We start from the raw sequence: 136,099 nt of genomic DNA on the forward strand, positions 1-136,099 counted from the left end.
GCACAGTAAAGTTTCTACTCTAGCTAAATGTCCACGCTAAAAAATTGAAAAAGCGATTCCTTGTATTTTGATTAATACCATCCTCAATATAACAGAGGACTCTGGTCCTAACTCCGTCCCTTTAGTCCGTATCATCTTGTTGACAGTGTGCACACATCTCTTCTTGTTGCAATGGACATCCTGGACACGAATCTGAAGAAGAAAGAAGAGGAAGAGGAGGAGTTTGTTCCTAACTTCCCACCTCCAACCAAACTGACTGAAGCAAAGGTCCAGCTTGGCTTGAATGCATATGGCGTTCAACTAGATTCCAAGAAAGTTCCCGCTTAGTTTGGCGAGATATATTTAAAGGCCCTCCGAGCCTCTCGGCCTATTAAGAGCATTATATGCTCAAAATAAAAAAAAAGAAAAACACTCCAGGTTTCTCTTCAGCACTGTAGCCAGGCTGACAAGAGTCAGAGCCTGGAGCCTTACGAGCATTCCTATAAACCTTGAATGAACTGAAATTAACTTAAGACTTTATTAATGAAAAATTTTTTAGATTAACTCAGTAATCAATCTCTCTGTTCTCAAGTGTGCCAGTGCCTTCTGCAAGGTGTATGGGATATTGTATATTTGGATATTTTTAGATTTTGGAATTATTTTCCATTATCAACCGTTCAACCACGTTCTTTTTTCGATCTACTACCTGTCTCTTGGACCCCATCCTTGGACCCCGCTGGGTTAATTGGTGCTAATTCTATATTTATTGATATTTTGTCTCTGCTAACAGGCCACGTACGTGCCACTGTTAACAGGCCGCTGGTGAAACCTTTTCAAGAAAGAAGCCTTAAAGCCTCTCCTGGAGGCCTAACTGAAACCAGAGAACCTCCTTCCTCTCCTAAGATCCTTGAGTCTCCCTGAGTGCGGTAAATCAGTTGTGTCCTCAGTTTCTACACTGTAGTTGTTTTGATAAATTTCAATCAGGATTTTAAAACACCCACATACGACAAAAACCTGGCAATGGCAGCACAATGGCTGAAGGTGCTCATAAAGGACTCCCTCTGGTCTGTCCTTGTTGGACATAGCCTTGCATGAACATTGACACCCTTGACATCCTGTTACAGAGACAGCAGTCGACACAGACATTGGCACACGGCTTAAATCTATTGCGATCTAATTTTCATTTATTCGATCCGAGTTTGTTTGTATTTGATGGCAGATCGATCCTCAGTTACCCACAATAATCGATGACGCCTGGTTAACTTGGCTTAATTTTATTTGGCTTTTACCACCTAATATTGGCTTATATTGTTTAATAATTACACTCCATAAACTTTCAATATTTGATCGATAATTGCTATATTTATCGATAAAACATAAAAAAATAAGGAGAGCTCAAAAAACTCAGATCTTAAAACCATACATTAAAATTAAAAAGATGGAAAAAACATGATAAACCATGACAAAACAAACTTTCCTAATCGTAAAATTACAAATCCCCTGAGATTATCTAATGATGTGGTGCTGGTCATGCGGCATCTGTAAGAATCTTGCCTGTGACTGTAAGACTTCCTGGCTTATCACCTTGACGATCTTTTGTGGAGGACCTCCCGCGTCTTTGATCTTCAAACTTCACATAATCACATCTTTAAGGCAAAAATCATTTCATCATTCTTTACAAAAAATGCAGAAAAATCATTTCCAAAGTTCACGTTAATTGTGAAACACAATCTTCCTCTCCTTGTTAGCAGGCTGCAACCATAAATCTGCTAGGTCCCTTATGAATCTCAGTAATAAATCCAGCGTGTTCTCACTAAAGAAACCAAAAACAATCATCCTGCAGAATCACAGCTGCTCTGCACTAGCCCAGTATCAAGAATCATCACTTTAAAATTCTTCTCCTACAAAAAATGATTGGGCTTGCTCTAAGATATCTTTGGTGATGCTCCATCATCATATTGCCCACTAGAAACTCGCTCACTCATGGGGCCATACTGCTTAGTTTATAGAGTCTCTTAAAGTAGAATGGGGGAGCCAGCCTTTATGTTATCAAGCTCCTTTGGAACCAGCTTCCAATTTCAGTCCGGGGAGGCATTGAAGTCACCTCGTTTAAGAGTAGACTACAACCTTCCTTGACAGACTTATAGTTAGTTGGAAACATCAGGCCCTGCTTATAGTTGGCCCCTTTGCAGCCTACTATAGCTGCCGGGAGCTGCTTTATGCACACAGCTACGGGCTCTCTTTATCCCTTCTCGATGAACCTATCTCTTTTTCTCCATGTCTCTCAAACAACTCTCTTTTCTCACTTTCTCCCGGAAGTCCTACGCCTCTGCCGGTTCCTTTGATCCTGCTCCTACAGCTCAACGGACCTCATGGACTGGACTATGACTTCGTCTGAATGTCATCTGCCCTGGGGGACTCTGTCCTGTCACCATTACTGCCTCTGTCCTGTTGAGACTCGCCACCCTGATGGATCCTGTCATCTCCCACACAATATGCCTACTATGTCCTATTCACTATTCATACACAAATGGATTCTTACTATTGAACTGTTCCTCTGTAAATCTCATCTATTTGATCTTCCTTTTTCCTGGATTACACCTCCTCTCTTGCTCTCCTCTCCGCCCCTGTCTTTTCTTTCCTTTTGTTCCTGAAGGGTTTTTTGGTCCCTTTCCCTTTCCTGGGAGGTTTTTTGGGATGTTTTCTATAGAAAGAGCATTGAAGACAAATGAATTTATGTGTGTGTTATAATATCAACAACATAAACCAAGTTTTCCCCACTTGGCCTTACAAAACCCACTATGTAAATCAGCAATGTAGTTGCATATTTTATAAAGGTGACAAAATACAGAAGTATTGTTACGAACTGAAAATATATTTTATATGTGATATGGGTGTTGTTGTTGTTGCGGCCTCTCTCGGTTGCCTGGTGGTACCCAGGCCGGAGCATACATGTATAAGAGAGACAGCCTTAGCAAGGGTGGAACAAAGGACAAAAATAAGTCAGGTGAACTACTTGAGCAGCAATAAGGACGATTTAATGACAGCTTTAAGGATTAACCAATACAAAACTAAAACGGAAGCAAAAAGGTCTCAGGGTCTCTAAGGCCAACACATAAACCCCCGCTAACTAGAACATAAAGGTCACACTGAACTACCGGAGTAAAAGGAAAAACAATACTGAGCTCCTTGTCTAACCAAAAAACAGGAGAAACTAGAACGGGCACTCGGTAGAGCGCATACCTTCGCATATCACAAGATTGGGCATTGAATTATGAACATTTTGGCATTAGTTGTAAATTGACCGTGCTATGGTAAAAAGAAGATCTTGAACTTTGACCCGATCAATCCCAAAATCTAAACAAATGGTCCTCGGATAATAACCAATCATCCCACCAAATTTCATGCGATTCGGTTTAATACTTTTTGAGTTATGCGAGTAACACGCATACAAATAAATAAATACACGGCGATCAAAACATAACCTTCCGCATTTTCAATGCGAAGGTAAAAAGACACAACAAAAAAGACAGAGAACCTGACACAGCTTCCCCCAGAATGACACAAATGGTGGCCTACACTCAGGGACCGTACCACAGCATGTCCACAGCTCGGAGGTGAAGAGAGAGAGAGAAGCTCTGGATCTGGGAGTATATATATCCAGCCCACTGATTGAGTGATGCCTCTCAGGCGGTGCTCCTCCAGGCGTGCCACATCTGAAACAGGTCGAGTATCAATATGATAAAACAATGTTATATATATATTTTTGAGCTGTTAAAGAGGAGACCCCAAACAGTATATCTTGCCTTTCCTCTCATGCTGCTGGTGTCCCATGAATTGCATGTCAGGTCTACATGTCTAACACATATAAGAGCAACTTCACATAATTATGTACTGAGCTCCATCTGCTTTTAAAATAGGACTTTACAGTAAATGTCAATTTAAGCTTTGCTTTTTAGGCTTTACTGCTGACATGCTTTGCATTCGTTAATAAAAGCCAAAGCCATCATCGGTGTGCTTTTATAGAAAGCTTTCGTCAATAACACTTCCAAACACCAGATAATATAATCACTGCCAAACCCCCGACAGGTTTGCACTTTACAACATTTATTGAGTCAGATCTTCCCCCGTTCGAGATTGGTCTTTTTGTCTAACATTAGGTCTAGTCTTTCTCTTTTGGGCTACTACAACAATCCTTCAGCTCATGCAGATTACCGTCCACATTGCCTGTCTTAGAGGTCATACGCTGATTGTATCAGATAATTGTATTTCATGTCCACCGTTCAAGGAGTCAATCATACAGGCCACAGCCAGCAAAAGTACGCAGTTATCTTATTCTAATTGGATTACCCTTCAGAAATGTCATAATTGGTTAGTCACGTTTGAAATGTCGGTACGGCGGCAACTGTTGGGCGAGAAGTAAAGAAAAAGTCAAAGTGACTCCGCAGGCGGTGGGCGCAGCTCAGCATTACTGTGGGTCTCGTATCGTGGGCGGGCCCGTCCAGCTGTTCACAGTCACGGGGCGTTCACAGTCACAACAAAAGCTGCGTGGATTCCAGCAGCGAGCAAATGTATGCGGTCTTCATCTGTTGCAACAAACAGCCCAAATTCAAAAGCTGTGATGCGCTACCGGCTTTTCTTATACTATCTAAACACACGCACACACACACACACACACACACACACACACACACACACACACACACACACACATATACCTGATGCTGATAAGGTTTCCCCATTGGTCAGCTGCAGCATTTTCTCTACTGTGGGAACAAAATGTCCACGCATGAGGATGCCTAAACTGTAAATACTCTCTGACGTCTACAAATAGCACAGATGCACTAATAACTAGAACGGGCACTCGGTAGAGCGCATACCTTCGCATATCACAAGATTGGGCATTGAATTATGAACATTTTGGCATTAGTTGCATGCCAATTGGATAAAAATTGACCGCGTTATGGTAAAAAGACGATTTTGACCTTTTCATGACCTTGACCTTTGACTCGATCGATCCCAAAATCTAATTAAATGGTCCCTGGATAATAACCAATCATCCCACCAAATTTCATGCGATTCGGTTTAATACTTTTTTAGTTATGCGAGTAACACGCATACAAATAAATAAATACATAAATAAATAAATACACGGCGATCAAAACATAACCTTCCGCATTTTCAATGCGAAGGTAATTAAAGCTAAAGATAGAAAGCTGACCTTGATTAGTTTTGATATGTGGCCCCGATGCAGCTTTAGTGTGTCCCAATGAGAAACGGGAACAAAACAAAAAGGAAAACTTGCTTCCACTCACCCTATGCTCTTAACACTTACATCTTACCTGATCATTCTGCTTCTGAAATAGACTCGAAGAATTGTGTTTCGGTATCTACATTAAAGTAAATGTAAATGCATTGAAAAACATCCTTGTAAATTTGAGTGCCTCTAAACAAGCTCTGTGTTTTACAACGTTGTTTATTCTTCCACATGGCAGCCAAGACTTAGACAAGGACAACTGGAGGAGAAAAGCTTTGAACCTGAATATTATAAAATATTGGCAAGCTTACAGCATAACAAGTTTGAATCAATGTGCAAAACGTGTTGTGAACATTCCACGCTCTTAAAAAAATAAAAGTCTACTTCATTAGTTAAAAAAGCACATATAAGAATACAATAATAACATTTCTACATGTATATGAGGGGCTGATCTTCACCATCGCAAACTAACATAATCATAAATACTGAATCAAATTGAATAAATTGAGCAAACTTATCATAAATGCATATGGCATTTGCATAAAAAATGTAAAAAGTGTCCAACACACACAAATATATACGGACAATTTATGCAACAGACGAATTCTCAATGAGTTTAGCTGAATGAGAGTTGGGGCACACCTGCGGTCCACTAATAGATTAATTCAACAACGAGAGCATAATGACCCACAGCAGGGTGAGTCTCGGAGCACAGACTTAGACCTACTGTACTTCGCCATTGTTAGAAGTCTTCGGGGTTGCATACAACTACTGCCGCAATGGACAAAGTTTGCCTTCGCACTTCAACTGTATGCGTACAAACGTGTGTCCAGAACAGGTCACACAAGTACTATGGATAACCTTCTGAGTCTCAGTGATGCACTGTGGTCCTGAGGAGACACGAACAACCCCATCAGCAGAGAGGCGGGACACACGGTTAACTAACTGTCTGCTTACTTGACGTGAATGTCCTTCTGAAACCATTTTTACCTTCGCATTGAAAATGCGGAAGGTAATGTTTTGATCGCCGTGTATTTATTTATTTATTTGTATGCGTGTTACTCGCATAACTCAAAAAGTATTCAACCGAATCGCATGAAATTTGGTGGGATGATTGGTTATTATCCGGGGACCATTTGATTAGATTTTGGGATCGATCGGCTCAAAGGTCAAGGTCATGAAAAGGTCAACATCTTCTTTTTACCAGAGCGCAGTCAATTTTTATCCAATTCGCATGCAACTAATGCCAAAATGTTCATAATTCAATGCCCAATCTTGTGATATGCGAAGGTATGCGCTCTACCGAGTGCCCATTCTAGTTTGGATTGGATTTAATCTATTGTCATTGCTTAGAGTTCAGGTACACATGCAAAAGAAATATGTTCTCTGCATTTAACCCATCCTTAGTTATTAAGGAGCAGTGGGCTGCAGTGAGGCGCCCGGGGAGCAACTGGGGGTTCAGTGCCTTGCTCATGGACACTTCGACTTGCAACTAATGGGGAGAGCGGGGATCGAACCGACGACCTTGGGGTTGCAGGACGACCCCCTCACCCCACTGAGATACAGCCGCCCCCATTTTAATGCTTCACGCATTATTCTCCACGGATGCTTGTATTGCGCAATATGTGCCGCTTCAATAAGCGTCGGCACTGCCGGCATTCTGCCTCTCGACGGAATGAGCACCTTTAAAAAAAAAAAGTACCAGATTTAACTCGTCGATGAATATGCGTCGACATATATGCATATACTGCAGCATTACATATCAAACTCCTCTCGTACGCGATGGATTGTCAGAACAGTTGAAGCCCTCAAGCCTTTTAAATAATGCATCAAACAGTAGCGTTCAGGTCAAAGCGGGGAGGCGGTGGCGGCACGTCCGCCATCAATATGGCTACGTCTCATGCAGCCTCGTCACAGGAGTCTTGGCCAATTCGCTCCCTCTCTCTCACCTCAGCCACGTGGCCATCTCACTCTCTCTCTCTCACATATACTGTGAGCACACACACACACACACACGCGGAAACACACACTGACGTTACTTGTGGGGCGTGATTGCGTAACACTGACGCTCACAGCTGCTGGTTTATCATTTATTAATGCTTCTTTCAGGAGCATCATTTGCTGTGCTCTGCATAGAACAGAAATAATTCAGGTGATATGCGGAAAAAATATGAGATGTGGTCGGGAAATGGATCCAAGTGGATTTTGGAGCGAGAAGGGTGTTTTCTCTCCTTCACTACACATCGAGGGGTCATCAACCCAGGAAACACGCCACTGCGCTCGCCATATACATGTGGGTCTGTGCATGTTACACAGAGATGAGGATCAACCACTGGCGGTCAACTGGAGGGCTGATAACTATATGAAATGAATTATATGAATTGGGTTTAGCACATGCGCATTTCATCACGTTAATGTATTACCAGGGAGCCAGACTCAAGGACAGAGGATGGTGGTGACAAACAAAAAGAGACCGGGAGGAGAAAGAGAGGGGAGGGGCTGCACTCCACGCCATGACAGATTGATGGACAAATTTGTTCTTCTCAGTCCTTCGTCGCATTAAAACACTGTTGAGGTCTTGAGGATCAGAAAAGAAGAGCAAAAACAAACCTTTATTGAAGCAGCATTGTGCTCAAACTGCAAGCGAGCCACTTGATTTGGATTACGGCAATGGTACAGAGTGTTTCAGTAAATCAGGTCAGAGATGAATGCGTGAAAGACTTTCGCCAGGTCAGCAAAAAAAACTTTTCATCTGTTCATCAGAATTCAATTTGGCATCATAAGTTGACTTATGGTGAGGATGGACTAAGGGCACAGGCTCTCTTTACGGTTCGACGGATGACTGATGGATGAAGTACAGGAGTTTATGGTCCACAGCATTCACCGCGAGGGGAGATTCTCTTTGTGCATCACGAGGGCGACGAATCCTCACAATGTACAAACTGTTCTTTTGACTCATAATACACCAACAATAATCTATTGTAAAATGAATTCATATAAGAGATGGACTTATTTAAAAGATAAAGCAGATTTGTCAAACTTGTCCAAGTTTTTTGTGGACGTGGAAGGATTGCAACACTGCAAAATGATGATTTTAGTTATCTCAAAAGGATGGATTTGAGTAATTCAGATCCAGGTTTGCCTTTTTTCTCCTTCCTTTTTTTCATCAATAGTTTGGCCTAATATTGCACTTTAGATAAAGTGCAGTCTTTGTACCGCTGACCTGGCATGACATCTCTCAGAGATACAACCAGGGTTGGGTGCTTCAAATATTATGCCTAAAGTGTTCAGCGTGAAAGAACAGTGCTCAGAAAAATCCAAATGCAGCATTTAAGTGCTCAAATGAAACGAGCCTGCAGAGCAGCAGCAGTCTAACAACTTAAGTGGCTCTGTGTTTTGACCTGCCCGTGTCTTGGCTGAATTTGTGCAGCGCCATTACCAACAGGAAAGTCTATTTGAGCTGTCAAATAGACTTGCTCAATCTCTGCTGATGCCGCTTCCTGTGCAATCACACCGCAACAGCTTGCTGCCATCCGTCCACCTGTGGATGGATCCCCAGTCAGTCACTGTTGATTTACTGCATGGCAGGGAAATAGAGGCTGATGCCAACATCACATCTATATGTATTCTCAATGAGACACAACAGCAACAAGGTTTCAAGCTAAAAAGCTAATAAAGCAAACACCTTGCTATGATAATGCACCAGGAAATCAAGTCAAGTGACCCTGAATGATTACTATGTTAAACTAGAATGGGCACTCGGTAGAGCACATACCTTCGCATATCACAAGATTGGGCATTGAATTATGAACATGTTGGCATTAGTTGCATGCCAATTGGATAAAAATTGACCGTGCTATGGTAAAAAGAAGATTTTGACATTTGCGTGACCTTGACCGTGACCTTGGACCCGATCGATCCCAAAATCTAATCAAATGTTCCCCGGATAATAACCAATCATCCCAACAAATTTCATGCGATTCGGTTTAATACTTTTTGAGTTATGCGAGTAACACGCATACAAATAAATAAATACACGGCGATCAAAACATAACCTTCCGCATTTTCAATGCGAAGGTAATAAGTGACTGTAGATACACGAACGGCATATAATAAGGGAGCCACTGACATGATAGATAAGGACCAATCACAGGGTTTTGTGCTTTTCTTGTTGACGAGAGCGTGAAAACCAGAATATAAAAGACTCGCAAACAGATCTTAGACCAAAGTTGGCAGTATCTGTCTTTAATCATCAGCACCTTGGAAACGTGTATTTGTTGATGCCCTCTGCTGTGATTGAGACATGCAGTGGATTGCCAACAAAACTGCTATATCTTCTACATTTTGATTTCATGATTGTCAGAGGGATTTCTGACTCCCTCAATTGTAGAGTACTTTATATTCTGTAGGCTCAGGATTGTGTCCTGTCCATAGTACTTAATACAACATCAGGTATTTCTCTTAAATTTGCAGATGAGTTGTTGGCAACTTCTTCAAGGAAATGAATCAATACATGTGACTGTGGTCAGAGATTTAGTGATGTGACGAACACTCTCAAAGACACAGTTATTAACTTAACACAATCACGGCCACCTTCTCAGACAAATATTGGAGTATTGATTGAAGCAATAGAGGAAATACGGAAGGACAATGAACAGTGTTTTCTGCAGAGGTTATTGTTTGAATGTGTCTTGGTATGGGGATTCAAATGCATCGACAGGACAACCTGAACAAGTTAAATAATAAGTCAGCTGTAGCCTTCTTCGTCAGACATTTTTAGCCACCTAATAATACGAAAAGCTAAATAGCAAATCCAGGTATTCCTCTCTTTAAGGATTTTAACGTCCATTCCCATCTGGTTAGATGGAGTTAACCGTTGCAGAACATTTGAAACCGTCATACATGTGCAGTAAACAGCTCAGCCCTTTGTCTGCTCCCCATACCTGTGTTGTTTTCTGCTTTGTGTTACGTCCCCTGACTTAACTCCACCCTCTTCCTGGAAGAGGGCTGTCTCTCTGTTTCAGGTGTGGAGCATCCTACATTTTAATTTTAATTATTAAATTGTGATTTTAAATATTAGATTTTAGATCGTTGAATATTAAGCTCCTAGATTTCTAGATATTTAATTATTATATTTTAATTTTAATTATTACATTTTAATTTTAATTATTACATTTTGATTTTAAATTATTAGATTTTAGATCGTTGAATATTAAGTTCCTAGATTTCTTGTTTCAATGATGATAAGGATAGGAATAAGAGGGGTTGGGGTACCTTCTGGAAGAAGGTGTCCTAGGGCGTGTGTTGGTTGATTTCGTATTCCGATGATTACGGTTGCAAGCTCTCTCTCGGCGTTTCTCAATTCAAAGTACACGAGTACAGACTTGTGTTCTTTTGGAGTCTGGACTTGGGAGTCCAGACTCCGGAGGACGGGAGGACGTCACCATATCAGCTGTTCTTGCTCCTGGGTTTACTCTAATTATTCACTGTAAATTATTTTTTACAGTCAAATAAACAAAACATCCTAAAATTGCATTCCGTGACTCAACAACAGTAGTATTTATAAAAAGTCAACTGTCAGTTGTTTATTTTCTCCTCCACTATTGTTTCCGGTTGCTGGTGAAATGCATTCTGGGATATCGGCTGGCCAGAGTACGCACAAGTCTCCTCTGATGCGTCCTCCGGAAAGTGGGAGGATCAAGTCACATCCGGGCATTTTGACCGTGCTTTGCGAGAAGTGAACTTTGAATGTGAACATGTCCTCGGGCTGCGACTGATGACGTTACACGAGTCACGAGAACACAAGTAGAGGAAAGTACGCACAAGTACGCTGATTGAGAAACGCCGTCTCTCTTCACCTCCGAGCTGTGGGCATGCTGTGGTCCGGTGCCTGAGTGTAGGCCACCATTTGTGTCATCCTGGGGGAAGCTGTGTCGGGTTCAATGCCATTTTGGTTGCGTCTGTTTTCTCCAGTTTTTTGGCTAGACAGGGAGCTTCGTATTGTTTTTCCTTTTACGACGGTAGTTCAGTGTGACCTTTATGTTCTAGTTAGCGGGAGGTTTAGGTTTATGTGTTGGCCTTAGAGACCCTGATGCCTTTTGGCTTCTGTTGTAGTTTTACATTTGCTAAGCCTTAAAGCTGTCAATAAATATTCCTTGTTTGCTGCTCAAGCATTTCACCTGACTTATTGTCGTCCTTTGATCCACTCTTGCCAAGGCCGTATCTCTTATATATGAATGTTACGGCCTGTGTACCCCTAGAGAGGCACACAAAGTCTTCATTTCTCACTGCGTTTTTTTAATTTTTTATGCTGCCATGCTGTAAAAAACAATTTCCTCTCGAGGGAAAATGAAGACCTGAACCGAGAGTTACACATCTGTTATAGTCACCACTTTGTAGGACAGAGAATCACCAAAGAGAAGAAAGTGATTGTCAGTGATTGAAGCGGTTTGAAATGTGCAGTATCCTCACAGAGGTCAGTCCTCAGAAGAGTAAAGTCGAAACTAGACAGGACTTTAACCCGATGGCATCTGTAGAAAACAAACCCCTATAGTGTGCTAGCTTTAACCGAGTCACATGTTGCATATAGTTTATAAAAAGAATGAGACAATATATTCTAAATAACAGAATTGTCTTTGTTCATCTAATAAATAAAAAAAAGAATGCCATCCATGAAATGGTTCACGTTTCAAATGATAATCATTGATTTTTTCCTAAGCGGTCGTTGTGTTGATGTCATCTGAGGTTTGGCCAGTCGTGTCTGTCAGGTAACCCGACAGCAGCTTTCCTCTCGTCAGTGAAACCTCTGGGATGCTGCGACGGAGTCAGAAGCAAACACTGGTCCAGAAATAGCTTTCCTCCAATGCCAGAGCAACATCTGATGAAAGAATACACACACACACACACACACACACACACACACACACACACACACACACACACACACACACACACACACACACACACACACACACAACACGAATAGAGAGAGAGAGAGAGAGCTCACCTGGTCTCAGTTATGTAAATCGATTGAATCAATAAGACAAATGTACCGTAAAGGAGGAAGAATACAATGCGTCTCATCCCCTCCAGCATTCCCCCTCCGTCTTATCACCGCTCCCAGACACGAGCGAATACCTGATTAATGCCCGCCACGTGTCGCCTACGTACTGTAAATCCTCATGACACGCTTGGGTGCATATGAATGGGAGTGAATAACTGAACAACGCACTGAAATGAGAGCTCAGGGTTTTTACTCTTGTATCCAAAGAAGATCCGAAGCACCATTTGCGATGATTAATTAGTTCATCTTTTCACTTCACAGAATTGGTATCGAAAACGCAGTGAGGAGATGGTAGATTCATAACAAATAAAGAGGGAACATTTAGGCTTTCGCTTTAAAAATCTAAAATGATGTTTAAATTAAGTCAGTGTGGCTGAAATATGCACTTTACAACACGGAGGCTGCAGGCATGCACTGAGACACTGCTGAGAGCTAAATGTTAATATTAGGATGCTAACATGCTCCAACAGAGTTGATTGTGGTGAATTTCCATTATCGGGATAATCCTGATGCCTGAATATATTAATATTGACTTGTAAAAGCTGCCTCGGTTGTTATCATGTTAGAGAAGTGATAATTAAAGCCTGATTAAAAAACAAAGGAATTATCATCGAAGAAAAAACACTCATACAATGTTACCATTTTCTTTTTATTTATTCATACATTATTCATGGTGGGGAACATTATTCATGATTACCTTATTTTAGATTGTTTGATTAATTTTCACAAAAAAAGATGTTTTGTTTTTACTCATAGATGTGTGTCTATGACAAAATACAACACGTTTATTTGATGATTATTGGGAACATAAAGTGAATCTCTATTTCTTTGGCCAGGATAATCTTGATGATGGTGTTTGATAAAACGTCAGGGGATCACTGATGTGATTACAATTCATCTTGAGGGGAACCTAAACTTCTGGAACAAATTTCTTCAATCGAGGTTGAGATATTTCCCTCAAATCCTCACACGTCAACCTCATGGTGGCGCTAGAGAAAAAGTCTGGGGGCGGTCACCAAAGTAATTCGTACACAATGTTTTGGAATCAGGAATGTCTCTCCAAAACGGAATGGCAATCCATCGAATATTTGAGATATTGGGATGGATTGCATGATGCAAACAGACTGCCGCAGACCTCTTTAGGGCTGCGATTGCGCAAACTTGACTGCCTGCGTAACAGCCACATGGCCACTCGATGTGCCCATTATTACTTCAGGCCGATCATCAGCGCCCGGTCGGTCACTTCCCCGCCACATCTGTACATGTCGGTTCATTCTGTGATGTAATACTTCCTCCTGATGACACAGGAACAGCATTTGATTATCGCGTAGCTTCTGTCAGAACAGTCCCGGGGTGACCTGCAGGTCACGCAGATGGCTTTTTGTTTTGTTTTCGATATAAAGGGCTTCTCCTTTTCTGGGTGAGGATCCAATTATATTCTGTGTAGTATTCATGAATTTTACAAAAATGAAATGATACTCTCGACACCACAATTTCCGACAACATTTGTTCTTGTTTGCGGAGTGTGGTTTATTTGGTTAAGCAGGCATATGGTCAGATATCTCATGAATACATAACATGTTGTTTTGTGGCAACACGATTGTGGCATATTCACATAGGCCCAGAGAATATACCTCTTAATTCTATTGTTTGAAAGAAAAATCTATTATTTTTATGAAATATGTATACATATTATACATGTGTGTACGATAATGGTCCATGGACCTTATAATGTGGACAAACATTGTACTGTTGTTTGTCCTTAAGAATATTTCAGCATACTTTAAAGGGCATCTGAGGAATTGGAGCACAAATCTGCATCACAACATAACGATGATGGCAGAAAGGGAAAGTATTTACAAAGTCTCTATCGGTCCAATCTCAAAGCCAGATTATATCAGGATCGCATTCAACATCTGCCGTGCAAGTAACCTGCACAATATGACTCGTGAATGCCACAGATGGGAAAATAAATCCGTTGACCCTAAGAAGTCGAGAGGGAGTTGAAGATGTGATACGCTGCAACAGAATCAAAAGGACTGGGAGTTATTGCAGGTGAGAAATTCTTGGGATTGTAACTGAAATAAAAACAGTTGTTGAGGTTTTTTTTCATTCAAATTGTGTTCAAATTAAAATCTTGTGAATATATATATATATATATAATTATTTTTTTTATTAACACTTTTTTTTTTACAGGATATTCGTGGTGAAATAGCCAGCATTTACAGTTTGTTATACTGAAAATATTATTTTACAAAAAGAAAATACACAAATGTATAACCTTGTAGAAACACCACACAAGGATGATGGTTTTTTTTTTAACATAAGATCTTATGTTAAAATCTTGTGAATATTGAGGTTGAACAGGAAACTACATTGAACAATAGCCCACAGTTGACTTGTATGACTCCAAACAACTATGCAGACCATGTGTTAAAGACAAGGTGTATGTGGAGAGTGCTCAGCCTGGAGTCTGGGGTGGAGAGGGGGTGGGGGTTAGCATTGCACAGAACATCCTAATAAAGCTTGTAGCACTTTTAATTACATTAAAAAGATGTAGAATAAATAGTACCCGCGCTTGCAGCGGAAACGGCAGCAGTGACGGCGCCATAATGGAATTACATCAGATCCCTTTCATATTTTTTGGGGGGGAAAAAATAAATAAATGATTATGTCGTCTAACAGACGGTTCAGGATTCCACAGCTTAGACTTAACAGGCTGCAGAGGTCGTTCACTTCTCAATCCATTAAATTACAAATGCATGTTTCGGACATAGGGGAGCCTGAGTTTCGTACGGCGAGGTTTCCCTATGGCGAGACGGGCCCCACGCCGCTCTGTACGTAGCGACCACGACGGCTCGGCCATCTGCTCGCTTCCTTATTTGGGAAGATGCGAAGGGGAGCATCATAAGGTCATCAGTAATATGGTTATGAAAACGACAACAACAAAAAACCATTCATACGGGATTTTCTTTAATCTGGCAGGGTTTAACAATGACAGGATTACTTACTGTTACGCAGGAGGCATTAGGTGTCACATGTCCACGGAGTCGGGGATAGGGCTCTACATCAGAGGGAAACCTCTTACATCCGTTTGCCCTCCAAATGACCAGATTACAGTTTGCTTTGTGAGGAATAACTGACTCTGAATGACCAGGCTTTGAGTCCATCTAGCCAAACAATGTGTTATGCAAACGCACAGCAGCCAGGCCCATGATATGTATTTCTAAGCAGGGTCCAAATGCACACGCTTTCACGCTTCAACATAATGACGCTGCTGTCTGCATTGGAATAAGACGAGCAGATCAGCAGACTCCTGTGGAGCAGAATGTCAAAAAAATAAGGTCTGCAGATTACTGTCAGATTGTGTCATTATTTAACCCTCCTATGACCTTTGGGGTCAATTTGACCCCATTCAATGTTTAATGTCTTTGAAAAAATGATTGACATCATTTTTTTTCTTTATATTTCATGACTTTTCCTAATTTATTGGGGACAACTGGGAAAACATAAAATGCACATATGTTTTCAATGTCCTGAACATAACTTGTACGCATCGGTGTTCTTTGGGGTCAATTTGACCCCAGGCTGTTTTTCACTTTGTAAAACATATAAGAAATATCAACATTTGTATTTATTTAAAGGGCTATTTAGGTAGTCAACAAACAAACATAAAGTAATTGACACTTAAACTTGGGAAACAATATTAATTCTAATCATTTTCTGGAGGTTTTAATTGCTGTGATCAAAAAGGGTAAAAGATGTCCGTACATCTGAAGGTAACAGGAGGATTAAAATACTCTTTTTTGTTGTTTTGTGACTTAAAGTAGAAGCATAAAACAAGTCACACCCGGAAAGAGGGGGGAATGTGTTTGGGTGATACGACTAGTGGTAAGTAAGACTGAACATTCATTAAAAAATATTTTCCTGAATACATTATGAAAATTAATGTGACCTTTCAATGCTACATGCGGTGAAAATTAGAGGCTCTCATCGCATGTGACATTTGTCAAACCCGACAAACAATGCAGACGTCACTGCCTCAGATCAAATTTAATCCGACAGTATTGCACTGTAGTCGTTCATTTTTGAAGGCAGTTCTCCGAAACCGTAACAACTGTTTTTTCCTTTGCAAATTGATGACATAACAAAGTCATCATCTGTGGTGAATCCATTCACTACATTATTATCCAATACTGGTATATTGTAAACATCAACATCAAGTCATAAGGTTGTGAGTATACATATATTACGTATATATATATATATATATAAGTATATTCACTCAATTACTCAAGCATTAATTGTAGAGACACTTTTGAGATACTTAGTTAACCATTCCCGTTGTATGTTACTTTCTGCACAACCACATTTCAGATGCTACATCATACTTTTTACTATTCTACTTTACCCGACAGCTACAGTAAATATGATGTTGATACAATGACAGACTGCCGAGCAGCAAAACAATGCTTTTAAACTGAGATAAAACAAAGCTATAACAATTAGATAATACAGTGCTTTTAAAATGAGATAATATGTATAATCCTTAGATATGATACAAACATTTCATAACACATGATACAAACAATGCATAACATATGCGCACGTGCACAGAATAGCATTTTCAACAGAGATTGTGGGTTTCACTGCGCATATGTCCGTGCACACAATGTCTAGAATATACTGTTTACATATCTGAAACAATACATTAAATAAAATCACGCCTACAGCAGGATAAACAATATAATTTAGAGTTTCCTAACCTGCACGTGGCCTAATAAAATGAAGAAAATCTGATTTAAATCTGTAAATGTTGCTTCTCCTTTACTAACAAGTACCTATCGAGTTAATATGCACTGAATATTTGCACTAATTTAGCAACCCCACAAATATATATATATCTCCGCATTATTTATAACATGTATATCATGTATTTATTATGATGCTTTCTGTTGCACTTCTGGTTGGATGCCAAACTGCATTTCGTTGCTCTGTACTTGTACATGTGTAATGACAATAAAGTTTAATCTAATCTAATCTAATCTAACCAGCTGAATAGAAACACAAGCCCGGCTGGACCACACAAGCTTCTGTTTCCGCTGCCCAGCAAAGCTCACCAGTTCCATCATGTGACTCCAGGGAGAATACCGGTAAATGTGTGCTCCACAGCCAGTCATCATATCGAGTTTCTCGTATTTACGTTTGATTGTCCTTTCAGCTCATCATTGCTTGTGGGTCTTAAGGTCACATCCGCTGAGGGCCACAAGGAACGGGTCCTGCTGCAGCCGCCTTCTGCTTGGGCTTCTGGCATCTTTGCTTCTGGTGGTTTTGAGAGGCTTGAACATCACACGTTCTCGTTCAGTCTTGCTCGTGCACCTTCCTTTAAGGCTGCAGACCTGCAGCGGTTTTCTAGCGCTCTCTTATTTTCTGGCTGCAAGTTTCAGCTATTTCAGAGCCTTGGCAGCATCTTGTAATTACTGCAGAGGTCGATTCTCATTTGGTGGTTGCTCAACTTGTGAATACTAATGAGTTCATGCTGTTGGTTTAGAAAGTGATGGTGAAATAGGGAAAGGTATTCTCTTCTGTGAGTAAAGTGAGAGATATGAACTGAATGTCTTTATCTTCTTCAAGGTTTTTCCTGTTGTTTGAGTTCAATGCAAACTGTGGGTCTAATAAATAAATAATTCATTCATTTATTTCGATTCACCTGCATTGGTTGGAGGTACTTTGCTGCATTAGACTTTGATGACATATTTGTAGTGGGCTTTATTTCCCCTCTGCTCTGATAGTGGTTGGTACCGCTGTTCCACTCAGAAGAATCCGATAACAGCTGGTTGTTTGTGGGAGGGAGCCGAGTTATCATGGTGTCCTAGTGCTGTGAGTAACGAGCCAGAATAACTCCATTCTCTCAACTGGAATATATTTACCTGTTCAGATTTATAAGAGGTACAGCTCCATCCTACTGTACAGTGTAATCTGCTGGAGTCTTGATTGTAACAGTTTAGCTCCACATCCTGTTTCCCACCTCGTTAGTCCAACTCCCTCCACCTGCTCTCTCACCTGCCTCTGATCTCTCCCACCTCGTTAAGCCCTCATTCCCTTCACCTGCTCTCTCACCTGCCTCTGATCTCTCCCACCTCGTTAAGCCCTCATTCCCTTCACCTGCTCTCTCACCTGCCTCTGATCTCTCCCACCTCGTTAAGCCCTCATTCCCTTCACCTGCTCTCTCACCTGCCTCTGATCTCTCCCACCTCGTTAAGCCCTCATTCCCTTCACCTGCTCTCTCACCTGCCTCTGATCTCTCCCACCTCGTTAAGCCCTCATTCCCTTCACCTGTTCTCTCACCTGCCTCTGATCTCTCCCACCTCGTTAAGCCCTCATTCCCTTCACCTGCTCTCTCACCTGCCTCTGATCTCTCCCACCTCGTTAAGCCCTCATTCCCTTCACCTGCTCTCTCACCTGCCTCTGATCTCTCCCACCTCGTTAAGCCCTCATTCCCTTCACCTGCTCTCTCACCTGCCTCTGATCTCTCCCACCTCGTTAAGCCCTCATTCCCTTCACCTGCTCTCTCACCTGCCTCTGATCTCTCCCACCTCGTTAAGCCCTCATTCCCTTCACCTGCTCTCTCACCTGCCTCTGATCTCTCCCACCTCGTTAAGCCCTCATTCCCTTCACCTGTTCTCTCACCTGCCTCTGATCTCTCCCACCTCGTTAAGCCCTCATTCCCTTCACCTGCTCTCTCACCTGCCTCTGATCTCTCCCACCTCGTTAAGCCCTCATTCCCTTCACCTGCTCTCTCACCTGCCTCTGATCTCTCCCACCTCGTTAAGCCCTCATTCCCTTCACCTGCTCTCTCACCTGCCTCTGATCTCTCCCACCTCGTTAAGCCCTCATTCCCTTCACCTGGTCCTTATGCCCGTCTCACCTGTTGCCCATTCCCTCGTTAGTCCCTGTCTACCTAGGTCCCCTAACTTGCTCTTTACCTCTGCCAGATTGTTTTGTGTTTTCCAGCCCAAGCCCTCGTGCGTTACATATTGTGTCTATATATTTCCTCCTGTTCTGTTCCTGATGATACTCTGAGTAAAGGATCATTATTTGCAGTTCTATCTCCGGAGTCATGCTCTTGGGTTCATACTGATCGTCCCGTAACGTTGGTCATATATGACACATTATTATTACTTTTAAAACATAATATATATTGACATATACACTTTTTATGTTCAGGAAATACTACATCCCTATACCTGCAAATTAACAAACCATATATTTAAACCATAGTATTTATCTGGATACACACTTATGCATATGTATCTTTGTGCAACAATGTGTTTCTCATACAAAATGAACCTTTGAGCATCAAGGCATCAATTGTTGCTGATTATTTGACTGATTAATCGTTTGTTCTATAAAACATATGGTAATAGAGAAAATAGACCATTACAATTTCCAAAAGCCCACAGTTACGTTCTGTATGGATATTTAGTTTCTGATAACATAACACAAGAACCTTGTAGATTTATTGAAAAAGCTGGAACCTTTTCCTGGAAAATTTAGACAAAATTAATTGTTTTAAATTGACTGATTACTCAACTAGTTAGATAATTTTACCTTTGTTTGCCCATTTCCCATGACAGATTTTTTTATTTCTTCTTCACTGTGAATCAAATCTGATCAAATTGCATCCTTGCAGTTCTGTTTAAGCATATACGATGTTTTTTTAACTTTTAAACTCATAATAAATACAAATATAGCATCCACTTCAATACTTTTCAGTGCTGTAGAGAAGATATTAAACTAGATTGAAATATCCTGACTTGGAATGCCCTTCTTTGTTTGACATAGAATCCTGGAGATCATTCATGACAGATTCACACTAGGTGCCATTTGTCAACAATATATGTTGTGTGTGTGTGTGTGTGTGTGTGTGTGTGTGTGTGTGTGTGTGTGTGTGTGTGTGTGTGTGTGTGTGTGTGTGTGAGGCCTTGGCCTTTAGTGGATCAGTAGGATGATGTCATGTCTCCCTTCTTGCCCCTTCACTTGTTCATATTGTAGGCTGCCGTTTCTGGGAAAGTATTAATCCTGACTCGTTCAGACAGATTCACGTTGGAGAGCGTAACAGTGGGTCTAGTCAGGGGAGATTGAATGTCGTCCTTGATGTAGACATAAAATAATCTGCTGATGGAGACCTCTTAAGAGGACCCCCTGCTGCATGTGGATCCAAAGTCAGTTGGAGGGAGGAATCCACATGAGAGACTGAAGATACAGAGCTACTCATCCACATGCCGGGTGTGTGATTGGATCTCTGGATGACGTGTATAAACGTATGGCGTTCAAAAGCCTGCGCAAGAAGACGTCTAAATCGCATTTGCGCCTGCAAATGAAGATAAATGATTCTTAGAGAGGCCACGGAATTAACTTTTTCAGTAGATATAATAACATCCCACACTTGCTATATCTGATCTGATATCCTTCTCCCTGCAGTTAATCAGCGGTTTATGCAGCTATTATCTCTAGATTGGGGAGCTCAATTGGATTGAGGCAAACCTGTGGTGCTCTGGGCCTTTCTAATCGTTTTAGTCCCTAATCTGTGCGTACTGGTACGCTACTTTGTGCAGAAATTGACGGAATTTAATCTTGCTGTTCATGGTGTTGTGTATTGGAATGCAAACAAATAGATCCCACTGATCAACAAATCTGGGCTGTAAAAAGATTATCTTCATCCTGCAAGGTGGTCCCATTGAGATTGACATACTTTTTTATGTAATGTTTTATATTAACCCAATGTTGTTTTTTATGGACTGTCATTGATAAATTAAATCACACGTATTCTTTACTCCACAGATACAGATTATTATTTCCTGTTTGGTCGTGTGTCGATGGCAATTTTTAAGGCCAGAGAGGATTAAAAAAGTGCAGAAATGGGGGAAATCATTTATGTGTAACGGGTGGAAAGATGTGTTCAATGAAGGAGATGACAATCAGCATCTGTTGACAGGTCATCAACAGTTCTGTGAGTTATAAAGAGCTGGTAGATAAAGTGACTAATACAATATTATACACATTTAATTTGACCTCATGCTTCGTACTCATGCTACTCAAGTTTATCTTTAATTTCTTTGTGCTTGCCCCCCCTTCCCCGGTCACATTTTCCTCTCAAAGTGCTTTTGCTGATATTTCTCAGTTACAAACAGAATGTATGTGTGTGTGTGTGTGTCAGAGAGAGAGTGTGAGTAACACGCTAACAAGAAGCCTCTGGCCTCTTCCGTGAGGTCAGTGAGGAGTCCAGCACTCATATCTAAGGTTAAATGCTATGTGACGGCAAGGTGCTCTGGAAAGGTTAAAGCGACTCGCAGCACATCTGCTGTACCACAAGCAAGGATCACAACAGAGAGAGGAAAATAATAAATCCTGTGAGACAAAAGAAATGTCTCTTCAGCGTGATCCCAGAGCAGAGACCATCTGATGCAGTTTATGTTGCATGATGCAAGAATCAATTGCCGAATCAACAGAAAATTATCAATGACGGGTTTAATTATTACCAATCACTTCGTGGTAACTGCTTTTCTTCTGAAATGTGCAGAAGATTTTGACATTTTATCTGTTTCACGTCATCGCCGTACATCAATCATCCAACTGAAGTTCAAATCTCAACACACCTGCATACTAATGAGTGTTTCTTCCCCTTCAGTGTTATATGAACACTAGAAGTTGGTTTATGTGGCTGTCTAATGTTGCACTGTCGCTGTCGCCTTGTGAGACTTTGCTTGTTGTTACCGACTGAGCTTTACAGGCGAAAGATAGAGATCGAGATAATCCACCTTGCCTTGCGGTGATCACAATGAACATGTATTGTTGCACGTGTGTGGTTACATTTAGGGACATGTTTTTAAATTCCGTGCATGAATTAGATGAAACTATTTCAAAAGCAAACCGAGAGACAGAGCAATGCTCTCCAATATCAAAATGTACTGTCCCAAGTTGAAAATGGCCTCCTGTGAAGGGCAGATACCTCACACCACTGGCTACACATTTTAATAGTTCATGTTTGAAGAAGATGAGTAATGAGATGACTCCATTGTGTTAAATGGATGAAGCCTTATTTAAATCAAGTCCAGTATGTCTTTTTACCTTTGCATTGAAAATGCGGAAGGTTATGTTTTGATCGCCATGTATTTATATATTTGTATGCGTGTTATTCGCATAACTCAAAAAGTATTAAACCGAATCGCATGAAATGTGGTGGGATGAATGATTATTATCCGGGGACAATTTGATTAGATTTTGGGATCGATCAGGTTAAAGGTCAAGGTCAAGGTTATGAAAAGGTCAAAATCTTCTTTTTACCATAGCACGGTCAATTTCTATCCAATTGGCATGCAACTAATGCCAACATGTTCATAATGCAATGCCCAATCTTGTGATATGCGAAGGTATGCGCTCTACCGAGTGCCCGTTCTAGTTAGAAGATGATATGATTGTGTTGTGAGATTCACTGTGAGTCAGTCAGCCTGATCTCGCTCTGGAATCCGCTTGTGCAGTGGCCCACGGCGTCATGATACCGAATAACCTGGTACCCTTCGTCGTCTGAGACGCAGCGGGCTTAATGAACCCGTTGCATCATCGTTAGACGCTCATAGCAGCTGATGCACTATTAAGAGTTAGAAATCCTCCAAGGGGTCACATTAATTCATTTAAAGCCAAACCGTGATGATTCTTTAGCTCAACTCAGTGGTTTTGTTGCCAAACCTCACCACCGTTGTTTGACATTAAGCACAAGCCAACCTTCAGCGTCAAGATCACAGACTGTGGAGGTCGTAGAAGTAGTTTGGCGTGAGTCCAATTCCTAATTTTGGATCACGACTGTCACCGGCGGGGTGACGTAGAGGCGCCGGACCCGGCTCGGGGAGCAGTAGCGACCTGTCGATCACAGCGAGGCTGCTCTAAAGCATACGCCGCTTCATGGTCTACTTCACTCTTAACGTGACCAACATTTACAAAATGAGCATCACGCTGCGTAGAAGAAGACTTGAAACGAGTCAAGTGAGAAGAGGGGTCATTTTATCATAGACTTCCACATAATCCGACTTATTTTTGCAACTGGAGGAGTCTCCCCCTGTTGGCCAGCAGAGAGAACGCGACTTTAAAACGCGTCGACGGCGGCTTTATTTTTCAAAACCGAAAGTCGCTGCCTGGTCAAGATATTCCGTAAACGGGCCCCGACTTCATTCATGATGGTGAGCGGCGCAATGTGACGAGTAGGGGGGAGACCATGATTACTACACCTGTAGTGTACATGCGATCTCATAATATGTATAGATGTCACAGTGTATGGACACGTTGTGAGCTTATAAAGCGAAAGACAGGGAGCACATTATGCATACAATATATGTTTTGGAGAAGACACTATATCATTGTGGAAGTGGAGTTGTATTTCCACCTAGTGTTTGTACGTGTGTGTGTGTGTGTGTGTGTGTGTGTGTGTGTGTGTGTGATCTGAAGGGAAATGAGGTGGGCAGGTGCAGACTAAACAGCAGAGGAAGGCTGCTCTTGCATTCTAATCAGAGTCCCCTGTTTCGGCTCCCGGGAAGCTTTCGACCAAAATGCCAGGACATTTTTTGTGCATCTCATCAATGCTTACTCAGATATTGGGTAAACACACAGACACACACACACACACACACACACACAAGACACACACACACACACACATCTCTAAACACCGTCTACAATCATCGTCTGAATTAAAAGCCCCATAAATATGACCAGGTCAGGCCCCGGTGCGGATGACCACGGCGGTCTCTCCCGGTGGGTGTGGCTTAACGTGGGCACCCAAAGACAGTCGCTCAGTCCTTTAATGTCACAAATGTCTTCTCCCTCCGCCTTCAGAGAAGTATGTTTATTCAACTCTGGGACAAGTGGGTGAAATATGCAAATCCAATACGGACAGATCCTGTGGAGATAATAAATGAATGACCCTGCAACGCTGCTCTAGTTTAGGAAACCTCTCCGACCTCTATGCCTCTCCCCCCTCGTCTCCCCCTTGTCTGATGTATTTCTCTGTTTGTATGTACACTCTCCCAAAAATGTTCAATGTTATTTAATTTGAAAGACTGGATGGTGTATATTGAATACTACACCTGTGCTGATGTATACTTTATAAATTAAGATACTATCCAAAAACGAAAAATAAAAAATTATAATAAAAATTTTTCACAAATGTCTTGAGGCGATTGTTTGAAATGAATTGTGTGGGAGGGAAGGAAGCCACACTGACACGGATCCCACTGGCCTGATGGAATTCGATCACAGGGTCAAGCAGGACAACGGGGGAGGGGCTGCCGTATGTAAGCTGACACGTGTTGCTGAAATACATGTCATGGACAAGGATACAAGCGGATCATTTGTGCAGTTTGTAACATTATATTAACCTCTTGAACTTTATTTTTAATTTCTAGCGGTGATCACAAAGTTTGTCACTGAATTCTGGAGAATAAGATGTCTGGAATATTTTCCTATGTAGTTATACTCATTATTCTATTTGTAGGGTTTCTGCAGCATGTTTTTTATGATAAATGGTAAACCGCAGCCCAAAAAATTATAGTTTATGAACATTTAATCTACAGATTAATTCACATAAATCTGAGATGCAAACTAATTACCTTTTAAATCCATTATTTCTCAGGAGAACGCTCTGACTGAACATTTAATTCTAAACTGAGTCTAAGGCCGGCTGTGGTCTCTCCCCTGCAGCACACGGTCTATAATGTCCTTGGTGTGACTTAACTTACATGATTGTTGACCCCAGTGCTGCAGGTTTAATGAAATGCTTTGTTATGCGTTCCTAAATAATTGAATCTACAGTCTAGAATAACATCATTCTAAAGGACAAGGAAATTCAGTTGGAGGTCACAAGAGGTTTCACGGTCACCCAGAGGTTAAAGCGCATGTTCTGTGTGCGTAATGGATGCACGTGCAGACGGCATCACACAGGAACCTCAACCTGAATCCCTTTCAGCAGTCCTTATAGATGACTTAAATAATTATACCCCGTAGTGCAGCATTATTGCATCCTCTTTTGTACAGATACCGTTATCATAGATAACACATTTCTGGATACAGGAAAAAGTAAAATTATGATCTCCAATAGTCTCCAAAGATATTATTGTCTCGCATGTCAACCTTGAGTTTCTGCTGGATCAGTGAGGGTCAGGCTTAATCCTGCAACCTTATTTGAGATCTATTTCAAAGGAGATAGCCCCCCTTAATCCTAACACTTTTCATGCAGGCCTGAAAGAGAGGGCGCCAGCGTCTGAAAGGGAGCGACAGGTGAGACACTTTTGGTTTTAACGATGTTGACAGGAGTAACCTGGGAGTTAGACCTCGTCCTCGTCTCGGCAGAACTACCTGGTTTGCCGTCACAGTTTCCTGAAATGAACCCAAACCACCTGAAACAGCTTAAAAGCCAATGTTGTAGCCGACTACTGGCAGCTTTTTTTTAATTGTATCTCAAATTAATATTATACAAGAACAAGACAAAAAAGATTGATTATTTGAGAATTGTCAGCAAGCAAATAGATGATAACTTTTTCTGCGTTTAACTAAGAAAATAAAAATAAGAGCACAACGGAAGTGTGTCACGGACTTCACTCACCTTGGACGGACTTGGGCAGCGTGGTAGTCCTGGATGTTTCAGTCAAAGCAATCTCCCAACTCTTCTTAAATAGAAAAGGTTATTCCAGTAAACATGTCATCTATTGGTTTTGTGTACATAGACATGAATTGTCTGTTATATTGTGTCGCTCAGGACCAAAATAATGCTAATAGAGAGTCCAATAGGACCCTGTTCTGTGGTGGACACACATTAAACACATCCACGTTACTAAGCAACAGCCCGAGATAGTTACGTAGTATTTAATATCCAAAGCAGACCACTTATGGTGAGCAGGAGGGAAGCTGGATGGATTCAACAAATACAGGACAATCAACCATGAGAGCAGTGTTTGCCACCGCTTCCTGGTTTTATGGTATCCTAAACCTGTAAGTAGTTATTCACAAGCCTAAACATTATGTTTTTCCAAATCCTAACTAATTGGTTTTGTTGACTTAACTTAACACAAAGTAGTTCCGAGCAGCACAAAAAATACGGACAATTTGCGTCCTTGTACACGAAACCAATGCATTGCATTGTGGGAGTATTTGGATGAATAGAGAGGAGTGCCATCGTCCTGGGTTACAGGAGACATTTTCATGGGACATTCTGAACCTTTAGTGTCAGGAATATATACGCTTCAGGGATGTAATCAGATACTGAATCCAGAATTTGGAATATGGAATCCAGAATTTAGAATCCGGAATCCGGAATCCGGAATTTGGAATTCGGAATTCGGAATCCAAAATCTAGAATATGGAATCCGGAATCCAAAATACGGAGTATTGCGCTGATCAATTAGCTGTAGCCCAGCTTTATTTCAGTTTAAATTACTTTACATTTTGAGCAATCTGCCCCTTCCCCTCACTTTAGGGTCAATTTGACCCCATTCAATGTTTAACCCTCCTGTTACCTTTATATTTACTGACATATTTTACCCTCGGGGTCAATTTGACCCCAGCAATTAAAACCTCCAGAAAATTATTAGAATTAATATTGTTTTCCAAGTTTAAGTGTGAGGTACTTTATGTTTGTTTGTTGACTACCTAAATAGCCCTTTAAATATATAAAAAAGTTGATATTTCTTATATGTTTGACAGAGTGAAAAACAGCCTGGGGTCAAATTGACCCGAAAAAACACCGACATTAAACATTGAATGGGGTCAAATTGACCCTAAGGTAACAGGAGGGTTAAAGAGTTTTTGATGTTCATGGTAACCACATGGCCGTGAAGAGAAAACACACTGGTTTACTTTTCATCCTCAATAAAATGTCTAATGAAGATCTGAAGCTATAGAGAAGTGGATTTATTGCGTGGATAAATATATCGTCCTGGTGATTCTGGCAGCATGCATAATGTCGGCTTCAGATCTCACTGATTTGAGAAGATGCAAGTTGTATCAATTAGTTTCAAAGGATGAATAGGCGCGTGTGATTTTATTTATTTCTTGTACAGGCACAGTCATTGGCGCTCCTGTTGCCAACACCACACACTCTGGGTAACTTCCCATCGCAGTATTGTGCTATTTACATATTAACAGTGTCTTCAAGCTCAGCATGGACTACTTACTCATGCATATTGAGAAGTTATTCGGCTCAGGGATACGTGAAGTCAAAGTGGTTGCACATAAAACACTGAGGAGTCTTACAAGGAACAGACATATGGATGTAGATATATTCCCTGTGCTTAGGGTACTGGACATCGGCCAAAGGGCGTCCTGATCATCCTCACGCTATAAAGGGGACATACCATGCTCCTTTCAGGTTCATACTTGGATTCTAGATTTCTATTAGAACATGTTTACATGCTTTAATTTATAAAGAAAACAAAATGTTCTCACTGTCTGGATATACCTTGTCAAAACACTCTTGAACCCCATCCCTGCGGTCTGCTGTGATTGGCTTGTGAGAAAAATATGTTGCACCTTTGCAGCTATAGTTCTCAAGCGGTGCAAAGTGTATTATGAGCATGTGACACATGAAGGTGAGACAAATCATGTTTGTTACCTTTGCATTGAAAATGCGGAAGGTTATGTTTTGATCGCCGTGTATTTATTTATTTATTTGTATGCGTGTTACTCGCATAACTCAAAAAGTATGTAAGCGAATCGCATGGAATTTGGTGGGATGATTGGTTATTATCCGGGGACTATTTGATTAGATTTTGGGATCGATCGGGTCAAATGTCAAGGTCATGGAAAGGTCAAAATCTTCTTTTTACCATAGTGCGGTAAATTTTTATCCAATTGGCATGCAACTAATGCCAAAATGTTCATAATTCAATGCCCAATCTTGTGATATGCGAAGGTATGCGCTCTGCCGAGTGCCCGTTCTAGTTATATCATGTTTTCAGATTGAGGCAAACTGACTGGGTGGTTTTATTTCACAGCTTGTGGGTTGGTAAGCACTTCAGGTTCCTAAATATATGAGCACAAGCACTGAAAAAGTGATTATTCCTCATGATATGTACCCTTTAAAATGGGTATGGGCGATGTAAAACACAACGCAGGTTCTCTGTAGACCATCGTGCCACAAAAACAAATGTTCTGTGACTTTGGGTCAGGTTTTTAATTTTGTAATTTTATTTTTTCAAGGGAGGAATGATGTCGGCTGAGGTTCCATTAGCAGCATTTAAGCATGCTAATCAGGCCATTAATTCGTGCCATTAAGCCTGACTATCTCCATAATTATACAGAAGTTGAACAGTTTTACCGGCTGAATGGAAGATGAATGCTCGTGCTTTGTTCCTGGAGCGCACTCTAACTCGCAGAATGGGAACACAGATTTAGATTTAAGTCCACATCCTTTTACAGAGATGTTAAAAAAATCCCATCAGACCATCTTTTTACATACTTAACCCTCCTGTTACCTTTAGGGTCAATTTGACCCCATTCAATGTTTAACGTCGGTGTTCTTTTGGGTCAATTTGACCCCAGGCTGTTTTTCACTGTGTCAAACATATAAGAAATATCAACTTTTTTATATATTTAAAGGGCTATTTAGGTAGTCAACAAACAAACATAAAGTACCTCACACTTAAACTTGGGAAACAATATTAATTCTAATAATTTTCTGGAGGTTTTAATTGCTGGGGTCAAATTGACCCCGAGGGTAAAATATGTTAGTAAATGTGAAGGTAACAGGAGGGTTAAATACAAGCACCCATGAAGTGTGATTTCCATAAAGTTTCATATTTCAGTCGAGGTTGATAACCGAGGAAACTCCAACAGCTGAAGATGGAAAGTGCCATGTGAATGGACTCTGTTCATATGACATGACTTTGAGGGGTCATTAGTGATGCTCCTGTGATGATGGCTTTAGTAAACACACTTTGATTGTCATCTTAAGTCACATCACACAAGCTGAAAAATGCATTTCAATTAATGCAATTACTCACATTTAATGAAGTGGAAAAAGCCTAATTGAAGGCAGCTCTGATAACAGAACTACAGATGAACTGAAGCATGCGTCACCCTGGTGAAACCCCCGGGGAGTCCGGCTTTCAAAGGGTAACCACAAACCACCTTCGCATTTTGAGCTGTGCTCAATTTCAGATTGGGAGAGAAGAAACTGACAACCTCGAGTTCATGAATGAGTTTCATTTAAAGCGTTAAAAAAAGCTACAGAGCGTCATAGCGTTGGACATTTAGGAAATAAATCATCAAATCCAGATAAAGCTGGAAATGGGCAGAAAAGGACAAAAACAATTATTTTATTATCAAAATAGAATAATTGATTAATCGACTAATACTGGCATCTTTATTGAACATGAACAATTTATATTTTTTTACGGTCTGTTAATAATAAAAAGTGCCAATAACATTTATTTTGCCGTCTCTTTTGTGAAAAAACTGTCTTTTGTATGACGACTATGACGACTTGAAGTGACCTTAAATTCTAACTGGATTTTAATGAATATAAATCCTGCATCTCCTCGCCTGTCACCACTGATATACAGTATATTCCTGATTATTCTAAGATCCTCTCCAGCCTCGCTTCATCTCGGAAGTCTTCTCCACTTCCTCCCTCAAACAAATTGTAAATAATCAAAAAAGTTCAACGGTTCAACAATAGAATGACACACACACACGTTTCTTTTAAATGACAATATGTCTTTTATTTTCTATATTTTAAAGGTTTATTATTTACAAACAAAATAAACAAAACAAAAAAATCAAAAAGATTTTTTGACAAACACTGTTTGTCTGCATATTGTTGTAAGAAAGTTTACATTTAATCTTTCTTTCATCTGTGTCAAGTAACCAACTGATATTTCTTTTTGTCTAAGCCTTGGATTACATAATGAGCTGAACAATGACCACGCGAGTGGGGTCGAAGAGGACCCCACTCTCTCTCCACTGCGCATATCATCAGTAAACATATGAAACCTGTGGCCATCAAAACCAAATCCACATTCGGTTTGTCCTCTCTGGGCATTGTTAGTCTCAGTTCCTTTTTGCATCTCTCCTTTTATTTTTCTCAAAAACAAACAAACTAAAAAGAAATATACAAATATATGTGCTGGTTTGTTGAGAGTCTCTATCCTGCTAAGATGTAAGCTTGTTAGTTTGCGTTGTACGTCACCATTAATTCCCGTTCCGGTATGTTAGCGGTGATTGGTATAGTGAAAAAAGCACATAGATGGGAAGCTCTCCCTTCCAAAGGCAAGTATCAAAAACAGCACAAAGCAACAGTGCTGCTATCCATCTTGACTGTGAGTTCCTATAGACTATGGCATATTCACGATTAAGCGCTTTCTGTTGTATGTAGAACACGTTCCCCCCTCATTCAGAACCTCGAGGGCAGCACACTGCTCCCTCACTGACTCGCTCCACACCTAACCCAGCTGAAAGAATGTCTACCTTTTGTTATTAGCAAATGAGAAAGTGCAATTCAAAACAAAGACAACGACTTAGAATGTTTCGCTTTGGCCGGTTTCCTTCCACACGTCAGTATTCAACCCAAACGTCAGTGCCTCGCGACAAAGAAAAGTATAAAGGTGCTCCAAATTTGTACAATGTCTCGTTGAGCGTGATATTACTGCGAAAGACTGCACTTTCTTCTTCTTCTTCTTCTTATTAACTGTACACGTCCTCTTTAAATATTCTATATAGCTTGACCGAGAATGTTAGAAACAAAATAATAACTTGCCTCTAAGGAGTTCACACTGTAAGTAAAAGGTACCGATTGGATAAAGGGAGACATTTGGCCGTCGTCGCTGACTCCTTTCCCATCTAAAAACACTGACACAGAACACAGAGAGTATAGTAGGAATGAACGCGCAGTGATGTGCAGCAGAGGTGCCCCCCCCCTCCTCCTCCTCCTCCCCCCCGCACGCACCGCGCTCACGCTCGTAAACCAAAAGGATGGAACATGGCTATAGTTTAGGCACAAATACTTAAGAATGTCCGTGTGAAAAGTCCTTGGCTGTGTCTACTACCGGACACTTGAGCACTTGGAGCACTGACTTTCAGTGCTTAGGGCGCCACACTGCGATACCTCCCCATGTGGAGGTATCGCAGTTTCCACATGGGGTGGAGAAAGGTAAACAAGGGACACAAAGAGGGCAAGAAGTGCATTCATATTGTCACTTTAAGTTTTGCGGGTATCGCAAGCAGATTTGCGTACGTCACTCCCGGCTTAATTTCGCGGGTGCCGTGAACAGATTTGCGTCCGTCACTCCCGCCAAGTGGTTAACGGAAGTGTTCCATTTGATACAGCACTCATCAGCCACGCAGTGCACTGCAGATGTCAGTGCTCTGGATTGCAGTGCACTTCGTAAAGTGTCCGGTAGTAGACACAGCCAATGCTCCTGTTCACAGACACAGACGACGTCTAGGCAGACAGACAATGAACAGAACAGAACATTACATTTAAACGTCAACATTTTTGAGATAGTATCTTTTTTTTAAAGTATTTGTGACAGTGCATGCTTTCATGACATTGGTGGGTTGACTGCATTGGTACACTATCGACACAATCTGGAGCGGAGTCGACTAATCTTCTTTTTTTGTTTTTGTTTTTTGTTGTTTGTTAAACGGCATCTCGGAAAAGGGGCTTAGTCACTTTGAACTCACGGGATTGTTTGGCAACCGTGACTCTAAATAGCGATCTCGCACGACCCACGGCGGAATAATTTACGAATGCACATTTCACTCGTCGTTTGGAGAGCGCAGGGCGGCCGCGTGCACAAAAGGGCAATCTAATGCGCGTGCGGGGAAATGGCCCGTAAGCCTAATTTAGTCGAGTCATCAACTACTTGTATTATTGCAAGATAGGATTTCTGAAATCGCTCTTATCCTCTTTGATGGAGTCACAATATTCCGGCTTGACCTTGCTTCTCGGCCTCAGTTCAGAGTACCTAAGCCCACATAATGGATTTACATGAGACAGAAACCTTAATGCAAACCAGCATTTCCTTTCTCTGAATGTCTCCCCTTCACACTCCAGTGACTGGAGCTGACGTCTTTAACCTAAAACATACCGCCAGGCTCTTCAACTGCAGGTAGTGTGTGACGACAGCGTACGGTACAGTTGTACTCAAGAAACAGATTAAATAAATTTAAAAAAAGTGGGATGAATAAAACAAAACCTCATTTCCGTCTCCCGAGCAATACATTTCATAAAATGATCAGTCTGGCCGTAGTATAATAATCATTCTTAAAATGATCTTCTGCAGTTTTTGGGGAAACGAGGCGATTAGAAAAGACACATTTACTTTCAATAAGAAGTTGTGTATTGTAGGTAAATATATGTTCACTAGAAGTGAAATCATACACCATACGAGAGCTAGGAATAGAATACAGACAGAGAAAACCTCCTTCCTCCAATCAGCATCAAGTCATGCTAGCTTTTGCATTAAGGTTTGTTCATCTCTTATGAAACATACGTATTTTGTCACTAAACTTTTTTTTTTGCGTATAGATGATATCCAGGTTCCTGATAGAAGTAAGACATTGTTATGATAGAGAATGCACCACACAGTATCTGTAAATACTAGTTCTACAAAACTATTTACAGCACACATATAGGTAATCTTTATGTCACAGTCTATTGCATAATGGTGATAATCTTTAGTTTATAAATATTATAAATATACACAGAATTTTTAAGCAACATTACGTAACATCTCAGCCATCTGAAATTAGAAATAGAAAACAATAGCTTCCATCCATGTCTTTCTCCACACTCCATTCTCCTCGAAAATAAACAAAGAAAGCAGCATTTCTATGATCTATTCCCTTTGGACCCATAACACTGTCATGGTCTGTACGCGAGCCGTATTTGTGTCGCCGACGGCAACATAACACTTAGTTCCGTATCTTGTGTCGGTTTCTGAAATGAGGGTTCAGGAAACATGGATGAGATTCATTTCATGAGTGTGTGCTTTTTGAGATTATTTGTCAGAGTTGCTTGCATGTATTGTTCCACAGTGGTGCCTAAAGCTGCTAGGAAAAGATACATCTTCTCTTCCTCAATGGTAAAAAAACAACAACAAAAAAGAGAGAAAGAAAAAGTCGTCAGAATTCACAATGCATTCCAGTTTAAAAATTAAAATAAAATAAATAAAATAAAATAAACTTCATACATTGTATATAATTCTTTATATTTCTCAGAAAGGAAGACTCATGTTTATACTACAGCTTTTAAATTGCCATTGCCAAATATTCTAGTTGGATTTTACACACAGTCACATGCACGCACACTCTCACACACCCATACACACACCGTTATATATATATATATATATACATATATATATATAAACATATATATACACATATATGTATACACACATACATATGTATATATATATATATATATGGCATCAAAGAAAAGAAATGTATCTGTATAATATACATTCTTAAGTTAAGGGAGACAATGTGTCTAAAATATAATAGAAGGGATCGTATGTACAGGGTTTCTATGAGGTTATCTTAGAAGAACATTGGAGAGAAACAAAAACGTTGAAGTTCCAAATCTGTATCTCTTTTGTCGTATCTCCATTTTTAAAAATGAATTGAAACTTTAAAAAATGAGAAGGGAAAATGGGATCATAAATTTGATGCGAAACGCATTTTGTCTTGCTCGGTCTCTGTACTGCTCAGGACAGAATCTCTCCTCGATCCGGGGGATTCCCTGTGCTGGGTTGAGGATGACGATGCTGCCGCTGCCACCGCCGCCGCCGTCGCTGCCGCCGCCGCCGCGGCCGAGCGCACCGGAGACAAAGCTCCTGACGACATCTGCCGGAATAAATTGACTCGCTGGGGCACCGTGGTGCGGAGGCCACCCTGCAGACTCATCCCCTGGATCGCCGCCGCCACCGCCGCCGGTGGCACGATGGAGGCCAGAGAGTCTCCTGAGGCGGGGTGCACTCGGGGCGCCGGAGATGCGTCGTGCGGCAACGACGGCTGGGAGGCCGATAAATGTCTGACATCTCGACTCAAGCTGCCCGACTGCACAGCCTGTGTGCTCTTGTGGACGTCTCCCCGCTGAGGAGAAGGCACCCGCTGCTGCAGAGGTGACGGCTGCTGCGTGGAGGAGGAGGAGGAGGAGGAGGAGGCCACCTCCGCGGCCAACGCGGCCAACGCGGCGGGCAGCTGGGCGAGCTGCTGCGCGGAGAGGGACGGCTGACCGACGGGCTGCTGGACGAGCGACAGCTGGGAGGCCGTGCGCGAGCCGTACTGGAAGCTCCGGTTAGCCAGAGGGGTCTGCACGGGGGGACTGGGCACGGCGGCCGTGAAGGAGCACGGCGACATGACGGCGCCCTGCTGCTGGAGCGGGGTCTGCACGTTGACCGAGGAGGAATTCAGGCTGCTGTGGGAAAGACTGGGAACGGGGTAAAACCCTTGCGCCGCGGCGGGCAGCATGCGGGCAGCAGAGGCATTGGCAATAGCTGAAGCACTGTAGGTCAGGGGAACAGAGGACTGCTGGAGCTGACTGCTGCCGAAGGCACCGGGGAAGGGAGGCTGGGCTGGCGAGTTAACGATGGAGTTTCCGGACATCGGCGTCGAGTTCATCCCGCCGACCGACTGCTTGCGGTCCACCATCGTCACCATCTCCCTGTCCTGGCGAATGATCTGCTTCAAGATCTCGTTCTCCTGCGTGTTGAAAACGCCGGCGTTCAGATCCTTCTGAAACTTCTGCAGCAGCAAGGAGTTCTTCTTGCCTGTTGGGGTGCAGTCAGGAGAGGTGAACACAGACAGTAGTGGCACACTCCGGTTGCCCTGAACCACAGGAAGAGGGCACGATTCAGGACGGTCGGAACAAAAGATGCAGCTTGTACGCTTTGGCATTTTGGCTTCTTTTTTGTTGTTGTTGTCTTCAATAGAGACGCCTTGTCCTCTACATGCATGGAACCACGACTACTTTCAACTCTTTCAATCTTACAAGCTGCATCTTTTCACGTCCACTAACTTTTCCCGCATTCAATTTAAAGTGTGACGGCCACTGGATGGTAATGATTGTGGCAGAGATACAGTTTGAGAGGAGTGGAAGACACATAAGGAGACAAAGAAAGTGTGACATGGTAGCATGGACTGTGACGGTGCTGATGTGGACGATGGAACACAGAAGAATACTGATGACTTGGACCAAACGTCACGGGACTGGACACGATTTTGCTGGAGCAAAGACAAAGTCTAAACTGAGAATATTTAAAGCAACGTTATATTCAAATCACGACAACAGCTCTGCTAAAACACACCACGAGGACGATTAGAATAACCTTTACAATGTTTTTAAAAAGTATAAACAAGGTGACAAGAAAAACGAAGCGACAAAGATCTATTCCTAACACACTACGACCACAGATTGTGAATATATATTATACATGAAATACATTTATGGAAAACTAAACTTTACTCATCTCACCACAGAATGTCATGTTATCTTTAAAATGTCACCTGCATGGAATCGACTGAAGATTTAGATACATGTTATTGAATAAAATAAAACATTTTAAAGACATATTTGATACGTTAGTATGCAAAATTAAATTATAATAAAATATTTCCCTTAACCCTCCTGTTGCCTTAGGGTCAATTTGACCCCATTCAATGTTTAACCCTCCTGTTACCTTTATATGTACTGACATATTTTACCCTCGGGGTCAATTTGACCCCAGCAATTAAAACCTCCAGAAAATTATTAGAATTAATATTGTTTCCCAAGTTTAAGTGTGAGGTACTTTATGTTTGTTTGTTGACTACCTAAATAGCCCTTTAAATATATAAAAAAGTTGATATTTCTTATATGTTTGACACAGTGAAAAACAGCCTGGGGTCAAATTGACCCGAAAGAACACCGACATTAAACATTGAATGGGGTCAAATTGACCCTAAAGGTGACAGGAGGGTTAACACAGGACTTTATTTCTGATCTGTAAAACTGTGGTAAAATGGTAAAGCATGAAGGATGTCTTGAAACTCGTCTTTTGTAGAAAGAATTGCCACATGATGATAATAATACTGATACAGATTTATCATATTTACTTTGAATGTCCAAATGTATTTCGAGGATGTGTTTCCTGTAATTACCGTCGCCCTCGTGTACGGGCGAGCCGCGGAGCGCTCGTTGTCGGTAAAGAAGACAGAGCTGACTTTTAGCGCTCCGAAGGCTTCGGCCGCACTCGATCAATCGTTCGGCCCGTCCTTGAGGGCCAGAACATTTCTCCACCGAGTTTTTACGGTTGAGCGGCATTTTCCGGACGGCTTTCCCCGCTCAAGGCTGCCAACGAGCCACGCGCCGGGCTATCAGACAGGATTGATGTTGTGTTGTGCAGCCGTTCAGCGGTCAGTATGGGTCGGGTCGAAGGCTACGACGAGACGCCTTCGCTTACGAGGCTCCCGTCATTGCTTGTTTAAAGGCGACGGGGCTAAACGCCGAAGATTGGAAGAACATCGCGTGTTTATTATCCCTGGAAGAAAAGAACCTGTGGAGATCTGAATGTTTGCTGGTGGTTAGACGAAAGGGCTCCCGTAAAGGTGCGTTCACGCCAAAAGCAAAGCGATTGTTCGCGTCGCCCAAAACGCGGGAGTTTACTCGCACGACCGTTTGCCGTGTTCACGCCGTGAGCGTCGAGACGCTCCGCGAGGGGCGGGGCTTATCTCTGTGTCTCGTCTCCGTAAAGACCGTTATCATTTCCTTCATCCACCACGGAATAACTCACCACTAGTTCTGCTTTATACTTGTCGAGGACGTCCCACACACATCGGAACATCTAACGCCCTCGTGTTCGGGTTGATGACATCACCCGTAGGCTCACACAGCTCGGTCACTTTCACCGATGAAGTTACTGTTACGTCTGAAAGACTTCCGCTTCCAGCGCTACGAGAGCGGAACTCAAGAGCCGATTGGCCCGAGTTGCGAGATGACGCCTCAAAGTTGAAATATTTCAACTCGGGGCGAAAATTGTGCCGCTGAAAAACGCGCCGCTGTAAACGCGTCGCCCCAAACGCCCCAAAATATTGCGTCTATCGCAGCCACACGCTGTACGTTGACTTTTCATGGGATTCGGTCACGCGGAAAAAAATCCGCTTTTGTTGTGAACGCACCTTTAGGCTTTCAGGGCAACGAGCATCACGTATCTCTTCACTTTTTCTTCTCATTTCTCTCCTCCCTTAATCTCTCTTTAAAAATGTTATCCTCTTCTCTTTCAGTTAAAAAGGTGTGCACAAGATAAATGGACACTCGTCAAACAATAGCCAAGTCAGTTATTTTAAGAAGAACATTATTTAATGTTGGCGACTGTGGGTCAGGGGGTAGCAGGTCCGTCTTTCAATCTGGGGGTTGGAGGTTCGATCCCCGCCCTAGTCGATGTGCCCTTGAGCAAGACACGTAACCCCGAGTTGCTCCCTGTAGCTGCGTCTACAGTGTATGAATGTGACATAATTAATTGTAAGTCGCAAAATGACGTGTAATGTCACATCTATTTTACGCAATATTGTAGCTATAGCAACCGAGAGAATTGAGTGGCTGAGGAAGCCTATTGTGTTTTGGTAGAATCGGTTTATACGTATTTGTAAGTTATAAGTTTGGTAAACTCTTATGCATTTTATTTTTTAGCAGCTGTGAGCTGAAGAACTAGACGAACTAACCAGCTGCCAGGCTGCAGACATTTTAGTGGTTATATATTCCATTGAGTCCCTTTATGGACTATATAAACACAGACTTATAGTAATACCTGAGTTTAAGTGGTACCTAATAAACACCTCATTCTTATAGAAACTGGTCTGCTCTGACTGTTAAAATAGTTTTTACAATTTCTACAGATACATCTCATCATAAAAAGACACTTTAAACGTGTACTATATATTTTTCTCCTTTTTCAGCTTTCAGTAAATGCCAGTTTTACCTGATCTATTTGAAAACACGAGCAGAAGATATGAACCAAAAATGGAATCTTTGGAAATCAAAATGAAAACAAACAAACAAAAACAAAAACAACACATTAACACCACTCATGGGTAAAGAAACGTTTCATTTGTTTACATAAACAACTTTGAATTGAACAGAAAATGTATCAGCTATGGGTCAAGTCACCATTTAAGTTCAGTATTGTGTTATTAAATCTTCTTTTGGAACCAGTGAGATTAGTTCAATACTCAAACTAATCCATATGATCTTAACACATTATAATATACAGTAACTAACCCATATCTGATGTCAAAAACATAAATGTGTAAAATTGTCTAAAAGCCAACTAACACGGCAAACAGACAGGTTAAAAACAAGCAAAACACAAACAATATAATGTCCACAAACATCATATAACCAGTGGAGGCTGTCGTTGTAAACAAAATTAAATACACAAATTTGGAGATGCATTCAAGACACATGTTTCATTCTGACTCTTAATGCAATTTTAAATAATTTCATCAATAGCTTGTGATAAATTGTTCTTCACTGCGTCACTGAAGGAAATGACTTCAGTTTGTTTTTCTTGATGGTTATCGAGAGAGCATATTTTAGAGAGGATACATGTTGTAAATGTGTGTGATTTGATGGAATAAATACACCGTTGTCCTCCACATGCAGTCAACACGACATCACTGTCGCGGTGTCCGAATACAGTTTGAAACGTTCCTTTGTTTAGTGTCAGAAAAGTTTAAATTTTCCCCCAAATGATTTACACAAAAGACATAATTCATATTTCAAGCCAGACAATCAGAAACAAAATGTTTTATTCTAGAGGTGAAAACATGAATAAATAATGAAATGGAATTTCTGCATGTAACAAAAGGTGTGTGAGGCGACGCATTAGTAAAGTTTTTACTAATCTGCGGACATGGTTTTGTTTGTGAATCGACTTTGAACTAAAGGTTCAAAGAATAAATGCAAATGTCACACCAATAGAGCTGAGCATGTGTTCATAACCCAGTTAGTTATTCTGTGAAAATCTGTGACGAAATAAACATGGCATGTAACACCGAATGATTTCTCTTTTGTTTCATTGATTGTCTTAGTTGTTGACATTTTGAATGTGTCCATCAAAACATCTGCAGGACTGGTGTGGGTGATTTGACTTATGCGTCACTGATGCAGGAACGAAACAGTTAATGTGACCTCCAGCAAGAGGTCAGACTCTTGGAGGATGAATTTGAGACCGGATCCATTTAGCAAGTCTATATCGGTCACTTTGTCCCTGTTCGGATGTTGGAATTGGAATAAAGTGTTTACCTGATGCCTACCCGTCGGCCAGGACACTCTTGAAAACGAGATGTGCTCGTCTCAAGACGGACTCCTGGTCAAATAATTTTTAGATAGATAAAAGATAATGTCAAATGTGCAACACGTTATTGGTTTCAAAGCATAGTTACTTTTCTTCTTTCCTTTTTAGAGCAAGACAAGCATGTCACCAAATGCAGTTCATATGTTGAAACGATACAACCAGCACGGATCATGACAGAGTATCTTCCCTCGTATGAGACAAAACCCCCTTCATGGTTAGTCTGAACGGACGGGTCGAATCTATATCACTCTGAGAAGTGGCAGTCAGAGCGGGCAGCTTTTATTTTGTAACATTTGGTGTGAAGCTAACTCAGATGGTCATAAAAAGGGCAAATGTAGAAAAGGACTGTTGAGGCCAAACGGCACTACACGGCAAATGAAGATTTTTATTTTATTTTACGATATAGCCCAAATAATTATGCAACCTTGTCTCCTGTGAACTACGTTCAAATGCAGCGTCTTCACAATGAGGTCCTGCTGTTACAATGAGAGGAGGAGAGGAGGACATAGGGGAAGTATGGCTGTTGGCTTCTGGATGGATTAAAGCACACAAAGCTCCAGATGGAGGTTTGTGTCCCGTAGTAAACTACAAATCCAGCTTGTTGTTTTAAAAATACAAAAATGACCACAATACATCCAAGTCGTTTTTATTTGCATCAGTTGTCGAGCAGATATTGCAGGATAAACACTGATGGTGACCATTTAGCCGATTTGTTTCGTGTAAATTTTGTCAGATATTTTTGATATAATCCAGTCATCCAGGCACCGTCACGTTTCCCCCTAAAAACAGATTCTATAGGAACGTAATTCTGAGGAGAAAAGGTTGTCTCAACAGTCACGGTGTTTTCCGATTGGCTCTGAGCGTCTTGTTCATAATCTGTTGCTCATTGCTTGTTGCTGACTTGCCTGACACTACAGTATTTCAATGTTGAGTCAACACTAGGGTTGCAAAGCAATTCAATATTGACGTGCCTGTGTCCGGCAAAATGATACACAAATACAAAGCCATGACAAAGGAAAACAACAATAACAGATAGAGAAGTATAGGTACAGACTGCAAGCTTTAACCCCTGATAGGAGACGACATTGGCTCACTGTCGTTATTCAAATTCCACTCGAGTGTTGCATTCAGGTGCTTTTTGTTTTCTGGTGAATAGCAGAAGCAACGCATCAAACACGATGGCCTCTAGCGTCGGCGGCAGGCATAGCAGTGTGTTGTTTCTTTGATCAGGTGTGATGATGAGCTGCTCTGGTTCTCCGCATAGCAGCAATCACATCATTTAAAAAGTGGTTTATTTCCTGCAAAATTAATAATATCAGCCGAAAAAAATCCATTATGCATTTTTTATATCGTTATCTTCCAAAGGAGGAAGGTGGAACGAGGCATTGTACACCATATTAAAAACTTAATTTTATTCATCACCAGTAACCTGTTGCCTTGCGAGCTAATATAGATTTACTTAGAGAGCACCTGCAATATAAATATTAGGTTTATCTTTTCGTTGAAACAGGTAGACAAACACTAGTCAAAGTTGTACCCAAATGTCAGATATTCATAGCACACAGTAGGCTCGCCACACACATTGCAGCGGTAAGGTACAGACTCTACTGTCGCGCCTCAACTACAAAGAAAACCATCATAAGATTTAATGAAACACCTGCTATTCACACCTGCCTTTTTAAGGTGTTGACATATTGTCATTCTATTTTTCCAATAAACAAGGGTTGGGTACCAGATCTTAAAATATGTGTAGTACCATCTGATATATTGACACGATAATAACAAATAAGCTTCAGAGTTGACTCTTTAAATCCTTCTCATCGCTGAAAAGTGACACCGAAATGTGCCGTTTGACTATCGTCAACTTATCCGTCTGTCAAAAGTAACATAGGAGAAAAATAATATTTCAGAAAATACATCTTTCTAATGCAGCGAAACATAAGCGAAGACAAAGACATACGTTCTTCTACTTCCGTTGTAGACAACCCTTTGACATGGTCCTCTACGCGTGTGTCTCAGTTCCAATGGAAGCATTAGAGCAGACTCAACACGTCTGAATAAGGAGTGGGAAGACATAAGGGTCAATGCAACCAATTATTGCCCTGTTTGTGTTCCATACATGTGCCCCTTTTTAAACTGGAACCGTTATCACTTATTCTAGTTCAACTGTACTCTGCCAAGGCCAGGTTCTTCTACCAATCAGACACAGAGTTCAATGAGGCATTGTCGACGAGGAGCTGAATGAATCCCTGATGCCACCTGGCCCTGCTCGCTGTTTATTTGTCCAGGGTCCGGTTGATTTGGACACTCTGATATGGGGCGGGGTGCGCTGCTCATACCCAGGAGTGCAGATGAGTGGAAAGACGGCTAGACACACATGCATGTGAGGTTAGCTTCCATCCACTCGCTGACATCCAGTGGGGGGGGGGGGGCAACACCAAGCCAACGAGGGGGCGAGGTGACTCCCTCCCGGACAGCGACATGCACTGCCTTCCAGTTAATCCAACCACAAAACTCAATTTTGGTTCTTTAGAAGGATTAATGCTGGATAAAAAAATAAAAAAAATCTCTTTAATGTTATTTAAGACAAAGAAAGAGACGGAAGTAAAAAAACAATCACAACAACAACAACGACAACACAACTCAAACAAGATAGCATACAGGTCATGCAGCACAAGATGGCAGTGACAATGCTCTGATGAAGAAAGAAGGCAAACAAATACTGATAAAGACGAGACGACAAGGCACGATGACAGGCAAGAGATTCGACCAATCGGACGGGACAGGGATTAGATGTAGGCGGGTCTTACCGATGCGGTCCAATCGGTCGATGGCGACCGTTTCAAAAGCGCGCCGCATCATGGGGTACTCCTCCAGCACCTCGTTGAAATGATCAACGGAGAGGGAGAAGAGTCGGCAGTAGGTGTCGGCGCGCACGCTCGCCGTTCGTCTGCCCTTGGTGAGCAGACAGATCTCTGTGTGGCGGGAACACGGAGGACACAGAGGAGGACAAAGGGTGAGAGCAGAGAACAAGAGCGCAGAGGGACATGAGAGGGAAATCATCCCAGCATTTGCAGTGCAGATTACCATACAGATGAAAAGGGCGCAGACGCAGAATGTGAACGTTAATACCATCAGCGCCGCCGTCACTTGCGTTCTACTAAAGATAATTTACTCGTTCTGCAGAGAGACACACTCAGTGCGTTTACATGCAATCGAATTATTGGCTTAGTCGGACTGAAATCGAATTATCCGTTTCATGTAAACACCTTAGTCGGACTATGTGCGGTCCGACTTCGGTCCGATTAACACCCCTGGATAGCTCGGTCCGATCCAGTTGATAATTCGACTCTCGCGGCATGTAACTCTGAATTCGATTCGGAACTGGACTTTGCGTCTTTGCGCATGCTCGAGATCCCGCCGCCCTCCTCCCTCCCTCCCTCCCTCCCATGTCGTGACCCGGAAGTCGAAAGAGACGATAAATTGTCACTGCCGGCAACCTGGCCGGCAGAAAACAAACAAATAACCAGTCCCGCTGCTAACCATGTTGGTGCCCTAAGCATAACTCCTCATGATGCCCCCTGAGATCGGGTCTGTGTGCGCGGATGTGTCGGCGCGCATCACGGCAGAGCGATGCGACCCGAGAAGTGTTAACGGGGGTGCTGAGCGATTAAATATATCTCTTGTTCTGCCTGTTTTGTGATATACATGCCTAAAAGGCACCTAATATTTCTAGACTGAAATAATATCGGCATTCTAATTATTATAACTGAGGATTTTATTAGTTGCCTATTTTGTGGAGCCCCCTCAGGACTTGGTGCCCTCTGGCAGCGTCGTGCAGCGTTATGGGAGCGGCGCTGCAAACAACGCTATGGAGAACACAAGAGCCACCACACATTTCTGGACCGAAGAGCAGACAGAATTTATGCTTAATGTATTGAAGGAGTTGAACATACTAAAGTTCATGGTTCTTTCTCGAAATGTTGATGTTGTTGTTGGTGGTGGTGAAGAGGTCAAGCGGAAATGGCTGTATCACCACGAGTTGTAATGAAAACAGCGCCACCTATCGTATCGGATATGACATGCTTTGGGCCAATGATTCGAATGACTCACTGCCATGTATATTGGGATAACAGCAGATCCCCCAAAAGATAGCATAGTCCGACTAAAGCAAGATTCGAATTATACCATCATGTAACCGCACTGACTGTAAAAAAAAAAAATGCTAGTCCAACTTAAAATAATGAGTAACCTGGCTGCCTTAAAATATTGAGTTAGACAAGCTAAGAAACTTAAGTTGTCTGAACTTCAATTAGAGTTAATGCAACTAAAATAACATAGTTGGGCTGACAACGGGAAAGATACAAAAAATAGTCCGATCAACTTGAAACTTTATTTTTTATTCAACAGCAGGGTTCTTACACATTTTGACCAATGGATTTCCAGGACTTTTCCAGGACTTTAAACCAAATTTCCATGACCAAACTAAAATCTCAGTATAAACATGAAAACTGTAGAAAATGTTGCGTATTGAGAGCTATCGCTGGCTTATATTTTGAGCGTCTTTCTTTTAAAAATATTAAATATTTCAAACTCGGCATATATGAACATGTAATTTTAACAAATTTCCATGACTTTTCCAAAACTTTTATGATTTTAGTTTTTTCCATGACTTCTCCAGGCCTGGAAATTACCATTTTAAAATGCCATGACTTTTCCAGGTTTTCCATGAACGTACTGTACGAACCCTGCAACAGGTTTTTTTTAGTAGGGCCAATACAGTAATACAAGTTGACTACTCAGCATCTTGTTGAATCAACTTATCTTTTTAAGGCAGCCAGGTTACTTTTTAGGGAAGTTCATCTTACTTGCAATGTTAAAGTTCATTCAACAAAATTAAAATTCTTAATTTGCCCAGACAATTTACACATCTTTTTTTTAACAGCATACATACAAATACAGACATTAAAGATCATTCATATTACTATTTTATTCAATTAAAATTCCATAAAAATGCAGATGAACACCATCCGGGACGTGGTCATCGCCGCATGAACGCACCGCAGAGGTGTGAGGAGAGAACACGCTGCTTTGCGTTATGTGCAGATTGATGGAGCAACACATGAAAACACTCGACCCTGCAGCTAAGAACACGGCACACACACCTGGTTTCTTATTTGTGTTGAACTATAAACTACATTCAGCTATTCACAATCAATACACATGTCTGTATTATAACGCACATAAGAAAGGGACACGCGTAGAGATATTATTAAAGATCTTAATTCAAAATACAAAAAGTATTCTACTGATGTCGTTGTCATTATGAGTGGTGGAGGAGGTACTGTATACATCTACAGTGAGGTTGCTTAGCCCTGTGGGAATCAACCCCAGGGTTGTGCCCTTCTAAAAGGTTATGGGATGATTAACAGGCATGTTAATGTCATGGAAAATTGGATGCATTAAAAAAAAGGTAATGATTGTTTTTTTAAAATATTGGAACATTTTACAAATAAATTATAGGACATCAAAACTCAGATATCTGAAACATGAAGGGGTCCAGTTCGATATCTGCTTTCCTCCAATAGGTCACAATACAAGCAACTAGTAAATATAACTGTCAGATCTATGGAGTAAAAAATACACATTTTGCCTCTGAAATGCAGTAGAGTAGAACAAGTAGTGGACATACTAATAATTAAGGTATTTCAATTCAGTAGAGTGCTTGAGTAAATGTACAGTAGATAATAAATCTAGATCTCTGACTTGAAATCACTTTCTCTTAATAGGATGCTTGTTATTGCTCGGAGTCACTCGAGTACTCGAGAGCAATTGGATGATTGCATGAACTTGTGTCAACGGTAGAAAGCATGCTATTGATTCATCCAGCAGCAAAGGGACCTGTTAGCTTGTAATAGTTTATTTTGATATTGCACATGTACAGAGGGAGTCTTATGCTTTAAATCAATACATATAGAAAGATATTGTAATAGGAAATATTAGGGAGAATATTGATATTGTTGTTGGTGTGTTGTGAAGCATAGGGGTAATGTTTACTCGATGTATATGTCAATGGAAAGAAGTAATGTTATGTACGTACATGGAGTGAATGTTAGTTTAGTATTTCAGAACTGTTGGAGCCGGTTGAAGCCCGTGAAGTTACTTTAATGCAGACAATAACAAGACGGGACTTTTATTGTGAAAATACTTGTTTAGTGACTTGGCCGGAAATGACGTTTTGATCCGGGGTTCAGTGACATTCGACCCCTCATTGTTCTAGCGGGACTTTGAACCGATGAGAAGGTGTTAAAGTTTGGACTAACCTTTGAGAATAGGTGATTTGCTGATATGCAACTAACACACGACGTACTGGGGAAGTCGTTCTGTTTCGTCTTGACGCCGGTGAGGCAGCAACACCTGTTTCCTTGGAGCTCGTACCTGCGGAGCCCTCATCACCACGGGACCCACGATCGTGAGCTTTTGGTTATTTGTTAAACTTTGGTTTATACTCCTTGCCATTAAATACAGTTAAACTTGATTCATCGCATCCTAGACCAACTACGCCACTGCCCTGTTGAGACTCCGCCCACTGTTGAGACTCCGCCCACTCCTCCTCTCTACCGCCATCTGCCTGATGGATCGTGGAGGTCTCCATCGTGGTATGCCGACTACCAACTATTTATACACTGTCATATTCATTGAATGTATTTTAACTCTAATCTGTCCTTCTGGTCACATGACATCTATTGTTCATATAGTCAGATGACATCTATTGTTCTGTCCATCCTGGAGAGGGGTCCTCCTCTGTTGCTCTCCTGAAGGGTTCTTCACTTTTTTCCCCTGAAGGGTTATTTGGGAGTTTTTCCTGATCCGATGTGAGGTCAAAGGTCAGGGATGTCGATATGTACAGATATGTAAACATTTGTAATTTGTGAAATTGGGCTATACAAATAAACTGAATTGAATTGTCCTGATTTCCATCGAGCGCGAGAGGCCCCATCACAACTCACTTTTTAGACCTCACAATTAGACGTTTCCCTCCCGATATCAATGTCCTCTGCTGTCGGTGCATTCACAGCGCCGTATCTCCTCAGTGTTTTCATGAATTAGTGACACAAGGTAGAAAGTGAGCAGTCTACCCCCCCTCATTCCTTCAGCCTACATCTCCTCCTCTCTTTCTAAGCTTGTGAAACAGAAGCCCTCTTCTCAGCATCGGTCCGACCGACCGCCGACGCCGCTCAACCCCCGCCCACGCTCGCCCTCCTTTTTCCAACCTACAGGGAAAAAAAATTCCATCGTGGACCAATCGAGAAATGAAAAGTTGCCGCGGTGACTTGGCCGCGCCGTGAGCCGTCATGGAAATAGAGCGCCGAGAGGCAACACTCTCAAGCTGTGGGTGTAAATAAGGTGCGAGTGCTGTTATGGCTCCCTTTAAGTAGTACCTCTGTTAACGCAGGAAGAAACGCAGACGCATGGAGAGAGAGAGAGGTAAACCTGTGTCTTGTTACATGTCATTTCACAAAGAGAGGAGACACAAAGGCAGACAGTGAGCAGATATCCACGACCCGGCATGACTCCATCCAGAGGTCAAAGGGTTCTTTTCTCTCCACGTTGGGATAGAGCCCGGCCAGCTGTTTCCTCCTGCTTCTAGTCTTCACGCTAAATGAACATGTTATTGCTGCATAGAGACTCGAGAGCGGTATCAATCTTCTCCTCGCACCTTAACGAGGAGGATGAGCGCGTTCCTAAAAGTGTTATTGACGGTAAACACATCAAAGGTCACAAAGAAGAAAGTATCACGCCATTGTTTTAGGAGAAACTACGTCAACTTTGTGTAACGCTGTCTTCATGATGTCGGCAAACACAGGATGCATTTCGTTAAGTCTCTTATTGGTTCGTATCCCAGATGTTACGATAATCGGGAATGGAACCACAGGCCAATGTGACGGTGGCCTTCATTTATTTATCTTCCTCTTCCCTTCGCATTGAAAATGCGGAAGGTAATGTTTTGATCGCCGTGTATTTGTATGCGTGTGTGTGTGTTATTCGCATAAGTCAAAAAGTATTAAACCGAATCACATGAAATTTGGTGGGATGATTGGTTATTATCTGGGGACCATTTGATTAGATTTTGGGATCAATCGGGTCAAAGGTCAATGTCATTAAAAGGTCAATCTTCTTTTTACCATAGCGCGGTCAATTTTTATCCAATTGGCATGCAACTAATGCCAAAATGTTCATAATTCAATGCGCAATCGTGTGATATGCGAAGGTACGCGCTCTACCGAGTGCCCGTTCTAGTTCTCAGGAGCATCAGTGAGACGGACCGTGTGGACGCTCGCTCCGCTTCTCGTCGAGCAGCCACGCCTCCTTCACAAATGAGTCACTGAAGCAAAAGTGGGAGAAAAGAATATGTTGCTCCTTCTCCCAGTTTTCTTCTGTTGGAGTAGCGCTTTCAAACGGTACTTATTCCTTTTGACCGCAATGAACTCCAGTTCAGTCTGTGTTTTTAGACCGCGCTTATCTTCACAGTTTTCCCACCAGTATATGAATGAATTATACTTAAATCAAAATCTTCAGCTACACTTCTGCCATCTCTCCAGAGAAACATGTGTGCGTATTCGTGGACTTGTTTATGATTTCTTAAAGTAGTCAACTAGCCTCTCTTACTCAAGTACTTTTGATGATTATTTTACTTGATCCATGTATAAAGTCCTTATATATTAACATATATTTTGGAGTAGACAAAAATTAAAAACCTCTTTCTCAAGGACATATTCGCAAGGTCACCTGAAAGACCTTTGTGTGTGTGTGTGTATGTGTGTGTATGCAAGTTTGGCATGGCCCTGTTAACACTTCACTTGATGCAGTTTGACACATATCCGTCACCTAGCAACAAAGCATCCCAGTTGACCCCAGGAGCATCGGTGGAAAATCACTTCACGTGTCACATCCTCCCATGGCAACCGCCTCCCCTTTCCCTTCTCCTCACGCGGATGTGACCGAGGAGAGAGGGAGTCCCGTAAGACATCGAAGCCCAGTAGGGAGACCCAAGCAATGAGTACGAACATTACACCCGACTCGTCCCTCGGCCTCAGACTTCCGATATGCACTCCCACCCACAGCGGTCCAGGAGTGATCACGATGATACCTGCGGCACTGACCGTGGCGAGAGGCGCTTCGTGACCCGCCGTCCTCGTAGATGTCCCGCTCATTACGATGATGATAAGTTTCCCGTGGCCGGGCCTGGTTCTGTTACTCGCTCTGCTTCCCCTCTGGGTCCGTCTCAGCACCCCTCGCTGATTTCTCATTCCGGCCACGGTTTGGCCTGGTTGTAAGGGGAGCGTGAATCACCGCAGAGAATGGGGGAAGAGCGAGGAGCCTGGCACAGCCAGCCAGCTGCTCCCAAACTCTGGGTTCATCGACTAATGCCATGCAAGCGGGTGAGAATACCAGCTGGGCTGAAGGCAACAGCAGGTGGGCCGGCACATCAAAGAGAACAGCTCGCCCTTTATTGTTATGACAGATACAACACATATCTTTCAATGAAAGCATTAGATGGGAACATCGACTGTATGTTCGTTGTATGTATGTGTTATTTTCTCTTTTCTTTGACCTGCTTTGAGAAGCTGATGCTTGGCAGTAATGTGTCCTTCAGCTTCCTGCACTTAGAGTACAGACTCCTTTGTATTCGGCTGAATCAATCTGGATTGTTTTTTGTGAGTCAGTGAGAGCGAGAGACTTTTTTTTTGGAGTGAATACTTTTGTGCTGCAAAATAATCTTCAAAAGCTTTTAGAGAGCGTGAGTAAGATAATCTAAAAATAATCTGCCTCAATACATTTCCTGTATTTAAAGATTTGGTCTCCAGAGATCAATTTACAGGGGAGCAGTTTGTTGAGACTGCTTCTCGTGAACAAGATCTCCTTTTTTTAACGACATGGTGACACGATAACTCAACAAATCAGTTCGTCAAAACAGTCTCCAGCTATTTATTGATAAATTGTTGATATTCAAGCTAAATTTGTGTCGTTTTTCCTTTGGATTATATTATGGTAAACTAAAGTAAATAAAGGGGAGTTTCACTCAGATCCGACACATCATGGACTGAAATGGTTTGTCAGTTAAGTGAGAAAAGGATCTGCAGATGAATTGATGAGAACAGAATATCTCTCGGTGCTGAGCAGGTAGAGGTTCGACACGAGAGCTGTGAGAGTGAACCGAAACGTTGTGGCTGGAAAACTATAAACAATAAGCTGAAACACGGTGTACGACTGTTGAGGGGAGCTGCAGAGTCAAGTCATAACTCATCACAACGAGCCCTCCCCTTTTTACATTATCATTTGAGGCACGTTGAGGATAAAAACATTGATTGTAGCCCCTGTAAATGTATTATATGTTATGAGTTTTAGCTTCCCTGGTGTCACCGGGACATCACGCTCTGCAGAGCAAGCATCGCTGTGATACCGACGATCTTTAGAATTTAACTGTTGATATTACGCGAGCGTCCAACTCTGAAAGTATAGCACTGCCCACCACTTACAACGACCACAATTACTTCTCTACCTCTAACTGGAAACAGCGGCCAGTTAAGCTGCTGCGGTTTCTTAGTTTTAATCGGAAACGGTTTGATGAATGACCTCCCGCTCACAGCCATCACATCCATTAGTCAGAGCATTTCAGCTTACTTTCTTCATCAAGATCTTCTTGTTGCCACAATGTTTCTTGAGCAGAATATCTCCTGCGCCACAGAGGATTAAATGTTTAAACTGCGACTGTGACACATTTTACCGTGTGACACGTCCGCTGTGCAGCAGTTAAAAAGCGCGCTCTGCTCTGGAAATCCTATATGAACTGAGAAGCAAGCAGCTTTGCACAGTTAGATGTCACGATTTCCCCACCTTCCTAGTTAAATTCGTCCTGCCTGCATGCTTAATTAACTCTCCTGTCATTCCAGATCCTGTCATCCTCACCTGATTGTCTCGTTCCCTTCACCTGGTCCTCACGCCCTCCTCACCTGCCTCTGATCACCTCGTTAGTCCCTCGTTCCCTTCACCTGGTCCTCACGCCCTTCTCACCTGCCTCTGATCACCTCGTTAGTCCCTCATTTCCTTCACCTGGTCCTCACGCCCTTCTCACCTGCCTCTGATCACCTCGTTAGTCCCTCGTTCCCTTCACCTGGTCCTCACGCCCTTCTCACCTGCCTCTGATCACCTCGTTAGTCCCTCGTTCCCTTCACCTGGTCCTCACGCCCTTCTCACCTGCCTCTGATCACCTCGTTAGTCCCTCGTTCCCTTCACCTGGTCCTCACGCCCTTCTCACCTGCCTCTGATCACCTTGTTAGTCTCTCATTCCCTTCACCTGGTCCTCACACCCTTCTCACCTGCCTCTGATCACCTTGTTAGTCTCTCATTCCCTTCACCTGGTCCTCACGCCCTTCTCACCTGCCTCTGATCACCTCGTTAGTCCCTCGTTCCCTTCACCTGGTCCTCACGCCCTTCTCACCTGCCTCTGATCACCTCGTTAGTCCCTCGTTCCCTTCACCTGGTCCTCACGCCCTGCTCACCTGCCTCTGATCACCTCGTTAGTCCCTCATTCCCTTCACCTGGTCCTCACGCCCTTCTCACCTGCCTCTGATCACCTCGTTAGTCCCTCATTCCCTTCACCTGGTCCTCACGCCCTTCTCACCTGCCTCTGATCACCTCGTTAGTCCCTCGTTCCCTTCACCTGGTCCTCACGCCCTTCTCACCTGCAGCCCCTCCCCTCATTAGTCCCTCACTATTTAGCTCCCTCACTTCCACTTGTCCTCTGCCAGCTTGTCTTGTGTGTCGTTGCCAAACTCTCCAGCGAAATCCAGAATACTAGTTCTGATCTGCCCGTTACGACCCTGCTTGCCTGTTAACCCGACTTGAGATTTTGCCTGCCCCTTTTTGGATTTGTTGCCCTGTGTTGACGGACCACCCGGTTCTGACCCTGCCTGAATCACGAAGTAAAGAGCCTCCTCCTGCATTCCTGTTTTCGTGTCGTGCTTTTGGGTTCCAGTACCTGTAACCGTTACATTAGTGGCGTGACAGCAATCCTGTGGTTAGAAGAGAGAGGGGGAAAAGACGACTGGTTTCTTTTTTGGATTCGCTGCCTTCCTTTGCTCGCCTGTGAGACGGCAGGCGGCACGTCACACCAAAGGGAAAGTATTCTTCGACTCCTCAGCCTCCTTCCGTATTGGGGATGAACTCACGAGATAAAATATGCAAGATCCTCACAAATGGGAAACTTTACGTCGCTTTCACGTCGACAAAATCCGCAGGCAGATATTGTCGTGTTTGAGTAAAAAAACGTGCATTGAAGTGACGCGTGACGTTTAAAAAATGTATGATTACTGTAATGTTTTGGAGAGGGAATAAGACCCGTGCCAAGAGAAAGAGAGAGAGAGGAAGACAGAACGGAATGAGGGAATAGCTCTTGATTTTTCACTGGCTGATCTTGTTAGCTTTAAAGAATATGCAGTCGGAACTTATGGAGGAGAGAAGAGTTCATGCATATGTGTATATGCGAGGGTGGCGGAGGGTAGCCTGATCCACGCCTTGGCCTACTCCAACAACCAGATGAGTGGTTACGTAACTGCAGAAGCTGACTAACCTCCATCACCGGATGATGAGCAGCTACAGCTACAATAACTTAACTCAGAACAGGATTAACAACAAGACCTCAGGCAAGAATCATGTCTCAATAAATAACCGCGTGAGCATACTGTGGGAACACGCGCGTGACTGGTGTTCTTGCATGGCAGTACCCACATATAGAATTAATGTGTGTGTCTCCATGTGGAAATCTAGCGATCATGACATTTTTTTGTTCTAACCTCCAAAGTAGGATCCGTCGGTCAGCTTCATCTCCTTGCTGAACTTGGTGATGACGCTCGCAACGCCGTGCTGAATGAAGTACATCTTCTTCCCGATGGTGCCCTCTCGGATAATGTAGTCGTTGGGTTGAAAGACCTCAAACTTCAACTTGCTCAGCATCCCCGTCACAAAGTTGGGGTCCGCGTTGGCAAACAAAGGCATGGTGGCCACCAGCTTGCGGCAATTGAAGTTGACGATTTCCTGGTGGAGGAAGAAAACAGAAAGTGTCGGTCAACCAAATGAGACCGAGGCATTAGAAATGCAATACTTTCCACCTACGATGTGAAAAATGAGCATCGGTCTGGGTCGTCTGACACGTCACCACAAATCCTTAATTTATGCTGCTTTTCTCTGCCGGCATAACGGATTTGGATGCGTACTGCTGCTTTATCCCTAATACTTCTAAAGCACTTCCCATCACTCCTGAGAAGAAACTTGTTGGCACACGAGACAGACCCTGATGAGTTTGCCTTCTGGTGCCGGCTGCCGGCCATCTCTCTGGTTTCACCCTGTCCCCTCGGGCCCCGGCAGGAGATTAGGAGCTTGTTGTCTGTTTACCCAGACGTCGCTGTTGCCGTGCGGATGGAAAGCCGGGGCACTTGGCATCTCCGTTGGTGTGTTGTTGCCCCCCTCCCCTCCCCCCCTCGCGACGGATAACTCTTCTCCAGTGACGACGGGACATTGACAGAGAGATAACCAATTTCTGGGACGGTCGCAAAGAGATGTAAGCTCGGCCTCGGATGCCGGTGTCAGTCAATGCCACGGGGCTCTGACCTCAATCATGCATCAGAACTAATGAGTTAGATAGTAAGCAATTTTCATGCCTGGCCAGGAGTCCTCTTGGGGAAACGATCTTTGGCTATGCCTATTTAAAGGTTTGTCATATGGCGGAGAATAAGAGACGAGTGCGAGACAGAAGAGGTGGGAGGGAGATTCACTGCAGTTGATTTACTGAAGTTAACATGAACAAACTAGTTTAGGTTTTTGAGACACAGTAAAACCTAAAGTATAAAAATAACATTAATGGGAAGTCTAAAGTCTCAGCGGATGCATTTTAAATAGATTTTACCAGTATTCATATAGCTGCATAAAAGGATGACCCTCCTGTTACCTTTAGGGTCAATTTGACCCCATTCAATGTTTAACGTCGGTGTTCTTTGGGGTCAATTTGACCCCAGGCTGTTTTTCACTGTCAAACATATAAGAAATATCAACTTTTTAAAATATATTTAAAGGGCTATTTAGGTAGTCAACAAACAAACATAAAGTACCTCACACTTAAACTTGGGAAACAATATTAATTCTAATAATTTTCTGGAGGTTTTAATTGCTGGTGTCAAATTGACCCCGAGGGTAAAATATGCAAGTAAATGTGAAGGTGACAGGAGGGTTAAGTGAAGGCTTAACCTTTAAGCACCATTACCTTTGACCTAAACATCAAACCCAAAGATATTATATACACTGAAAAATAGTTGTCATGTGAATTCCAGGTGGCCAGAATTGCTTGAGCAGCCTCAATCTGGCACACCTGGTTGGCAGACTCATGAAAGACTTTTGATAAATCATGTGCCAGAATCAGTTAGAGTACACTTGGGCTGATTTCATGGCCCTCGTGTGGCCCAAAGCGAGTTTGAGTGCTGCTAAGTGGAGCTGATTCTGATCCCAAATTGACCTATAAGTCAACACCCCCAAAACTGTGCCGGACACTCAGTGGCAATCAGCCCGACTCAGCTACCAGTCAGAGTCAGTCCCCTTGGGATGGGTCTGGCATGGAGCTGCATTGATTGATTCCTGGCTGCTCATCGGTTCGGGTGTGTGGACGGCGCAGAGAATACAAAACAAACCACACTGCTCCCTTCCTTTATCTCTCAGAACAAAACTTTATTGTAGAGGTCAAGTCGGCCTCACAGAGAAGGCGCCATTCGCCGTAGCGACTGACAAAACGAGCCGTATCTGACTGAGGAAGCCGTGATGTACGACTGTCTGTGGAGTGGACAGCTGCTCTTAGTCGGATAGGATTCAGATAGGAGTCGGAAAAAGCGAGCTCATTTAGGAAAGTGGCCTGGGTGGCGTTACTCATCTAGCTTTTTAAAAGGATAGTCAAAGAGCAGAAGAGGTGAGCGGTGGGAGGCAGCTGGGTAGCTAAATACTAAACGATGAAGGTAGAGGAGCAGGAGGATGGATGCAGCGTTCAGTCATCTTTGTTTCACTCACTAGATTATTCAGACACATTCTGGGTTTCGGTCTATATTAAAACTATTGAAAAATATAACAAGTTGTCATAATAGTGGACATATTACTCAGCGACCTAATTCTCTGATGGATGATCGGACATTTTTTTTTCATTTCCAGAGATAAGACAAATCCCATCTTTACTTTTTAACTGTGACAATGATGCAATTTTGAGTTTGATCTGTCCTGAAATTACTTTTCATACAGAAGAGAGGGCTCTCCTGTTGGAAAACGATAATGTGAGTGGAGAAAATAAGCCCCACAGAAAACACGTTGACGACTTTTTTTTTCGGAATGAGTAGAAAATAATCCATAAGAGTTCAGGAACAGTTATTCACTGGAACACTGGAACACGTGCCCGGCTCTGTTTGTTTGTACCCGTCTGTCCCGTGGGCATCGTGCGACACAGTGCAGATTTGAACTTGACTTGCTTTGCACGGTGGACTAAAGCCTGTGGGATTTGTTAGGTTGTAATAGTTTATTTTGATAACATCTGCAGAGGTCTTATGTTTTAAATTAATACATATGGAAAGATATTATAATAGAAAATATTAGGGGGAATATTGATATTGTTATTAATGTATTATGAATCATAGGGGTAATGTTTACTCTACGCAAATGTAAATAGCAAGAATTAATGTATATTGCATGAGAGTGACTGTATGTTAGTATTATAGATTGACGCGGCCGGTTGAATTCCGTCAAGTGACTACAATAACAAGAGACTTATTGTGAAAGGGACTTTAATGCGGACAATAACAAGACGGGACTCTTATTGTGAAAATACTTGTTTCACATTGAGGATGAAACTCTGTGGATTAGAGAAATCGGGTCTCTTCTACAGGTATCCCCGAGGCCACAAGGCTGAGGGGGCGGAGGCGCCGGGAGCCGAGGAAGAGCGCCTTGAATGTTTGTTTTACACTTCCTGCCATTAAATGTTGATAACTTAATTCACGCGCGTCCGGAAGCCTGTTTTCCATCATCTGCGAAGTGCCCAGTTTCAGAATTACTTTACAGGTTCTCTGCGTCGTAAGTCATACCTCCCCGCGAGTGTCTGGGACGGTGCGGCCGCTCCCCACACCCCCGCACGCTGACTTAATGGGGCTACGTGAACGATGGTCCCGATTCCTGCGCTTGCGTTGCTTTTTACTGCTCTCCTCACCCATCCACCTTTGCTTAATTACCCATGAAATCTGCTGCTATGAGGAGGTCAGCCGGGGACTTCAAACATGTTCACCGACTCCACGATAATCTTCAATGTTCCATGTCACCTCCTCTCTTTGTGAATAATTTATATTGGCGCTTGATCATCAGGCCGTGTGGCTGTGTATCTGCGCTACTCTGACGACGTGTAACTATTTTATATCAAATAAACAGCTCTGGAGCTCAGGTTGTTTCCCGAATATGAGGCCGAGGTAACGTTTCTGTGCACATTATTGTCATATCTCTGGTGTTCACCCGGGATGCTGAGGAGAATCCGCTGCGCCGTTTCTCTCCTTTGACATGATAAGAGGAGATGACAAGTGTTGGTATTTCAGTTTCAGGTGGTGCCCACTTGAAGATTCACTCTTCTTCTTATGGGAATAAAGTCATCAATGTTCCCAAACTAAAACCACTGTGACAGCTTACCTGTCAAGAACCTTTTTTTTTTTCTGGGTTTGAGATTTTTCTGCTTACCTGCTCCAAAAATAAACCTTCAAATGAACACTCTCAAAAAGGTGCATACATGTTGCTAAATGAGAGAACCGGCGCTTCGTTTCAGTTCGTGGTCCGAAGAGAGAAGTCGTCTCACCTCTTTGAGAGGGTCGTTGAGCTCACTCAGGATGTTGTCCTCGTCAAAGATCTTGCCTTGGTAGCGATGCTCGTAGTAGTCGTGGATTTTCTGCCGCATGTCCGCTGGGAGCTTGTGGAAGGACATGTATTGCTCCACTTGCTTGTACTGGGAAGACAAAGAAAGCAGGTGATCATCAGTTGCTGCATGTGTAGAGTGCGCCTCGAATAAACACACGTGTGTTTGTGTGTTTGTGTCTGTATTGAGGACAAGCACAGCCACAGTGCCATGTCCTGGTTCTGTGTGTGTGTGTGTGTGTGTGTGTGGAGGGGAGACAGAACCAGGGAGGCAGGTGGTGAAGGGAAGTCCAGGCCCGCGGCTGTGTCAGACCAAGGTAGCAGTTCCGATTATCTCACCCAGGCAGGAAGCCCGGTCCGGATGGGCGACCGAGCTGATATCTAACGTGAACTAGCAAGGTAGGCCCGAGACCCTCGGAGGCTGCAGGCGACCAACCAGATGGCACAGATTGAATGACTAAGAATTATTGAAATGATTTCTCTTGAATATTTTGTTGTGATTTCTTTAATTCCGAGTGCATGAGCAGTACCGAGTGCAGTTTTGATTATAGCTTCTGCCAAGGTGACGCCAAAGAGCCTCTCTCTCTTTCTCTCTGTCTCTCTCTCTGTCTCTTTATCTCTCTGTCTCTCTGTCTCTCTGTCTCTATCTCTCTGTCTCTCTCTCTCTGTCTCTCTGTCTCTCCCTGTCTCTCCCTGTCTCTGTCTCCCTGTCTCTCTATCTGTCTCTCTGTCTCCATAATGCTATTAAAACCATTGCTGTTATTATTATTACTCTGGGACTGAGGGATGGAGGATGAAGGACGGATAAAAAGGAAAGGATAACACCATTTAGTGGCCTCGCTATCAGAAAGCCAGATGGCCTGCGACTGCACACGCATGGCTGGACGCAGGACTTGTCCATTTGTGCAGGACGGCCATTCATGATTTGTGGGAACTGTCCTTTTTGTGGTCATTCATTCCATCCAAGTGGGAGTTCACATTATTTCTGCATTAAGCTGATGGCATGTATTGACCCAAAGAAGAGGGAAAAAGAGAGAATACTTGAGCTCATCTATTTTGATCAGTCACTTTCCTCACACGGGGCCAGGGCTGTGAAAACAATCTTCCCAGACAGTCCAAGGCCCTGACACCTGGAAATAAACACCGTCTCCCACACTGCCTCTGGGATTCACAATAGAACAGTGGGTGAGAGCCAAAAGTAGCCGTGTGGTGGGGAGTCTAGTCCAGTGGCAGGCTCTAATGACGCAGACTAAATGAGATTTCTCAGTCAGAGAAAAGACACTTCAGTCCCGATGCCTCCTTCATTAACTCGTATTGCTGCAGCAGAAAGATGACAGTCAGTGCGTTTACATGATGGTATAATTCGAATCTCGCTTTAGTCGGACTATATTTTTGGGGGATCTGCTGTTATCCCAATATACTAGAATATTGTGATAAAGTTCTTTATTTTCTGTAATGCAATTAAAAAAAAAAATGTCATGCATTCTGGATTTCAACACAATCAATTGAAATATTTTTATACTTTTCATGATATTCTAAATATTTAGGATGGGATATTTGAGTTTTCTGTAAGTAAGCCATAATCAGCAATAAATCAATAAAAAGCTTTGCAATATTTCAATTGATTTGATTTGTGAATCCATGATGCACATGTTTTTTTGTTTTTAATTTAAATACAAAAAAAGAAAATCACTTCAATCTCATTCTCTTTTTCAGACTACATGGCAGTGAGTCATTCGAATCATTGGCCTTTGAAAGCATGTCATATCCGATACGATAGGTGGCGCTGTTTTCATTACAACTCGTGGTGATACAGCCATTTCCGCTTGACCTCTTCACCACCACCAACAACAACCAACAACAACAACATCAACATTTAGAGAAAGATGGCGAACAGCGAGCAAGGCGAAGCTACATCCCTCTACTGTTCTTGCATGATGTTAATAGTGACATTATCGTCTCTTTCGACTCTTTCGACTTCCGGGTCACGACATGGGAGGGAAGGGGGAGGAGGGCGGCGGGATCTCAAGCATGCGCAAAGAGGCAAAGTCCAGTTCCTAATCCAATTCACCGTTACATGTCGCAATAGTCGAATTATCAACCGGATCGGATCGAGTTATCCAGGGTGTTAATCGGATCGTAGTCGGACCGCACATAGTCGAACAAAGGTGTTCACATGAAACGGATAATTGGATTTCAGTCCGACTAAGCCAGTTATTCGAATGCATGTAAACACGGTCTCTGACACTCGTATTGTGATTGAGTTTATGGTCCAAGCTGGAGAGCGTCGCACCTATTCAGCCACTGAATAGGTGCGACGTGACACAGCATCCCCGATACTTCAGGGCTGATATGTGGCCCCCAGCTGTAGGCCTTGTTGTCATAATGACGACTTAATGTGTAATGTTATTGGTTAATTAGCAAGTTATACTTTTATACATTTTATTCTGAGCAATTTAGATGCATTCTGACTACATTACTCCTCATCCATGTCTCTCTTTCTCTCTCTAAAGTCAGTCCTACGCTCACATGGGCATGAACCCTGCCTCATGGATCATCGAGGTCAGGATCGTGGAATATGTCTACGACCAACTACGCCATTGCCCTGTTGAGACTCCGCCCACTGTTGAGACTCCGCCCACTCCTCCTCTCCACCTCCATCTGATGGATCGTGGAGGTCTCCATCGTGGAATATGCCGACTACCAACTCTTCATACACTCTGTCATATTCATTGAATGTGTTTTAACTCTAATCTGTCCTTCTGGTCACATGACATCTATTGTTCATATAGTCACATGACATCTATTGTTCATATAGTCACATGACATCTATTGTTCATATAGTCACATGACATCTATTGTTCTGTCCATCCTGGAGAGGGATCCTCCTCTGTTCTCTCCTGAAGGTTTCTTCCCTTTTTCCCCCTGAAGGGTTATTTGGGAGTTTTTCCTGATCCGATGTGAGGTCAAAGGTCAGGGATGTCTATGTGTTCAGATTGTAAAGCACTCTGAGACAAATTTGTAATTTGTGAAAATGGGCTCTACAAATAAACTGAATTGAATTGAATTGAACCCTTTGCTACGAAATGGACCCACTTCTGTTGTTGCCAGTGGCCCCCATCGCCTGTTGATTTGTTTACAGTCCGAGGGTCATCTGTTGTCTGCAAAGAAATACCCCATACAACAGTGTTCATGTACTGTAATTAATATAACTTGCTCGCAAAAAAAGAATCTGCTGCCGGTGAATGTGTTCTAAGATGGAAAGGTGTGCTCAAACAGATCGTTCACAAATTGATTTGATACCTATTTGTGTGTCACCTAGAGGCGGAAACAATCACATGTGTTTCTCTTTGTGTGAAGATACAGGTTAGTATTAATTCAATTCAATTCAGTTTATTTGTTTCGCCCAATTTCACAAATTACAAATTTGTCTCGGAGTGCTTTACAATCTGAACACATAGACATCCCTGACCTTTGACCTCACATCGGATCAGGAACAACTCCCAAACAACCCTTCAGGGGGAAAAAGGGAAGAACCCTTCAGGAGAGAATAGAGGAGGATCCCTCTCCAGGATGGACAGATGCAATAGATGTAATGTGACTATATGAACAATAGATGTCATGTGACCAGAAGGACAGATTATAAATAGGATTATAAATACATTCTGTTCAGTACTCATCGCCCTATCAGTGTTTTTCTTTTTAAATAAACACGCAGTGTTAATCTGTGATCTTTAAAGGTGCTGTTGGGTGGATTCTTTACCTTTAGAAAAAGCCAGGCTTTGTTGTGCCTGTTTCCTGTCTTAATGCTAAACTAAGCTAACATCTCCTGCTGTCGCTTCGTATATAAAAGCACGGACATGAGAGCGACATCAATCTTTTTTTCTCCATCTAATTCTCGACAAGACTGAACACAACAAATGTTCCCACTATCTTAAATTATTCTTTCTGGCACCCACGTAGTTAAGGTGGGTTAACTTCACACTCTCAACCCAGTATATGAATGAAGCTCAGATTATCGGTGTCTCTCAGCAGAGCTGCTGGCTGACGCACAGCTGGCTGCTGCCTCAGTGATTCAGCAGCAGGGCGTCTCAGCGGGGCTCGAGTCTCGAGTCCATGCATGTTTCACACCGTCATTTCCTTTCTGCCCCTCCTGCTCTCTTCCTCGACATCGTTCCCCTAATCGGTTCCCTTCCATCTCTCCAAATGATGGCCTTGGTCCTGAGAGCATGAAAAAAAGCCTTTTGTAATATAAATAAAACCCATCTTCAAGAATGATTATCTGCATCTTTTTTTTCTCTTCCCCCCTCATCTCCTCTTACACATCCTCTGTCCTTAGCCACAACTAACCTCACACCGACCTCCATCCCTCCATGTTTCCACCCCCCGCCTGTGACAGTTGCTAGATGTAATGACAACAGGCTGAGCACCCTGAACCCATCCCTGCTGCTCCATCGATGTGCACAGCCATGCAGCAAATACGCCCGAGCTGAATCTGGCTGCACACTGGGCCTCTGTCAGAATCAGAATCCGTTTATTGCCAGGAATGTTTACACAAACGAGGACATTTTTTTGCCGAAGAAAAAAAAAAAACTGTCGCCACATGGCATTTACAGCCTTAAAGCTGCCAGTTCGATGCCAGTTCGATCCCCGCAGGGACGTCGAGAAGCCGAAGTGGAATGTTGCTGAAGCAGATTTGCTGTGAAGCAGACGTACATCTGCGAAACATGTCACTTATTCAAACGGTGACTGCGGATGGCTTGTTTGCTGTGGGCGACCCTCTGCTCTGTCGTGGGCTGTGTCATCTGCCTATCGGGCCACGATCAACCACATAACTGTGTTTTTATATTAAGTTTGATGTTTTTTTTCTTCAATTCAAGCTTATGAAAATAGCTCCATGCTGTGAATGAAATACCCTGTCCACTGACCCGTTTTATTTTGTACTTATTCTTATCTCTGCCAGGAGGATCATGCGAGTGAGTGAGAGTGCATCTCAGTGTCTGTCCACGCCTTCTTCAGCATTCGGAAACATCAAACTGCATCATATTGTGAGTGCTCAGTTCTGCATGCTCAGGGACTCAGGGTGCTTCGCTGTGACTTTTACTTTCTCTCAACACGTTTTATTGCGTGCTCAATACGACCATTGCCCGCCTGCTGACTCCTCACTCACTTCTCACTCCTCTCATTGGTTGTCAGTCGGCTCACTTGTACTGCTTTGTATGGTGGATGGCTAACTGCTAACATAACTGCCAGTACACACACACTGCTGTATGACCTCACTTCCATAGTTTAATACGGTGTATTTGGCTAACCGCTTACTGCCAACAGCTTACGGACCTACCGCACACACACACGTTGTACCTCTCCGCAACTCAGCAGCTGCGACTCTGGGAGACAGTTTAGTGACTTAAATTGAGTTTTTGGCAAGATTTTATGACTTTGAGCCGATTGCCTATATTTGTAGTTCGAATCTGTTGTCAGTTGTGTTGTCATTAAAAAACTGAATTAATAGCAGGACTTGATTATCATTATTTTGACAATTAATCTATCATTTTCTCAATCTATTAGAGGATGATGAAACTTAATACTTGGCATCCCTAATCCCACTCTTTTTTTTTCTAAATATGAGCCGTGGGTGGCTTTGTGCTTTAACCCTCCTGTCACATTTAGGGTCAATTTGACCCCATTCAATGTTTAATGTCGGTGTTCTTTGGGGTCAATTTGACCCCAGGCTGTTTTTCACTGTGTCAAACATATAAGAAATATCAACTTTTTTATATATTTAAAGGGCTATTTAGGTAGTCAACAAACAAACATAAAGTACCTCACACTTAAACTTGGGAAACAATATTAATTCTAATAATTTTCTGGTTTTAATTGCTGGGGTCAAATTGACCCCGAGGGTAAAATATGTTCGTAAATGTGAAGGTAACAGGAGGGTTAATTACACTGCAGCCATTAGGATTGAATTTTAAATAAAGGCAGAAGAGCTTGTCGTCCTAATGATGCATGATAAGTGTATAACAACGACCACAGACCCACAACAGAGGGTTGTTTCTCCAGTTCCACATTGATCACGGAAGTGGCTGCCAAGGTCAGGACAGCGTTTAACAATGAGTTGATAACAGCTAAATGCTTTTATGGGAAAGGTGTACATTAATAAACTGGTATTTTAGCATGTCTTGGTGCAGTCGGAGCCAAGGTGACTCTGTCGAGTCGATGCTCTGATAAGAATCATGGCAACAACCTCCAGCTGGATAATTGTACCTTGTGTATCAGTCCTACGTGTGTCTGTGGATACGCTCGCATAAATGTAGTCGGCTGCTACGAAGAGCTTCGATTCTCTGTCCCAACCCGATTGGGTCTGACAAATGTGTCACTGGCTGCAGTTACCCAACTCCTGCTTCTCATTAATGAGGAGAATGTCAAACACAATGTCCATTTAATATATATGGTAATGGAAGCACATGACAGTTTTGGGGCTGCGCAGAACATTTGGTATCGGGAAAGGTGCACGTCAGAGTTTGTGACACAAAGGTTAGATACAGCACCGAGAAGATATTTAGTGCAACACTTCATTCATAAGGTTGACATCCAAATGAGTGTTTAATAGCTTCAAGAAACACTGCATGCAATAATTCATCTTTCACCTTCTCTTCCCCTCTCTGTCAGTCTCTCAAACACACGCACAGCGAGCGCCGCAGCATTCCATCTCTTCAAGTCAGTCCTCAATTCAAAAGCGAAATGTTGTTATCTAATATTATATTACATATATACAGTCTGCATATTCTACTTCAATCCATACTTGTTGGCAGTGAGTTTTTTTTAATGAAAATGTTCACTGTGGTCCATCTCTCCTGCACTAAACTGAAAATTCATTTGAAATCCCTAAAAGAGTTAAACCTGTCGGTCAACTCACCGATTAGTTGATTGGAAATCATTTCATATTTTATAAGCAAAATCATTCAACATTTACTCAAATGTGAGGATTTTCTGCTTTAGTAGTTTAATCTACAATTAAAACTAATGTCAGTTGCAGCCCTAATTTGCTAATTACATTCTCAATAAATCCCTGGTATACAATTGTAAAAAGTTTCCAAGTTTAATTCATCGAATCTTTTTATTCAACAAACAGTCCAAAACCCAAAGATTTGTTACGACACAAAATAGATAAACAGCAAATTACAAAAAGTGAGGAGGACAATAATCTATGTAAATGTACGACAACAACAGATCATTAACTATTTGAGTCTATTGCTCTTTCACTTAAATAAAATACAGTTTCAGGAGACAAACCATCTATATATTAAAAAAAAGACGACATACACGTTGGATGCATCGGTCCGTCTGTGATTACATCATCTATGTGAAGACATACATTAAAGATCAACTCTTCATTTTAATCATAACAACATCCTTAAGAGGATCATGGCGTACAGCAGAGGACTGTAATCTGACTGCATTGTAAATATGGACATGCAATTCTGCAAGCGCAGACAAACTACTGGAGTTAAAGTCAGGACCTTGCGTGCGAGCACAGATCACGGTCGCGGCCATGTGGTCTGGGAATATGCCCGGGCCCCTCAGAGGGATCCCAGATGGTGGATAATCACCCGCCATGCAAAAAGAAAGGAAATAAATCGGCCTAAAAACTGATGTCATCGGGACTGAAACGAAACGGAAGAATAAAACATGTCCAGTGGCAGCGGAGAGACACCGAGGTGGCTGCTCATGTCACAGACCTCCTCACCCTGCTGGCCTTTTGTGATCTGCTTCGGGAAATAAAATCCTCTTTCCTGGTCATCGCCCAAATATTTTGATCTGCGAGAGCTCAACCCATTGGTCCATGGGGCCTGATTACCTTCGCATTGAAAATGCGGAAGGTTACGTTTTGATCGCCGTGTATTTGTATGCGTGCGTGCGTGTTATTCGCATAAGTCAAAAAGTATTCAACCGAATCGCATGAAATGTGGTGGGATGATTGGTTATTATCCGGGGACCATTTGATTAGATTTTGGGATCGATCGGGTCAAAGGTCAAGGTGAAGGTCACGAAAAGGTCAACATCTTATTTTTACCATAGCACATGCAACTAATGCCAAAATGTTCATAATTCAATGCCCAATCTTATGATATGCGAAGGTATGCGCTCTACCGAGTGCCCGTTCTAGTTTAGCTAAGTCTAGCTCCAATGAGCAGGATTAATATTTATGACCATCCTATTGGACATTAGCATTACTTACCTTGAAACAAGAAAGCATGAACGATTTGTACAGCTGGTATAACATTATTTAAACCGTGTAAACACGATGTTCTCCATCATCTCGGGTGTTTGATGTCACGCGGTCACTGTGTGGAGCTTACCTTCTCTTGGTATTGCCTGCGTGAGGAATCCAGAGATTGAATGAGGGCCGTGGCGTGGCCCACGAACATGGCGTAGCATGTGGCTCCTACGATCATGCTCAGCATGGTGATCCACAGGTCGGACATGCTGACGGGCGCCCGGGCGCCGTACCCGATGCACAGCATGTGGCTCATGGCCTTGAAGAGGGCGTAGGAGTACTGCTTACCCCAGGAGACGTTCTGCAGGGGCAAAGAGAGAGAGGGAGAGAGACAGAGAGAGAAAGGGGTCGGGGGGGAGTTACTGCAAGGCGAGGTCGGGTGGGAAGGCTCTCCAGCAGGAGGAATATGAAGACAGGATAACTGAATCCCTCCCATAATAATCTGCCAACATACTCTTCATGCCCTCACTGAGGTTCTGCACTTGTTTTCTTTCTACTCTTTCCCTCTGTATTTGAACACTTTCAACACCCTCTCGGCTTGGCCCTACCTGGTTTTATTCATTTCCCGGGGAGCAACACAGCTCTCCTGAAGAAGCCCACTCTGGATCCAGAGGTATTGGCTAACTACAGACCGATCTCTAACCTCCCCTTCCTCTCCAAGATCCTTGAGAAAGTGGTCGCAAATCAGTTGTGCGACTTTCTACATCATAATAGTTTATTTGAGAAATTTCAATCAGGATTTAGAAAACACCACAGCACCGAGACGGCACTGGTGAAAATTACAAATGACCTCTTAATGGCAGCAGATAAAGGACTCATCTCTGTACTGGTCTTGTTAGACCTTAGTGCTGCATTCGACACCATTGACCATGACATCCTGTTACAGAGACTGGAGCAGTCGATTGGCATTTCAGGCACGGCACTAATTTGGTTTAAATCCTATTTATCAGATCGATCTCAGTTTGTATTTGTAAACGATGATTAATCACGGAGTTCCACAAGGTTCTGTGCTTGGACCAATTTGATTTACCTTATACATGCTTCCTTTGGGCAATATTATCAGGAAACACTCCATAAACTTTCATTGTTATGCAGATGACACTCAACTATATTTATCGATAAAACCAGAGGAGAGCAACAAACTCTGTAAAATTCAAGCATGTCTTAAAGACATAAAAACATGGATGACCTGCAACTTCTTGATGTTAAACTCAGACGTAATTTTAATCGGCCCTGAGCACCTCAGAGATCAATTATCTGGTGATGTGGATTCTGTCCTGGCATCCAACACCACTGTAAAGAATCTTGGCGTTATCTTTGATCGACTTGTCCTTTAACTCCCACGTAAAGCAAATCTCAAGGACTGCATTCTTTCATCTACGTAATATTTCAAAATCAGGCACATCTTGTCTCAAAAGATGCAGAAAATTGGTTCAGAGACTGGATTACTGCAACTCCTTATTAGCAGGCTGCTCTAATAAATCTCTTAGGTCCCTCCAGTTGATCCAGAATGCTGCAGCTCGTGTTCTCACTAAAACTAAGAAAAGAGATCACATCACTCCTGCACTAGCTGCTCTGCACTGGCTCCCAGTAAAATCAAGAATCACTTTTAAAGTTCTTCTTAACGTACAAAGCCTTGATTGGTGATGCTCCATCATATCTTAAGGAGCTTGTCGTACCATAGTGCCCCACTAGAGAGCTACGCTCACTAAATGCGGACTACTTGTAGTTCCTAGAGTCTTAAAAAGTAGAATGGGAGCCAGAGCCTTTAGTTATCAAGCTCCTCTTTATGGAACCAGCTTCCAATTTCAGTCCGGGAGGCAGACACAGTCACCTCGCTTAAGAGTAGACTTAAGACCTTCCTCTTTGACAGAGCTTATAGTTAGGGCTGAATCAGGTTTGCCCTGGTCCAGCCCCTTGATATGCTGCTATAGGCTTATAGCTGCCGGGGACGTTTAGGATGCACTGAGTACCTATCTCCTCTTTTTCTCTCTTTAAGGATGAATTTTCATCTCTCAATCACGTTACTCACTCTGCTTTCTCCTCGGAAGTCCTTTTGACTTTACGTCTCATGGGGTCATCGGACCCTATGAGACGGCATAGATCCTATCTGCCTGATGGATCGTCTGGGTCGTGGAATTCCTGCTCATGACTACGCCACTGTCCTGTTGAGATTCTCCTCCCCACCGCCATCTGCCTGATGGATCGTGGAGGTCTCCATCGTGGAATATGCCTACTATGAACTATTCATACACTCTGTCATATTCATTGAATGTATTTTAACTCTAAATCTGTCCTTCTGTACACATTACATCTATTGCATCTGTCCATCCTGGAGAGGGATCCTCCTCTGTTGCTCTCCTGCAGGTTTCTTCCCTTTCTTTCCCCCTGAAGGGTTATTTGGGAGTTTTTCCTGGTCCGATGTGAGGTTTTGGGGCAGGGATGTCTATGTGTACAGATTGTAAAGCACTCCGAGACAAATTTGTAATTTGTGAAATTGGGCTATACAAATAAACTGAATTGAATTGAATTGAATGTTTGAGAATCACTGAGCAAAAAGCCCAAACTTGCATTATCTACAAAAGCCCGGGAACCCTTCCTTCCTCTCTCAGGTTGGATTGGTGTTGCAATGGGATTCAGTGTGTTGGCGGCAGGGGAACAGAAACACAGAGCTGCAGAGTTCACACACACATACATGCGGCCAACAGTCATGTCACATATTATCAGCTTTAGTGGATGTCGGGGTCTTCTTGGTGGAAGATGTATGGAGCGAGTCGTGAACGTCTCTTGAGCTCTCCGCTACGAACAAAGGGAAGTCACGGGCGCTGGGTGGGAGTCATTCCTTGGGTGTCTTGTGCCTTGAAGGCCTTCCCCACACATTTTGGTGGTCATGTGACCCACACAGGTGCAGAGTTTTAGGATTAGAGGGCCCGTATTGCATTATAACATCATTCACAGGTGGCGAGGGAATACGCTTCAATTGCTCGTCAGCTCATCAAACGGCATCAGACACCTCTCTTTTAGATTCTGACTACGTCTGTCACTTTTCAAACGTACAAACGTGTGAACGAGAGAGCAGTTCAGAGCAGCTCCTTCTCTCGCACGCGTTCGGGTCATGTGTGGTACAAACTGGTTTCCAGCCCACTCGGTCCTTCAAAGGCTCTGAGGTGGGACCCCTGGTGCACCTTTTATAACCCACATCAGAGAGTATCACTATAAAAGACCTGAACATGTACGACTAGCTTCACCGATGCATTCCGGATTTCTTTCAGCCTCGGGAGAAATCACGTCTTCTGCATTTTGACACCTCGTTATGCCGGTACATGTCAAACGTGTGCCCTTTTTGCCCGGAGACGTGCACAATCTCATCGTGGGCGAACCCAAACCGGCCCATCGAGGCTACGTTTGGAGATAAATGCGACGGCTCTCCGCCTCGTAGCCGCGACCAAGTTTAGTTTAGTTTAGTTTAGTTTAGTTTATTTCGATCAGCAATAATATACAAAAATCAAAATTTCAACAAAAGAAGATAGTGGCTGACCGAAAGGGTCAAGGCTGAAGCTATCAAGCTTATGTGCCCTAACCTATGTTTTCATAAAAATACTTATTTTAGAGAACCATATACATATACCTATATATATATATATACATATAAACATATACACATGCATACAAATTCACACACCCATATAAACATATATACACACACATATAAATACTAGGGCTGTCAATCGATTAAAAAAAATTAACTAATTAATCGCACAGTTTGAAATTGCGATTAATTAATCGCGATTAATCGCGATTAATCGCAATTAAAAGTTAAAAGTTCATTCTTTTTAAAGACAAAACTTCACACAGAGCTGTGTTTTCAAAGAGGCTCCTACATATACAGTGCCAGCGAGGTATTTAATATCGTGGATGATAAATTGTTTCTTCAGTGAAACATCAGATTAGTACAAAAAAAAGAAGTATATTGAGACCCCATTGGTCCTGTCATCTTTAACACTGAACAGCAGAACCAGTGGCCTTGATAACTGACTGACATTCAAATATGTCACGTTAACCCTCTGGAGGCTGGGGGCATTTTATACATTTTACAAAACAAAACAAAATTCACCGTTTAACCCTTGTGTTGCCTTCGGGTCATTTTGACCCGAATCAATATTACACCCTCCTGCCGCCTTCGGGTTAATTTGACCCCATTCAATGTTTAATGTCGGTGTTCTTTCGGTAGTCAACAAACAAACATAAAGTGCCTCACACTTAAACTTGGAAAACAATATTAATTCTAATAATTTTCTGGAGGTTTTAATTGCTGGCGTCAAATTGAACCCAAAGGGTAAAATATGTTAGTAAATATAAAGGTAACAGGAGGGTGAAACATTGAATCGGGTCAAAATGACCCAAAGGCGGGGGGAGGGTTAAATATTTAATCGGGTCAAAATGACCCGAAGGCAACACAAGGGTTAAAAGTGTTTCTCTTCTTTTTAAAGACAAAACTTCACAGAGCTGTGTTTTCAAAGAGGTTCCTACATATAAAGTGCCAGCGAGGTATTTAATATCGTGGATGATAAATTGTTTCTTCAGTGAAACATCAGATTAGTAAAAAAAAAGAAGTATATTGAGACCCATTGGTCCTGTCATCTTTAACACTGAACAGCAGCAGAACCAGTGGCCTTGGTAACTGACTGACATTCACATATGTCACGTTAACCCTCTGGAGTCTGGGGGCATTTTATACATTTTACAAAATAAATTAAATTCACCGTTTAAAGTCTTTTGCATGTGACACAACCCCACGTGTTATACATCAAACATTCCAGAACAATCTCAGCTCTGAAATGAGCCTCATTGTCCTCGCGCCGTGTCCTCTGGTTCTCTGACTGACAGGCTGCTAAATGAGCCTAACCTGTGAGATGGGAGGTCCTTTGTGATTTACTGAGTGTTCATTGGTTTTTTTCCCCCCGAAATGTTGACAGACAAACGGATTGACCAATCACGGTGAAGGTTTCGTGTGACGAGTTCTTTCCGCGCCGCGTGTCCCGACACGTCGCCCTCCGTTCCTCTGTGTATCAGAGGGGGGAGAAGGAGGGAGGAGCAGGAGGAAACCCGACTGATTCATCCCACGAGTTAAACTGATTTCTGCTCCTTATTTTCGCGGAGAAATGATTGTTTTAAAAACGGAAACAGTGTCAAACCGTACTGCTGCGGTAAAAATAAAAAAATATAAAATAAAAAAAACTTGCGTTAATTGCGTTAAAATATTTTAGTGCGTTAACGCGGCCAAATTAATCGCATAGATTAACGCGTTAACGCTGACAGCCCTAATAAATACACATACCTACATATACATAAAACAATCAACAAAACAAAAAAAACAAAAAAGTGGCCTCCAATAGCTCCGCCTCCTGAGAACAAGGCGCTCCGTTTTGAATATCTCTCTCAGCCACAACAGAATAGCCAATGAAACAAATACAAAATCTCCAGAAAATGTATTTAATCTCTTTCAAAGTATTTGTTTCCTGCCGACATATCTGCACTGTAATATCTCGCCTCCCCGCATGTTCACATGCTTCCTTGAGCCTCGCCATTCTCCACTCTGATCGACTCCATGCTGTTCATCATCTGGGATTGATTGAGATTAAATGAGTACATTCCCAGCTAATCATGAGCACTGGATGACTCACAATTCCCATCTCCATGCTGATGAGTTTATTCTTTCAGAGATTGATTGGAAACTGTTGTGGTAGTTACACTTGCCAGATTTTATCACAAAAACGCATACAGATTGTCTATGTTGAGGAAATATGACCATATTTCCTCAACATAGACAGTCCTGATTTCTTACACTGTTTACCTTTTGCCTTTATAATTGATTTTAATAAATCATTGATTATGTACAAAGCCCTGAGACGCCTTGTTCCCAGTTATCCATCAGATATCTTATTGCTCTTCCTCCACTCTGAGGTCCTTGGATGCATCCTTCATTGTTATTCCGAGGTCCAGACTCAGACGTAAAGGTGATGGAGCCGAAGTCGTATGCTTTCCTGTAATTTTATTTCTTAATTTCTCTTTACTCTCAATGATTTTGTGTGTTTTTGGTTTGGCTTTTTGTTCATTTAAATTGTTTGCTTTAATGTTAAATGTTTTAAATATGTATTGTAAAGCTATTACATATACAGTTTTGAAAGGTGCTATATAAATATAATTTATATCGTAAATAAATAAATAAGGGCTGTGAAATGATTAAAAATGTTAATGAAATTAATCACAGGTTTCTGTGGATTAATCATGATTAATCACATATTACCGATATTCTCGGTATATTTTTGTGAGAACATAAAGATTTATGACAAAAGACGCAGTAAAATAAATATATTTTTATTGACACACATGAGCCTGAGGTGTCATTTCACATATGTACATTTAGTATGTGGTTGAAATAATGTGCAACACAGACGAATGTTTCTGTTTGCATGGAAACAGGGACTTTTAGTTTTGCCGGATGAAAACCGAGAAGCTGGGTGACTCGCCACCTTTTGCTCTTTGTCCTTGTGTGCAGGTAAACAGTCTGCAGGGTGTCCTCTAAAGCTCTTCTAGTACACGTTATACGGCGGGGGCTTTGTACGTCATATGTCTGATGTCTGCTTCTATATAGAGCATAATGATGCAGGCGCTATTCCGGGGCACACGGGTCCATATTTTAAAATAAAGATCTAAAAAGGAGAAGGTCAAATGCTCTTGAGAATGTTCAGGATGTTTTCATCCGCTGCAAAGAAGCTAAACATCATGTTAATGGGTGCATGTTCAAACTTTTCTTTTAAAGATTTAATGTAGAAGTCACTACGATTTTATTGTGGACAATTCATAACAGGAACAAAGGGATGTGTTGGTGCCAGTAGTTACCTTCGCATTGAAAATGCGGAAGGTTATGTTTTGATCGCCGTGTATTTATATATTTATTTATTTGTATGCGTGTTACTCGCATAACACAACAATTTTAAAACCGAATCGCATGAAATTTGGTGGGATGATTGGTTATTATCCGGGGACCATTTGAGTAGATTTTGGGATAGATCGGGTCAAAGGTCAATGTCAAGGTCATGGAAAGGTCAAAATCTTCTTTTTACCATAGCACGGCCAATTTTTATCCAATTGGCATGCAACTAATGCCAAAATGTTCATAATTCAATGCCCAATCTTGTGATATGCGAAGGTATGCGCTCTACCGAGTGCCCGTTCTAGTTACCTTTGCATTGAAAATGTGGAAGGTTATGTTTTGATCGCCGTGTATTTATTTATGTATTTATTTATTTATTTGTATGCGTGTTACTCGCATAACTAAAAAAGTATTAAACCGGATCGCATGAAATTTAGTGGGATGATTGGTTATTATCCGGGGACCATTTGATTAGATTTTGGGATCGATCGGGTCAAAGGTCAATGTCAAGGTCATGGAAAGGTCAAAATCTTCTTTTTACCATAGCGCGGTCAATTTTTATCCAATTGGCATGCAACTAATGCCAAAATGTTCATAATTCAATGCCCAATCTTGTGATATGCGAAGATATGCGCTCTACTGAGTGCCCGTTCTAGTTGTGAATGTTTCTGTGCTGTAGAGTCTGAATGACATTCGATAACCAGTGTTTGCTGCATGGTCTGCCACTGAAGCCGCGAGAGCCGACAGGAATCAATACACACATGTAAGCAATACATTAGCAGAAATGATACCAGGTAGTTAAAACTGCAGCTCTTGCAATGTATGTAAAATATCAAAAGGTGTGGTTCCTGATCCAACATGTGAGACATCCAGTGTTTTAGTTCTTCGAATCGGAGAGTATGTTTTCATCATGAGGCTCCAGCAAAAAGCGTTTGTGTTTTCGAGGGTTCTTGTGAGACGAAAACATTGGAGGAGGGGACATAAAGACGGTTGAACTAACTGTCTGTGATTTTACATCTCAGATAAAGCAGGTGTGTATAATATCCGACACTTGAGACGGTGAGGGAATGGTGATTATTCACAAAGGATGTGTCTGCAACGTCTGCATTCATTATGATGATGATGAGTTTATCTCGATAGCAGACGGCACAAAGTGAAAGACATGAAATGCAAATATTAAGAATGATCAAAAATTAAAGACAACATCAGACAGAGCCTCTTCAAAGTAGGCAGGCAGGTTCTTACACATTTTGACCGATGGATTTCCAGGACTTTTCCATGACTTTAAACCAAATGTCCATGACCAAACTGAAATCTCGGTGTATACATCAAAGTGTGAACATTTAGTATTTAAACAATGTGAATTCCAAAGCATACAGTATACATTAAATCAAACAAATGAATAAGAGACAATATTTTGATTAAAAGAATAAACACTTGCTTCCCGAGCTATGGCCAACGAACTTTCCAGTTAAGGTGCGTTCACTTGCAACGCGAAAAAAAGCCAGTATGCCGGCTTATATTTTGAGTCTTTCTTTCAAAATCATATTAATGATTTCAAACTCGGCGTAAATGAACATGTGATTATAACAAATGTCCATGACTTTTCCAAAACTTCTGTGATTTAAGTCTTTTCCATCACTTTTCCAGGCCTGGAAATGACCATTTTAAAATTCCATGACTTTTCCAGGTTTTCCATGACCGTACGAACCCTAACCAAGTAATTAACCAGGGGAGCCACAGCTGTTTGCATCAGGGCAAAAGCAGCGTGCTCGAGAGGTATAGGTATGAGAAGTTTGATTAATTCATTCAATCTGGACTGAGCCCTGCCCTTGGAAGTGACTCATCCAGAGGTCGGGGAGAAAGAGATGGAGTGGGTGGTCCGGAGGCTGAAGGGCGGTTATGCGTGGTCAGGCCGGGCCTTTCTGTTTGTGCTTTCCTCTGTCTCCCGATATCTGTCAGCATTCCTCCGAGCGGCTTCAAGCCTCAGCAGGCTGCTGCTCAGCTGTCTGTCTCTTTAATACGAGAGCTGGGCAGGAACAGTGAGCACTCACACACACACACACACACATGGCCCCGCATGCTCCCGATCACATATCTTTACCCTGAACACGCAGACAAAGGGAACATCCCACCAGCCTCTCGGCAGCATTATCTTGTCTGGTGATTAAGTAAATGCAGCCTCTGAAGAGTAAGGAGCTACTCTCATGCCATTAGAGGAGAAGATAACGGTCCTACACCCGGTGCTGCGCCACTCAGCAGTATCTGCAGTCCTCGTTGGCCCCACTCTTCCTCTCGCAACTGGAGACGGAAAGTACCGATCCGACGTCAGACCCTGACCGTGACGCAATCTGAATTTACAGTAGTCTGAAAGCTGAACGACTCGACCGGTGAAGGCAACATTTGCGAGAATGGGATTATATTTTGATGCAAAACAGGAAATACAGCGGCAAGATGTTGCGCCCATAAACACTAATGCATTGCGATGGTGCGAGAAGAGGAATCTCACTTGTGGGCGGGGCTTTTCACTTTGGATTTGGCAGAGCGCAGTCGGCACACGGGCCTCTGCTTCTGCGAGGATCCACTGGGATGAGATTCCACAGATTGCTCATTCTCGCACATCACAGTCGGCGACGCGATGTCCGCCACAGGACAACGGTTTTGCTTCCAATGCGTCTCATTTAGGCGACTAACAATGACATGTATCAATTGTTTTGAGGAATATTATTTGCATTTCACACACCTAGAGCAAAGTGTTCAGTCATCCCAGCAACAGAAGAGAAATCAAAAGAGGAACATGCATCCAAATTATATTCCTGATTGATTTCTGTACTATTTGTTTATATTTTATAAGCCGATTTTTTTCAGAATGTTAAACTTGGATTGGATTTACTTGAGGTGGGAGACTTTTTTGTTGACAAAAAGCTCTTAAAAGTAAGCACCTGAAGCAACACTGGCATAGATCAAAGAGATATATGATAATCCTAATCCAAGAAATTGTGAAACTGCTGATATTTGAAAGCATTATTGTCCCTTCCTGTGCTGTTTGCCGTCGCCTATTAGCATGTCAGCTCATTTCTACTGGGGCCCTTGTGCAAATCCTCAGCTATGGCTATAGATTTTGACAGTGCAAATGACCCTGCCACACAGGGGGGCAGCCAATTAGCCTCCTACGTGATCCTCATTTCGTATCGATTGGCATACGAGAAAGGGAATTTATCCGACTCATTCTGAGCCAACACGCGGAGACGCTTATGGCTAATCTCAGTGATTACAAGTTGATTTGCACTCAGAGTAATGTTGATCAATAGAAAGTGTGAGAAACATCTGTAGCGCTGCACGACGTGAAGGAGCAGTTGGACCGTGTTTGTGTGCTTAGCCGTTAGCGAGGAGGAATTGTGACAGTTATGTGGGAAAATGATATCAATGCGAATAGATTTAGGTTCAAGCGCAGAAGGATAATGTCTGTTTGTGACTAATGACGCATGTCGGTGAGGCGTTGGGCTCAGTTGGGGATCTCACTGCCTTAACCCTTCTGTTACCTTTAGGGTCAATTTGACCCCATTCAATGTTTAACATCGGTGTTCTTTGGGGTCAATTTGACCCTAGGCTGTTTTTCACTGTGTCAACCAAATAAGAAATATCAACTTTTTTATATATTTAAAGGGCTATTTAGGTAGTCAACAAACAAACATAAAGTACCTCACACTTAAACTTGGGAAACAATATTAATTCTAATAATTTTCTGGAGGTTTTAATTGCTGGGGTCAAATTGACCCCGAGGGTCAAATATGTCAGTAAATGTGAAGGTAACAGGAGGGTTATGGATACGGGGTAGTGAAGTTGAGGAAAGCTGGCTTTTGCACCTCCAGCTCGATGCCTCGGAGCAGTCGGTGTGCATGTGGAGTGCAGAAATGTTGTGTGGGCGAGATGAGATGAGAGGGCAGGAGAGTTCCCCGGGCGAGCTTTTACAATCAGCATTACCCAGGAGGCCCGCACACACTCCTGCACTATCACATTGCTCGGAGATGAGCAGCCACAGTCCGTTTGACCCCGACTCAGAGAGAGAGAGAGGTGGAAAAAGCTGAAAAAACGCAGTCACAGAAAATGAACAGGGCCGGCGACATGGAGGTTTTTGAATTTGGGAAATCCACATGGGATATGAGGAGGCCAGGAATTTGAAGAAAATAAGAGGTTTGGTAAAAGTGTGTGTGGCAGCTGTGTCTGATTTGGCCTCGGCTGCTGGTGATTGGCAATCACTCAGCAGCCGAGGCCGCCCTTACAAAAGCTCCCACTTGAGAGTGGAGGGGGAGGTGAGCAGAGGCGCGTGTTTTGCGGTCTGCTCGGTGTCGTGTGTGCGGAATAAAACATGTCTTTGAACAAAACCTCTTGCTGTCTGGCGGATCCTTGGTGTTGGGGGGGGAAACCCACAGGTAGTGGCCATGGAGCTGCTACAGTGTGTAAATACTGTGAAACAATCAGTGCGTTTACATGCAATCGAATTATTGGCTTAGTCGGACTGAAATCGAATTATCCGTTTCATGTAAACACCTTAGTCGGACTGTGTGCGGTCCGACTAAGGTCCGATTAACACCCCTGGATAGCTCGGTCCGATCCAGTTGATAATTCGACTCTCGCGGCATGTAACTCTGAATTCGATTCGGAACTGGACTTTGCGTCTTTGCGCATGCTCGAGATCCCGCCGCCCTCCTCCCTCCCATGTCATGACCCGGAAGTCGAAAGAGACGATAAATTAAATTCTCCGTGTACCTTCGGCGACGGCGTCTTCTCTCCGTTGTCAACTCAGCCAATAGCGCCATTTGCATTCGCTGTACTCCTATTAACACCATGGAAGAATAGTAGAGGGATGTAGCTTCGCCTTGCTCTCTGTTCGCCATCTTTCTCGAAATGTTGTTGATAGTGGTGAAGAGGTCAAGCGGAAATGGCTGTATCACCACGAGTTGTAATACTTCAAATATGAATCATTATTTCTAACCTTGTCAATGTCTTGACTATATTTTCTATTCAATTTTCAATTCATTTGATAAATAAAAGTTTTCATGGAAGACACGAAATTGTCTGGATGACCCCAAACTTTTGAACGGTAGTGTATCTTTCATTATAATTGTGTAAATATACCTGTCTTTATCTTACCATATCATAAAAAAACTGCCTGCTCTTGCATTTCTCTCCTCACACTGTCCTGTAATACGATGACTGACTGCAGTCCGACACTGACAAACAAGAACCACGCCTTTTATTTCCGTGATTTTAGTAGAATATCATGCATGTAGCCATTAAATGCAAAACCCCTTTCATTGACGCCAAATGCCCCAAAATAACAAACAAAAGAGAAAAGTGTGTAATACTTACAACCATACCGTTTAGGGACACCCAGCAGTCGGGGGGGAAGTCTTGGAGGAGAGGCACCAGATACTGGAGGCAGCCATCCCAGTGACACAGAAGCAGCATCATCCCTATCAAATTAAATATTCTTACCACTGCACTAGCCAGATCATAGGTCATATGGAAAATCTGCCAGAGAGAGAGAGAGAGAGAGAGAGAGGAGAGAGAGGGGAGAGAGATCTCAGTCAGACATGTTTAGAGTCCCCTTTGTTGTCTGAAAATGTAAATTCAAGTTATATCATACAAAGCAGACACACGGTGGTTCACAGTTAGATCTGTTATGCGTTGGTATTTCAGAGACACAAAAAGAGAATTTTTCTTTTTAAAAGATAAAAAAGAGACTTAAAACGTTCACAAACGTACAAAGTCCCCTTTGAAGAGGAGGGCATGGTGTGCCTGTTTGGCCACCAGAGAATTTGGTCGCCACCAGTGTGTGTGTGTGTGTGTGTGTCCCAAAGCTTCATTATTCAACATGGCTGCTGTCCAAAATAAACTTAGCAATGAATGAAACACACACACACACACGGCACAGAGAAGGTAATGACATACTGAATGATAAAGGGGGTGCGGACACCTGGAGGAACCAGCCGCTGCGTGTGTTTAAACGCCCTGACTGTGGTTATTTCTTCAGAGCAGGAGATCTCAGAATAGGAAGCCGTCAGCGGGGTGAAGAGGCACATGTGCGACGTGAAGCGGCTTCATTCGTGTTCGTTCTGGGCGAAGAGAATTGACTCACGGCCGGTTGGTTGCAGCACTAATTCTTTATTAGCATTAGCAGGAGAAACCCATTGCTTATTTCCAGGTTAGTTTTTCCATAATCACCCTGAAGCTCGATTTATCCATCTAAAAAAAAGTTAAATATGGAATAAAAAAACGATTGCCGATTTCTGGTTTGGTGGGTTTTGCATAATAAACCTGTGCAATTTGTTGAATGGAAGACTTCAATAATTATAATTATCTATTTTTAAGTTGATGGCTCTCTGTAAACTGCTCATTCAGGAATGGCAATTTAATTGGGCCTCAGGGTATGTTTTCCTACGCGAGTGATAACAAGTTGTGAATGAAAATAAATCAAATCTAGTGATGAAATGATGCCGGACTGGAATGAAAAGGTAAAGAAGGTCACACAATTTGCACATGTAGATCCAACTCCTATCTATCCAAATGAATACGAGCAGTACTGTGTTACATGGAACAGTTATATCGTCTCATGAAGCATATCTTGCTCACTGCACCTCCAATCTTTTTTTTTTGGCATTACCTGCCTTTTATGTTTCTCCTCAGTTCTATTTCTGGCTCATATACTTCAGAATTTGGTAAAAATACTTTCCACTTTTGACCAAATTGCGAAGACTACTTACTTCCTCCTCTCATGGAGTGCAATCACTCCCTAAAAAGAAGTTCCTGAGCATAAACTTCATGTTTTTCTGACATGTAATCTGGCATAATTGTAACCCCCCCCCCCCTCTCTCCCCCTCTCCCCGTCTAAACCCAGGTGGTTTAAAAGATCTTTGAATCTGCATCTCTCCACACCGGTCTATTGTGTCCGTCCTCTAACCTTTCTGTACAAAGGACCGTGTCCACACACAGAGCAGATGAGAGAACAAGAGGCTGAGCTGATGCTCAGATCCCTCTGCGGTTCAACTCGTCCACAGGGAGATGCACGGCCCTCACGGGCTAAAATTAGCCTCTCGCTTACAGGACGGCCGTCTCAATGCACCCAGTATGTCTCCTGCTGCCTCCATCTTTATATTCTTAATATAGCAGAGCTCTCTCTTCCTCTGTTGTGTGTGTTTGGTGACATAATTGGAAAGAACAGGCACAGGGCAACACAAAGAGCACGGGGGAGAGAAAAACTAAAAACGAAAGGTGACTAAATAAAGGTATACGTTCGTGAAGGAAACTGGTAAACAGGAAGTAGCTCTTTGGTCCTTCTTTGAATTGCAAATGATTCGAGGGTTGACTGGTTGTCTGCACTTTCCTCTTGCAACTAATGCATAATCAAACTAGAACGGGCACTCGGTAGAGAGCATACCTTCGCATATCACAAGATTGGGCATTGAATTATGAACATTTTGGCATGAGTTGCATGCCAATTGGATACAAATTGACCGCGCTATGGTAAAAGGAAGATGTTGACCTTTCCATGACCTTGACCTTGACCTTTGAGCCGATTGATCCCAAAATCTAATCAAATGGTCCCCGGATAATAACCAATCATCTCACCAAATTCCATGCGATTCAAGAAGATTTTGACCTGTTCATGACCTTTGACCTTGAACTTTGACCCGATCGATCCCAAAATCTAATCAACTGGTCCCCGGATAATAACCAATCATCCCACCAAATTTCATGCGATTCGGTTCAATACTTTTTGAGTTTTGCGAATAACACGCATACAAATAAATAAATAAATACACGGCGATCAAAACATTACCTTCCGCATTTTCAATGCGAAGGTAATTAGGAAATCAACTCCATAAAACGCTTTATTTGTGACATTTCTAAGAATATCATGAATATGGGACACTTTTATGAGCGCTTGAAAACGCTTGAAAGTGTGACTTAAACTATCCAGCTACATCTAAACTAATAGCTAGAAGGAAGTTAACTGTGTATATATTTTGATTCCTCTATATATTTAGTATTTAGTATTGTTATTGTGTTTTGAGTTTTTATTTTTTATTAATGCTCGAATGTGCACCCACTGCTGTAATCCTGAAATGTCCCCACTGTGGGACTAATAAAGGAATATCTAATCTAATCTAAAGTACACTTGTCAACTCTGGCCCTGGAAATACACTGCAACATACACTTATTTTCATCATTAATTCATCTGGTAACAAGCTAATGTTTGATCACACATGCTTTCTTTAAAAATCACAAAGAATTGTTGTACAGTTGCTGATTCCCTTTCCGTTGATCCACCTATCAATTAGTCGCCTAGTAGCTCGAGGCATCGAGAGCTCACCAACTGACATGTAAACAGTAGAGCGAGGGCTTTTTTCAAAAGGGGTTTCGGGGCTTCTGATTGGTTGCAGAACCCGCCTGTCATACTCTGAGTTTGGGTGTGTGTCTGTGTGTGCAGAAGCAGCGTGAGCGCAGTCTGACACTGTGTTCCACCACGCAGGATCCCCCCTTGCCTTTGAAGTTCTGTGGTCTGATGTGTTGTCAGCTGTTCCTTTGTGAATGTATTGATTTGATTGTGTGACCCTCTTGTTGTATTGATCCCCTTGGAATCAAAGCCAAGCCCGGCCGTGTATAAGACGGCATCTCTATTTCCTCGGTGTGGATTTGCATGATTCGGCTCATGATAAGCTCTCGTTAGCCACGTGACGAGAGGAAATAGGTAGCGCCGACTGAGAGCCGAAAGCAGCGCAATCACTCTCGGTCGGCATCGGCAAAATACAGGCTTATAATTAAGTGTATTAAGCTTAAATTTGACCGGGCAGAGGGCATAGGTCAACATAATCCTCTCATACAGAAGAGACGCACGGCCAAGATGTGATGTGATAGCTGCACAAGGTTATCCCCATCCTTCCATCGCGACAGCAGAGCGAGGAGTGTGACGTCAACCTGTGAGGTGTGTTTACGTACCCCAATACACATCGATAAACAGACTTTATAATAACGGGGAAACCAAAACTTAGTCCGTGAGTTTTACTCCACGGCAGTCGATCCGCTTCATGCATGTTCTTTTCGGCCGAGTCATGTATGTACTTCTGAATCTAACACGCAGCGAAGAGAGCATGCAGGAGATTTACTCTTCGTCAAGCTGTGGGCCTTAAACACGCAATAAGAAAGTGTTCTTTATGCATCTTCAAATTGGACACGAGTGACCTCTGTTTGAGGTTCGTGAGGATTAGCGAGGGACTAATTTGAGGGGATTAAAGCCACCACTGGCTATTACATTGAGGGATGACAAAACTGCTTCCAGGCAAATCGGGAATTCTCCCGCTTAACATCGTCTTGTAAATCTCCTTCTGGATCTCTCTCGGTGTTGCTTAATCACAAAGTTACAGTTTGGATTTTTCGAAAAATCATATCGTCATGGAATGGGATTTCAGTGGGATTTAGCAAATCTCCCGTTTTCCTCCTTCGTCCTTTTTCTTCTTCTTTACGTCAAAAAAAGCAGTTGCCATTAAAAAATTAACTTCCAAAATATTAAAAATATTAAAAAAGCTCCTGAAGAGAAAGACATAGCAGATGAAAGGATGGAAAAAATGATGCAGACTGGAAAAAAAGACTCCCTGTGCCGCTTTATCCCCTTAAGAACAGCAGCACGCTGGAAATAATGACAACATACATGTCTTTAATGCCCAATGCACAATCATGTATTAGCTCAGCACCATATCAACATAAATAGAGTTGGCATTATTGCATTGCCTCCGGCTGCACGCTGTACACGGGAAGCTAATCAGTCTGCAAATGTGTCTACAATGCAGACTAGAATAGACCAGACTCCAGAGCAGAGAGGATGGAACATATTTCCAGCTTACACATGAAACTCCTTGAGTCACGAGACCGCCGTGTGAAAACAGTTGTTTCTCTGCAAAAAAGCTCTGGAACATTTGGGTAATGAGGCCCAACAGTCATTTGTAGCTAGAGACTTAATGAAAAGGCAGGTGGTGATCAATGGGAGCTTTACGGAGGCAGAAAGCAAGTAGTGGAGGATTAATGTAACAAGGGACTGGTCATTATTTATTACCTTCGCATTGAAAATGCGGAAGGTTATGTTTTGATCGCCGTGTATTTATTTATTCGCATAACAAAAAAAGTTTTAAACCGAATCGCATGAAATTTGGTGGGATGGTTGGTTATTATCCGGGGACCATTTGATTCGATTTTGGGATTGATCGGCTCAAAGGTCAAGGTCAAGGTCATGAAAAGGTCATGAAAAGGTCAAAATCTTCTTGAATCGCATGAAATTTGGTGGGATGATTGGTTATTATCCGGGGACCATTTTATTAGATTTTGGGATCAATCGGGTCAAAGGTCAAGGTCATGGAAAGGTCAACATCTTCTTTTTACCATAGCACGGTCATTTTGTATCCAATTGGCATGCAACTAATGCCAAAATGTTCAGAATTCAATGCCCAATCTTGTGATATGCGAAGGTATGCGCTCTACCGAGTGCCCATTCTAGTTTACTGTGGCCTGATATCCAAGGAAGTGGTAGAAAGCTGAAGTAGTAAGAAGTAAGCAGGTTGCTTACAGGGTGTACTTTTATCATTGTCCTACTTTATTCACTGTATAAGCTGTGGTAATGGAAGAAAAAGATTTCCCTATAACCCTCCTGTGACCTTTGGGGTCAATTTGACCCCATTCAACATTTGACGTCTCTAAAAAAAATGATTGGCATAATTTGTTTTGATTCGTATTTCATGACGTTTCCTAATTTTTTGGGGACAACTGGGAAACATAACATTTGTTTTCAATTTCCCGTACACAACTTGTACGCATCGGTGTTCTTTGGGGTCAATTTGACCCCAGGCTGTTTTTCACTGTGTAAAACATATAAGAAATATCAACTTTTTTATTTATTTAAAGGGCTATTTAGGTAGTCAACAAACAAACATAAAGTACCTCACACTTAAACTTGGGAAACAATATTAATTCTAATCATTTTCTGGAGGTTTTAATTGCTGGGGTCAAAAAGGGTGAAAGATGTTTGTACATTTGAAGGTAACAGGAGGATTAAAATATAGTGGATTCGAAGTATTACGTAACATGAAATGGATCTGTAAAAGAAAAGTATAAATACCTTTAAAAATGTAGCACAATGTACCTAACTTAATTAAATAATAATGAATAAAAAACGTAAATCATCGGTCTCTGTCGGCCCTGATATTAATTTAGTTAACATAAGTTCAAAACGTTTATGGCTCTTTTCACGCAGGTCCCTAGCGTCGTCTCTTCCACTCATTCGTCTCGTTTATTTCGATCCTTTTAAAGTTGTTGCAACCCGTTTACCGACCTTTGACAAGCACTCAAATTGAGAGTATCTCCTCCGCAGACCATCACACATTTGTATCACTGCGCTAATGAGCCTCAAAGAATGGCGTTGAAGCGATAACCTCACATTACCGCCAAATCCAACCGCTAATAACGAGTGCCGCCCGTGGTTGGCTTTCGTTAAAGTCTCTCATTTAACATCCAGCTCGCAAAACACTAATGCATCAATAAATTGGAACGTTAGATTTCTTTGTATGCAGCTCTTGTTTTGTATAAATTTGTTTCACATTTGATCTGATAGTGTTGGAGCTATTTAATTTGACATTTGTATTTAGGTTTTATTGTAAAGTAATATTGATTGTGTATTGCTTATTTAGGTTATATTTTGATATGTTAGTTGTTTCTTATGATAGTTGTAGTTTAGTTTAATGTATTTAGTTTTAGGTTCACTGATTGGGTAACACTGGGCACCTGTGGTTGAATGTAGAGGTGGGTAGGCACAGGACCAGCATGCACCTGGGTGGCCGGTGGTTTTTTACCACAGCACAGAGAGGAAGCGTCAACATTTTGTTTGTTCCCTCCTGTTACCTTTAGGGTCAATTTGACCCCATTCAATGTTTAATGTCGGTGTTCTTTGGGGTCAATTTGACCCCAGGCTGTTTTTCACTGTGTCGAACATATAAGAAATATCAACTTTTTTATATATTTAAAGGGCTATTTAGGTAGTCAACAAACAAACAAACACAAAGTACCTCACACTTAAACTTGGGAAACAATATTAATTCTAATAATTTTCTGGAGGTTTTAGTTGCTGGGGTCAATTTGATCCCGAGGGTAAAATATGTTAGTAAATGTGAAGGTAACAGGAGGGTTAAGAAATAAATTCTCAGAATACTAAATGGACAGTACTTTCTTTTGCATGCGTCAACACCAAAACCCACGGTGCATCAGTGGCGGTTTGATTTATGTTTTTTTAATGTTTGATTTCGGACGACAAATGGCCGCGACAGATAGCGTGTGGATGCTAACACACTGCTAACGTCATTCACTCAGAAATCCGAAATTAATGCGAAGGTGTCGGATAAAACTAGAATGCAGGTGAGGTGTTGTGGACTAGGATACGGAGACACTGTTCTTTACCGGATTGGCCCGTGCCAACCATCAATCGACGCCTCCGCCTGAGGGGGAAAGTCGGCCCGGGGCAACGCGTCAATCACACGTTCAAATAACGACTCCTTCCGCCCGAGTAGCTCGTCTCCGTGGGAGTTCAGCCGCTCTTGTTTTCCGCCCTTTCTGGGTCCGTCAGCAGAACTCTCCGGATCCTCCGCTCATCAGCCCACGCTGTACTGCGAGCGTAGCAGCCTTTGCCCGCCGTCTCACCCGCTCCGTGGCTATTTTTGGTCGTGTGAGCGCGATAACCTCAACGGCAGCGTTCTGCCTTAATCTGCCGCTCAGCCATTAGGAGCTGCGCTGGCAGAGGTGGTGGCATGATGACGCATTTTTTAGGTCTCAAAAAGAGGACATGTCCGGGGGAAAGAGGACGTCTGGTCACCCTAGTTCACATGTTGTGACCCCACGCGGTGCGCTAATCGAAATAATGTTCCAATGTGGGGATTAACGTATGCGATTAGTTTTTGCACATTCTTTTCGAGATGCTTATGAAAAGTGTTGCTCTGTGTGTGGGAAAGAAAGGCTTAGTATGCAACGAGAAACTGTTTTAATGGACGAGGAGGAGTTTGAATGTTCTCCTGACGTGTACCTGTAACCTGAGCAGCGGAAACAAAAAAACATCAGCTGTGCTCTAGAAAGAAAAACACACGTACGCGTTGCTAATAACCCAAACAAACACAAGCACCGATGCATTGATAACTCATCATTCCAGAAAGGACATTTCTGACATATTGTTCAACAACTTGCAAGTGGGTTAAACATCAATCGTGATGGAGACGCTTCATTTTTTTGCTCTGAAGCTTTGAGCCTCTACCAATACCCGAGGAAGATATCTGACTCTAGCAGATAAATGCTCCACTTTGTTCACGTGACGAACCAAAACAACGAGCTACAACTCACTGTGAGGCTCGGTTGAGATGAGGGGAGCTCCATATTCAGGTGATGGGTCTCTGTGGGTTCATCATGAGGAGTTACCTCATTCACATCATGCTAAGCTAAGTGACTCACGGCTCTTGCTCTATTCGTAACACATATTCAGAAGAGATACGTATTGAATTTCACATCTAACTCTCTGCAAGTATCACATTTTGAATTGGTTGTAGCGCTTGTGGACATTATTTTAGATTTTGTTTAAACAAGGCTTAGCTTCACAAACACAAAACATATACCACAGGAGAGACGGGCGAGAGAGAGAGCGAGAGAAAGACGAGCGGCAAGATGCCGTCTTATCTTCTAAATGGGGGGGGGGGGGGGGGGGAGATGGCCTCGTTGTGTAATTTTAGACTTGTGGATTATCCAAAATGCATATTTATTCATATATCAACGCAATTGATCCTTTCTGTGTTCTGTGGCCTGCAAACACAACTCATGATGTCTCCGATAGAAGCTATGTTTCTTCTTTGCATAAAGTGGAAATATATATTTATACATATATATATATATATATACGTATATATACGTATATATATATATATATATATATATATATATATATATATGTATATATATATGTATGTATATATATATGTATATATATATATATGTATATATATATGTATATATATATGTATGTATATATATATATGTATATATATGTATGGATATATATATATATATGTATATATATGTATATATATGTATATATATGTATGGATATATATGTATATATATATGTAAATATATGTATATATATATATGTATATATATGTATAGATATATATACAGGACTGTCTCAGAAAATTAGAATATTGTGATGAAGTTCTTTATTTTCTGTAATCAGATTAGTACAAAAAACAAAAATGTCATGCATTCTGGATTCATTACAAATCAACTGAAATATTGCAAGCCTTTTATTCTTTTAATATTGCTTAAGAAAACTCAAATATCCTATCTCTAAATATTAGAATATCATGAAAAAGTATACTAGTAGGGTATTAAACAAATCACTTGAATTGTCTAATTAACTCGAAACACCTGCAAGGGTTTCCTGAGCCTTGACAAACACTCAGCTGTTATAAATCTTTTTTTTTACTTGGTCTGAGGAAATATTAAAATTTTATGAGATAGGATTTTAGAGTTTTCTTAAGCTGTAAGCCATAATCAGCAATATTAAAAGAATAAAAGGCTTGCAATATTTCAGTTGATTTGTAATGAATCCAGAATGCATGACATTTTTGTTTTTTTAATTGCATTACAGAAAATAAAGAACTTTATCACAATATTCTAATTTTCTGAGACAGTCCTGTATATATACTGTCGTACAATCAGCTAAACACTAAGTGCTGTATAGCATTGCAGTCCTGTAAATACACAGCCATATGGGGCAGATATCATAAGCAGTCATGTAACCCAGAGTGGAGATACAAGTCATTATCTGGTCTCACGTACCTCGCACTGTGTTGGCTGCAGCATCATGAGCAGCCACACTTGATATGCTACATCTAATCTGCCCTGGACCTCCATAATAACACTTCTCCACGATGTAATAATAGCTCATTGCTGTACGAGAGGATACGCATTGTTCATGTTAACAGCGAGACTTCAATAGACGAGCACGGCTGCCGTTACGACAGATGGATGAAGGGTGCTCGGGTAAATCCATCCGCTCCCGCATTAACTCTTGGGAAGAGAGAGGAGACGAACCCTAAATGCTTCGCTGGTTGCAAATTAATTAATTTTGCGCAAGACATCATTACAGGATGTGCCTGCCATGATGCTCCCCTGTAAATAACCAGGGGCTCATTATGTGCCTCGTGGAGAGTCAGTCGAGTGTGGAGAGTCTGTCGTACAGGAGCAGAAGAGCTTTTCTCAGCTAACTAGCAGGGAACACCAACGTGTCGCTTTTTCTTCTGTGTGGGCCTCCCAACACACACACACACACACAGCAACCACCAAGTCCAGCGAACAGAAATAACCAGAGATTATCCTAATCGCCACACTTATCACTTGAGCCCCCACCCAACAAGCCTGTATCTGTCATCCGTCTGCTTTATGTACCGAGCACACCATGCGGAGGGAAGCTCGTGTTCACAGGGGATATCCCAAGTGGGGTGGACGGGTCGTTAAAACCGCTTTCATTCACTTGGTTATCTTTGTATTTATATTTTTGTTTTACCCAGCACTCTCTGGAGAAGGATAATACAAATCCTGAATATCAAAATAATAGTGTTTGTAAAACAAAATAGAGACGGGCTGACAGTGACATAGAAAGAGATACTCCAATGGAGGAGTTTACTACATTTAAAATGGCATGTTTCAGTTTAGATGCTGATGCAAAGTGATCTTTTTTATTTAATTAAATAGATATTTCATTTACTTAGCTGCCTCAGCAGATGGGGAGGGACATAGCACTCACAACTCGTCTCCCAGTTTTGTAATTAAATCGACTAAAGAAAAGTTTAGCACGTCTGCAAAAATACATATGTTCCATTAACAGCATGTTCGATCTCGTATACGAGTCATGTCTCAAACATCTAATCAGCAGATACAAAATATGTTTTGCTGCTAGAATATTGTAAACAAAACAATACAATAATTTAAATTAAGGGAGAAATGGTTGGTTAATCTAAATGTGTCCAAACCATGTAACCCCAAAATGTAAACTGTTTCAAAGAGTTTTTTGTTGTCATAAAAGAAAAAACTGAGCTTTCAGGGATCCTTTCAAAATATATTCCCACCATGGAAACATCAAAGTGATTTATATATGTATTTATGTATTTGAAGCGTGACACGTATCTGACGATCTAGCCTATTCTTACCATATACTTCCCCTCATTTGAAAGCGTTCTCGCCTCCTGACTCGCCTCATCCGGTTTGATCTCTTCACGAAAGGCATCTACAAGACACACTCTGCTTTTTGAGTTCATGTGTGGTGCATCCAATATTTGATAGATCAAGAGCAGCGCCTGCACGCCTCCTCCAATCCACAACATGTATTCACCTATATCAGGGGTCGGGAACCTATGGCTCTTCCGGTGATGGCATATGGCTCCCAGACAATTTTGAGTTGAAAAAAAAAATTAATCTCCGCCCGCCCCTCTGTAATTTTCTCTATCGCGCCAGATTACAGCAGAAGTAATTTAAGGTCCTTTTCTTAAAGACGTCTTTGTTCTTTTATTAAACTAAACGTCTGTTATTGATCGTCTACAAAGCAGCATGTCATTCTGTCTCCTGCACCCCCCCCCCCCCCCCCCCGTAGCATCATGCAGCACCAGAAGTCACATTGAAAGCAAGGCATATTTAATTTATTATACGTTAAAAATACTATATGGCTCTCAATGAAATATATTTTGAAATATTTGGCTGTTATGGCTCTCCCAGTCAAAAAGGTTCCTGACCCCTGACCTATAGGTTCTATAATGAGATGGAGCTCCTGTGCAGGCCTGGTGTTACCATCATCGGTTTACAACCACCGTGTATTTACAGCCTGTGTAAAACTACTTCCAATCTCCCATTCAACAAAAACTAAAATAATAGCCTAGCTGTGTCAGTATAATCAATATATTTAAAGCCAATACTTTTCTCCCTACTTTAACACCGTGGATCTGACAAATAACTCTGGGCGTAAAACATACGGTCAAGCAATTATCGCTCTCGACTGCAGTTAACAAGACCAACGAGCAGCAAAAGGAGCACTGAGTGACTTGGCAAGGGCAAATAGGTTAAATCTACAGGGAACGAGGAGGACTCTCTTCCAGGCGGTGGAGTCTGGGATTTTCCACCCCGTGGGCCAACAGTGAGCTTCCCTCAGAGAGCTGAGCAGGAACAAGATTCAAGGCACATTATGTTCATCGTCAGCGAGCCGTGGCTCAAAACAGAGACGACAACAACGCAGACGGCACGAGAGGGGGAGAGGCTTTGTCTCTCGTTTTTGTCTGCGAGACCAAAATTGGACTGGAGGAGTCCATTAGGCTGATGTGTGTGTGTGTGAGAGTGAAAAAGATAGCAATGCACAGAGGCTGTGGGTTTCATTTGTCTTTTCAATCCGACTTTGTGATTAGATGCACCAGATCGGAACTCCGCTGTGTCTGGAGATGTGCACCCTTGACACTTCAGTGGGGCCTGCGTGACCGGGTTGTGATTGGATTGATATTTGGTGGTAAAAAGAAAAGAGTGGCTGCAGTAAAATGGCGGATAAAGTGAATTTTTGGGCTGCTTGCTCTTCATCCTTGCAGTATGTGTCGTAGAGTAGCAGCTGACCTAAATCCAAATTCAATGCGAGCCACAGAGGTGGTCCGGAAGATCGGATCCCATCATGGAGCGGACACACTTTACACTTAAAGGCGTGAATGTACAAATGTAACCACGGCCGGAGAGGAAGAGAGTTATTGCTGGTCTTTGGAAAAGATGAATCATGAGGCCCAACTGCTGCACGAAAAGAAAGAACCGCACCCTCAACAAATGTGTCTGGTATCTGACGTTGGCGTCACACGTATATCTATGGGGGAGAACGATAACGCACAATCTAGAGCTCAAATATATTCAGTCTGCAACCGCAGTGCGGTCATAGAAATGGAAATATTCGGTCGAAAAGCAACATTTCTAAATCGTTAATATGTTATCTTATACGAAGTTATCGCATGGACAAAATAACAGATTCTCGCCGAGTGTATTTCCCACCGCCGGCAGCGGCGCCGCGGGCGCCTGATTCACAGCGGAAGGTCCTCGCGACATGTCAAAGCAGCGACGGGCGGATTGTCGCACATAAAGACACGTGACGGAGCTCTGTGCCCCCTCCAGCTCCCACACTCGGGACAACAGCATGCCCCGTCATGCTCTGCAGTACCACATCACAAGGGAACAACGAGGGCAGAAAACACATACTTTGCAAAGCAGAAGACAATCTTGTTGTCAGGAAGTCAAACCTGTATGAAAAGATGCAAAACAATGTTAACCCTTGTGTTGCCTTCGGGTCATTTTGACCCGATTCAATATTTAACCCTCCTGTCGCCTTCGGGTCAATTTGACCCGATTCAATGTTTAATGTCGGTGTTCTTTCGGGAGTCAACAAACAAACATAAAGTACCTCACACTTAAACTTGGAAAACAATATTAATTCTAATAATTTTCTGGAGATTTTAATAGCTGGGGTCATATTGACCTCAAGGGTAAAATATGTTAGTAAATATAAAGGTAACAGGAGGGTTAAACATTGAATCGGGTCATATTGACCCGAAGGCGACAGGAGGGTGAAACATTGAATCGGGTCAAATTGACCCGAAGGCAACACAAGGGTTAAAGGGGCGCTTCTGTATTTGATCAACCTGGACCCAATGTTCCGATTGGTCCAGGATTGAGGGAGAACGGGCTGCCATGTCATCCCTCTGGGCAACTCTTCGCACTCAATTTACTTCTGCTTCACAAACTTGTTTTCCCCACTGATGGACTGTGATTGTTCATTCAAATGTCTGACGTTATGGACGGGTTTGACTTTCTGACAAGAAGATTGGATTCAGTTTTTCAAAATTGTTATTATATTTGTCGATCCGGACTGTTACTCTGATGCATCAAGAGTGAGATCGGGAGTCTTATTACACAATCACAAAACAGAAAGTGGAGGATTAGATATACACTACCGTTCAAAAGTTTGGGGTCGTCCAGACAATTTCGTGTCTTCCATGAAAACTCACTTTTATTTATCAAATGAATTGAAAATTGAATAGAAAAAATAGTCAAGACATTGACAAGGTTAGAAATAATGATTCATATTTGAAGTATTAATTTTGTTCTTCAAACTTCAAGCTCAAAGGAAGGCCAGTTGTATAGCCTATATCACCAGCATACCTGTTTTCAGCTGTGCTAACATAATTGCACAAGGGTTTTCTAATCAGACATTAGTCTTCTAAGGCGATAACACAATGTACCATTAGAACACTGGAGTGATAGTTGATGGAAATGGGCTTCTATACACCAATGGAGATATTTCATTAGAAACCAGACGTTTCCACCTAGAATAGTCATTTACCACATTAACAATGTATAGTGGGTATTTTTGATTAATGTTATCTTTATTGAAAAAACAGTGTTCTTTGAAAAATAAAGACATTTCTAAGTGACACCAAACTTTTGAACGGTAGTGTATTAAAACATTTTATTTCTCAGAAATCTTCCACTTTCTGCTTGTTATTGTGTTATGTGATTTGTTGCCGGGAGACAATGAGGGAAACATGAGTGAGAGTTGCAGGGAGGGGACGACAGAAGATGTTGTTGAAAAGCTTTTCAGTGTCGCGGCTGAATATTTTACTGATTTCGATATTGTGGATGTGGCGGCGCTAGATTTCAAGACTTCTCATGCGAGACACATAAGACTCCCAATCTCACTCGACACACCGACGTGACAGGCCGGATCGAGCAACAGCTAGGAAAAGGTTTTATTTCCCTGGGTTATGATATTATTGTCAGATAATTATAATAACAATTTTAAGCCTGTCAGAGAAAAAAACAAACAGACGTTGACTGTGAGGACTCGCCCCAAATGAATACATTACAGCAGTATCAAGGCCGACGTCTGAAGCATTGTTTCCCGCTCAATTGTTGTTCCCATTAGTACCTTAGACACAACACTTTTAAATAGGAAATTGCTAATTTCTTAGCTTTTTCCTTGAAAAAGAGGGCTGCTGTTTTGAGAATTGCTCATGCAAATTGGATAATGCAAACACAAACACAAACACAAACACTGCAGAGCTGGAAGGCTGATGAAAAATTCAAGAGTGAGGAAGAGGAAACGGTGAATTTGCTGTTCCGGAGCCAATTGCTTAGTGGCACTGGGCAGCAAATGTGCTTCTGCTATGTGTTTGTCCAATTATGGATACGAGTGCAGCGCCCGTCCAACACACGGCCGCTGTGTATTTGTGTGGGGTGGGGGGGGGGGGGGAATTATGCAAGATCTAAAACTCAGTCATTTTAAGAAGTAGCTTAATTTCTTTGGATTATGTTGGGTTTTTTTGTCAGGTATTCCCAGTGATATAAAATATGCACTGCACCTTTTAGTAAATAAGAATTGCAGTGGTTGAATTTGGCTCAGATCATTAACAGAAATCCTCAATTAACCAGCAAAATAAATAATAATAAATAATAATAATGCATTTCATTTTGATCGCACTCTCACTTCAAAGAATCTCAGAGTGCCACACATATAGCGAAAACAAATAAAACCGATTAAAACATAGTTAAAGCAACCCATAAAAATAAAAAAATAAGGATGTAATAGCTGACAATAAATTAACTCAAGGTAAAAAATGCCTTCCTGAATAAAAAGGTTTTTAGGCCAGTCTTAAAAGAGTTCAGTGTCTGAGTTGCCCTTGGCATCCAGTCCCGATAAAATCAGAATAATCTGTATTTTTATTGAATTGATGTGGAAAATCTATCTTCTTTAGTGATGGAGGGGCATAATATGAAATATTGAAAAAACTGCAAAAATGCTAAACTGCAAAACGTAACTTCAAACGTTGGAATATCACCAAAGCAGAGACCGGTGACCCAGACGGAGCGGACGCTCACATCACAGCTGCATGGAGGGCGTCGGTGGAGCTGATATGATTGATGTCTCCCTAGACTCCTGTATCCTGATACCCTCGAAATGTATCATCAAAATATCACGGGGAATCGGATATCAAGTGTATACACGGCAACATTTGCACCTTCTCAGTCAAAGCGGCGCACAAACCGACTCAAACCTGCGTATTCATCATCTTCATGCAATCGGTAGAGCTCCTTCATGAATATGCACACAACATGAAATGTAAACTCCACCCATGACGCACATGGCGACTGCCTCTGCTTGATAAATGACATGTACGTCTGCAGGCACAGAAAACTGAGTGAAACCAGACCTCTGTGTGCTTTGCAGAACCACGTTGGATGTCCCAGGTTTGCCCTGTTGGGGACATTATTTATATATCCGGCCAGCTGTGCAGCCTTGGCGAACAGCAACACGGAATCTGGGCTAGCCGACACCTGCTCCGAAGGTGGAACATGTTCTGGGGTTGTTCATTTCCCAACAGAGTTACTCAAAGGGAGTGCAGGATTTCCTCTTTTTTTTTTCCCCAGGAGTGTTAAAACTGCACTTAAAAGAGAGATTAATTTGTGCTCTGCTAATTTCGGGTGATTATTCTCATTTCCTTTGTGTCTTTGCTGCGATGAAACCACCCACATTGTCTCGGCTGATTGATAGTTGCAGTAATTTCAGTCGAGGGGAAAAGATCGGTTGTGCTACCAAGCTGCTACATGTCACCTCGAGGCTAGAGGGTATGACATATCATGATGCAAACACACACACACACATACACACATATACACATGACCGAGTCCCACAAGAATCTCCAGCCTCGCACATCACATCACACCCGATTAAAATCTGATTACTTCACATCGAATCACGTCCCAGGGAACCGTTGTCAGCCAACAGCTCTGCTCCGACACCGAAGAGTCCTGCAGCCGGTCTCACCCTCACTGCTGTACGCGTCCTGCACCGCTAAATGCCATTTGAGAGAACATGGCGACGAGGCCAGGCTCCTTTTAGTCATTGGAGAGTAATTCTGAAACTGGGCACTTCGCAAATGATGGAAAACAGGCTTCCGGACGCGTGTGGATTAAGTTATCGACATTTAATGGCAGGAAGGGTAAAACAAACATTCAAGTCTCACGATCGTGATTTTCTCCGGCTCCTCCGCCCTCCTTCCGGCGTGGAGAATACCTGTGGAAGAGACCCGATTTCTCTAATCCACGGAGTTTTATACTCAATGTCCCCATCCCCGGTCAAAACGGCACTTCCGGTCAAGTCGCTAAACAAGTATTTTCACAATAAGAGTCCCGTCTTGTTATTGTCCGCATTAAAGTAACTTTCACAATAAAAGTCTCTTGTTATTGGAAGTCACTTGACGGAATTCAACCGGCCTCGTCAATCTATAATACTAACACAGTCACTCTCATGCAACATACATTAATTCTTGCTATTTACATTTGCATAGAGTAAACATTACCCCTATGCTTCATAATACATTAATAACAATATCAATATTCTCCCTAATATTTTCTATTATAATATCTTTCTATATGTATTAATTTAAAACATAAGACCTCTGCAGATGTTATCAAAATAAACTATTACAACCTAACATTATCCTCCTATAAATGTTGGCTCCAGGTTCACGTCAACTTTGTGTCATGCGACGGATCGCCTGCGTTGAATCGCCTGCGTTGAATCGCCCGTGGGTGCATCTGAAACAGAACCGAGGCCGGCCGCACGCCATCGGACAGAACAACACCGCCAGGTCGTAGTTTCAGAACCTTTGTGCTCATTTCAATAACAAGCTGTAAGTACAGAGAAATAAGAGGCCGAACACAGTAGAAAATCAATCAGCGTAGCGTCGTACAGGAATCACTGCACACAAAGATCAGATGTAACACACACTGCCCTCCTCCCTTTGTTTCTTCTCTTTCTGTCTCTCTCCATCCGTCTTTCCTGCACTCCCTTTTAACCTGACGCTAGGTTCAGCACGACAAGATTCAGCACACCTTCTGTGTGTGTGTGTGTGTGTGTGTGTGTGTATGCACCTGTGTCCCTGCATGGGACTCGGGCGGAGGCCTGAAGGCACCGAGGACTTGGCGTATCCTGTTCAGAGACAGGTGAATCAAGTTCACAGGAGTCTATAAACCAAAGCCAACTAATCTTCTTTTACATCTCACTATGTCGGTCTCTGAGGTGGCAAATTACGGTACACAGAGTCTTGGTCATGATCTCCTTCGATGCCTGTGCTTATTTTAGCTTTCTATTTAAAATAACTGCTGATCTTTGACTTTTGGACTGTTGGTTGCAACTTGAAGGCGTCGCATGGCTGTTTGCCAAAGAACCAATCAATACACAAAGGAGTAATATTGTTATCAGCTATGTTGTGTAAAATGTCTTCTTTACTTCAATGTATCTAATTCCTTAGCAGTACTATAATATATATGTGTATATATATATATACATACATATATATTATATACGTATATTATATATATATATATATGTATATATATGTATAGATATACATATAAAATATATTTTATATATAAATATATATTATATATATATAAATATACATATAAAATATATTTTATATATAAATATATATTATATATATATTGTATATACATATATATATATATGTGTGTGTGTATATATATATGTATATATATACATATATATATACATATATATATATATATGTGTTGTTTGCAACAGGTAAAGAGAAACCCACCACTCGGGTCTGCCAATATCTTTATTAGAATATATATTAAGAACCACTTCCGAAGTTCCGTCTTTAATTCAGCGATTAAATAACAAAAAGAAAACGCAAGACACTGAAAAGGTGGAGACAAACATTCACACCCACGCTGTGCCTGAAGATGGAAGAGCTGTCGGACCGTCACACAATAGCGTGGGTTATTTCAGTGGAGACCAGATTTAGCCAGCGTAATGTAGTTTAAGTCTCCTCTGCTGCTACACCGGGAAAAAGATACCCTGGTCCTTTGACACGTTTTCCCTCCTTTCAGATCAATTTACCACCTGAGCTGAAAATCAACCGCGAGCCTTTGCTTTGGTAGTTTAGTTTAGTTTATTTTCGATCAGCAATAATATACAAAAATCAAAATTTCAACAAAAGAAGAAAGTGGACGACCGAAAGGGTCAAGGCTGAAGTTATCAAGCTTATAAGTGCCCTAACCTATGCTTTCATGAAAATACTTATTTTAGAGAACCATTACATATACCTATATATATATATACATAAACATATAAACATATACACATGCATACAAATTCACACACCCATATAAACATATATACACACACATACCTACATATACATAAAACAATCAACAAAACAAAAACAAAAAAGCTTGTCCCCATTATCCGTTACTTATAATGCGTCATCAATGCTGATACGTCTGTACTTGTCCAAAGTCATGTCTTTAAAAATGTTTTTGAATATCACCAGATTCTTACTTTCCTTGATGTCATCAGTTAAACTATTCCACTGTTTCACCCCACAGACAGATGTGCACATGTTTTTTAGAGTTGAATGACAAGTTATCCCTTTATTCGCCATAATTAAACTATTATATCCATCTCTTGTAAAAATATATATATATCATAATTCAAAATCAAGATATATGAAGTTCTTTTCCAGGCATTAGTGGGGTGAATCAGTCTCTGCTTTTGCATCACAGCCTCTTGATCATTATGATGTGGACACAGTGGAGCTGCTCATAGGGGGCTCGCTCTACAGGCAGCTGCAATGGGCCTCACGCACAATCACTTCATTTTCAAGAGAAACAATGTGATGAATGCCAGAGATTAGGAAATAAAGAAACAAGACGAAATTGAATTGAAAAATGATGCTTCAGGGCATTTTCATGTCCCAGACCTTTCTATGATGGCGTGAGATGATGACACAGTTTCATCGCCACGAACATCCTTTTGGGAAGACGACAGGGACACGCAAAATATACACTACCGTTCAAAAGTTTGGGGTCATCCAGACAATTTCGTGTCTTCCATGAAAACTCACTTTTATTTATCAAATGAATTGAAAATTGAATATAAAATATCGTCAAGACATTGACAAGGTTAGAAATAATGATTAATATTTGAAGTATTAATTTTGTTCTTCAAACTTCAAGCTCAAAGGAAGGCCAGTTGTATAGCTTATATCACCAGCATAACTGTTTTCAGCTGTGCTAACATAATTGCACAAGGGTTTTCTAATCAGACATTAGTCTTCTAAGGCGATTAGCAAACACAATGTACCATTAGAACACTGGAGTGATCGTTGATGGAAATGGGCCTATGGAGATATTTCATTAGAAACCAGACGTTTACACCTAGAATAGTCATTTACCACATTAACAATGTATAGAGTGTAATTTTGATTAATGTTATCTTTATTGAAAAAACAGTGCTTTTCTTTGAAAAATAAAGACATTTCTAAGTGACCCCAAACTTTTGAACGGTAGTGTAAAACGTGCATCATTCAGGAACTACGCATGACGTCAATGAGGTGGCTCGGCCCTTTTGCGTGGGAACACTCGTTAATACGTCTGGAGGGGAATCTGTTGACGTTGACTTACTTCCTGCTACTCAAGCTCGTTTACGCTGACTGCAGGGGGGAGGCGCTCGTCGTGTAGCTCACCATGTGTGACAGCGTGCTCCAAGAGTATCAAAATACAGGCGACTGCAACCTGACCAGACAACATGTGTCGTGAGAGACGCATACATTGGAGGTGAAACGTGTTAACATGCATCTCCCGTGTGCTATTCACTGTATTATAAGTCTGTATTTCATAGTTGTGGTAAGTAAGGTTACAGTGTGTAATACAGTGGGGTTGGTATAACACACACACACACACATCATTCAAATGCAACACCACCACCAAGCAGAACAGTTCCACCGTTAAATGTCAATTGCACAAATATCCTCCATAAGAGAATACATCATGATTTAACAACTATTATAATCGATTAAAACATATATTGTAATATATGACAAAATATAATTTTTGTATCCAAAGAGACGAGAAGCTTAGACTGATGTTTGCTGTTCAGTTTGCGACATTAGCTTGTAAAATGTGAGAATCGTTGGCATCGCTCCAATGCAGCATCTCGGAGAGAGAGACAATAATTAGGTCCCAACAGAAGTCTTGTAAAGCAATTAGTGATGAGGCATCTGCGGACAAAGACTTGATCTAATACAAACAATAGCAAATAGAATTCAAATCGATGTTTGTATTTTTGTCAGTTAAAAATAGCCACTTAAACTGAGAATGTTTAGACTTAATTTGAATATATTGCACCTTATATATATCATTGTATAAGTAACAGTGTTCTGTGTCTAAAGTATTACCACAAACATCTCAAAAGCTTTGGCCTGGATACAGGATGTTCTTCTTTTTATAGCAGGTTGCTTAATTCTTATTTATAGTCAATAAACCTTTCACTGAGTATTGACATAGTACTAGATAATAATACATTAATAAATGTGTTAATATTTACAATGAGACATAACAGAAGTCAAGGAATACAAATGACTGTTGAGTTTTCAACCATCGTGGAGTAAACAAACATATTCTGCCTGGGGCCTCAGAAAAGGGTACCACGCTGCCTCGGGGGCTGGTCTGCTGCCACAGGCCCAACCTGAGCCCTATTCCTGGAGCTGGAATCTGGAGGGAGGCCTTGTGGCTGTGATGAGCCAGATGTGGCAACGGGAGCTCTGGGGATGCTCTGGTCCCATAGCACTGGAAGGGGTGGCACTTAGATATTTCCATTATTAGCACATATCAAAACGTAACGGCCAAGGTTGGAGAACAATTGTAAGGTCATTGGGAAAATTACCTCCGTTTTCTGAAAGAACAAAAAGAAAACTAGAATGGGCACTCGGTAGAGCGCATACCTTCGCATATCACAAGATTGGGCATTGAATTATGAACATGTTGGCATTAGTTGCATGCCAATTGGATAACAATTGACCGTGCTATGGTAAAAAGAAGATTTTGACCTATCCATGACCTTGACCTTTGACCCGATTGATCCCAAAATCTAATCAAATGGTCCCCGGATAATAACCAATCATCCCACCAAATTTCATGCGATTCAAGAAGATGTTGACCTTTTCATGACCTTGACCTTGGACCCGATCGATCCCAAAATCTAATCAAATGGTCCCCGGATAATAACCAATCATCCCACCAAATTTCATGCGATTCGGTTTAAAACTTTTTTTGTTATGCGAATAACACGCATACAAATAAATAAATAAATACACGGCGATCAAAACATTACCTTCCACATTTTCAATGCGAAGGTAAACATAAGGGAAGCAGGGTTGGAGATAAACATGAGCAGGGGGCAGAAATGCCCTTGAAAGATCAAAAATTCCTGCGAAATTACAGACGAGAGGGCAGAAAATGCCACGATAACTGCTTTCATTATCTCATTGAATTATTAAATACGCAGCGATTAGATATAATGATGCTGTCTGCCACCAGGTGATCCCAAAACGAAGGGGTACATGCACAGTCAGCGCACGCGGAGCAATGTGAGCGTTTTATTTGAACTCGCGTTGAGTCCAGTCTTCACTCTTCTTTTATCTCCATTTTGGGCTCCACCAACTCCAGAAGGAGATATATCTGCATAGCTTCAGTTTGTGGCCGTAAAAATAAAACGATGAGCTGAAAGATGCTCAAACGTAAAGGAAACTTGTAATTCCATCTAACCAATCGTTAAGAATAACAGTTAAATTGTGCAGAGTTTAAAAGAAAATCTTACACAAAAACACTATTGTAAAAGAAATGTTCTAATTAGTAGTTTAAATGACCAAAAAGCGCACAATCAAAGAGGCAACACAACACGGCCTAGGGAAAAGCATTTCCCTCGATGATGTAACCGAGTCTACGTTTCTTATTTCTCCTCATGGCACATGTTAAAGTGCCTAAAACACTTTCTGTGTAGCGTGAAGGTCTAGCATGTCTGTGAGTCATCCGTAACTTATTACCTTCGCAATGAAAATGCGGAAGGTAATGTTTTGATCGCTGTGTATTTATTTATTTATTTATTTGTATGCGTGTTATTCGCATAAGTAAAAAAGTATTAAACCGAATCGCATGCAATTTGGTGGGATGATTTGTTATTATCCGGGGACCATTTGATTAGATTTTGGGATCGATCGGGTCAAAGGTCACGGTCATGAAAAGGTCAGCATCTTCTTTTTACCACAGCACGGTCAATTTCTATCCAATTGGCATGCAACTAATGCCAAAATGTTCATAATTCAATGCCCAATCTTGTGATATGCGAAGGTATGCGCTCTACCGAGTTCCCATTCTAGTTATACAGTGAAAACATGTCGATGCCACTAAGAATCACTTCAAATGTTCAAGTTATTACACGATCACAAAGATGGAAGTAGAATCGGCGAACGTGTCGACAGGCGTCCGTTCGGTGTTTGAGCGCGAACCGTGTTCGCCGCTCGGCGTGACCTCCCCACTCCATGCTGCAATTTCCCCAATCACCACGCATCGCAATAATTATGTGCGGGCAAACAAATGAATAACCGACTGTGCTATTTTCTAATTGTGTGCATGCTTCTCTGCGTGTTTGTTCAATCCAGGAGCAAAATGTAGGCTGAGGTCAGAGCTTGTATAACAGAATCTATGATATGACTAATGCTTATTCAAACTACTGCGTCACAGAGGCTTTTTTTCGCCATCATTATTTTTCTGACTAATTGGCGCGGCCAGATGGAGTGATCCACTACTCCTCTCTAATGAGTGACAAACTGAGGGACTTGCTTAAATAAGATGCCTCAGTTCCTTTGTGGCTTCTAATACTGTTGCCACTTGGACCATAACGCCCAGCAGCCACTTCCCAGCACTGCGGTCCGGAAGAGGCTCCTGTTTTGACGCGAGCACTTTTAACAAGGGGGAGTATTTACAGAGCAAAGTGAGACATGAAACGGCACATCAGGAGAACTCTTTGGAATATTTTATAACAAGTGCATCTCCGGTATCCATCGCAGCAATATTCTGCTCCTGTGAGGAAGAAAAGAAGAAGAAGAGAAAAAAACTGAAGGGAGCACGAGGCCTTTTTGAAGAAGAAGAAGAAGAAGAGGAAGAAGAAGAAGAAGAAGAATGGGTCAGTGGGTAGCAGGTCCGTCTTTCAATCAGGGGGTTGGAGGTTAGATCCCGGCCCTTGTCGATGTGATGTGCCCTTGAGCATGACACTGAACCCTGAGTTGCTCCCTGTAGCTGCGTCTACGGTGTATGAATGTAACAGGATTGTAAGTCGCTTTGGATAAAAGCGTCAGCTAAATGAAATGTAAGAAGACACAGAATGAGAGTTGGCGAAACAACAAATCTGACTTAGCCCAGTTCTGACGGGCCAGCCTGCGCTGATGAAATGACGTCCCTTTTTACTTCGCAGATGGAGGGAAGAGATGGTGACAAAGTGAAAAGTGTGTGTGTGTGTGTGTGGGGGGGGGGGGGGTGGCAGAGAGCACACGACAGATGAAGGAATGACGGACATACGAAGAAGAAGATGATTTATTATGTGTCTGAATAACTAACTGAGTCCATCTGAAGGCTGATATAATGATGGCTCACCGCTTGGAACCCATGAAGACGGCAGGAGACTGCATTCGCCCCCCATTGAATCGCTAATCCGGCACCCTAAACCTAATATGTTACGACAGCGTGGAATATTTCCACCGAGTGCCTTTTCTCTCATCTCAAGTCTCCTGTGGATGTGTCTGATTCAGTGTTGTGCTGCATTATCAGTGTGTCCATCTACTGTGGTTCTGCCAAAATCACTGCGTTTCATTGAAAATGCGGAAGGTTATGTTTTGATCGCTGTGTATTTATTTATTTATTTGTATGCGTATTACTCGCATAACTCAAAAAGTATTAAACCGAATCGCATGAAATTTGGTGGGATGATTGGTTATTATCCGGGGACCATTTGATTGGATTTTGGGATCGATCGGGTCAAAGGTCAAGGTAAAGGTCATGAAAAGGTCAAAATCTTATTTTTACCATAACGCGGTCAATTTCTATCCAATTGGCATACAACTAATGCCAAAATGTTAATAATTCAATGCCCAATCTTGTGATATGTGAAGGTATGCGCTCTACCGAGTGCCCGTTCTAGTTTCTATACTGTGTTTTTAGGCGTACAAGGGGGGAGAATGAGGGGAGAACCAGAGAGGGAGAAACAAGCAGGCAGAGTTTGATAAGCAGAAAGAAGATTCCAGACAACAGAGGACCGACTGAGTGAGCGTGAGAGCGTTATGACACATCCCTTATATACTGCACTGCTCGCCTCCCTGCATCCTCACTGCAGATTTTCATTAACCTTGCGGCACCGTCTATATGTGCTTCTAACCCGGTCCGTACCGTCTCGTCCTCCCACCGCACACGGCTCTGCAAACGGAACGGCGGCGCCACATACGGCACTGCCCCTATCGGAAAGAATCCATCATCAACTTCCCACACGGTGTGCATACCGAGATAACACCCAGCCACTGCGATCCATACGATGCTCACTTCCAGAATACGGGTTGTGATTCTGCGAGTATTTTAACGTAAATCCGCACGTGTTGCTAGAACAATGCTTTGCTGAGGCGTGAATAATGAATCGTGTGTTTCCAAGTGCCCGATAGATAAGCAGTGAGGGGTGATGTGACCGAGTTTAAAGCATACGCTGACAGAAAAATATAAGCTACCATGAACACTGTAAAAGTCTCCTCCCTCATTGGTACACAACCACAAGGATGATCTTCTCCTGCTCCAGAAATGTGCGCTGATCCATAGCACGGGGGCTGGGAATCGGCTGTACTGTCTACGCTCGGGTCCGGCCAGATACTGATCACGGCCACAGCCGATAGTGTGCTTGTGAAAGCCTATGTTGGGCAAATGCATCGAGTAAATAATAGATTTCCTCCCTGCCATTGTTACTGATATGTCATTCAACTATACAGTACGTGTGTGTGTGTGTGTGTGTGTGTGTGTGTGTGTGTGTGTGTGTGTGTGTGTGTGTGTGTGTGTGAGCTCAGGTTGAGCCCTGACAACAACACAATTTGCTTGAACCAGTGTTGAAAACGGCAGTGACAACAACAGGCGAGTCAGACGATGAGGGGGGGGCGGGGCCTGTGGGGCGAAGGACATTGAAGACGAGTCGAGACGGAGTGAGACCGGCTCGTTTTTTAAAAAAAACGACGGTGTGATCGTCAGTCCCTCACTTCGTATTCGACGCTCCGCTTCAAATCGAAACGTAACGCCGGTGCTTTTGGTCACGACGTCTAAACCGTATCCGTCCGCTGGGCTCAGTCGTGATATGGAGCGGCTCTATCTCTCAGTGTGTAATGAAATGATTACCGGGAGGAGGAGAAGACTCCTTCAAACAGTCTGAGTCGGGGAGGGCAATGACTCCGTGGAGAGTAATAATGTGTCACTCTCTGTTATGTCCAGTGGGGTCCAACCTTGGGATTGTTCACACAAAATCCACCTGGGTCATCGAGTGAAACCACACCAACAAAGTTAATTTACCCTGTAACATCCTTTACCTTTGGAGTGTTGTGCTCTAAAAATATCTTTTTTTTAAATATTCTGCACTGAGACTTGTATTTTCTTAACCCTCCTGTTCCCTTAGGGTCAATTTGACCCCATTCAATGTTTAACCCTCCTGTTACCTTTATATTTACTGGCATATTTGACCCTCGGGTCAATTTGACCCCAACAATTAAAACCTCCAGAAAATTATTAGAATTAATATTGTTTTCCAAGTTTAAGTGTGAGGTACTTTATGTTTGTTTGTTGACTACCTAAATAGCCCTTTAAATATATAAAAAAGTTGATATTTCTTATATGTTTGACACAGTGAAAAACAGCCTGGGGTCAAATTGACCCCAAAGAACACCGACGTTAAACATTGAATGGGGTCAAATTGACCCTAAAGGTAACAGGAGGGTTAAAAGAATAGAAGCAATTACTTTTGATTTCTGATTTTTTAATTAATTGATCCTATCAATAAGCCGAAACTGACACTTTCACGCCTCCTGCACAGCGGTGATTGGCAGCACCCATTAGTGTCGAACGTGCACAATTAAATCTGTGCGCGTTAACCTTTCAAGGTCGTTGAAGAACCCTGCCGGAGAAACCACCGTGCAGCACACAGAGACAAACAACCACAAGAAGAGATGCACACAGACAAACATCCAGATACGCACCTCCTCCCACTGATGGATGTATCTGATGAGCCGGGACAGTCTCAACAGACGCAGAAGACTGAGGATCTTGGTGAAACGGACGATTCTCAGGGCACGAGCTGTTTTATATACCTCCGAGTCAAAGCCTTTCTCCACTATTAAAAATATATAATCCACTGGAATGGACGAGAGTAAGTCCACTACGAACCAGCTCTTCAGGTAATTCATCTTGATGACCTTGGGGTCGAGGATGATCTCTGAGTTTTCCTCGTTGACGATCCCCGTTCTGAAGTTCATGACCAGGTCCACCAGGAAGATGGTGTCCGACGCCACGTTGAAGACCAGCCAGGTGGTGGTGGTCTGCTCTGAGAAGAAGGTTATTCCCACAGGAATGATGATTAGATTCACCATCATCATGATGAGCATTATCAAGTCCCAGTAGAACCTGCAAAGCGACACATGTACATCAGTAATGCATAGACAACATGGTATATACAGTCAATGCAGACAGTGTATTCATGTAGATGTTTGTGTTGATATTTTCACTCATAGATATGTTCAATGTGTCCATTAAGAACAAGCGTGAGTGAAGAAAGCCTTAACCCTCCTGTTACCTTCACATGCACTCACATATTTTACCCTTTGTGACCCCAGCGATTAAAACCTCCAGAAAATGATTAGAATTAATATTGTTTCCCAAGTTTAAGTGTGAGGTACTTTATGTTTGTTTGTTGACGACCTAAATCGCCCTTTAAATAAATACACATTTTTATATTTCTTATATGTTTGACAGTGAAAAACAGCCTGGGGTCAAATTGACCGATGCGTACAAGTTGTGTTCAGGACAGTGAAAACATATCATCATGTGAATTTTATGTTTTCCCAGTTGTCCCCAATAAATTAGGAAAAGTCATGAAATATGAAGCAAAAAACATGATGTCAATAATTTGTTTAGAGACGTTAAACATTGAATGGGGTCAAATTGACCCTAAAGGTAATAGGAGGGTTAAAGTATATATATATATATATATATATATATATATATACCAATATACCACGCTCAAAATAACAAGTCCTTCCTGCTGATGTTTAGCAGGTAGCTTGTTCACTATTATTACTATCTCAAGTGCAGCTAAGGCTTAAAGAAACATATTTGGTCATGAATCGAAATATTTGACAAAATATAATCAAGCAAAGTGAATACATCTCAATTCCTCCTGAGGGGAACGTGAATGCATGTTTTATATTTCATAATAATCCATTTCAAATGTATTGAAAACCTTCACTCACAAACTCAAATGTCAACCTCATTTTGACATTTGGAAAAGCCTGGGGACGACTAAAGTCCACAGGATTCACCCTCTGGGAATAATTCATATATGTACAACATTTCACTGGAATCTATCCATAAATTGCTGAGATACTTCCATGTGAACCAAATGCCGTATAAAGAGTTGGATGTCACCGATCCGTTTGTGGACGACAGTTTTGGAGCCTCGAGAGCCGCATCGTGGTCTTTTTGCCATTTCGGTTTTTTTGCAACCGGAAATGAAATGATTGGAGCGCGGCAGAACAATCAATCAGACATTTATTAAGCAACCGATTGTTAAAATTAACTTTCTGAGAACACACTGAAAGGTAAAAGCTCTAAGGCGGTAACAGACTGTCCTGAACGTATGTGTTGGTAGCGACCTGTAAATCTCAAGGCAGCCACACCCTGAAGCATAGCATGCTTTAATGTCTATATTACTCCAAGTAAAAATACAAAATGTACTTAATGAATATAATGCTGTATTGAAAAAGACTTGAAAAAAGCGATTGGGTCCACAAACTGAGGGGAGAAAGAACTCGTGTCATTTTCTCGTACATTTCTATACAATCTGACTTCTTTTTGCAACCAAAGGATTCAGCTTTCTCAGGAGGGCTATTAGAAGGAAAGCATACGCATTAGCTCCCCTGGTCAGAAGCGGAGGCTGCCGCCTGGTCTGGACCAACGTGGTGGAGCAACAAGCCAACCACCGTTTCTAGAGCCATGCAGCTGGACTGGCTTAACGACAATGTTGTGGTGATTACTGCACTCTGATTTACTACCTGCTATGTTGCCAATATGTCTAAAACAAATAACAACTAGAACGGGCACTCGGTAGAGTGCATACCTTCGCATATCACAAGATTGGGCATTGAATTATGAACATTTTGGCATTAGTTGCATGCCAATTGGATAGAAATTGACCGCGCAATGGTAAAAAGAAGATTTTGATCTTTTCATGACCTTGACATTGACCTTTGACCCGATCGATCCAAAAATCTAATCATATGGTCCCCGGATAATAACCAATCATCCCACCAAATTGCATGCGATTCGGTTTAATACTTTTTGAGTTATGCGAGTAACACGCATACAAATAAATAAATAAATACACGGCGATCAAAACATAACCTTCCGCATTTTCAATGCGAAGGTAATGAATACTCCCCACTGAAAAGACAGAGGGTCTTCCATGCTTCGTGCTTGCGTCGTTACCCACACCTTTCATATCTTCTCTTATGTTTTGTCATTGAGGTAACGGCGATTCGGGGACATCAAGAAATGTGCTGCCGACACTCGCCGTGTGCATTCAGGGCCCCGTCGGAAGAAGAAGACCCTCTCCTCCTCCCCGGCTGCGTTCATGTCCCTGCCCTCTGTCTTGTGACGAGCGGAGCCAGAAGAGATTCATCAGCACCCTGCTCTTTTCACCGAGTGTCCCGGGCCTCGATAAAGGCCGAGCGGCCGTGAATGAAAATAGATGCTTTCAGGGATCCTATCTCTCGTGCTAAAAACTCTCCACTGACGCCATCCCCTGCCCGCCTGCCTCTGCTCCGCCTGGCTGCCTCTCCATCGCTGCTGTTGGAGATGGAAATGGACTTGCTGGCTGGCTGGCAGGCTGCCTGTCTGGCTGGCTGGGAACCCAGTAATGGATCTGTTTGAATGAATTAAGACTGGGCCTTGGCCTTAAAATATCCAAAGATCATGTGTCTGATAATTGTCTTTACTTCAACGAAACAGCGGTCATCTCGGTGTTCACCGGAGCTATCTGTCCACCAGCAGGTGTTGACCTGGGGCCTGTGGAGTGGACTCTTCATATCTGGAGAGGCTTGGCTTGACACCTCGAGTGGGACGTCAACGCACAGAACATGATGCACTTTGGATTAATTGATGCGATTAATTTCCTTTTGTTTTATTGGTAGAAACATACGTATGCAACAATGACAATGGGCATGGCATGCGTGTTCACCTTAGCTATCACCGCACACACATATTCATGCTATTTACCACACGCACACACACACTATTGTCAACCTTTCAGTCTATTACCCCTTCAGTCGTTTGAGCCGTGATCGTGTGCATACAGTTCAGTGTCTGTGGCGTGACCTTTTATTCATACTAAACACAAGAGGCTGCAGTGACAACATCCACTGTGATTCATCTTCTCAAAGGCTTCATAATAAACAATAAACACGGACAAAATTCATATCTGAGGGGATATTTTAGGAGACATTGTAGAACACATAAATTACTTAAGATATTTGAATTAGTGTTTGGTTAAAAAAAGAAATCAAACAAAGAGAAAAATAAGAGTCAAAATTCCTGAGTGAAAATTTGATCAAAACTGTTTTTTTTCTTTTCAGATTAAAAACATTTTTAAAACGGCAACAAATTAATTATTAAAAGAATGCAGTGCGTGTTCAAAAAGGAGAAATCTGACAAATCTCGATGGCACTCAATAACTCAATATTAGCATCAGTTAAATTGCTATTTTTTCAAATAATGGAAATGTGTGACTTCTCTCCACTCATGAGTGCCCACATCTTCCTGTTTCTCTTGTGACGTGTGTAGGTGGCATTTATACCGCACATGACCTCCAGAACACCCACTTGCCTAATGAATAAAACATTGTGTTTCATTTCTTAAACTAGAAACTATAAAACGGGAAACGGCAAAAAAACATTCTGCAATAGAGAGACGCTGTTCACCAAGTCCCTGACACAGAACATTTCAAGACGATTGAATACGAAGTGACATCCACCGGTCCGACTCCTGCTCCGGGTTCGGTAGCTCCACCGGTGCACCTGCTTCACATCCACATTCACCCGGAGCCCTCGCAGCCACAACGCATGAACGTCCAGATGACCCCCGCACTGCTGCAGAGTGGAACCTCCCTAAAAGAAGCTCTTGGAGCTGTAGGACCAACAAAAAAAGAGGGGAAATACCTACACTACCGTTCAAAAGTTTGGGGTCATCCAGACAATTTCGTGTCTTCCATGAAAACTCACTTTTATTTATCAAATGAATTGAAAATTGAATAGAAAATATAGTCAAGACATTGACAAGGTTAGAAATAATGATTAATATTTGAAGTATTAATTTTGTTCTTCAAACTTCAAGCTCAAAGGAAGGCCAGTTGTATAGCTTATATCACCAGCATAACTGTTTTCAGCTGTGCTAACATAATTGCACAAGGGTTTTCTAATCAGACATTAGTCTTCTAAGGCGATTAGCAAACACAATGTACCATTAGAACACTGGAGTGATAGTTGATGGAAATGGGCCTCTATACACCTCTGGAGATATTTCATTAGAAACCAGACGTTTCCACCTAGAATAGTCATTTACCACATTAACAATGTATAGTGGGTATTTATGATTAATGTTATCTTTATTGAAAAAACAGTGCTTTTCTTTGAAAAATAAAGACATTTCTAAGTGACCCCAAACTTTGGAACGGTAGTGTATATAGATGTATACAATGTTAAAAAGGGGATTTGGATGTCAGATCAAATAGATGGAGGTCAAAGTCATATGTGACAAACAATGAGTTTTATTAAAACGTAGCATATGAGTACAGATCGTTGACCAAGCGTCATTCTCTAGAGATCCGTCGGAGGCCGATATGTTCCTCAACATAAGCTCAAATTGAGGGAAAACGTGTCATTTTAAATGACCTGGAGAGGTTGCCAAAACAATCTTTATGATACATTACAGCATAACTAGTTTGACTATGAAGTGAAGTGATGCCGAGCACCATTTTAACTCTGCTCATCAATTACTTTGCCTGAAACAGGCCCCCTCTTTAGAAGAGTCATCACTGAGAGCCTTTTAAACTATACGACAAAGGTCTCTCCTTAGCATCAGCCGAGTTGCACGAGGCCTCTCTGAAAATCGATGAATAATGAATATTACTAACCTGCCATTAATCTTTAAGCAGACACTGTGTACAGAGAATATCCTGGATATTGAGTTTCAAACACTCCCACAAAGAAGCGTTGTCCGGCCTGTGTGAATGGCGATGTCATTCATGGACTACTTACGTCAGTGTTTCATTAAAAGACTGTGCACGGTCGGACAAAGTTCTGCCCCAGTGTAGGAGTATAATTGAAGAAAAAACAAAAGTTGAACTCATTTAAACTGAAGATCATCTCCGAATGCTCCGACTACACCCGTCGTCAAAGTACGAGTGGCAGAATCTGACAAATAAACACGTGATGGCAAAGTACCGTCGACCTCTGTGGTCGTTCTTGCTCCAAGAACAGCATTGTGCCACGATGACACACACACCCACACACACACACACACTCTCTCTCTCTTAAAGGTGAACACAAAACCAGCCGCATGCTGTCGCAGCTTGTCATAATCAAGAGGTTAAGTTGAGCCCCACCATGGATAACTAGATCGCCATTTAAGCTACGGGACAAGGGGGAGCTGCCAAACAAAGTGTGTCCCCTTGCAAACCCCATAATTTATGCGCCAGCGTGATCGGTAGCTTGAAGCGCCGGGATACGATGCAACTTTACAGAACAAGCCACGAGGCAATCTCGCACGGCACGAAGAGATCGCGTCGTTAAACTCGCTAGAGGACGAGGACGTCCAATGAAAAGACGCCCTTTGGAGAATGTCATGAGGACGAGAACCTTAGGGAACCTCCGGCAGCCTGAGTCAGGGAAGAAAAGGGCCACTCTCCTTGAGCAGAGGTTAACGAGCAAACATCCCCATTGATGGGGAACGTGCTCCATCATGCATACTGTATGCCTTCTATAGTGACACGATGAATTATGTCCCATTGTGGAGCTTTTCCCCTACATTATCCATCTCTTTCACAAAGGTTGAGCATCAAGTAGATCACAAATACAGGCCAAGACAACTATAGCATTCGTCAACTGTGAAAAGGGGGTTATGAATATCTCTGTGTTGTTCAAGTCTACCCCTTTTGGCCATCTTGTGGAGGGCAACGGGGGAGGGGGGGGGATCTCCTTACATAATTGGTTTCGGAGATTGCTAAACTCATTGACTGTTGTGCTGTGATACTAACCCCTGCCCACCGTCATTGTGCATCCGTGAGAGTGCATGCGTGTGCACATGGCCATGTCTGTGTGAGGGTGAGGGCAGGATATCCGAGTTAGCATGATTCTTTATGTGCAAGTCCATGCATTTCGAGATCATTCTACACCAACAGAATAAAAGGAAAAGCCGCACAGTTACAATACGAGTCGACTAACTGCAGCGGTCAGTTCCTTTGGGTTAGAAATCGGCCTGCAGACTCTGAAGGAGCAGCGGCACCAAAGCTGCAGAGCTGCAGAGCATCGTGCTGCATCCTCAGGACCACGGACAGCTCCGCGGCGGCGCAGCGACAGAGGGATGCGCGTGCAGTCCTGGCGCATCACGCGGTTTCAGTGGAAAAACCGGGGACGCGGTTGTCACCATAAAGCTGTGCCAAGGGACACCGGCGCGGAGACAGGGGCCAGGCGACGCGCGTAATTGGTTGAGTGGTGAACTGTAAACACGCAGCTCCCTGAGAACCGGTCCCGACTGTAGAGTTGATCTCATTTGTTTACCATCCGAACGCACCGTGGCGCGTCAGACGCGTCACACACAGGAAAACCAATTTAAAGCAGTGTGCGTCTCAACTAATTTGAAGACATTAATAATTATCATAATCATGTCAGTGTGGCATTTAGGGAATAACGAGGATGGAAGTGTTGTGTGATCAGCTCCTTCGAAACGAACACATTCCTTCACGTTTGCTGGCCCTCGGACACGCCGCTCATTCATTAGTGCTGTCAAATGTGTGCAAGACTGATTGATTCACATCACGGCCATTTTCTCCTAAATGGTTCCGCGGCACGATTTTACCGCATTCTGAGCATTTCTTCTTCTTCTTCTTCTTTTGTTGTTGTTGCACAAAGGCCGCCGCCGCCGCCGTCTTGTAGACGCGCCGCCGGCATTGTTTACAACCCTGATGGTGCAATGGCATTGGCACATTGTTTCCGGGCCACTGTCGCACCTATACACGGCGCACGGGGACGTGTCGCAATGACGAGGGACCCGCACACCGAGCCGCCACCGTGAATCAGGAAACGGTGCGCGCGTGTCTCCGCCTGCCCGTCTGCGTTTTCAAATTGACATTCAGCATCCTCTTCCCAAGGACATCTCACTGATACACCTTTGCAGCCGAAACGCGTCCCTCTGTATTAATATAAAAATGCCGCAATGAAACACACACACGCACACACTCTCACACACACACACACACACACACGTTTATTCAGTGGAGCCGGCGGAAGCCCCGGTTGCCTAAATACAGACTTTAGATTAGCGTAAATGCGCTGCGGGGCAGGCTGTGCGCGTGCCGATGACAGAGCGTTATGAGTGAAAGTGTATAGCGTGCGGACCCCTCGGGTGACGAAGAGGGGTGGATGAAAAGAGAGAGAGAGAGACAGAGGGGTGGGGTGGGGGGGTGAGCAGGTGTCTGTTCCAGCCCTTACCTAAAATCGCTATACGGATGAATGATCCAGTATCCGGCCGTTTGAACCCTCTCCTGCTCCTTCTCCACGGCTTTCTGACTGCCGAACATACGCAAGGAGAACTTATTTACTCCGGGCTGCATCATGGCCCCAAATTGTCTCTGCATAAACCCGTGTTGCCTGGCTTCCCCGTCCAGATCGTCAAACCCGGCCATGGCCTCTTCCCGCTCCCCCTTGCAGCCCACCGAGTTGGCGTGCTCCTTCGTGTTCTGGCTCCCCGCGTTGTTTTTCTGTATCGACTCTTGCCTCTGAAAAACATTATTCCCGTCAGCCTTCTCCTCCTTGTTGCTGGAGAAGGAATTCGATTTGTCTTCCATGGTGGTGTTCTTTGAGTTGTCCTCTTCTTCTTCTTCTTCTTCTTCTGTGTGACAAAGCGTTCCGTCTCCGGCTCTCGGGAGGGAGGGATGCGCGCACAGCTCGACACCGCCCCGCTGTGAGCTCTCCGGTTGTTGTTGTTTTGTTGTTGGTTTTTTTAGTGGGTCGTTTCTTTCTTAATTGTGTCCTTCAAACTGTTCAGCTCCTCTGCCGTCGGTGGAAGTGCTGCAAACTGAGACAGAGTCCCCGACAACCCTGTGGATCAGGTTTCTTGGGTTACCGCCATCTACCGACGGCCCCGGCTTCTGCCGTCCAACAGCCTCTGCTTCTGTCTCACTCCGCGCGCGGCACTGCGGTTTAACTGGCACATGCCCCTGCACCCTATTTACATAATGTGGCTCATGACACCTCTTCCCTCCCCTATAGTCTCCGGGGATCGCGCACGGCGGGAGGAAAGCCAGTGTCGTGTGAGCAGCGCGTGCACATATAAGTTGATGAAGACGTCATGTGTGTGTGTTGTGTCAGGGCACGTGTGCCTCCTGTGGCTCGGCTGGCGGCAGGTTGCTTTCCGACTGAGGAGTGCCGATGGAAGACAACACGGTGAAACAGACTGTGGTCATAGTTTAGAGCCTCTGGTGATATGAGAGAACGAGTTGGACATCTTGTGAAAAATCACACCTTGCAAGGTGTTGCGGATATGATCCAACATTTAGTGTGGATACACGGACTGCATTGCACTGATTATATAGGAGGCAACGTATATACGTGTGTGTTTGTATGGATGCAAACAAAAGCTTCATGCAAGGAGATAATATTCTCTAAATAATATCATCTGCATGGAGCAGGAGGACAAACTACTCATCCACGTCTCAGAAAATGTCCTAAAGCTTTGGTACAGCAACATATCAGCTCACAGTGGATTCCAGGGCTCGTTGTTGTGTAACCAGTCACCTGGAGGGCAACAGTCAGAAGGAATTGAGGTGGTAAAAGTCAAAGTGATGAAAGCTCACTGTAAAAATCCACCATTCCAAGTTAATGACCTGCTGTCATTGCTATAAGTAAAAGTAAACAATCGTGTATTTAAAAGTACTCGCTGCCGGAACTAATGTCCCCATTATCTTCATTATATTGTTATCATTAATGAAGGTGTTACTGTTGTGGTTTAATGAAGTGAAGCTCAGTTTGAATTCATCTCCTGATTATTTTCTCAGTTCATTCTGAAAAGAGAAATCCTCAACACAAATACCCAGAGCCCGAATTGACACTTTCATGATATAATAATAATAATAATAATAATAATAATAATACATTTATTTTATAAGGCGCCTTTCAAGGCACTCAAGGTCGCCGTACAACACATTAAAAGCAGTTACAGTTAAGACAACCGATATGCTGAATTATATCCAACCAAACGGTCCAAACTTCAATTTTATTACAAATAAATTACATTTTAGGAGCTTTTAAATGTTGGCATTTTGAATGAAAAGTCAGTTAAATGATTACCAATGTATGTATTTATCAATCAGATGTTTAATTGATGAATCAACTATCGTTTCAGCTCTACTTTTATGTATCGGGTAGTTTTATATTTGACACATCATCATATTTTGAAAGCACTTTGTATGATTGTTTCACAGAAACACATTTTAAAAGTATGCAGTAAATTATGCCGTCAAACAAATGTGGTGCGACAATATTGCTTTCGTCACTTCTTTTCAGCTTTATATCCTTGAATAATTAATATGTTGTTTTTTGTTAACACAATTAATTTGATGGCGTGGGAGAAATACACGAGTATTTTCTATTTATGTTACTTAGACTCAACTTTCTATTTCAGACAACCTCCACTTCATTTCTGAAGAAACTGTCGTTCGTTTTATTATTTAATGAGTAATACTTTAAGCTAAATACTTCTGTAAATGAGAAACATTTTGAATGGAGCACTTGTAATGGAGTATTTTTCCATTGGTGTACTTCAACTATTTAAATATTCACTATTGGAGGGTATACACATACATGTTTTATTTCCTTCGCGTTCCAACTTGCTTTAAAACATTTGTATATTAAACCCTTTAAAACCTGCTATTATCAAATCCTTATGACAAGCAATAATAGAAACACTCGAGCTGTCAGAGAGCAGCACTCAGATAGGCCGGCTCGAACACGCAGACCCCATGTTCAGTCTGTGCGGCGCCGATCACCAGAGGACATGAGCTCAGATATTGTACACGTGTGACTGGATTATTACGTAATGATACAAATGTTGTTGTAATTGAAACGGACTCCCATGACCTTTCTTTGCTTGTTTTTGTTCTCCCTCTCAGCAGAGTTTGTGTTGGATTAGTTGGCAGGCCAACGACGTCCCCTACGATGCTTGTGTAACTTCAGTTACACCGTTTATGGGGCGGGGAGGGATACGAGCGAAAGATGTTGCATAGGATTTATGGTTTACAGTAATACTGATATGAAATAAATGTGCCAGATGTCCCATTCCCATGTCAGGGAATAAATACAACAACAATACATTTACCAGAAGGTGAACATGCGTCACTGAAATGCAAGGTGTGATGCTCTATAGCAGGGGTGTCAAACTCATTTTCACCGCAGGCGTCATTGCCGCCTCTTAAAGGGCCGGAAACACTTAATAAACTCCTCAAAAATACAGTTAAATAACTCTCTTTGCATTCGATTATTGTTTATTTGAGTGTAGAAATATTGTACATAAGAAAATGTCTCTTATATTACAACACAAATCCATTTAATTTGAAACCTTCAAAATAAAAGCATGGGAAATGTTTCTTCAATTTCTTTAGGAAAAGGGGATCACATGTCTTTCAAGCCGTCAGGGGCCACATAAAATGATGCGGCGGGCCGGATTTGGCCCGCGGGCCTTGTGTTTGACACCTGTGCTCTAATAGTTAAACATGTCAGAAATGGGATTTCAATTTGACATCTTTTCGGTGGATATTGCAAGAAAAAGAGTATCAAACCTCCGACAGTTTGGAAATGTACAAGACACAGTTGAATCTACTTTATGTTGCATCACCTTTAAGATGTTCCCAGTGGGATTTAATCCTGCTTCATATTATAGTTCAGCATATCCAGAAAATGGTGAGCCCACTTATGATCAGAAGTGTTCCTGATTCCTTGTGATGGTCTCATTGGTCTTCCTGAAATTGCATTGTGTCTCTTAAATCACACGCAGTCATATCTATTTAAAGTCAATACCTCATCTGGACATGCAGCATCACATTGCTCTGCCATCCACTGCTTACGCCACAAATAGCATCAGCCAGGATGGCAGCATCGTGATATTCCCGATGGCCCCTTTTCATTTTCCGCAAGTCATTCAATCTATCATGAGTTTATCGTTCAGAGAGGCTTTGTTCCCTTTTCACGATATTTTAATGCAACATTGGAGAGTATTGTTTATAAAAAATGTATAGGGGGGATTTTTGTTTACTCTTTATACGATGATAAGTAGAATATAATACATCATCTTTTGTGTCCGGTGGTTAATAAGTGTTTTGATATTCATCGCAGAGTATACATTTTGGAGGTAAAAGTTGTAAATCACCTGCAGTGTCAGTAAAACATCCGGGAGACCGAGCTCAATAACTGACACAAATTAGAAAGACAAATCTTGCACCTCCTGGGCCAGACATGACTACTAATTCACTTCTCCTCTTTGGACTCCCGTCCCATGACTGACTGCTTTAATTAAACCGTGATTGGTGCTGGGACGATGGTCCTGTTGTAATAGGATTGCAAGTGTTGGTCCGTCTCCAGCTGAGTCTATCGGGGTATCATGGACCTCAGGGATGAGGCCGAGCCATTGGACGGCCACCAGCTGAGACCAAGGTTGACTTAATCAGCAAACTGACTGCTATAAAATAAATTAGAGCATTACAAAGCTTAGTCAACAATGATTATGATTAAAAAACAACACAAACAAGCAAACTAATTAATGGAGTGTAAAAAATCAACAATGTCCCATTGTGGCTTTTCATCACCAGTGAACACTTTTACCCATTTATGAGGAATCCACTGCAACTGCAAACAGATATGTCAATTAGTGCTTGACATAACGATATAAAACTACTTTGCAATATTTCATTAAACATGTAAAGTCAGGATTAAACATTTTCAGAACAGCCTGCCCTGAACTTGATGTCAGTGGCACCAGGATCGTGAGGAAGAGACTTAATGCATCAATCAAATTAGTCACAAAGTTGCATGTCAGTGGGATTAATGTGACAGCGAGCATTGCCATATCATAATTAGATTCATACAGCAGAGCTCATGTTTAACCTCTCCATAGTATGCAGCCACGAGGCGACAGCTGCTCTGAACCTTCATATCATGAATTAATGGTCATGTCCTGCTCATCAACCCTGAACGCGTAAGAGTGTGTGTGTTGCTCAAAGCTAACGAGGTCGCGCCGCAAAGCGTTGGTCCAGCGAGCAACACGGCTGACGGGATCAGGTCAACGCACAGACGGCCACGAGACTTCTTTTAAATGCAAGATCGCTAAATAAACCATTCCCTCCGTGGCTCAGTTCGAAGCTACACTATACGTTACCAGACCACGTTAAGTCGGAGTGAAAACAGCGTGTGAAATATAGTGAGAAATTAAGTGAGAGACAACATGGATGTAATTATTATTACCTTCGCATTGAAAATGCGGAAGGTTATGTTTTGATCGCCGTGTATTTATTTATTTATTTGTATGCATGTTACTCGCATAACTCAAAAAGTATTAAACCGAATCGCATGAAATGTGGTGGGATGATTGGTTATTATCCGGGGACCATTTGATTAGATTTTGGGATCAATCGAGTCAAAGGTCAAGGTCAAGGTCATGGATAGGTCAAAATCTTCTTTTTACCATAGCACGGTCAATTTTTATCCAATTGGCATGCAACTAATGCCAAAATGATCAGAATTCAATGCCCAATCTTGTGATATGCGAAGGTATGCGCTCTACCGAGTGCCCATTCTAGTTTTTTCTGTTACTAACTTCACCATCCATTGTATTTTGATTGATGGATGAATTTAGTGCAAAAAATGTGTTTCCGAAAGCCATTATTGTCTATTAGAAGTAGATCAATAGCTGTCTATTTGATGATGAGGCAGTACTTGGATAGACATTGACTAAACCTTCACTGGCAGCCTAAAATATATCTGAATTGTAGCCCAGACGTCAGGTCTGCGTACAGACGGCCATTAGATGTCTTTTCGATGCATCTTTGAACAACTGTAGTCCAGTTGGTGGCTCATCATTTGTTACCAGACCCAGTTCAACTGGAGTACAAGTGAAGCCATTATTTGGGGGATACTAGACGTATATGCAGTTGTTCATCAACAGTCTAATTGATGGCTAGGCTACACTGAGACGTCTAATAGACTTTCACTCACACAAACCGTAATTACCTTCGCATTGAAAATGCGGAAGGTTATGTTTTGATCGCCGTGTATTTATTTATTTATTTGTATGCGTGTTACTCGCATAACTCAAAAAGTATTAAACCGAATCGCATAACATTTGGTGGGATGATTGGTTATTATCAGGGGGCCATTTGATTAGATTTTGGGATCGATCGGATCAAAGGTCAAGGTCATGGTCACGGAAAGGTCAAAATCTTCTTTTTACCATAGCGCGGTCAATTTCTATCCAATTGGCATGCAACTAATGCCAACATTTTCATAATTCAATGCCCAATCTTGTGATATGAGAAGGTATGCGCTCTACCGAGTGCCCGTTCTAGTTTAGCCATGTTTCAGCTGAGTCGGAGTAAAGACAGCAATACCATGTATTAGATGATTCCCTCCGTGGCCAAGTTGGTAGCTATATCATTAGCTTGGGCTGTAAACACCGGTGAATTCATCCCGGTTGTCATGGGCTGAGGTTGCCGTGTGCGTGGTAGTGCCATGTCCCCTAACTACCTAATTACAGACTACACTCAAATTCTAAAAGACAAACCTAATTATACTGGAAAAAAAGTCAGTGTGAATATGGACTCCATTATTCAACAATGAAGAATGAATAAACAAAACAATAGAGCTCCCCAGACTTATGATATGTTCATGATGATGGAACAGCTCCAGGAAAAAAAATGCATCTGAATAAACTTAATTGGATAATCAAGTTTAATTTCTGTTTGTGCAATCGGATCGTCTTGAAGGGCGCAGGTTCATTTATTTACATTGGAGAATATTTCATTAAAAAATCACTGGACAAACATTTTTTCTCAGAAAAGGACTAAAGTGCTGTTTACTATTATTACCATGTAGTATAGAAGTAGGAGTCAGTTCCTAATAACAGAGTGGGTTGCCTGCAACACCTGGATGAAACCCAGCTTTCATAATAGAGCGGCCAAACACCTGATCTGTGTTACCTTAGAGGACTAATAAGTGTTGGCTATGACGAGTAAATCATGGCAGAGCTCAGAGACCATCCCCTGGACCCTGGTCATGAAGATGTAGCCCAGAAAGAGTCCTCTGCCAAACACATGATGTTGCCTATTGAATTTAAAAAAGCAGTATATGTACGCAACACTCTTAGCTCTACTCTTCATGCATGTCTAGCTTGCTCCACTCCAACCACATTGCTAGTAGTGGCACATAAAGCCGTTAACCTATTTCATCCCTACAATCAAATTGTAAAGTATTTTTTAACTTTCTTCAAGAAAGTTGACATAGGTTTGCGGGTAGCTTAAAGTGACACAGTTACAGGCACTTTGGCCCTGAGGACACGTATGCCCAGACAGTGACTCAGGTGTTGGTGCCCCGTTGACTGCTTTTCACTGCCACATTCCAGATTGGTGGCTACACAGAGTCCAGTAGCCACGCGTAGTAATCCCAAAAGAACGGCAAGTATTTTTAGTTTGACTGATGTCCGTTGATCCCTTGATGGGAGGCGTCTTTCAGAACAGTCATGGACCACCCCAGCCCTGCTGAGCAGAATATATACTGGTTTGCACATGTGTGTGTGTGTGTGTGCGTGTGTGTGTGTGTGTGTGTGGTTGTCTTGCAGGCCCAGACACAGTGCTTAAATAATAGAGTAAGCCCAGTGGAGAAATGTAATCGGGTTTAGTACCATTCTAAGTTAAGAAGGTTGCCATGTATCGGTCTGCCGTTACCTGACACTCGTAATGAAAACCCCCAAAATGATGTGATTAGGACCTCCTCACATTGACCGTATAGGTTATTCCCTCGCTTTGTTGAACAGTTGTTCTCTTGATCTCATTTCTGCTCCACATTGACCAAAAAAGAACTGATTTTAGAGAAAGGTTTGTCAGTTTCTAGGTTGATCAACTTGCCAAATTGAGGATATGTCAGTTCGAATGAGGGATTTGACCTCAGTGCAGGGCCTTCTTTAGGGACAAACTTATATTTTAAATCTCATAATGTTTCTTCCTTTTATTTATTTTTATCTCATCATCTGTGCCGTTAGGGTCATTTGATATAAACGACACTTTATACGTGAGCACTAAGCGGCACTAAGTACTGCTAACTGGTTAACTTTATTTCAAGAGTGTGACTTTTCTGCTTTTGGGATAAATAAACGATATGTGTTTCGGCTTTTTCAACCGTATCATGTCTGAAGTGTTGTGCGTACATGTCTGCCATGCTATGAGCAGTTTGAAAGCCTGCAGTAAAACAATGGCTACGTCATGGCTGGCTGAGTCTGAGAGGAATCTAAATGTTAATTACAGCTCCGAAAAAGCAAAATCGCCGAAACGTCGAAAGCCAGAGATTTGAGAGGATGTTGGGGGAAATCTCACAGTAATCCAGAGTGATCTGAAGTACTCTGGCTCCCAGACCGTGCAGACCGCAGCCAGCTGCAGACAGACAAGTGTCCGTCTGTGTGTGCGCATGCTCGCATGTGTGTCTGTCTGCATTTGGGGCAGGAAAACGAGAGGAGGGAATTACTTTGGATGAACGCGGAACGTTTTAGGGTAAGAGGATACGACGTGTTCCCAGTCCAGGGCTGGGGAAGTGAAGCGAAGGGAACTCGCGCACACACGCAACCGGTGACGTCACCTCTTCCTTCACCCATCCTCTGCCTCTTCCCCCTTTTCCCCGTGCAGACACTCAGCCTCCCTGTCGACCGCTCCTCCCAGCCCATGGATTCTGTCGTGACACTCGAGCCCTCGCCGATTCCCACCTGCTTTGTCCTCGCGTCACCTCTTACCTCGTCATCCGTCCTTCCTTAAAAACCAGACCCTTCACTCAGCTCTCTGTATTCTTCGCGTTCGGTCGTGGCGGGGAGGCTTCCCGGTGTTTTGGTCTGCTGCCTCAGTCAGCAGCAAAGCAAGGTTTAAACCCCCCCCCCCCCCCCCCCCCAAAAAAAGAGGTCCCTGCAGATATACTGTATATGGTGCCTTGGGGGATTGACAGTTTTCAGGCTTGATTATACATTTCACATACAAAAAGGGTAAATCGAGAGGAAGAAATCCATGCACTGTGGCAACATGTTCTCAATTTAAAATCAATGCAGTGAGTGCACAGACTCCACATAAATGCACTGCAGCAGATGAGCGTGGTGTGATAAGGGTGAAGGTGTTCAGCTCAGTGGTGGTCAAGGAGCAGCCAAGGTCATTTCACCGTGACCACGTCTCTTAATCTGCGAACAGCTGCCCGTCAACCGGCAGCGCCAATCAAATCATTGCGTTTACAGTGAAGATGCCAGGATGTGTGAGCAGGCAAAGGGTGGTATCGATGCACAACTAGTGACAAAAAAAGTCACGGGGAGGGGGGGAGAGAGAGAGAGAGAGAGAGAGAGAGAGAGAGAGAGAGAGAGAGAGACTATCTGTCTCCTGATTGTCTTCATTTTCTTGGTCCGGGCTCATTGATATGTTCTATTAATGAGTGAATCACTGTACCTTTTGTACATTTACTAGTCAGCCACCATGTAGCAATACCAACATAATAATCATAATCATAATCAATCATAATCATAATCATAATAATAGTAATCATAGTAATAATAATAGTAATCATAGTAATAATAATCATAATAACAATAATCATAATAATAGTAATAATAATAGTCATCATAGTAATAATAATCATAATAACAATAATCGTAATAATAATCATAATCATAATAATAATCATAATAATCATAATAATAGTAATAATAATCATAATAACAATAATCGTAATAATAATCATAATAACAATAATCATAATAATAATCATAATAATCATAATAATAATTCACTAATACGGGCCTAAATGCTGTCTATCAAAGTTCTATTTACACATGAGGCCTTTTTATTTATATATTGTTGTTGTATTTGTGTTTGTTGTTTTATGGACCCATGAGACTGGAATAAAGAAATATATAAATATGGAAAACTGAACGACAGACCTGAATGTGAAATGTGCCTTTGCGTGCCTTGAATCGATGATGAGCTGCATCAGGAGCAGAGTAACCACGCCGCTGTATGCGACACACATGCCGCTGCCATATTGAAACAGGACTTGAATTCATTTGGTTTAATTTCTCTCGTGTCCCAGGACGTGAAAAGACAAACGCAGCGTGCATTCAGAGATGAAAAGTTGCATTCTGCTAGCTGTAAAGCATTCATCCAGAGTCCATCCTCCAGCCGACGGAGAGATTATTTCATTTTTTTTGCCGTCGAGCAGTGTTATTAGCAGTCTAAACAACACAATATGTATTGTGTTTTCTGTTTGCCAGGATCAGAAACTGACTGTCAGGATCCCTTAATGTTTAATCGACCACTCAGAATCAAGTTCACTCTGGATTAAACATATCACTCCATTGTGAGTGATTTATCAGATGTGTTATTTACTAAATAGTGATGAGGATATTTCTCTAATGTGGCCAAAGTGAAGGTTAGAGGTGAACTTGTGACCATATGGTTGCTGATTTGTATCTGCTAGACAAGCAATATGTTCCTTTACATTATTTCTCCATCATTTCAGCATTCATTAGAGCCAAAAGAGTCTCAAGACAAAGCTTTAGATCTCGGTTGAAGTCCTTTGAGCTCACCCTCATGAATAATTAAGAAGCACCACAATGGCAAGGTGCCCCAGTTCGATCTCAAGCTAATGAATCTATTACTAATCACTCACTTAGCTCATCGGTCTCAACATAGACGCAACATTAAACCAACAACACTTCAGACTCTGTTAGCTTGAAGTGTTATCTGGAGGTGTCAACGTTGGTCTCATCTCCAGAAACTCTTATTTCCCCAGAGGAAGAACAGTTGCGACTTTAAAACCGGCTGCAGGTTAGATTGACTGACCTAAGCTTGCTATAATTGCTCTTTAATCCCTCTTCTCTCAGGGTCGATTCATCTCATCTGTTATGTGTGTCATTATTAGTCAAGTATAATTTTTTTTCTTCTTTTCAGTTAATGACATATTTCTTTGGGTTTGGACATCCCTCACCTTCCATCCAAATATACATTGGCTGCTGGGAAGTCAAAGAAGCAGCCAAATCAGTCTTTATACAAGATTACAAAGTGAAATAGGTAAGAAATTAAAGTTCCTATGTGACATTATCATCATCAAAGTGACACAAGCATTTAGAAAGTGTCAGTGGAAACTCCCCTACAGTATCTCCACAGAGTTAACTAGAACGGGCACTCGGTAGAGCGCATACCTTCGCATATCACAAGATTGGGCATTGAATTATGAACATGTTGGCATTAGTTGCATGCCAATTGGATACAAATTGACCGTGCTATGGTAAAAAGAAGATTTTGACCTTTTCATGGCCTTGACCTTTGACCCGATCGATCCCAAAATCTAGTCAAATGGCCCCCGGACAATAACCAATCATCCCACCAAATTTCATGCGATTCGGTTTAATACTTTCTGAGTTATGCGAGTAACACGCATACAAATAATAAATACACGGAGATCAAAACATAACCTTCCGCATTTTCAATGCGAAGGAAATAATGGCAGAAGCAACGTCACTAATAGACAAACATTTATTTATTTACTATCTACAGTTTCAAATATCAAGTGTTCTCGGCACTGATATTTTAGATGTACAGTTATCTGACGCTTTGAGGTAAATGCTCACGCTAACATGGCAACCTTCTCCTAATGGCAATGCTAACATGTTGATGTTGACGTTTCCAATATGTACCACAGCGATCCCTCCGATGGAGCGAGCCGTGCGGCTAGCATGGCTGACAAAGGCTCATCACTTTAGAGACTGTTGTCGTTGCACTGTGACAGCTCTTTATATCATCAGCTGGTTATAAGCAGATTAATGAGCCAACGAGGTGCAGCTGGACATGCAGGTGGCAGGATATGAGGCGGCCCAGGTCAAATGAGCGCAGCGATATGAAGCAGGGGGAAACTACTTGGAGACTACATTTATTAGTGATTATGAATGGGAGCAAAACTCGCTGACTCACTACTTAAAATTACCTACTTTCTGTGTTAGGACTACTACGGTCATGTGATGGCTCCCAAAGTGTGTGTAGCCTAATGATTATCTCCAAAACAATGACCACGAAGCTGTGGGCAGCGACGCTCAGACCTCAAGCTCCTACAAGCTGATTATAGGCAAGGCAAGTTAAGTTCATTTGTATAGCACATTTCAACAACAAGGCAATTCAAAGTGCTTCACATAAAAACATTAAAAGCATCAAAACAAAATGCAAATGAAAACAAGATTTAAAAACAATTAAGAACATTCATTAACACATTTAAAACCGTCAAAAAGCAAGAAATAAAAGTTGTAATGCCGTTAAAGAAATAAAATGCAGTAGTCAGATGCAGAAATTGATTGATATCCTTGAATCTTGATTTTGGGATCGATCGGGTCAAAGGTCAAGGTCATGGAAAGGTCAAAATCTTCTTTTTACCATAGCACGGTCAATTGTTATCCAATTGGCATGCAACTAATGCCAAAATGTTCATAATTCAATGCCCAATCTTGTGAAATGCGAAGGTATGCGCTCTACCGAGTGCCCGTTCTAGTTTTAAGAATGGCTTAATAATTGCAGTTTTTAGGGCTTGTGGAAAAACACCTGAGCGAAGGGATGTGTTTACAATGTAAAAGATGAGTGGTCATGCAGGGTGAATTATACACTACCTGGACATCACAAAATGTCCGAGCGCCGAGATAAACAAGCGGCTGGCGAAGATCGTTGTATAACAAGCCTGGCAAAAGACTCTCAGGAGTTGGCAGACAGAACCAGAGGAAATGATGAGTTCACATTCAGCAGATAGCGAGAAAGAGGAATCCAATGCAATGGTCGTTTTGTGCTTCAATATTTCTTTCTGCTGCCTTATATACATCATTCTAGATCTTGTTCATTATAATACTGTCACCCCCTCGGTCCAGGAGCTAGCCTTCGTTTTTATTTGCGGGAAACAGATTGTACTTCATCGTCTGCTATAACCTCCACCTGTTCTCTACGGCAATGAACATTTTGAACATTCTCACCGATTTCGTGGATGAAGGTTTTATATAATCTAATTATCCAAATATATGCAGACGTATTAAGGACTGTTGGCCCTCAGTCTAAGATCTTAAAAATAGAGTGCTGGTCAAGTCCTTGAACTCTTGGATGTAATAAAACAGAACATTTAATTTCAAGGAAAGTCAACCAGCTTTCAGTTGCACCACTGTGCTTCCGCTAAAGTGTTACGTTAATAATGAATAATACAGCAGTTCATTGAGGACAGTGTGGACGCTTATTTTTTCTATCATCTATTGCTTTCACTCTCAAGCGTGCAATAAATCTGCTTTGGCGAGACAGACGATGGATGACTCGGTCAGTCCAGGACATCACACAGCCGTGCATCACGTGTGAAGGAAAAAACAAAAACCTGCCCCTCAGCAGCTGTAACCCCATTGGCAGAAAGCCATCAAGAAATACAGAAAGGCCGCAGCTGAGTGGATAGAAAGTGTCACTGTGTGTCAGACACGGCGGTTGCGGGAAGCTGGCAGCGTCCCACAGTTAACTAATGTCATAACCATGAGGGGGCTTTCAAGAAAATGAGGTTTCAGAGCATCGGCACTGATGCATTGCTCTCAACTTTCCACCTTTATCGACATCAGAGCCGAGGGTTCCTTCCTCTTCCTTGCCCTTGTCACGCAGCGCGGGAGACGTGCCCACAGAAGGTCAGTCTGAAGCCGCGTCAATCAAGCCGGCACGTGTCCGAGTGTCTGCAGATATGTGCACTTACAGCCCAACATTTGGATTCCAGAGGCAAAGTGAGGATGCAAAGCAACATGATGTTGAGCGGAGAGGAAACAACAGCTGTCGGGTGCATGTGACTGAGGGAACGAGCTTCATTATGAGTGAAAAGCCCAAACAATCGCTCCAATGAACACAATATGCCAGCAAAGCACATCAGCTCAAAAACAAACACGCCCGCGTTCGTACGTACTCTCATGCACAGATGAAGGTCGTACGCAACACACACACTTTGCTCATCATTCACCTGCTGTCTGCCGTCTCGCTGTCTGCCCTTTCCAACGCTTTCCTTCCCTCCGTGGCTTATGCAACTAAATATATCACTTGTGCAACACAAAGCCCGTCTGAATGACCTGGCTTCCTCATCGTACTAATAACGTAGGGAGTGTAACAAGTGGCGGACAGCTGGTCCAGCTACCGGTCCGAACACAGCCCCCCCCCCCCTTCCCGCTGCCAGCATCCGTGCTGCGGAAGGTCAGCTGTGTACCATTCCCGTGGTTTCATCTCATTACGCAATTCTTGATATACATATGCTTCGACGGTGATTCCGTGTTTTTCCTATGGTGATATAAAAGATGATTAATTATGATCTAAAATGGAACAGAGTTCTCCACGTGGTAATAATGGTGACTCAGTTGTGTATTTTTCTAAATAGAGACTTTTAAAGATATATGAACGCATCTGAACATGATATAGTCTCACATAAAGTAGATGTATAGAAGCTGAATCATCATCATGAGGTAAGGTCATATAGTGTGTCTTCCGTCATTTGAAAACACACACGCCATCACTTCAATGTGGGAGTTCAGCTTAAGGCTAATGTTTATACATGATACATTTACAGCTGGATCAGAGAGATTTATCTATGATGTAGAACTTGTTAGCCACTTGGAGGCCACATTATTGTGCTTGTCACATTATTTTTGATTTAATTGGCAATATATATATATATATATATTTAAAAAGATAATATATATACAGTAAATATATATACTGTATATATATATACATATATGCATAAAAAAGACAACAGAAGATTTATGTTGCATCCACAATGCAAATCTCAATAAAATTGGATTGTTTCTGTGAAGTCTAAAGTTCAGGAGTGAGGCAGAACAATTTGGAGATGAGATTATTCTGATGACCCACATGGAGAAATGTGATTGAAGCATAAGTAATGAAATGTAACCGTCTGCCAAACATTGAAGCAGATATTTCACTTAAAAGGTGAAAACCTTTGGTGCTCAAGGAAATATCAGATTATCACTGAAGTGATTACAGTTTAATCTCATGAAAACCAATTTCATAGCAAACCAGTAATTTTGTATTCAAAGTATTTCAACAGAAGTTCATTCAGGCTATTTATTTGGGGGTCTCCTGAAAAGATTAATTTGAAAAAACAACTAAACGATAAAATACACAACAACATAGATTAATCCAGATGAATTATTAAAGCATCTGTGTGCTCAGACAGAACGTGAAGTGAGTTTTTGAGGCGATTAGATGCAATTAGGGAGCAACAAAACTATTGCGTGCTTTACAAATCGTCTTCAATGGCGTGCAGAGATGAGAGGAAGAAGGAGAGAGGAGGCCGGAGGTCAAAGGAAGGAAAGAGGAGGCAGCGCTGAACACAAACACGCCTCGGCTGCCAGCTGACGGCTGGGGGAAGTCTGTGGATGTTTCGGGTGAATACACACAGAAGCATCAGCTGTCACATTCATATGATGCTTCAGCTATCAGAGGGAATGCAGCTCTCACCAAGAAAGACAGGATTCCCAAAATGTCGTGCTAATCTAAACGCTGTGCAGGAAGTCCTCGTACACACAACACGGGTCACACACGCAACACGGGGCACACACAACACGGGGCACACACAGATCAGGTGACCAGATCAGGTGAACAGTCACATATGTAGGTCACACCTTCTGACGAATTAAACATTCAGGGTGGAGAGATCCGCTTCCTTTTTCACGCTGGCATGAAAAATATAAATATATATATATATTCGATTTTGGTGCACAATCCAAACTAAACTAAACAGGTGACCTCATTTGTCAAACGTTGGAGCTCAGTGGAGAAGGTCACTGTTCTCCATGACGATCCGTCCTTGCACCCTTTGTGTTCTCCTTGTGTTCCTCTTCAGCTTCCACACGACTCCAAAAGGACCGTCTCACCTTTATTACCTTTGCATTGAAAATGCGGAAGGTTATGTTTTGATCGCCGTGTATTTATTTATTTGTATGCGTGTTACACGCATAAGTCAAAAAGTATTAAACCGAATCGCATGAAATTTGGTGGGATTATTGATTATTATCCGGGGACCATTTGATTAGATTTTGGGATCGATTGGGTCAAAAGTTAAGGTCAAGGTCATGAAAAGGTCAAAATCTTCTTTTTTACCATAGCACGGTCAATTTATATCCAATTGGCATGCAACTAATGCCAAAATGTTCATAATTCAATGCCCAATCTTGTGATATGCGAAGGTATGCGCTCTACCGAGTGCCCGTTCTAGTTTTATAATAAAACTGTTGCTTTTTGTTGCTGTCAAATTGACAATCAAGTCGATAGAAGAACGCAAAGCAATGATCCGTCTCCCTGCAGCTCTCCCCGTAACAATCCTCTGGGTGGAGCTGAAGAACAGGAGAGGGAGGGGGGAGAAAAGAGAGACAGGAGATTATTATTACAACGCATTTCCTTTGGCGATAGCGTCATTTCATCTTGACATCTAAAACATAATAGCTGGCTCAGTGAAGCAAGCTCAATTCTGTTTTTTAAACCCGGGGCTATTTTTTTGGAGCAAACAATCAACGATTTTTTAGATGTTTACGAAATAGAAGAGGGTAGCTGTGAAGATGAGATATTCTCCTCTGTTAATGCAGGAATGTGTTCATCACCGGAAGAGGGGAAACATAAATGCAAAAACACCAAAAGTCCAATTTGATTGGGATTATCACACTGGTTCCAAGCACACGCATGCAGAAAGATCATTAAACAGACCAATGTGTAAACTGTTTGTCACCCTAAAATATAAAGAGTATCGTCACATCTTGAGGAATGCACAGCGTGGGCCGGATTGACGTTATTTTGTGTGAGATGGAAGAAGGAGCTGTTGATTAAACCAAAGTTTCATGGATTGAAGAAGTCTAAATTATTCAGCTGGACATGGACCCTGGAACATGACAGGGATTAAGGACATTTACTGTGTTACGACCTGGGTGAACTGAACCGGATCTTACATCACGGCCCCTGCTGATGCCATTTGAAAGAATATCTCAGGATTTTGAAGATTGATACCACTCATATTATCTTAACCCTCCTGTTGCCTTTACATTTACTAACATATTTTACCCTCGGGGTCAACTTGACCCCAGCAATTAAAACCTCCAGAAAATTATTAGAATTAATATTGTTTCCCAAGTTTAAGTGTGAGGTACTTTATGTTTGTTTGTTGACTACCTAAATAGCCCTTTAAATATATTAAAAAGTTGATATTTCTTATATGTTTGACACAGTGAAAAACAGCCTGGGGTCAAATTGACCCCAAAGAACACCGACGTTAAACATTGAATTGACCCTAAAGGTAACAGGAGGGTTAAACATGGTAACACCGTAGTATCATGTTGTACGTCGCGTGATGTCATTGTGGTAGATGTACGATGGAATATGCAGGTTTAGGACTGTCTGCATGGCAAATGAAGGAAGACTCAGACATGGCAGGAAGTACGTGTTCACATATGCTCGTGCAACAGCAGAGCTTTCACTGAGTCCGTCTGCTGGATTGCTCAATTATTATGTCACACCCCCCCCCCCTCCCCCTCCCGCTCTCTCTTCCCACAGCCTTAATTCATGCAGCTCACTTTATAACAAACATGGCATCCTAAAGGATTGCTCCCAGCGATGCAGGTCATGGATCATGCTGCAGGGCTCGGCTTCGACCAAATGTGTGAGGGGGAAAAAGCCAGATAAATTGGGAGATGCCCACGTTCCGCTTTGAAACTGCGCAAACACATTTTCTTTTTGTGAATTGCACCTGGGGTGAAACGCACCCAGAGGTGGCCTAGTTGAAGTGGTGCCGCGCGAGCAATTCTTGCTTCTTTTTGTAAAAGTTCATGTTGCAAACTAAAGCCAGCTGCACACATTTGGCCACAACTATAACATCTCAATCCAGAGAGATGCACATGTCAATGCATTCAGGTTTTAAGGAGGCGTAATATTCAGATGATAATATGAATGCATACTGTGCTGCTCGGCATCTAGTATGTTGACGTCCACTCATGCGGATCAAATTAGCTGATTGGGAGGAACAGGCTGACAGAGTTTAGCTGACAGTGATGTGCATCGTCAGCAATACAGGACACGTGTGTGTGTGTGTGTGTGTGTGTGTGTGTGTGTGTGTGCGTGTGTGTTTGCATATTCTCAATGTTCTTTGGTGCTTTGTGCAGCGGCACATCGAAGTGCAACAACCAGACTGCCCTCCTGTGGCAAAAGGAAGTATTGCATAATCTTAACCTAAATGAATGCATGAATAAATACAAGAATAAATAAATAAATGCTTAAATAAATGTATAAATAAATAAATAAATGCTTAAATAAATGTATAAATAAATAAATATAATATACAAGAATGTATATAAATAGAGAAATTAACAGAAAAATTAATAAATATAACTTAATCAACAGGACATCATTAAATAAATGTATTTCTACATTTCTGTATTTCTTCATTATTTATATTTATTTCTCCTGTTACACGTATTTTTCATTATTTATGTGTGATGCTTATGTGTCATATACATCAAATGAGCTGGGCGGTCCAACCTCATTGTTGTTGAGGATTGGTCAAGTCAGGGAGGAAGAAGCAAGCGCAATCGATCCTACTTGGATCTAGACAACAGCGTTTATTATGCATTCTTATTCTGTCTCTAAATTCTAAATACTACTGTTGTTGAGTCACGGAATGTTGATGTTGCTTTTCGGAAGTTAGTTGTTGTTAAATCAAATCTCTATTCGGTTTATCGAGATTCAGTCTAATATAAGGATGATATACGGAGAGTGCTGAGTCCTGCTCAGCGGGACCTCTGAGCCCGGGCGGTCAGCACAGGGGCCGCCGAGAGAAAGGCAGGACTTTTGAAATGTCTTGCTCTGCTCCGACGGGTCCTGACTTCTCATGACGCCATTAGGTTTTGAGGAATAGGAGAGCATAACGAGTTTATTATTTCAAAGATAACGCGTTCTAAAAGATTGACTGAGGTTAAGATTCATAATCTCATACGTATGAACCCTGGGTCAGGCGACCTGTGGAGACGTTGCTATTTACATTTACGTATTATTAGCTCATATGTTAACAACACGCCAGCAACAAACACATTCACCACACTGTAACTCCACTTACAGTGAATACTGAGTAACTGTAAGAACAGTTGATGTGGGTGACACAAGACCAGAAGAACCTGACCTGCGAAGACGAGAGTCATCCTCAAACCAGACTCACAAGACTCAGTCCAGACTCACAAATTCCAAAAGAACACGAGTGACCCAAAGACTAGATTCCAATTGATAAACGGCTGAAGTCAAAAACTTGTGATAAATAAAACTGCTGAACGGAAAAGCTGTCTAGGCTACTTCAGCTAAATGTGCCAGGCAGAAGTAGTAGCCAGCCTAACACAGTAGAGCACACAATCCTGTGACCACAACAGCTTGAGACCAATCATGACCCTCCGACCAGCTCATTTGAATATACGGATGTAAATAATACACATAAAATGTCAAATAAATATGTGTGATTACATAAATGAAAATATAAATAGAGTTAAAACAGATGAATATATTATAAAATATTTAAAGATGTCTTGTTAATTTATAACTTATATTGTTTCATTCTGTATTTTTATATCCTATTAAGTATTTATTTATTCATTTATACATTTATTTATTTATTTCATATGTTAGGCCTTGGCTTCTGTGATGGGAGGGCCACTTGCTTATGAGACGTTTCCAATCCATGGGAGTGCTTTTATTTTGTACTTTGGAAAACCACTTGCAGATATTATGTGTCAGGATAGGATTATTTTTCAAAGTAAGTTGTAGTTTATCCCGAGCACTTGAAACCATACTCGCTCTTTGTCATGTCTCACTCTCCTTTTGGGCACACCAACAAATAAAAGTGAAAGCAGAGAGCTCCAAGTTCCTTCCAGGTCCAGTTAACCTCTTTGGCCAAAGATATCTCAAATCAGACAAAATAATGCATTTTTAAAGTTTATAATTCAAGCCAGGATTGTTGTTGCGTGACAATGGCTGGATATCCATTTGTACTTAGACTACAATTGGATTTAATAGAATACACCTGATTTCAAACACTATCATAAAACACTTCAGTTTACCACAGCCTTACACATTATTTGAAACAAATGCTTGACACAATTTCTTTCTCCATTGGCCTATTTTATTTATTTATTATTATTATTATTATTATTATTACCTTCGCATTGAAAATGCGGAAGGTTATGTTTTGATCGCCGTGTATTTATTTATTTATTTGTATGCGTGTTACTCGCATAACTCAAAAAGTATTAAACCGAATCGCATGAAATTTGTTGGGATGATTGGTTATTATCCGGGGACCATTTGATTAGATGTTGGGATCAATCGGGTTAAAGGTCAAGGTCAAGAAAAGGTCAACATCTTCTTTTTACCATAGCACGGTCAATTTCTATCCAATTGGCATGCAACTAATGCCAAAATGTTCATAATTCAATGCCCAATCTTGTGATATGTGAAGGTATGCGCTCTACCGAGTGCCCGTTCTAGTTTATTATTATTATTATTATTATGATATGTACCTGTTAAGTTGTTGGATGTTGTATTTATATACATGGCGAGCTCTCTCAGCTGCAGGGCTGCTGACTGCAGGTTGAATTGTGCCACAGCGCTCACAGGGAAGCAGATGGGTAAGAAGGTCACAGCGGACGTACCCCGCACCGGCAGACGGACTGCAGACGCACCAGCTGTGCTGACTCAGGACAACAGTGGACTCAGGGAATCAAATTAAGATCTCGTTTTGTAACAGGGGAAGTTGTTAATTTGTGTGTTATTTGCCTTTCCCTTCATTCGCAGGCGGTCAGTAAATGCAAATGTGATGAAAAGGCTCGGAAAGTCGACATTCCGAAGCGGCTTCTTCGATCTAAATGCTCGTTCGCTACGAAAACAAACTATATGCTGACAAAGTTTGAACGGTTTAACATCCAAGTGGGATAAATCCTCACCAGCAGGTCAAAGTGTTCACTCGTTAGGATACGAACTTGATGGATTGGCACCACCCTGTTTCTATTCATTAAAATGGCTCAACGAATCTTGAGGATTGAAGACTTGCTCTTCACAAAGTACTCTCTCCTCCTTCTCTTCCTCTATCTCTGCAGCCAAAAGCTCGTTCTACCTGACCAAAATTCAGTCTTCCTTCTCTAACCCCAAAAACTCTTCTCTATCTTTTCCAACCTCCTTGATCCCCCTGTCCCCTCCTCCTTCCACCCTTTGCGAGCCACTTTGTCGACTACTTTACAAACAAGATAGACGACATACGCTCCTCCTTTACAAATCCATCTTCTATCATGTCACCAACACTAACTTCTTCATCCCCTCTCTTTCCTCTTTCACCCCTTGTCTCCCAATCAAGTTCTTAGCTTGGTGACCTCCGCCCGACCGACCACCTGCGCCTTGACCCCGTCCGTCCCATTCTCCAGGCTATTGCTCCTGACCTTCTGACCTTCCTCACCCATCTTATTAACAGCTCCCTCTCAACTGGCTGTTTCCTGTTTCCAACTCTCTGAAGGAGGCGAGAGTCAACCCTCTCCTGAAGAAACCCACGTCGACCTGCCTGAAGTCAGCAACTACAGACCGGTCTCTTCTTCCTTTCTCTCCAAAACTCTGGAGCGAGCTATCTTGAGCCAAGTGTCCTCCTATCTCCACAGTAACAACCTTACAACCTTCTTGACCCTCACCAGTCTGGATTCAAGCCGGCCACTCGACAGAGACGGCCCCTTGCTGTCTCTGAGCAGCTTCACACTGCTAGAGCAGCCTCTCTCTCTCTGTCCTTATCCTTCTCGACCTTTCTGCAGCATTTGACACCGTGAACCACCAGATCCTGATCTCTCTTCTTCAGGACCTGGGGATCTCAGGCACTCACTTTTCTTTCTCTTCCTACCTTAAAGACCGCACCCACTTGTAACTTGAGAGGATCTGTGTCTGATCCTTGTCCTCTCACTACTGGGGTTCCTCAAGGCTCCGTCCTCCTGTCCCCTCCTCTTCCTCTCTGTACACAAATTCTCTCGGCTCTGTCATTCGTCGCATGGCTTCTCCTACCATAGCTATGCTGATGACACCCAACTGATCTTCTCGTTCCACCGTCCGAAACACAGGTGGCGGCACGAATCTCTGCCTGTCTGACTGACATCTCTCAGTGGATGTCTGCTCACCACCTGAAGATCAACCCTGACAAGACTGAGCTACTATTCCTTCCAGGGAAAGGCTCCCCACCCACGACCTGACTATCACCTTCAACAGCTCTGTGTTGGCCCCTACCCGGACTGCCAGGAACCTCGGGTGACACTCGACAGTCAACTCTCCTGACGGCCAACATCGCCATGCGACGCTGCTCCTGTAGGTACATGCTGCACAACATCAGGAGAATACGTCCTCTTCTTACTCAGAAGGCGGCGCAGGTTCTGATCCAGGCTCTGGTCATTTCACGCCTCGACTACTGCAACTCCTCCTGGCTGGTCTACCTGCTAAGGCCATCCGACCCCTGCAGCTCATCCAGAATGCAGCAGCTCGACTGGTCTTCAGCCTCCCGAAATTCACCCACACCACTCCGCCTCCGCCTTCCACTGGTTACCGTGGCTGCTCGCATCCGCTTCAAAACACTGGTCCTGGCGTGCGTGCTCTAGACGGATCGGGCCCCGCCTACGTCGGGATATGGTCACACCGCACACCCGGCACGTCGCTCGCTTCGGCAACAGCCAACCGACTTGTGACTCCTGCACCTCGAGCTAATCACTCAAATCCAGACTGTTTGCTGTCCTGGCTCCTCAGTGGTGGAACGAGCTCCCCACTGACATCAGGACAGCAGAAAGTCTCTACATCTTCCGTCGGAGACTGAAAACACACCTTTTCCGACTATATCTGGATTAAAACACAGATTAGCACTTCAGTGGCACTTAGATAGCACTTACTTATGGTACTTTTGTAGTTCGACTATGTTGAGGAAATGTTACTTCCTGTATTCTTGTTGTTCTTAGTTTGTACTCTAGGTTGAAATGCACTTATTGTAAGTCGCTTTGGATAAAAGCGTCTGCTAAATGACATGTAATGTAATGTAATATGCTGACAAAGTTTGAACGGTTTAACATCCGAGAAGTGGTATTTTAGATAAATTACCAACATCACCAGCAGGTCAAAGTGTTCACTCGTTAAGGGATACGAACTTGATGGATTGGCACCACGTTGTTTCTATTCATTAAAATAGCTCAACAATCTGCATTTAACCCCTCCTTGATCATGAAGGAGCAGTGGGCTGCAGTGAGGCGCCCGGGGAGCAACTGGGGGTTCAGTGCCTTGCTCAAGGACACCTCGACTTGCAACTAATGGGGAGAGCGGGGATCGAACCGACGACCTTGGGGTTGCAGGACGACCCCTTCACCCCACTGAGCTACAGCCCGGACCACGTCTTGCCCCGGGACACGTCCAGAATGTTCCAGTGCACATAACATGTCATATTTATTCTAGCATGTCATGAACAAAAGAGAATTTTAATTTCCTTTGCAAACAAATTGAGAACTAACTTCATCACATGTGTTTCTTATATCTAAAATGGTCAATCGGCTGATTTTCCTGATGACCCTGAAGCGCCCTAATTTAGGACCGACCGCCACATTTTAGAAACGATGTTTCCGATAGATTCATGTTCTAAAATGCTCAGTGTTCTTGGTGTTTAACCTCCTTAACTTGTTCTTCAAAGGACGTTTCACATCGCGTGTTGTAGACGAGACTCTACGTCGCCCGCAGCTACTCTCTTCTCCAAAAAAGGAAATAACTTCGAAGCAAATTGGCTAATAGCCAATCAGAAGGCAGCGTCCGGGTTTGGGCGTGCACGTTGTGGTTGTCACGCGTTCCGGCCACTTGACATTGCGCTTGAGGCATATCATAGCTGCTCTATCAGCCACGGCCCTTATTTAGTGGATTATTGAGAAATAACAGCAGCAAATGGCAGGGAATAATCTAAATTGTCCAGTAATCTGAAATTACTTTACCAAAACCACAAATCAGGATTTTCTGCCAGCAGGTAGAGCTTTTGAACTCTATTAACAAAGACGATTTCTTTCTTCAGTTGCTCTTGTGTATGCAGAATATCCAGTTGCCTTACATGTGAAAGCCCACCATCTGAGACACAGGTGTCAAACACAAGGCCCGCGGGCCAAATCCGGCCCGCCGCATCATTTTATGTGGCCCCTGACGGCTTGAAAGACATGTGATCAACTTTTCCTAAAGAAATTGAAGAAAAATATCCCATGCTTTTATTTTGGAGGTTTCAAATTAAATGGA

General features: G+C 42.2%; 1 protein-coding gene across 1 annotated transcript; it reads right to left on the reverse strand.

Moving 5' to 3' along the window:
* Positions 1-30,041: 30,041 nt before the first annotated feature.
* Positions 30,042-112,577, reverse strand: LOC130204900 (potassium/sodium hyperpolarization-activated cyclic nucleotide-gated channel 1). The gene is made up of 8 exons (XM_056431893.1): positions 111,948-112,577; positions 104,169-104,592; positions 77,251-77,412; positions 65,023-65,241; positions 56,604-56,750; positions 52,540-52,780; positions 42,493-42,657; positions 30,042-35,119 (listed from the first exon to the last, which is right to left on the reverse strand). Exons 1-8 carry the CDS (start codon positions 112,301-112,303, stop codon positions 34,005-34,007), a joined length of 2,829 nt encoding a protein of 942 aa, XP_056287868.1. The 5' UTR covers positions 112,304-112,577; the 3' UTR covers positions 30,042-34,004.
* Between the last annotated feature and the right edge of the window lie 23,522 nt (positions 112,578-136,099).

The sequence above is a fragment of the Pseudoliparis swirei genome, chromosome 15 (genome assembly GCF_029220125.1).
Source record: "Pseudoliparis swirei isolate HS2019 ecotype Mariana Trench chromosome 15, NWPU_hadal_v1, whole genome shotgun sequence".
Lineage (NCBI taxonomy): Eukaryota > Metazoa > Chordata > Actinopteri > Perciformes > Liparidae > Pseudoliparis > Pseudoliparis swirei.

Bases quoted from the DNA above. Each gene is read 5' to 3' on its own strand.
- LOC130204900 (XM_056431893.1), bottom strand. From the start codon at position 112,303: ATGGAAGACAAATCGAATTCCTTCTCCAGCAACAAGGAGGAGAAGGCT. The intron at 56,751-65,022 runs GTAAGCTCCACA...TTGTCTTCCCAG, and splicing joins GCAGGCAATACCAAGAGAAG to TACAAGCAAGTGGAGCAATA. The intron at 52,781-56,603 runs GTGAGACGACTT...TTCCTCCACCAG, and splicing joins TCAACGACCCTCTCAAAGAG to GAAATCGTCAACTTCAATTG.